General features: G+C 36.1%; 2 protein-coding genes across 6 annotated transcripts in view; both read right to left on the reverse strand.

Moving 5' to 3' along the window:
* Positions 1–5,107: 5,107 nt before the first annotated feature.
* Positions 5,108–79,849, reverse strand: YAF2 (YY1 associated factor 2). Of its 5 annotated transcripts, none has more exons than XM_081311695.1 (5): positions 79,358–79,801; positions 78,806–78,931; positions 53,325–53,457; positions 7,540–7,692; positions 5,108–6,906 (listed from the first exon to the last, which is right to left on the reverse strand). In XM_081311695.1, the coding sequence occupies exons 2-5, from the start codon at positions 78,828–78,830 to the stop codon at positions 6,669–6,671; spliced, it is 549 nt and encodes a 182-aa protein (XP_081167821.1). In that variant the 5' UTR covers positions 78,831–78,931; positions 79,358–79,801; the 3' UTR covers positions 5,108–6,668. The 5 variants fall into 5 exon arrangements, with proteins under 5 accessions (XP_081167821.1, XP_081167820.1, XP_081167822.1 ...); XM_081311694.1 differs by having other exon boundaries at positions 53,325–53,396; positions 79,358–79,790; XM_081311696.1 differs by lacking the exon at positions 53,325–53,457 and having other exon boundaries at positions 79,358–79,647.
* Positions 79,850–131,447: 51,598 nt separating this feature from the next.
* Positions 131,448–144,179, reverse strand: part of ZCRB1 (zinc finger CCHC-type and RNA binding motif containing 1) — a 14,859-nt gene continuing 2,127 nt past the window's right edge. The window contains exons 3-8 of the mRNA XM_081310748.1: positions 140,627–140,655; positions 137,358–137,469; positions 136,944–137,051; positions 133,800–133,912; positions 133,619–133,694; positions 131,448–132,549 (exon numbers count right to left, since the gene is read on the reverse strand). Of these exons, the coding sequence (XP_081166874.1) occupies positions 132,418–132,549; positions 133,619–133,694; positions 133,800–133,912; positions 136,944–137,051; positions 137,358–137,469; positions 140,627–140,655 (570 nt within the window). The 3' untranslated portion in view covers positions 131,448–132,417. The remainder of the gene's footprint in view (positions 132,550–133,618; positions 133,695–133,799; positions 133,913–136,943; positions 137,052–137,357; positions 137,470–140,626; positions 140,656–144,179) is intronic.

Genomic DNA, 144,179 nt, shown 5'->3' on the forward strand with positions numbered 1-144,179 from the left:
AGGAAAACTTAGAAAATAATGCTGTTAGTTCAAACAAAAAGTATTTCATTTTAAAAGTTTATTCAGACCAGTAAACCTGGGGAAAGAGTGGTGTCGGGGGTTGGATGAAAGGGTAAAGGAATTCTCTTCATTCTCAAAACACTGAGCTATCGGCTGCAATATTAGAGAGGTGACAGAAATCAAAGGAAAGGGGACACTTTATGCTCCTGACCTGAGAAAGTAGCTGGCTTTTTCAGCTTGGGAAAGGGGGTGGGAGGGAAGCCAGGTGGAAAAGGGAACAATGAATAACCTATGGACCTTTATTTCTCCCTGATTTCTTCAGGATTCTTCCATTTCCATTTATACAATAGATCATAATAATCCTCCTCTGCTGGGTTGAGGATTAAACCCAGGGCCTTGCACATGCTATGCAAGTGCTCTACCTTTGGACTATATCCCAGCCCTATAATCTATTATTACTTTTCCCAAGATTTTTTTAAAATTAAAATACCCAGTAGGGCACTGTGGTACATACCTATGATCCCAACTACTAGGAATTACAAGCATCAAAAAGTCAAGGCCATTTTGGGCAATTTAACAAGCCCCTGTCTCAAAAAATAAAAAGGGATGGAGATGTAGCTCAGTGGATAGAGCACTTGCCTAGTATATCTAAGGCCCAGTTCAATCCCCAGTACCACCAAAAATAAAAAGTAAACACCAAAGTGCAAATCCTACAAAACCTGTCACCAATCAAGGTTCATAATTACAATGTTAAGGACCAGTTAACCAAGTTTTTCTGACCAGATTCCTCAAAATTGAAGGCTCAAAATAATAAAGAATTGTGATTCATCCTTCCAAAAGTCCAGTGCTTAGCCAAAAACTGAATTCAGAATTCTTGTTATCACCTCATATTCTTTTCTATAAATTACATCACTAGGTGTTCCTGTTATATTTGGCTTATTTATAAATTTCTATATTTTAATAAAGTAAAAAAATGATTTTTCTGCCTCTAATTAAAAGTGTTCCCTTAAACTTTCATCTTATTCTGTGCTAAAAACTTAATGACTTTTTTATGTTCTATTAAAGACCAAAATTACCTTTGAAGTCTGAGGTTAAGTCATTCTGTTCTGTTCTTTTGGGAATTCAGCTGACTTCCTTTTTTGGTGGGGATGGGTGTACCAGGGATTGAACTCAGGGGCACTCAACTACTGAGTCACATTCCGGGCCCTATTTTGTATTTTATTTAGAGATAGGATCTCACTGAGTTGCTGAGGCTGGCTTTGAACACCATCCTCCGGTCTCAGCCTCCCAAGCGACTGGGATTACAGGCGTGCACCACCACACCGGGCTCTACTTCCTTTTATAAAGGTACGTTCATCACCATTTTGTTTTCTCCTTTAAGAGTTGTCATCTCCCAAGCTAGTTTCACAGTTTTCCAATTATTCACATTCTTACTTCAAAACTAAACACAGGACAATTTCACTGTTACTATTAATTACTATGAACTAAAAAGAGGATAATGAAAACCTACATGAACCTAACGAAAGCCAGCCTCAGTAATTTTGTGAGACCCCAAGCAATTTAATCAAGACCCTCTCAAAATAAAATTAAAAAAATAAATAAGAAACAAAGAAAGAGTTGAGGATGTAGCTCAGTGGCCCCTGGGATTCAATCCTCAATACCAAAGGTAAAAACAAAAAATAATTAGTATTGTTTCCCATTCCTCAAGAATTTCAGTTGGGGAGGCATCTCTTTCAATGGATCCTTAGATCCCTAAGATTCCCTTGGGGCTTATCATCATACCCTGGAACAAAGTAATTTCTAAAAATCACTACTACTCAGCCTTATACAAGAGAGTTTAAATAGTTTATCAAAACAGAAGAAAAAAAAGAATCTGGAAAAAAATAGATCAAAAATAAAAAGTTACAGAGAGGCAGGCCCTAGGTCCTACATAAATTATTCAAATTAAGTCCAATTTTAATCTGAAATTTCTCACAACTACAGAAAAAACTGAAGACAATCAACTGGTGATCTGCATTGTCTGGAAGGAAAGAGCAAATTGGTTTCTTAGGTGAGGTAAGGTTTTTCCTGAAATGGGTCTGAATAAAATTCCTCATTTGGGGGGCTGGGGATATAGCTCAGTTGGTAGAGTGCTGGCCCCATATGCACAAGGCCCTCGGTTTGATCTCCAGCACCACACAGAAAAAAAATTTTTTTTAAAATAGAATTCCTCATTTGGACAAAGCAATGTTTCTTGAACATCTTCACAAAAAGGAATTTAACTGTCTCAATAAAAAAGAGGAAAATGATGAGTTATCTCAAATTATAGAGCTTAAAATCTTAAGCTTTTGAAAATTCCAGCTGGAGTAATAAAATAGTGACTCACTAAAACTAATGGCTATATCCAGTAATTATCAGCTGTAAACATCAAAGAAGTCCTAATATTTTCAATGTGGACTTGCAGTGGATACTTAGGCCTGGGTGGATTTTCTGGAAACAAAGAGGTGGCAAGCTCCTCTATTTCTGTATCTTATACATGTTTTTATTGTTGCAGTAGTATCACTGTAATTAGATTTCTAAGATGAGTTCCACATCTGTCCTTTTGGTAACTAACCCCTAGGACAATGCCTAGCACCAAAAATATACTCCTTAAATGTTCACTGAATTAAATAATACTTATGTAAAGAAACCCTAAATCAGGAAAATACTTAAAGTATTACAACAGTAAATTACACCCTACTACTCCCACTAAAGGGAAACAAAAAAAGATTCAGAGTGTGAAATGTCCCAGAGTGATGGCTCCAGAGTTCTGATTTTTCCACTGAAGTATGTGGTCCTTTCATAGAATTTTATATTATCCAGAACTGGTCCCAGAAATATCTGGACTGACTAAACACAAAGCCTAACTAATACATTAAAAACATACTTAACTGATCTGGGCTATTGGGGATGTCCATTTAGGAAGCTATGTAAGTCAGTGAGAACTTTTTTCTATGACAGCTTCTTGAAGAGAACTGGTTTTGATGAAAATCATTCTGAAGTATCACACACATTGCTGTAAACAAAATACAACCGAAAAGCTGACATGAAGATGACTCGTCTTTAAAATGTCCTCAAATATATATAACATGCTATAAGTTATTTGTTCTCTCTCCCTTCTCAGTGAGTCTCCTGTTACCTAGAGTGCATCCTTCTGCTCACTGCCACTGTTTCTGCTTTCTTTTCCCCTTTCTCTTCCTTCAGTTTCTTCCACTCCTATCCTTTCGTGCCCTTGATATCAGTGAGGGTTATTCTTCATCACCTGTTCAGTAGTCAGAGAAGACATGATTTTCCTTCTGCTTTCAAAAATGATAAGTCACATCCTGTGTTCTATAACCTTGTCTTTTGATTCTGCTCAAATATTTTTGTCACTGATGACTTTTCTGCACTTCTATTTTTCTGCATGTGTTGTTCCAGCCAACTGAAGGTAACTGGGAGTGAAGTGGAAGTGGTGAGTGCTAAGAAATCAAGTCCTTATTTTACTGTTATCTTCTCTTTACACATTCTTTTCTTTTCACTTAATTTTCAAAGTACAGTACAGAAATGTCTATGAATGGCTTACTATATGGCCTAATTCCAACATGAGGTCCTTCAGAGACTCTAGAAAATAGATAACTGCAGACGAACAAATTAAATTAAGGGCCCCAGTGGAAACTTAAAACTTCTAGACCATTTACCATTAATGCATATGCCAAAACCACATTCTTTTAGGCAACAAAGATATGTATCTAAAAGAAAGTTAACATATATGCTATTGACTCATACTGAGGGTTGCCGCCCCCCTTTTAAAGTTTTCACCTTGTATATTATTATCACTATAATTTTAGGAAAACATTTAATAAAAAATTAAAATTTTAAGTTATTAAGTCCACTATTTCTGTTACATAATACAAAAGGTTTTAAGATTATATATTCTTGTGTGCCTCAAAGTACACCTTCACTCTTTCTTACATGAAAGCAAGGTAAAAATACCAAAAATTTTTTGTTACTGCCTTTTGTTATTTGTTTTGTTGTGCTGGGATTAAACCTAGAGTCTTGCAAATCATAGATAAATGCTCTGCTACTGAGCTACATTCCCACCCAGCTCCAAATTCTTTTTGTATAGAATTTGGTTAAAAAAAAACCCACATTGTAAATTCATTAAACAGAGCTAAAAATAGATCCTAAAGCCCAGGCTCTGAAATCTTTTTGCATATTTTAACATTAGGTACAAGTGTTTAAGGAATCTGCATGTTTTCCGGTGTGGAAATATAGCTGAGGTAGAGTGAAATGAAGGCAGGTATAAATGATTGTGATTAATGAAAGGAAAACAAAAGTTCAAACTAGGTATCTTAATTCATTTCTCTATAGTGTATACCATCAGGTTCTTTAATTATGGAAAGATGGTCTCTTTCTGGGAACAAACATCTGAAGTTACATTGAAAATTTAGTGTCACCTATAGAACACTATTCCCTTAGGTCATCCAAGAGGGCACAGGAAGAATTTTTGTTACAAAAAACATTTTTGTGTTTTTGTAATGGGATTTTACCTACAATGATAGTAAAGGCTCACACTAAGCAACCAAAACGTGTCAGGTAATTGTTAAGAATCATACATGGATTGACATTTGACCTCTTAACAAACCTGAGTTAAAATATGATCATATATCCTCCTCTTTTATAGATGGGAGATGAGCTTCAGTAATTTACTCAATAAAACTAACTTAAGTTCTTCAACAGGGATTCAGATACCAAACATCAATTAGCACTCAAGCTCCGTGCCACAGTGTCTTCACATTTATGTCCTACTCAGGTAAAATCCCATCTTCTGTCAAATTTTTCTTTCTTGCAGTTTAATTAAAATATATCCTGAAAGTATTTAATAAGATGCAGTGCTTTAAAAGCATAATTTTGACTTAAAAACTAGAATATTTGCCCTATGTTTTTAATTTTTACTATCCCCAAAATGAATACATAAAACATCTGAACTATGAAAAACAGGATAAGACAAAAAATCTTGTTTTAAAAGAACATAACCACTTAGTTGGTATTCCATTCAAAGTATCTTATAATAAAAGCACAAATTGTTTCATTTAACAACACTGAAGAATGAGGTATATGAATGTTTTAATCACAGACTTTTACTGTATGCAATTAGCTGTATTTCACAACTAGCATATTACAAAAGACAGTACCATTGTGCCTGGATAAAGTACTGCAATTAAACAGAAAATTACATTACCACAAGAAACCACCAAATATCACAACTGTCAGGGTCTACATTTTTTTCTGCATATGTTATCATGTTTTTAATGTGATATTTTGTACCCAAGTTATGTTTTTAAGTTGATTTACATTTCAAAAGTCTCCTATAAGTGGATGTATACTAAGCAAATGGTTAGAGAAAGCAGGAGACCCTAGGAGAATTTAAGTATATGTGGTTTCTAAGTTGGATTTCAAAATACAACATAAAACACTTTATTAGTTGTAAACAAAATGCAAAATCTGTAGTCATAAAAATATTTTATTGGTAATTGTACATAATAATGAGTGGGGCTGTAAATACTTTTTAAATTTCAGGATATTGATAAATGCATAAATTGGCAGTTGTATCTGAAAATAGGGTAATATGATTTTCATAAGAACTGTCATATTTAATAAGAAGCCAATTAAACTGATATAAGATTAGTTATTTCCCAGTTCTGTGCAACAGTTCCAATTTCTGTGTTAATTAGATTCATATATCTATAACCCTGAATAAGTTTGGGACAAGGAAACAGTGATAAAACTATGATTAAGTTAAAGCTTTTCCAAAATTGCAACTTTTAAAATATGGCAAGTTTCTTTTCTGTTTTTGCCCAATGAATTTTAATGTTTTATATAGTTATTTGAATTTTAATATTTTATATTATACAGAAAATACCAGTGTTCAATGACAATATCACCAAACCTGAATTATAAAGCTAAATAATCAATGTTTTATTGTTTACTAGTCTGCTAGTAAACATTACAATAAATGAATGTTTTGAAAAATAAGCAAACAAACAAAAATGGATAAAACCAGAAGCATAATTCAGAAACAATAATTTAGTAAAAGGTGTCAAAAACATTGGCAAAGGTTCATAACAAATTCTTTATTTAATAACAACTTTCCTATTTAACCACACCAAGTACCAGCAGGTGTATTTAAGAGGATAACCATTAAGAAAATCCTGTTGCAGCAATAGTTGATTAAGTTGATCTTTGACTTGTATACATATAACTATTTGTTTCACAATTCTCAAATATTACATATTTAGGCAGCTTGCACTATGTTATAAAAAATTTAAACTTGTTACATGCCAATAGTAGAGAATTCAAGAATCATGTGTTAGAATTCACTAAACTAAAAGTGAAAATAGACTTACCAATAACACTGCATAATGATAATTCAACCACATTTTCATGGCACATAACCGCAGAGACCAAAATGTTAGGTCAGGAAATGTTTGGTAGGCATAGATTACCGTAAAATCTAACAAATTCTGACAAAATTTTAATTTTATGTAAAACTCAAATTATGGATTGTGCACAAAGTGTTTGTCATGAAAATGTGGTATTTCTTGGCATAATCTGTGTATTTGCATGGTAGGACAGAAGTGACTAAGATAAGAAATTGGAGAAAATAAATTTTAATGAGATTCTCCATTCAATGATGAGGCTTCTCCTCTGGGTGAAGATGACCTGGACATTCCCCTCTCTGTGTTATCAGAGCTAGAGCCACTCTGACTATGTTGATCTGCAGAAGCAGCACTAGATGCAGGCGGTGACTTTGTTTTCTCCTTAAAGTCTGTAATAATGACTGTTAGATCTCCAACGGTAACTTCCAAATGCTGAGCACTACTCCGATCCACATTTTTCAATCTTGGCCTAAACATAAAAAATGATGAGTTTTTAAACTAGCTTGTCCCTCTACCAAATTTCTTAACACACACTCAATAGTAAACTAGGAAAAAGTAACCAAATGAATACATCTATGTTTAAAGCGATTTATGTGTAACCAGCCACAAAAATATCACTAAATGCTTCAAATAATTAACATTAACTGAACCAATCATTCATGAATCTTCAACATGACAAAAAACTAACAGCCTGGATTTAGTGGTCTCTTAATTATGCTTTAAATTTATACTATATTAAGATAGATGTTTTAAAATCAAGGAAAATAGCTGTATCACAGAGGAAATTGATGAAAGATAAGGCTGAGCTATATGTGGGGCTGTTATTCCACTGGTACCAGACCCATAACCATTTTGACTGGTCAAAGCCCATGCAAAGGAATTACCATTCTCCTGCTTTTCAAATAGTTCTTTTTATGAAGAAAAAAAAGGACAGAAATACCTATTAAAAGTCTCGTAAAATGAAAAACATCCTCATACTTAAGCTTATATTTGTGACCTCTGGGTTTGATTTCACTTTTTGTATATATCAATGTTAAAAAAGAATATAAATATAGATAATTTTATTATTTCAACAATGCCATAAAACACTCTTCAGATTTACCTGGTTTTCTTATGACTGTTCTTTTTGCTAGTTGTTTCCTTTTCACTTTTTTCTTTTTCTACTTTATCTTTTTTCTCTTTCTTTGACTGTGTAGGGGGCACAAACTGCTGAGTAACCTGCTGTGCAACCAACTGGGAGACAGGTCGAGGTTTCCTGTGTGCATGTTAAAAAGAAAGGTTTTGGCATTATAACTTAAGAATATATATATATAGTTTTATGAAAGAGTATCCCATGTTATGAGAATTTCTAGTATAAAATCCTCATATGTAAAATAAAATTACTGTGCTGTTCAACAAAAATAGAAACAAACTATAATAATGGTTAAAATTCATAGTCTAAGATATATGGTCAAAATATTAAAATATAACTGTACACAAAGCAACATGAGACATCATTTAAATGTACATCATGAAATGTTCATAGGGAGGCATACATATAAATAAACATGAATTTTTAAAAAGTTAAACTTAAGGTTTTCACTGAAATAATATTTTATTTTATTGGTACTAGGGATTGTACAAAGCAACCACTCTACCACTATATCACACCCTCAACCCCTGAAATAATATTTTAACTTATCCTTCCTCCTCAGAGAATGAAATATCTAACTATCCAAGACAATGACTATTTTCTTTCCTTTTAAAACCTTTAATTTGTTCGCTTAATATTTTGAGTTCAAAATTTCTCATTTCTTATTACTCAAATCCTTGAAACTCCTATGACCTTAGTCACAATCTCATTATGCATTTTTTGACCTTAAAGATCTGCTCAGTCTTTTGAGATTTAACTACTTACTCATTTAAAAAGAATATTGAGAAACTACTGCAGGACTTACACAGAAGTATTTTAAATGTCTCATGGATTCACCCTTTGGTGCAAGATAAGCTATCACCATATTGGCCCAGGATCACAAGTATAGAACTTGGGCCCCTAAGGCCCTTAAGAGAGAAAGAAAGGCAAGGAGTGGGAGAGAGCAGAGAGGGAAGAAGTATGGACAACAAATAAAAACATATTTCAACATATGGTTTACGAAAAATGGTAACTCCATTGATTAAAAAATCCTTATCCTATTGCAGGTAGTATAGTTTTAAAAAAATTTTGTTGTTGTTGTTGTTGTTCTTCTTCTACAGCAAGACAAAACAAAATACTGAGAAAATACTGCAAAATCTAACATTCAAAGCTAAAAGGAAATAGGAAACAAGATTTAAAACAGATTTCAGGAGACCAATCATGAATTTTGTTTAGAACCTATACAATATGAAGTACTGGAAGGACATCCAGGACAGATGTCTAATGCATAATTTAAAAAATAGGATTGACAGAAATCAGGGTTAGAGAGCTAGATCTAGAGATCTAAAGATCAAAATAAAAGTGTTATTGAATGTATGGTTAAGTAATGGTTGACTTGTAAGGAAATGAGCTTAAAAAAGAAAAGGATTAAGGTAGTGATGCTCAAATTCAAGGTATATCAAAATCTCCTAGAAGGCTTGTTCAATTTGCAGAGCCCTATAAGCAGAGTTTGATTCAACAAGCGTTGGGGTGGAGCTAAAGGATGTATTTTTAACTAATTTCTAAGTTAAGCTGATGTCTCTGGTCCAGGGACCATATTAAAAAGAAGTTTAAAGAATCTGTGCTATATTATATTTGGTGAATACTGAAGAGTAGTCTGAAAGCAGAGAGCAACAGAAAATTGAAGGGGGACAGAAAAAAAAAGGACTGAATAAATAGGAAAATATTCAATAATGAAAAGCTAAGGAGCATAATTTACCCTTAAATGATAGAAAGTTTTAGACTTAAATTTTACAAAGTGTCATCAATCTGAAGATATTGTAGGGAAACTTCCAGGAAGCTTCCAGGTAGAAATTCAAAATAAAAATTTAAAGTAACACCTAAAATAAGGAAGCAACAAAGAAGTTAAGTCAGGCGGAAAAAGCATATGTTGACTACTTAGATGTGCCTTCCTCACTTCTCAACCTACAAATATTCCTTAAGCAAAACATCACAAAATCCATGTTATCATCTAACATTATGTGGGTAAATACTATAGTCTGAATTTTTGTGTCCCTTACCCCAAATTCTTATGTTGAAACCTAATCTTTAATGTGATAGAATCAGGAAGTGGGGAGGTAATTGTAATTAGGTCATGAGGACAGAGCCCTCCTGCATGGGATCACCACCCTTATGAAAGAGGCCCCAGAGAACAGCTCTGTCCCATGCACCACGTGAAAACAGCAAGAAAACACCATCATATGAAACAGAAAGTGAGTCTTTATTGAACACTGAATCTGCCAATACCTTGCTTAACCTTGCTCCTTTCGGCTTCCAAAATTGAGAAGTATATTTTTGTTGTTCATAATCTACCCAGTCTTTGTTATTCTGTTATGGTAACCCAAAAAGACTAAGTCAGTGGGATCAAGGACAAAACAAAAAGAAATTATTCTTAAATGTTGATAGGTGGTAAATAGAAAATTAAGTAAGGAACAAATGGGGTGTAAGAAAGAATTGTAATGTTAACTTTACCATTTCTTCTGGGCTATAAGCACCACAAGGAAAGGGAAGTATCTGCTTTATGCAACATTGTATAATTACTACCTACCTGATACAGTATTGAAAAAAACACTAAATATCCAACCCTTATTTGTTAATGAATGAATGGATGATAATGATCAGATCAGGGTATTGGCATATCTGTCACCTCAGAGGTATCTCATTCAGAAAAGGGGTACTGCCTCAAAGTTTACTAATTGGTCAGGATTAACCACTCACTCTACGGAAGAAATAGAGCAATAAGAATTTAATTTCTTTTTTAGTTGTACTGGAATATAGCTAGAGAAAGAAAGCTTAAAGATATGGCAAGGTTGAAAAAAAAGAGTTGTTTAGGCTAGTGCCTAATGAACAGTTACTTAAAATTGAGTCACTCTAAAATATACAATGCAACTCAGTAGTTCCATTTTGTCTCACAACTTGTTGTGGATTTTTGAGTTTTCATAATACCATGAATGCCAACTTCACCTATTGCACTTTGTACTGTCATTCCTTCTATCTCAAAAATTAAAGCAAAATGAATTTATAAAAATGTCAGAGTAAATAAAACTGCAAACATTAAAATAAATTTATATTCTTTTGAACCCAGAATAGAAATTGAATTAAAGTTATTTATGTTATAATTAATAAACTGTACAAAGTTTATTTACACCTACTTTATTTACTGCTGCCTTTAAGTAAAACTCAAATAGTTTTCTAACCTCAGTACCTAACATTAAGATTTTCAGGAATTTAACTATATTATGCTATAATTAGGTACAGAATATTTTATAACATAATCACTCCCTCCCCATCTCTCCTCCATCAATAGTTTCTAACTGGTACCCCTCTGTTGTGACAGTATTCCTCAACATCTCCCTCCCATTTTCATGTAAGCAGGGATAACCCTAATTTCCAGATTCAGAAATCTTACAATACATTGCCACCAGGTTTTTTTCACACATTTCTATGTTCAGAATCTTCCTAAAGTCGTTTTTCCTTTTTTAAAATGTCTTATCAATCTGAAATTAAAAGTATATTAGCAAAACTAAAAAATAAATATTAAAAAAAAAGTCATGGGGCTGGGGATGTGGCTCAAGTGGTAGCACACTCGCCTAGCACACGTGAGGCACTGGGTTCGATTTTCAGCACCATGTAAAAATAAAATAAAGATATTGTGTCCACCTAAAACTAAAAAATAAATATTTTTTTAAAAAGTATATTAGCAAAACATAATTTACTTCATAAAACCATAAAGCTGAGTTAATTTATGTTAAGTTCTTCTAAAGTATTACACTCTTGGTGTAACTTATGAATAGAATACTCATTAAATGTACACTCTTGGGCTGGGGTTGTAACTCAGTGGTAGAATGCTTGCCTAGCATATGTGAGACACTGGGTTTGATTCTCAGCCCCATATAAAAACAAATAAATAAAATAAAGGTATTTTGTCTATCTACAAAAAAAAAAAAGTATATTCTCCTAGGTGGCAAAAACCAACATGGAAAGAACACATAGCAGAACTTGTCAGGGGAGAGACTAGAACAAAGAGACAAGCCAGAAGACTACCACATCAAACTAGAAATGACATAATAGCTATAAGGATCTACACTGTGGTATAGTTAGAATGGAATGGAAACAGTGAACCTCATGACAGTTCAGAAGAATAATTTCTGTTATGTACCTGGATACAGAAGGCTAAAGAACACACACAGACACACACACACACACACACACACACACACACACACACACACCTGCCATTAAAGTGAAGGAAATAAGGAATCTGAGAGAGTAGTACAGCAAGCCAAGAACAGTTCTCTGAGACTCACCAACTTGTTAGATATGCTGAACTTGGAAATTTTGTGACATGAAAGAAAAGCTGGAAGCATGAGAACAGTGATGTGATGAGTAATCATGTAATCTCTATACTAGTATTGTTTGTTGTTTATTTTATTAATTTTTAATCATCAACAAATTTTCTAGGGCTGGGGTTATAGTTCAGTGGTAGAGTGCTTGTCTAGCATGTGTGAGACACCGAGTTTAATCCCTAGCACCACAAAAAAAATAAATAAAGCTCCATCAACAACTAAAAAAAAATTTTAAAAAATTCTATAGTGGTCCTTTTTGACTTTAGAAAATGTTATTTTTTCTGTTCCTGAATAATATTTTTTGTTGTTCTTTTATCTTAGACTTACTTAAATGTGTATACAATTCCATTCTTTTATTCTTTAATGATGAGGATTAATGTATACTTAAAGATTAAAAATTTACACCTCAATTCTAGACCTGGCTCAGTTTGGGGGGAAAAAAAACAAAAATTGTGTTTACATGTGTGTGTGTAGTTTAAGTACTGAAATGTCTGCTGCTTTCTTAGGGCTAAATGAACTTTAAAAATGTTTCACTGAGGATAGTAGGAACATAAGTTTATGGTCTTTTTACAAATTCAGAGTAACATAATGTTCAGTGATAAGGAGTTGATGTACAATAAAAAGATCATCTATCTACATAGTAAATAAGTGCTATTTAGCCGTAGCTCAGCTGTATGCCATCATCATCCACTTACTAAGCTATGGGAGGATTAAGCTGTAATTTGTGAAATATGGTATTTACAAATTTAGGCATCCTTATGCGTCTTTCATATATATCCCAGAAAGACTGCATAAAGTTTGTCATGTCTATTGACATCTATATGTGTGTGTGCATTTTTTTTTTTTTAAACAGTAACTGGGAGCTAGGGCTGTAGCTCAGTGGTAGAGTGCTTGCCTTGCACTTTGAGGCAGTGGGTTTGATCCTCAGTACCGCATAAAAATAAATAGATAAAGATACTGTATCCATCTACAACTAAAAAATATTTTTTAAAAAAAGTAACTGATTTTTTTTTCTTAAAAAAGACAGTACTGGGCTGGGGATCTAGCTCAAGTGGTAGCGCGCTCGCCCTGCATGCGTGCAGCCCGGATTCGATCCTCAGCACCACATACAAACAAAGATGTTTTTTTTTTTTTAAATCTTTTTTTTTTTTTTTTTTTTTTTTTTAGAGAGAGTGAGAGAGGGGGGAGAGAGAGAGAGAGAATTTTTAATATTTATTTTTTAGTTCTCGGCGGACACAACATCTTTGTTGGTATGTGGTGCTGAGGATCGAACCCGGGCCGCACGCATGCCAGGCGAGCGCGCTACCGCTTGAGCCACATCCCCAGCCCCACAAACAAAGATGTTGTGTCCACTGAAAACTAAAAAAATAAATATTAAAATTCTCTCTCTTTCTCTCTCTGTCTTTAAAAAAAAAAAAAGACAGTACTACTCATAGGTCAGAAAGAAGTAATCTGTTTAATGAAACTAAAATATATGGCAAATTGAAGTAATATACTAAATCTCAATGGGTAAAGAAGACTGAATTAAACCCAAATCTGTTGTGAATCTGGTAATACATTGCTAACAAAAGCCCAAAATTCTAACCAAGGAAAGATTTCTTTTCGTCCACGTTTTTTAATTGGTGCATTGTAGCTGTACATAATGATAGGGTTTGTTGTTACATACTCATAATTGCACACAACATAATAATATAATTTGGCTGGTATCACTCCCCAACACTTCCCCCTCCTTCCACACTTCCCATCTCTTGAACCCTCTACTTCTCTCCCTTTGATTTTCATGAGATTCCTCTCCCACCACTTTTCTTCTCCTTTTCCTCTTTAGCTTCTGCATGAGAGAAAACACAGGACCCTTGACTTTCTGAATATGACTTATTTTTTTAACATAATCATCCCTACTTCCATCCATTTTCCTACAAATGGCATAATTTCAGTTTTCTTTATGACTGAATAACTCTATATTGTGTGTATATGCATGTGTATATATCACACACCACATATTCTTTATTCATCTGTTGATGGACACCTAGACTTGTTCCATAGTTTGGCTATTGTGAATTGTGCTGCTATAAACATGGATGTGCATGTATCACTGTAGTATGATGACTTTAATTCCCGTAATCAAGATAAGATGTTATAAGAAGCCACCTGTTTGAGAAATGTATTGCACACTCACAGTACCAGGCACAGGTAAGGTGCTGAAGATTAACCACGGACAAGACAAAACATAATCCCTGCCCTCCTGAAATTTACTTAGCATATGGAATTTACTTATCGCAAACAAAAAAATAAAATAAAATAAAATGAACCACACAAAAGAAAACCATTAAAAAAAGAACTGTGCTGTGATTAGAAAACCAGAGGACTTACAAAAAACAGCCATATAAAAACTTTTGCCCTTTAACCACACTATGGAACTTGGAAATCTAATATTTTATCATGTTATGAAATTTACAGAATAAAGGAACAATAAATAATGTTTTTAAATTTTTTATTTAATTTTAAGATTTTAAAATACAGTAAACCCAATTTGTAATATCATAATAACTTGGCTTGGGAGGTACACCATTGTACTTTAGTATCTGCATGAGATAGGCTATAGGACCTCATCACCCTTCATGGCTATCAAAATCCAAGTCCCTTACATAAAGTGACATGATATTTGCATATAACCTAAGTACCTCCTCTTATATATTTTTTTTTTTGGCAGGGGATGGGGGGAATTCCATGGACTGAACCCATAGTTTCATGGAAACACCTGAGCTATATCCTAATCCTCTTTTTTATTTTATTTCAAGACAGGATAGGGTCTCCCTAAATTACCAAAGCTGGCCTCCAACTTGCAATTTCCTGCCTCAGCCTCTTTAGCAGGCTTTGTAAGTACATGCCACTATGCCCAGCAATATCCTCCTATATTCTTTATATATTTTTACTGAGGATCGAATCCAGGGGCACTTTACCACCAAGCTATATTCCCAATCCAATTTTTAGATAGGATCTCACTAAATTGCCCAGGCTGGCCTCCAACTTGAGATCCTTCTGCCTCAGCCAGGGATTACAGGTGTCCACTACTAGCCCTGGCCTCTCATATACTCAAACATCTCTAGGTTACTTATACCTAATAAAATGTAAATGTTATGTAAATAGTTGTTATATTGTAATGTTTAAAAAATAATGACAAGAAAATAAAAAAATCGTACATAGTCAGTACAGAGGCAATTTTTTCCCCCTGACAATCAATCCATTTGGATTCATGGGTGCAGAAGGGGGACTACTTAGATAGACCTGAAGTGACTAAAGGTTTTCTTTCTTTTTCAAATGATGTTAGGAATTGAATCCAGGGTCTCATGCATACCATCCACAGGTTCTACCACTGAACTACACCCCCAGCCCTAAAACTTTTTTCGTTTGTTTTTTGAATTTTCTCAAATGTGAACTAACTCCTCATCAGCTGTCAAGTTTACTCCTAGGAACATATGTTGTAAATGTGGATTCCTGGTTTCTGGTTGGTTGGTTGTTTTTGTTGTGTGGGGTTTTGTTGTTGTTGTTGTTTTGGGGTGTTTTTTTTTTTTTTTTTTTTTTTTTGGTACTAGGGATTGAACCCAAGTGCACTTAACTACTGAGCCACATCCCCATCCCTTTTTAGTGTTTTGTTTTGAGACAGATTCTCAGCAGGTTTGCTTACAGCCTCACTAAATTGCTACAATTTGAACCTACAACCCTCTTGCTTTAGCCTCCTTAGCCATTGGGATTAAAGGCGTGCACCACTGTACCACCCCTTCCTGATTTCAAATACATTTGAAATAGATTTTAACTTATCTTTACTTCCTCTTCCTCTTCCTGCACTTCCATCAGCAAACATTCTACTTTGGAAAATCGTGACTGCTCATAATTTTGAAAAGAGGATAGCTGAAATTTTCTTTGCTCCAAAATTACCACTTTCATACTGTCAGTTCTTATGAACTGTATCAAGTAAACTTTTGTGCCCAAACATATAAAATGAAAAAATATCAGTTCTTAAAGAAAAACAGGATGGTCCAAGTTCTCATTTCAAAATATTACTATTTTGAAATATTTTGAAATATTACTATTACTTTTCTATTCTTGCAACATGGCCTGTTCCCAGCATTGGAGCTACCCACACCTTTCCCTTCACACTCCTCAAGCAGCCTACTAGACAAATAAAAGTACACACATATTGCCACAGTCTGGCTGGGCACAAATCACGAGCCACTCAAGCAGGAACAAAATTTATTTCCGAACTCCCCCGAATGCCACCCACGGACCCACACACCAACCGGAACTCCCTCCTCCGGCACTTCCCCAACCAATGCTAACTCTCCAGGAATCCCCGCAAGAACTCCAAAGTAGTGGGCTGAGGTGGACAGTAAAGGTCTAATATACAATTGAATGAATTCAGCATCATCTTAATGGCTCGCCTCTCAACCAATACTATTGGCAAAATGCCAGGAGCCATTCCGACTCGGCTGTGGCTCTCAGCAACATATCTCTTTAAAACGAACAAATAAAAACCAAAAAGAACAGGGCCTAGGATGTAGCTTACTGATAAAAGTATTTCCTTATTGTGAATGAGGCCTTGGGTTCAAACCCCAGCACTCCCCAAAACAAAATTTTCTGTTGAATTACTATTTATATGAGAATGTATATATATTTGGTCCTCAGAAGTATTTCTTCATTTATCAACTCTTCAGTTTGAGAAAAACTGATCTAGGACATTATCATTTGAAGACTCATAATCTGAGATTTCCCTTATATGGTTAATTTTGACATTATAATCGTGGGTGTTAACCTCAATCTCTTTGTATTCATCTCCTAATTTATTTAATAACTGTGAAATAGCTTACTTTGTTGATTTTCTTCTCTTTGTCATTAAACTGTTAATGAAAAAAATGTGAATTCTCAAATGTGTTCATAGAAAATTAAAGGATAATAGAAACAAAGACTACCAAAACAGCATCTCTAGACTTCTTTGCTATTTTCTTAAAAGATGATAACAATAGCTATGAGCTATTTCACAACTACATCAACCTTTTATTCTACCATTTTTCTGTTTTTGTACTAGTTTGGTCTTTTTAAAAAAATATAGTTGGGAATAACTGATAGGTAAAGATGAAAGAAATAATTTCTAGGATGATGAAATAGCAAACTAATCCATGACAGAGAAAAAAATAAAATTACTAAAATCCTATTTACTATACATATTAGCCACTAAAAGTCCCAAAAGATCCACATAGTAATTATAAAAAATAAGCAAATTTTCTTTTCATCCTTTGAAGACTTCAAGGAAAGAATAAAACATAAAAAATAATCCTGTTTATACAGAACTTCTCAAAATGAATTCAAGAGCTAAAACTGGGCCGAGTTTAACAACAACAACAAAAAATCATTTGTGCATCTATAAACTAGAAACAATACACATTCTCTAAAACTATTCTTTAAATGCCACCATATTAGAATAACTATTTTTGGTTCTCTTTTTTTTTTTTTTTTTTGCAGTACTGGGAAATAAACCCAGAGCCCTGCATACTGAGCTACATTCCCAGTCCTTTTTATTTGGAGGCAGGCAATAAAAAGTAAGCAATAATTTAGTTTTATCCAAAATAGTCTAATATTTTACAGTAGGTAAATGTGTTACTTACACACTTAATTTTTAAAATAAAATCAACTGATTTCTTATAATTCTTACAACCAATAAGCAAAAGAGCCAGGACTAGGTATATTATTCCTGTCCATTTCTAGATACAAAAATCTCATATCTGGCTATGCACGGTGGCACAAACCTGTAAACCTAGCCCACATGGGAGGCTGAGGTAGGAAGCTCACAAGTTCAAGACCAACCCTGGCAACTTAGGAGACTATATCTCAAAATAAAACTTTTTTTTAAAAAGGGGCTATGAATGTAGCTCACTGGTAGAGTACTTGCCTAGAATGCCCAGGGCCCTGGGTTCAATCCCCTGTACCAGAAAAACGAACTTAAATCTCATATTTGATGGAAATCCAGTCATTTTCTATATACTAGTGTCAAATCAGTTCTGTTCAACAATAGGAACAGTCCTCACAGCATTGCAAATGTTCATTATGCTGATTCCCAGGTCCCATTCCAGTCTGAAGGAACCCGACTCTCAGGCATAGGACCCCAAAACCTGTATTTATCAGCAAGTTCTATGATTCTTTTAAATAAATAAATGTTTTAAAACAAGCATTCAGGCTCCTTAACAAACCAGCCTTTAACTGAATTGTCAACGTTAATGTTCTCTGTGGTTTTTGCTACTCCAAGGCACGATGCTCTTTCTGTGTTTTAGCTGTATAGAGCTGAGGAAGTCCTTATAAATATAGTAGTCCTTCCTGATACTTGAGGAATATGTTCCAATACCCCAGGGGATGCCTAATACTGTAGACAGTACTAAACCCTGTATATCTGTGATAAAGTCTAACTTATAAATCAGGCACAGTGAGAGATTAACAATAAAACAGAATAATTAGAATAATGTACAATAGAATAACCAGAACAGATTACAATAAAATTTATGTGACTATAGTCTCTCCCTCTTTCCCAAAATATCTTATAAGATTGAAATAATTTCAGACCATTGTTGACCATGTGTAACCTAAACTACAGAAAATAGAATCATGAATAAGGTTGGGACTACCATAGTTAAAACAACTATATCTTTTTATTTCACTTTGACTCTTAGGAAACATTTCAATTAAAGTAACTTAGAAGTCTGGGGGAAAAAAATAGAGACAATTTTCTTAAAAGTTGTAAGTTGCTATAAGTTTGTATAAAGTTATCAATACCACTTATAGTCTTTGTCATAATAAATAACAACAGGCATACAAAATTATGAATTATCATGATTTGGAATATTTTAAATTCATCCATTATAATCTATACGGCCACTAAACCATGACGACAGCAGGAACCATCAACAGATGGACTAAACCCTTCTCAAATGTGCTTTGACTAAGGCATGCGTATGCTATAGGGGTGAATTAATTTATATGCCACATGATTTTGTGAGCCATGTGGGTTCCAATGGGGAAAAAAAAAAACATCTAGCACAGTGCTAAGATATCCTTAACTAATGACATAGTTCAGAGACTGAAAAACAGAAACCCAGAAATAGCAGAAATATTATTCTGAGGTTTGCACAGTAATAAACTAATCAGGCATATACCCAAGAGAAATTAAAACATATGTTCACCTAAACACTTACACACAAAGGTTCATAGCAACATTATCCGTAATTGCTAATAAGTGGAAGTAATCAAATGTCCATTAACTTATGAATAGATAAATCAAATATGGCATATATTCATAAAATAGGATATTATTTAGTCACTAAAAGGAATGGAGAATTAGCAGATGCTACAACACGAATAAATCTTGAAAATATGTTAATTGAAATAAGCCAGTCACAAAAGACCAGATATTGTATGATTCCATTTATATGAAATGTCCAAAATAGGTAAATCCAAGAATAGTGAGTAGGATCTGTAGCAGCCCAGGACTAATGGATTGGGGAATAGAAGGGATCTGCTGGTGGATACGGAGTTTCTTTTTGGGCCAACAAAAATATTCTAAAATTAGATTGTGGTGATCTAAAATTAGATTGTAGATGCACAACTGTATGAACCAACTAAAAACCAATGAATGGCATACTTCAAATGGATTTTACAGTATGTGAATTGTATCTCAATAAGCTGTTTTTAAAACTGCGTTTGGAGCCCCTTAAACTAAAGAGAGACAGGGCTTTAGTGCCAACCAGACTACAAAGGGTTAACAAGGATCTTAGGATGCACAATAGCCAAGTTAATCAATCAAATGTCTTGGATTTCTTGCTCCCCTTCCCCTCAGACACCATCCTAACTTGGCCTCAGTGTCTTCCTTTCCTAGGCTTTCTGAAGTGCATCTTTAGATGGATAGCATGCTCTATTTGTTTCATTTTTATGTGGTGCTAGGGATCAAACCCAGTGCCTCACACATGCTAGGCAAATGTTCTGCCACTGAGCTGCAGCCCCAACCTGAGATGTGTCTTTTTTGACAGATCAGATTCTGAGATTTTATGATAGAAAATCAAAAGAAAATGAAGTTAAAAGAAAAGCTGAAAGAAGTTTTGCTTTGTTGTAGGGTTGAAGAGGATTTGAAGAGTATGAGAGCAAAACTATGGTATGAGGGCAGATGTGGAAGACAATTATTAAAAATATTTTACCCATGGGCTGGAAGTGTAGCTCTGTGGTAGGTTGCTTGCCTAGCAAGCATTAGTCCCCCTTAATTTGATCCCAAGTACCAGACAAACAAAAACTTATTTTGCCAGGGTTGTCTTTTTTCAACAAGCTTGAAAAAGTATTTGCTACTTTTTTTTTATTTTAAGTGAATTAATCTGCAAAATATATTAATTAGCTTAAGTGGGCTTCCCGCTATAAATGTTAAAAATTTATATAACATGCTATTTTGATTTATTTTGATTTGTTTGTACTGGAGATTGAACCCAGGGGGTTGCTGTACCACTGGGCTACAACCCTAGCCTTTCTTAAAGTTTATTTTGAGACAGGGTCTAAGTTGCTGAGGCTTTCTCTAACTAGTGATTCTCCTGCCTCAGTCTCCTGAGTTGCTAGAATGACAGGCATGTGCCATCAAACCTGGCTATTGTGTTTTTAATTTTTTTAGTTGTAGATGGATACAATACTTTTATTTATTTTTTTAATGTGGTACTGAGGATGAAACCCAGTGCCTTACACATGCTAGGCAAGTGCTCTACCACTGAGCTACACCCCTACCCCTATTTTTTTTAATGGTAAAAATATTTAGAAAAGAAATGTGCATTTGCGGGACCCCTATACAATCTATGCAGAATCATAGTCTTGCATACTCCTGTACTTTGTACTTGTCTTTTTATGGTTGTTTTCTCTTTCCCTACCATCTGGGATCTAATCTCTAAAGATTAGATATTACCTACTTTTGTATCCCCAGAACCTAATACAAGCACATCTTACATGAATTAGATGCTCAAGAAACATCTCTTGATATTGATGATCATAATAAATACCAGTTAAATATAATGTGTAAATACAGCTGTTAATCATGTGAACACTTACTTAAATGCCAACTTTCAGAGATCCATTCTTGAAAAAACTGTTTATTCCACCTTGTTTTTAAGTCACTACTTCTTCATGAAAATGGAATGATTTAAGAAACATCTTTACTTTTTCATAAAAATTGATTACTAAAAATCCATAAGTCATTTCTCCACCTATAAATATCGAAATTATTTCTGCTAATATTAACACTATTTGACTTTCATAAAAAAATCAAACAAATATATAGTAGCAATATTTAAACTATTATTTTTGCAGCAGAATCATGCTCACAAAATTTTATAAGAATTCTCGATATATAAAACTTAAAAAAAAAAAACCTTACACATGAAGTTGAGGTATCGATCTCTGAGTCCCCACTTACTTGGTACCTATCCTACATCTCTCAGTAATCTCAGGGGTGATTTTGTGGAATACAATTCGAAAACTGCTGATCCAAGGTAACCACACTGTAGCAATTAAACTTATCCCTCAGGTTCAATACAGTTCTCCTTCTTGTCAATTGCCTAAGTGTACTGACAGAATGCAAGGAAGAATCTCTTTTGCTATTTCAAGAACCTATGCTGGAATACTCACAAGAGTTTTTATTCCAAGGCCTATTTATACTGTAATTTTTAACTCCAAACACTTTTACAGAAGACCAGAACACAATTTTCCATAAATTCCTGGGAAATTACGTGGTAGTAAATAAAGAAGACTCCATTCCTTGGCACTGGAATAGTCCTTGGTGAGCACACACAAAATACATTACTTATATCAGGTTTTAAAAAAAATATATTTATTTTTTAGTTTTTTTAGGTGGACATATATCTTTATTTTACATTTACATGGTGCTGAGGCTCGAATCCAGGGCCTCACGCATGCTAGGCGAGTACTCTACCACTGAGCCAAAACCCCAGCCCCTTAGATCGGTTTTATAAAAGCTAAGTTAGTGTTAAGCAATTAACTCTGAAAACTCTCTATCATCCTTAAACAGCATCCCAGAGTGGTATTAGCTTTTTACTTAACTTGAATAAAGAAAGACAATCTTCAGAACTATAAATAGGACACTCTCAATTTTCCTTTCTCTTAGCCAAATAAACATCAAGTCCGAAATTTCAAAGTTTCTTTCCTATTTTGGAACAGTTCCTCCTTATCATTGCCACTAATACCATCCTATCCTAACCTCAAAGCAGCCTCTATACTGCCTACCTTAATCTTTACCTATTCTCCCCTTCAATCCAAGATTACTTTTCCTTGCCTCAGTATATTTAAAAATGTTTATTAAGCACTCATTATATTCCAATCACTGTTTTAAGTATTAGGGACAGAAAGTAGACAAAACTTACTATTATTGTGTTCCATTTTACCAAGGGTAAACTTAATGTTTCACAGATAAAAGAGAAGCTATGCAACTAAAATACTTCATCCTATCTATATTCCTAAGTAAACCATCCCTTTCTGCCCACTGGGTACCTTGTCCAGGACAACTACATCAGCAGCATAGATGAAAAATAATTATGTGAGTGAAAGAAGCCGGACAAAAAAGAAAACATATTGTATGAATCTAAGTAAAATCATAGAACATGCAAACTAATGTATATGACAAAGGAGATCAGTGGTTGTCTAGTGATGGGGATGAAAGTCAAGGTAAGCAAGGGACGGGGGTAGGAACTGAAAAGCAGCATAAAGAAACTTCTGGGGACGAAAAATAATTTCATTTTCTTGATTGTTATGATGGTTTCATAGGTGTATTTACATGTCAAAACATATCAAAAATGTATGCTTTAATTGTGCAGTTATTTGTTATGTCAATTATACATTAATTAAAATGGTCTAAAAACATGTTTAACCTAACTGCTAATCAAATTAAAACAGGAAATCCTGGGTCTCACTTGAATAATCTGAAGGGATATGGAACCAGGCTCAAATTTTATTATAGTTCCCAAACTGATTCTAATGTGCATCCAAGGTTGGGAAACTGAACTATACACTGATATTCCAAAATTTTTGTCACCAATCCTAATATCTTGTACTTGTGTCACAAGTCCAGTTGGATGTCAGAAGCACCTCAAAATAATATGTACCTTGTTAAAAAATTATACTCATAGTTGCTCCCTTTGTCCACCTTTCATTCTTTGACATCTTCCTATCTTAGTAAACAGCACTTTTCCCAGTTGTTCAGACCAAACTCTTAGAAGTAGTATTCATCCCCTTCTCTCTCAGACCCACATGTAACTCACCAGCAAATCCTTTCCACCCTTCCTTCAAAATATATCCAGAAACTAATAATCTATTAACACTTCCACTAATAATCACCCTTATTATTCTTCAAAACTAATGTTCTTCTATTGTTCTACAACAGACTATTCTACAAAGCAGCCACTGTAATCCTTCCAAATGTAAATCAGACTAAATCGTTCTTCTGCTTAAAATATCCAATAGTATATTATCCAAGTTTATCCAGAGAAACAGAACCAACAGAGTATATATCATTATAAGAAACTTTATTAGATTGGCTCACACAATTGAGAAGCTTCAAAGTCCTATAATGGCTGTGTATAGGCTGGAGAAACAGGGAAATCAGTAACTACTCAGTTCAAGAAGTTAAAAGCCACCAAACAAGAAAGATATGATTCAGCCCCTGTCAAAGTCTGAGAGAGCGCCTTGTGCAAGTTCTAATCCAAAGGCTAAAGAACTTTGTCTAATTTACATGGGAGACAGCAAGAGAAAAACACATCCTCTCAGAGAGAGAAAACAACTGAGAGCTAGCTTCTCCTTTTTTTTTTTTTTTTTTTTTTTTTTAACTCCATGTGGATGATGCTGCCCACATGCAGAGCAGAGCTTCCCTACTGGGTTATGCCAATCTTCTCGGCAAATAGCAGACAAAACCAGAAGTCTGCTTTACCATTCTCTCTTTACTATTCTCTAAGCAACCCTTAATGCAGTCAAGTTGATAACCAAGATTAACCATCACAAATGCATTCTTCCTCTCCACCAAACCACCACCCCCATTCAACCAGAGTACACAACAATAAGAAAATCCAAAATTCTTACTCTAGTCCATGAGTCCCTACATGACTTAAACTCTGTCCCCACCTGATCTATACTTTCCCCTCTGGAACTCTGTTCCAGTGTCTTTACTCTGGCTGCCATAATAAAATACCATAGACTGGATGGATTAACTAAAAGAAATTTATTTCCTCACAGTTCTGGAGGCTGGGAAGTCTAAGATCAAAATCCAGAGGGTTTAGTTTTTGATGAGAGTGGCTTGCAGAACACCTGCTTTCACATGGCCTTTCCTCAGTGCACTCATGGGAGAAAGACTTGTCTCTTTTCCTCTTTTTATAAGCCTACAATTCTATGGGAGTGGGATCTCACTCTTCACACTACATTTACCATTACCTCTTAAAAGCCCTATCTCCTAAGCTGTGCACAATGGTGCCTGCCCATAACCCCAGTGACTCAAAGGCAGAGTAAGGAGCATATCAAGTTCAAGGCTAGACTTAGCAAATTAGTGAGACCCTACCTCAAAATTAAAAACTAGGACTGAGGATATGGCTCCATGGTAAAGTGTCCCTGGATTCAATTCCCAGTACCAAAGGCAGGGGGCTATCGCCAAACATAGTTACATTGCACACTGGGGGCTAGGGTTTCAACATGTGAAGTCTGGAGATACAACTTAATCCACAGTGTCCAGGTTCACTGTCTATCTATCTCTTCCAAGAGTGCTTCACCTGCTGTCCCTTGGGCCTACTCATTCCCTCATTTCTTCCAGATCTCTATTCAAATGCCAATTGCCAGAGAAGCTCCCTAACCTGACATAAAACAGTAGGAGAATAGCCTGGTGTAGGTATTTTTCAAAGCTCCTCAGTTGCTCCTATTGTGCAGCCAATGGTCTACCAAATATGATCAAATGGTACCTGAACTGTCAATTTTCTCCATATCAGACCCCAGGATCTGGATCTGTCAGGTGAAGCAAAGCACTTCATTTGGCTTTGTGCTATCTTAACATTCAGATTCCTTTTTATCTATTTTATAATCCTCAATCCCCTCTTTGAAAATGTATTGCATATGTGGAAAACTACACACACACACACACACACACACACACACACACACACACACACAAACCTTTTAGAAAAGTTAAGCGCACCCAAATTTTATGATGAAGTATAGCTTACTCCCATTATTCCCTCCCACTGGGGATCAAACCCAGGGCCTCAATGGGTTACATCCCCAGTCTATCATACCCCTGCTTTTAAACTACTTATACTTTTTTTATCTCCCACAAGTACTATGCACATACTGGACAGTGAATGAAGAAATGCTGAATGAAGAACTCTTGCTCACAGAATTACCTGCCTTTTCAATTCAATTAACTATTTATCCTCTGTTGCTTTGTGAACTCCCCTATTGACTGGGTCAGGTAGCAAAGAACTGAATGAACCCTACACCCAAGAGATCAATGAGGAAATGAGTTCCTCAGTCCATTTGCCAACAAAGAACTGAGGCCTGTCAAAAGTCACCTGAATAAGTCTGTAAGAAATTCCCCCTCCCTGGGTCCCTGAGATAACTGCAGTCCCAGTCAAAATACTGATTGCAGCCTATGAGAAACCTGAATCGAGGACCTAGTTAAGCTAGCTAAGACCTAGCTAATCAGAGGATCTAGACTCCTGAACCACAGAAACCAAGACAATAAATGGCTGTTGTTTTAAGCAGCTAAGTTTTGGGATAATTTATTATGCAGCAGTAGATAACTCATAACATGCACTGAGGATGGTTTCTTTTATACACCTAGTTCTGGTCAACTGGATCTTTATATGTTACACAGAAGTTATAGGACTCACATAATTTACATTGTACTATAACAAATCATCCATCAGATTAGAGTACTTGTAGTGTAGGACAAGTTATGTTTTGGTTGAAGTTAGTAAAGTAAATATCTGATTTGCCCATTACTCTATCTTCTAATACAGCTGTTCCAGTATGTGTTTTACTCCTTTATAATGTCGACCTTTTTTTCTGTGCTCATTCCTGTACAGAGTTTACTTTGTACTATCACTCCTTAGTACATGCACTATTCCTTTTCCTCTATTGCTTTGCATGGTTAAGTAAGATATTAGTTCTCATAGTTATCAGCAGGCAGTAGCACTGCTCCTTTCATTCTAACTCTCCACTGTTTTCTATCAGACAGACCTGTTTTTCTTGTATAATAATCAGATCTAGGGGCTGGGAATGTAGCTCAGTAGTAAAGCACTCACCTAGCAAACACAAGGTCCTGGGTTCAATCCCCATCACCTCAAATAAATAAATAAATAAATAAGATCTATAGCTCTTTAATAACTGCTCCTAGAAGAGCTTAGTGCAATACTCTCAAAGCATGATCTGTACACCACTCACTAGTGGGCTCTGTCAGTCTACCAAGTGTTCCACAGGCAACCTGGTATAATAATAAATTTAAAAGGTAATTATGATTTTTCATGGAAGCTTTGCTATTGTACAATGTGTAATCTAAAGTCATAAAAATCATTTTAACTCATAAAAGGTGGAGTGACAATCCTCAGTACCAAAAAATAAAAGGAATGAAAAGAATTCCACAAATGCAGAAAGTAAAACAATGATGTAAAATTCTGAAGAGAGCATCAATGCAATCTGGAATGTTAATGAGTACAACTGGTATCAATGAATCTGCAAGATAATGTTTATGCACAAGTTAACTGGTAAAGTATAAATGGGAGGATATTGATAAGTATCTGAAATGGGAAGTATATTGATACCATCCTTCAGCCTCAATCAATCAAATAGTGACATGAAGCATCAAAGCTTCTGAATAACTTTTAAAAATAAGCATCTCTCTGAAAAAAACAAGTTTTAAAAAACAAGAGCAAAACAGTTTTTTCTGTATAGAAATGATGATTTCTGTCATCAAAAACAAATGAAAATTACAAAGACATCATTGAAAGAGAAGTTTTTTTAAAAAAATATCACAAAGTAACACATTTGATGAGAAAGCAGAAGACACAAAATTCTTTTAACATGATGTGGCTGGGCATTGTATATTGTCAGTATCATAAAATGTGGAGAAATTAAGACTATTGCATGTGCACACTAGCAGATCATTTGTTTTAAATGCCACAAATGTGGAAAAATGGCCAATAGCTCATTAGATAGGCAATCTATTTGAAAGAAAAATCAATAACTGACATAAGGTTATTTCCAGGAGAGTAAAACTATAACAGACCAAATTTCAATATTAACTGGATTAAGTGGGCTAGTATCAATATTAATAAAATACCACCTATGGAGATAAAAAGTTATTGGCAATCAAAAATACACCTCCAAGTTTTGACTCAATGGAGTAAGAAAGCTCATAGTGGGTTTTTTTTTCCCTACACAAAGAAACTATTACTGACTATTCAATTTCCCACCTTAGTATAAACTAGCTTTTGCAGGAAAATGTATTCATGTGTCAGGACATTGATAACATCTGAAATGATCACTTCTACAATTTCTAGAGCCTTGCTCAAGTGGTATTCATATCTGAACAATATTTGGAATCTTGAACAGCATCAATATGGGCATAATACAATAATTTTACATTTTTCTTTCTTTTTAAGTGCTGGGGATCTAACTCAGGGCCTCATGCGTGCTAGGAAAGTGCTCTACCACTCAGCTACACTTCCAGCCCTTAACTTTTTTAAAGCAGTAAAATATTAGGGTTGATTACCACTTAGTGACTTTCCTGCCAAGAATAAGTAAGAAGCTGATTAACACAACATTTGCCACTGCCTCAAACTTCCAGTACTTTAATGGGACAAAGTTCATCAAAAGTCCAAGAGTATAAGAAACAGCCTTCAGTAAGAAATTATCCTACATTTCCAGGGCAAGTCCAATTTGAATATCCAGAATTATCTAGCAAGCCACAACTTGCTACCAACTCAGCAATCTATAATCTTAAATTAGCATATAAGGTAGTAGAATTTAAGACAAAAAATAAATATATTAATGGAGAACCTGATGTATAGTTCAAACTCATGAGTCCTATACAGAACCCAGTAAACAATATTCTTTTCACAGATATGGTTTATTATGAATAATAACTTCTTTATTTTTATTACTGTTGATGTGATAATTTTTTAAATTTATCTAGACTCTGTTACAAGGATACTAAATGATTGAGGTATAATGGCATATTATTTAAGAGTCTGATTCCAAAGTAAGAATCACTAGATTCTAATCGTACTCTAATATTCCCTTAAAATCTCATTTCTTGGGCTGGGGGTGTAGCCCAATGGTAGAGTATTTGCCTAGCAGTCTCAAGACCCTGGGTTCAATCCCCATTACTGCAAAAACAAAACCCAAAAGAGTCTCATTTATAAGACAGTCATTATGAGGAGTAAAAACTACACACTGTAAAAATGCCTCAATACATTTTCTTATGCATACCTGTTACTAAATATTAATAAATAAGAAACAATTATTTGTTTTTATTTCTTAAGGTTATCAATTGAGTGTATGAAAATATGAAGGTAAATATGTGTAGGTGTTACTAAAACCCGACTTAAGAATGCATCTTGTAAGAGTTTAGTAAGTCAAATTTTGTCATTTGCAAACAAAATGGCAATGCTACACTAATGTCACAATCTGAGAAAAAAATAAAAGCTATTTGTTTTCTCCATCTTACTTGTGCTTCCCAATTTCAGAGTAAGGGTTAGACAAATGCTGTTTGTTTTTGTCACCTGATTATCAGGATACTATAGAAATGAGAGTGAGTCTTCTGATACTAGATCATAAAAGTCACGTTAATGTTGTTCATTCTTGGGTCACTAACTCTGTAGGAAGCCAGCTGCCGTCACAAGGACACTTGAGCAGCCCTCTGGAGAAGTACACATGGCAAGGAACTAATAAGGCCTCCTGTCAACAACAGCCAGAGTGAACATACCATTCTGGAAGCAGATGTTCCAGTTGAGTCAAACCTTCAAATGACTGTAGCCTTTAGCTGACATCTTAATTATAACCTCAGAAGAAATCCAGAGCCAGAACTACCCAGCTAAGCTGGATACATTAAGGGGCCTGGAACCTGGATTCAATGCTGAAGGACTCGGGGAGTTATCATAAATTTAATCTATATAGAGATTTTAAGAAATATTTTATTTTTACATATATTTCTAATATTCTATAATGAAAAGTTTTAAAAATTCAGTCCATTTTCAATACTCATGGCTTATGATGCAAGGGCATTGGGCACAGATGGGAACAACAACTGTTAGGTGCTTGAGAACACAATGATACCACAATAGCAGAAATGTTCGATTTGGGTATTTGGCCTTGTGTATGCATCTGTGACTTCACATGTGTGTATACATATACACAGACACAGATGTGACTTACAATGTATTACATCCAGACAGACCTGTCATTAAGTTAAAAAAAAAATTAAGTCAAACCATCATAAAATGGAAACTACCTGTATAAACGTATCTATATGTAACCTAATGTTTAAATATGATATTAGATATATTATTATAAAATATATATGTAGTATATAACACTTTGCAGCAGTTTTAAAATCCTTAGAGATCCTTATGTTTCTTAGGTTAATATTAATATATGATGGCCTTTCATAAGTACCAACTGATGGTGTATGCTATTGATAGGGAAGATAAATACACGCTAAGTATGAGATGGAAATTACCCTACTGTAGAACATTTAAATAATTCATATAAAATAATCAATCTCAAGACTTACATAATAGTAATGTATGTATTACTACACAGTTTTTGCTTTCTAAATAATAAAAAGCAGCTTTTATTATTCTTTAAAACAAGAAAGATTTAAATTTAACCTTTAATTTTGAGAGGGTTAAATTTAAATCTTTCTTGTTTTAAAGATATGAAGTCTTTCTATGTTGACTAGGCTAACCCCAAATTGTGAGGATTCAAGTGACCCTCCTGCCTCAGCCTCCTGTGTAGCTGGGATTATAGGCATGCATCACCATAGCTGGCTTGATTATACTATATATTTAATTTTTCACAGTTAAGAATCATAAGAAATAAACAAATAGGTATCTTTTGGCTAAGAAAAAAGATTTAATTCAGCCTTTTCTGAAATTTCAGATCAATAGTTAGTACTAAGTTTATAACAAAGTAGTATACTTCTTAGAATAAAAACAATATTCTAAATGAAAATAAACATTTATGTTTGCTATGATAGGTGTAGCTCTAATTAGTTACACTATACCACAAGCTAATAAGTCACCAACTTGGGTTGTAGAGAAGTGAACTAAATTAATTTAGGGGGCTAGGGTTGTGGCTCCGTGGTAGAGCGCTTGCCTAGCACCTGTGAGGCACTGGTTCAATCTTTAGCACCATATATAAATAAAGGTATTGTGCTCATCCACAACTAAAAAAAAAAAAAAAAAAAACTTCTTTAAAAAATTTTTTTGATTGAATGAGTCATAATGAAACATTTCAAAATAACTGAAAAGGAGGAGTTAGGGCTTAAATATCAGATATAAACAAAATGCATTAAAATTAGTTTATCTAAAGTTAAAGTAGAGAAAAAGAATAGAAAGGAGATTTTGTTGATGAACAGAGTCCTAATAGAGGAAGAACACATGACATTATCTGTTAGAGTTCAACATCTCTCTCCAAAGATAGTAAGGAACCGTTCCAGGATTAGGTTCCCTAAATGATATAAGAGAAATTTAGGACAAACTTCATAATCTTACACAGGATACCTGTTAACATTTACTATGTACTAATACATGGAAGTTGTAACCAGAGATTTTACTAGACAAGGCCACAAATAAATACAATATGCTAAATAACAATGCTACTCAGTTAATACAGACCAACATTGTCTACAATGTTAACTCAGTTTTTTGAAATAATATTTGCTTTCTATTGAAGCTTTGTTAACATAATATTAACTAAATTATTTCAGTTATCAACTGTATCAGCTCACTAATACACAGTTTCAGTGCAAATAAAGAAGAGTACCATATTAATATTCAAAGTTAAATGTAAATACACTAAGCATGTAAGATCTGAGCACTTTATTGTAGATTAATTATGCATACATGCAATGTGATTTCTTTCTTCGTTGTCTTTTTTGTTTGTTTCTCTTTAGAGATTGACCTACGTGCACTCTACCATTGAGCTACATCCCTAGTTCTCTTTATTTTTTATTTAGAGACAGGGTTTCTCTAAGTTGCCCAGGCTGGCCTCGAACTTGTGATCCTCCTGCCTCAGGACTCCCCCTACACCACCCCACTGCCAAGTTGCTGTGATTGCAGGCTTGTGTCACCACACCTGGCCATACAATGTGTTTTCTAATGTCAATTAAAAATTTAAGTAGCACCAGGCATGGTAGCACACACCTATAATACCAGCTACTTGAGAACCTGATGCAGGAGGATCTCAAGTTTGAGGCCAACCTAAGAAACTTAATGAAACTCTGTCTCAAAAAATAAAAAATAAAAAGGGCTGGATATATGTAGCTCACTGGTAGAATGCCCCTGGATCCAATCCCTAGTACCATGATGATGGTAACAACAACAAAAAAAGTTATTATTGTTATTATTAAACATAGCAAGACTTCAATTATGAGTAATGAAAAAAGAAGTGTTGATAAAATAGATTCCCATAGCCAAAGTATAAACTGTTAAAAACCAAACCTTTATTTTATTTTTTATTCCTAGAAGGTGTTACAGGCTTTCCTGCATTAGTAAACACTATAATACACAAGAGCTACTAATTTTGAAGGGTGTCTTTGTGTACAAAGGATCATACTAAGCTTTTTAGCTTCATTTACTCACATTAATTTTAAATTCTATTTTATGTGATGAAGAAACCAAGGCCAAAATGTTCAAGAAACTTGCCATGATCATGTTCCAAGTCTTGTTCAACCCCAGATCTGACAAATTCTAAAGTCCATCCTACATATCACAATGCTGTGCTGTCCTGATGACTAAGAACCATCATTTGGAACCTCTCTCTAGAGTCAATTACATTAAGATGTTTGGGGCCATCTGGCCTTATCTAAAATGGCAGTTCCAGAAGGCTGTGTCACTCTACCCGTGATTCTTTTGCCTCCTAGCCTGCTGTCTGACACTACTTTTCTGTATGTTTACTTTTCGCAACCTTCATCATCCCATTCACAACACCAAACCCAAACTGCTTTTAACTTAATATCTATCATAACAGAAAAGAAGTTTAAAGTTACCAAGAAAAAGATCTTATCAAACTGGCGATTGTGTTTATAAAACAGTTCTTTCACACTAATATTACAGACTGTGTCACAGAAAACAAAACTACTAAAAAGAAGAGAGTTGTAATTTTTAGAGCTGCATGGTGCACTCTCAGAACCTAGCAGGGGAAAGATGGATGGAGAGGAAGAGGTGATTACAGAACTCTGGGGATTGCAAATAAAGGGTACTATCACATTAATATTCAAAATTAAATGTAAATGAACCAAGCATGTAAGATCTGTGCACTTTATTGTAGATTAACTGTGTAATTACACGCAAAGTGTTTTCTTTCTTCATCGTCTTTTTTTCCTTTTTTCTCCTAGCACTAGGGATTGACCAGGGGCACTCTACTACTGAGCTACATCCCCAGCCCTTTTTATTTAATTTTTTTTATACAATGCCTCTATTTTATGTATTTATTTTTTTAATATTTATTTTTATTTTTTTAGTTTTCAGCAGACACAACATCGTTTTTGTATGTGGTGCTGAGGATCGAACCTGGGCCGCACGCATGCCAGGCGAGCGCGCTACTGCTTGAGCCACATCCCCAGCCCTTTTAATTTTTTATTTTGAGACATAGTCTCACTAGGTTGCCCAAGTTGGCCTTGAATTTGTGATCCTTCTGCCTTAGACCCCTTACCCCACGCTGGGATTACAGGAGTGCACCATTGCATCCTGCTTCATAATCCTAAATTCATTTTGTGCTTTTTACTTTGATTCAAAAGAAAAATGTGAGTCTTCTTACTTCCTTGATTAATCAAAGAATAAGCTCTGTTTTATCCAACCACTTTTTCTCTTTTCTAATTCATTACTTGCTATCTTCATTAATTCTTGCTATCTTTATTAATTGCTTTTTTTTATCTTACGATTATTTTGTTGTTCTTTTATTAAATTCTTCAGCTGAATATTTAACTTATTTTCATTGTTTTACTAATGAAATTATTAGGAAAATTTCATTCATGACCTACATTATTTATATATTTTATGTATTTAATTTTTATTGTAATTACTTTCTAACAAGACTGCAACTATCAGTTTATAATATCTTCAGAACTTTGATGTAAGCTTTTTTTTTTTTTTTTTTTTTTGAGACAGGGTCTCTCTGAGTTAATTAGGCCTTCACTAAGTTGCTGAGGTTGGCTTTGAGTTACATGAGTTTTTTTTTTTTTAAGGAGAATATTTTTACATTTTTTCAACTCAAGAAACTGAGGTTTTTGTTTTAAGGTTTGGAAAGACTTTATGGTTTACTTTCCAACTCTTGCTTTTGCTATTAATGTAAAATTTCTTTGTAGAATATGTGGTAAATAATATACCTACTTATAAAGATTTTTTTTCAAGCAGAGAATGGTAACATGCACCTGTAATCCCAGGTACTCAGGAATGTGAGGCAGGAGTATTGCAAGTTTAAGACATGCCTAGGCAATTAGTAAGACTGTGTCTCAAAATTAAAGAAAAAAAAAGGGGGGGGTGTTATAGATCAGTGGTAGAGTGCTTCCCTAACATGTGCAAGGCCTTCTCCATCCCACCCCAACAGCATGACAGATTCTAACAGGAATAGGAGCTGCAGTGGATAAGGTGAAGGAAGATTCTCCACAAGATGAGACATACTAAGATTTAAATAATAAAAAGAAATTGTCCAAATAAATGAGTGTGAGAAAGACTATTTCAGGCAGAAAGTAGAACGTGACATATTGTAGAAACTGAAAATAAGGCTGGAGAATATTGAATGAGAAGCAATAACTAACTGAGAGGTAGGTGGGCCAGAGGTAAAACTTTATGGGTCATGTTAAAGAACCTGGACTTTATTCTAGATACAACAGGTACCCTGAAATACTTTTAAAGAGGAAAGTGACTTCCATTATATTTCTATTTTTAAAATGTTGTGTAGAGAATAAACTGAAGGATGACACATATAAAACTGGGAATGGGAGAGTAGTACACTATTAGAGTAGTCCAGATGAGAAATAATGGTTGTTTGGAGTAGGTGACAAATATTAAATGGGCTGAAGCAAATAGATCCAATGATTTTAATCAAAGTGTTACTATTTAGTCTAGCTCTTCTAAAACTCAATTGTTAAGTTATGAAGTTTACTTGTAGTTCTAAAGTTACTTTTACACACAGAACAATTTCTATATAATAAGGACATAAAGACATCTGTTCATTTACATAAATTTATTTATTCAGTAAATATTTACTAAGTATATAATTATTGACAAATAATGATCTGGGAATGGGTGCATAGCAAAAAAAAAAAAAAAAAAAAAAACAAACCCTAGCCCTACAAAGCTCACAAGTTATGAAACAAAACAAAGCTAAGCCTTCTTATATATCGGATTATGTCCTACAATAATATTCTAAATCAGTAATATAAAATTTTTTTGGTGTTATGTAGTCATTAATTCACTTAATAAATATTTACTAAATGTCATCTATGTTCCAGGCCCCATGCTACAGGTATAGAGAAATATCCCTTTATGGAAGCATACGTGTTAGTAAAATAAATAAATAAAGGTAAATGCACACACATATTAGGTAGTAGCAGAAGAAAAATAAGGCAGGAAATGAGAATCAAGTGTTACACAGAAATGCTATTTTTCTATAAGGAAACAAACAAAGACCTTCTGAAAAGATTACACTTTAGCAGAATCTTGAATGAAGTGAGGTAATAATTCATGCAGGAATCTGGATGTGAAACAGTGCAGGGAAGCAAGTCCAATCTAAAAGCCCTGAGGCAAGAGGACTGCATATTCAAGCTACACTAAGATGATAAACTGAACTGCAGTGAGAGAAAAAAATGGTAGAAATAGTTTAAAGAAGCAGTCAAGAATGAATTTTATAAGGATTTCCTATCAGACAATGGAAATAATTTGGAATTTTATTCCAGTTAGGATGGGAAATTAACTAGAATGGAAAGGTTTTGAGCAGAAGAATAATATGATCTGATGAAAGTTAAAAATTACCTGGCACCTATTTTGAGATAAGATAATCCAGAGAGATGAGTGTAACAGCAGAAACTATCACCAATTTATTGCAATAATCAGGAAAGAGATGATAGTAGTTTATATTAGGATGATAACAGTAGAGGGTTGATGAAGTATATTTTTAGATGTACAGCATACAGGATTTGCAGATGAATGAGAAATACAAGGTTAAATAAGAGGATCAAGAAACAAAAACTGGGAGAGGAATCTATGTTCCATTTTACATGTTAGATTTAACACCTAGAAGACATACAAGTGGAGTTGCCTAAATAACTGCCTAGCAGTTCCCATATGAAAAAAATGGGATTCATTTCTTGAACATATCTCATTGAAAACACTTTTTTTCAGTCACACATTAAACATACATACAAGCCAGGCACAGTGGCACACGCTACTGTAATCACAGTGGCTTGGGAGGCTGAAACAATAGGATCCCAAGTTCAAAGCCAGGCTCAGCAATGGCAAGACACTAAGTAACTCAGTGAGACCTTGACTCTAAATAAAATACAAAATAGGGCTGGAGATGTGGCTCAGTGGTTGAGTGCCCCTGAATTCAATCCCCAGTACCAAAAGAAAAAAGAAAATGAAAATAGAAACACATATACATTGAGTAACGAGATCTTCAAAATAACATTAGTTAAAATAATATAACAGATAATTTTAACACAAGAGACGTAGTTTTAATCTTCAATTTAGTGTGAAAAAATAGAAATATTCACAAGTGATTAAAATACATGCACTAAATCCTATTATGTGACAAGTCTAAATTAGATTAAGAAATTTAGGTAAATATAAAAACTTGACTAGATGTTAAGAGTGTTCAAGAAATGAGGAAAAATAATCAGTAAAGTAATAGATAGATTCAACTCATGAATGAACATAATCAAATAAATTATTTTAGCTAGCTCTCTACTATTAAATAAATCAAATTTTAACACCTTAAAATGAAATTGTGGCTTTAAATATAACTTTAATTTAAAGAAACATTTATAAAACAATGCTGAATGCTAAAATGAAAGATTTCCAAAAAGTATTTCTAAACTTGAAAAAAGTGAATAAGACACTGAAATAGGCCAAAAAAATCTGTTAGGGATATATCCCAGAAGCTGAAACTTAAAAGAATGTATGAATTGGAAGGGTGAAATGAATATTCCATACAATAGAAACCACATAAACAAATACTCAGAATTAGGAATTATTAAGACTTACAGAAATTAATCATCCATTCAAAAATATTTACTATGCACTCATTTTATTAAAGGATTTGGGAATCAAAAATGAAGACAATTCATCTGTCTTTAAAATGTCTACAAAACAGTGTGAAGGGGCTAGGGCTGTGGCTCAGTGGCAGCGCACTTGCCTGGCATGTGTGAGGCACTGGATTCAATTCTCAGCACTGCACACAAATAAATAAAGACCTATCAACAACTAAAAAATACATTAAAAAAAAAAAAACAGTGTGTGGGGCTGGGATTGTGGCTCAGCAGTAGAGCGCCCGCCTAGCACGTGGGTTCAATCCTCAGCACCACATAAAAATAAATAAATTAAATAAAGGTACTGTGTTCAACTACAACCAAAAAATAAATATTAAAAAAAAAACAGTGTGAGTATGGATTATCAAAGAAGTCATGATGTGTTAAAGAGAGTTAAATCCAGATAGCTACAGAAATACACAGGATAGGTACCCAGACAGATCCTCTAGAGAAGGCTTTCTGAAAGATGTTGACAATTAAACTGAGACATGAAATTAACAGGAATTAACTAAACTGGGAGGAAGGAATAGGTCAGGGTTGGGGTTGAGAGACAGAAAATGGGAGAAAAGGTAAAACAGGGATTAAAGCATGTGCAAAGGCTAGAAAGAACAGACCATGTGGTGTGGGGAAATGGGGTGGGTAATTTGGCCAGGGTATAACTTTTTAGGAGTGTATGGCAAGAGTGAAGACTAAAAAAATAAATAGAAACCACACCACGAAAGGATATGTAATACACTTTAAAGAGTGTGGGCTTTATCCTAAGAATGTCTCCTTGGCTGTACGAAAAGTCTCATAACACAAAAAAGGAAATTTAGGGGTTATTAATGATGGTGGAATGTGATGATCATTATTATCCAAAGTACAGGTATGAAGACACAAACTGGTGTGAATATAGTGTGTATACAACCAGAGATATGAAAAATTGTGCTTTATATGTTTAAAAGAATTGTAATACATTACACACACACACACACACACACACACACACACACACACACCTTTTAAAAAAGGAAGTTTAAAGTAGCAAGGAACCAGATTATCTAGAACAAGGGTTATAAGAAGAACTATCTTCAGAGACTAGATTAGTAATAAACATTAAGTTAAGAGAAGCAAGCATAAGAAAAAAAACAGGAAATTATGAGAAAGGTAGAAACCAAGCCACAACTAAGTTTGGGCAAATTATTGCAGCGAACAAATGTAACTTAGTGTGCTAATCTTAAGAAGATAGAAATCTCTTGATGTTTTTGTAGGTTTCAAGAGAAATCTCTTTATGTTTTTATTTGTCTTTATTTTTGTCTTTGTTTTTCAGTACTGTGATTGAACCCAGGACCTCATGCACTCTACCACTGAGTCACATCCCAGGTATTCTTGATTTTTTCAATAATGGCAAATACATTTCTTCAAAACATGGCACAAGTCAACAATGATTGAGAGGACCAAACAAACAAGACTATAAGCCAAACTGGTACCACCAGATCTTGTAGAACCTCTAAGACAGAGTGGGAAAGGAGAAGATTTAAACAGAGATGACAAGTAATCACAGCCTGACAAGGCACAGTGACCGTTTTGTTCACTTCTGAGAAAGTAACTCAAATTTAACTGATCTCAGCAAATGTTTAGTAATGAAGTAAAAACTGGAATTTTCTGAAAATTAGTGTCATGACAGTAGATAAGAAAACTAATTTGCTCTTCTACCAGTTTTTAGTTTTGCTCACTCTCAGCTACTAGCTAGCACATGCTGTCCAGCAGTCTGTCTATGCTACCTAGTGTCCTTTCTTTGGCCATATAACTGGCTGCAACTCACCAATGACCACTATAAACAACTATCAGCTGTCATTTGGCTAGGGCAATGAAATTAAATAAAATGAATGCTCACAGTGAACAGGCAAAGAATATTCTTTGATTGACTTCAACTCCAAGCCAGAAACTCTAACGTTAATTCCATACCCTACATTTTAAGATTATTACTAATGCTAAAATTGCTATCATATTGGGGATTACCAACAGACAAATGCTGCACTGACTGTGGTTGGCAATGCTTGACAACAATATTGGATATGCCTGAACAGCAGGATTCAGAAGGAATAATAGGGTAATATCTGAGATTCTGCTAGAATGGAGGTGGAGTAACAAGGAGGCAGGCTGAAAGACTGGAAACTCAGAACAGGTATAGAAATTAAGCAATAATTAAGATAACAAAACAGGTGGCCCAACAAACTTCAAAATCTAAACATTTATATATATCCAGAGTGCAACTAATCTCACAGGAGTAGCCAAGTGTGGTGGCATATTCCTGTACTCCCAATTACAGGGGAGACTGAGGAAGGAGAATCACTTGAGAGCCTAAAAGTTTGAGGCCAACCTAGATAAAATAGGGAGACCCCACCACAAAAAAAAAGAGAAAAACCTCACATTGTTTATAGAAATTCTTCACTTAAGAGACAGGGATAAACAGTATTAGAGGTTAAAAATTAATTTACTGAGAATAATACTCTTAAATGCCCCTTACCTTAAGAACGATGAAACCAATAAGCTATCAAAATGTTAAGTCATATGTGTTATACCATAGGGCTCTTTTTTACAATATACTAACTTTCAAATAATATTTACCAGGGACAAAAGTAGAGAAAAAATGGGTTGCTCTGAAAAGCATTTAGTAACTAGGGAAAGAAAACCCTATCCCCATAAAGCAAGTGTTGAATCTCATTTTTTAAAAAAGAAATCATCATGAAAGGAATCCTTCTGATTTGGAGAAATGACTTTAAACCAAGAGAGATTTGTTATCCTGCTCCATTAGTGAATAATAATATATAATAATCCTACATTCTCTAGCTAATGGAGGTTTGAGTCAAGATATTCTGATAAAAACTAGAAGCCAATATTCCAAAAGCTTATACACTTCACATAAAGAAATTAAGTAGACTAGATATCACAGACCACCTGATAGCACTTAAATGTGCTATCAAGTACAGAAACAGCACAATTTCAGATTACCAATGATCAACAGTAGAGCTGATACCCATGAACAGGTGTTCATGGATATATAAAGCATCTTTAATGAGAAGTTAATAGGCAAAAATAAAACCACATTTCTTTTTCAGACACTCTTAAATCTGTGTTGTATAATACAGAAACCAAGTGGGTACCGAGCACTTAAAACATGCCTGATCAATATCAGATGTGCTTTAGATGCAAAATACATCCCAGATTCAAAGATTTAGTATGAAATAAATATTGTAACATCTCACTAATAACTGAAAGAATAACATTTTAGATACTTTGAGCTAAACAAATATAATACTAAAGATAATTTCACCTGAAATCAGTATGAAGGTTCCTCAAAGAGTAGGCATGGAATCGCCATATGACCCAGCTATACCACTCCTTGGTACTTGCCCTAAAGAATTAAAGTCATCTTCTACAATGATACACACATATCCATGTTTACAGCAGTACAATTCACCACAGCCAAACTATGGAACCAGTCTAGGTATCCATGAACAGATGAATGGATAAAGAAAATATGGTGTTTTATTCAGTCATGAAGAAAAAAGAAATTGTTGTTTGCAGGAAAATGGATGGAACTACAGATCAAATGTTAACTGAAATCGTTAGACTTAGCTAGTGAAGGTTCCTATGTTTTCTCTCATATGCAAAAGCTAGAGAAGAAAAAGGAAGAGAGATGGGGGCAGAACTCAGAAAATCAAAGGCCATCAGCAGAGAAAAGGGACCAAGGGGTGGGAGCCAGGAAAACAGGGGCAAAGTGCTGGGAAGTGATATTGGCAAATTATATTGCATGTACAAATATGTAAAACAAATTACATCATTATGTACAATTATAATGTATGAATTAAAAAATGCAGGGAAATAAGGTAATTTCACCTGTTCCACTTTACCTTTTTAAATTACATACATGGCTCCCCCACCAAAGTTTTTGGCAGTACTGGGGATTGAACTCAGGGCCTCACACATGGTAGGCAAGCAAGCACTGTACTACCGAGCTACAACTCTAGTTGCAATTTGCATTATATTTGTATTGGACAGTGCCACTCTGACTTAGCCATGACTAATGTGAAGTCTTAAATGTATATGGCTATTTCAATACTTTTACTGAATTTACTATTGTTTGTTTCTTTAGTTAATATTAAGTTCCTCTTGAGTACATCTTGGATAAGTTGATTTTAAGGTAAAAACATCTTATCAGGCTGTCAAAAAAGAAAACGATCAAAATTTCTGGACAGAGACTTAAGCCAGCAGTGTTTTTTACAAGCACTGTTCACTATAATTTGTACAAATTTGTCCCTCCTTGACAACATTCAGATACTTAAAATTGCCTTTTGGGGAGGATCTCACATATGCTAATTCCAATCCAATTTACCATCAAAGAAAATACAACTCTCTCCCTAAGATGAAATGAAATAATAGCACCACTCTTTATGAGATACCATGACAGATTTTAAAAGGATTTCTATTATTACAAACAAACTAGTATCATCTGGAAATAGTCCATGGTCCATCTGAAAACTTGAAAAGAATGTGGTTTTAGGATATTAAGACTTTCAGAAATAAAATACAGAACATAAGCAGTTTTATAAGACAACACTGACTGAAAGAGAATACAATAACACTGAGAACAAAAATTGTACTATCATGAGATTTTAAGAGTACTAGTTTTAAAAAATGTACTGGACTTAGTAAAATGAAATTAAAATGAAGTTTTGATATTCAAAATTTCCTACAGATTAAAATATTACTCAAGTCAGAGTTCTTTTGCACAAAACAATTCAAGTTTTCATATACTGTTCTCATTCAAATTACCTTAGTCTTGGAAACCACTGGAAGTAAATGGAACCCACAGAAGATACACCAAATAGTTTAAGGAAAACGTTGGTTAAGGTGCTAGTTAATTTGAGAGTAAAGTATAAAAGCTAAAAGTAAATAAAGTATGAAAGTTATTCATTCAAGCATCCAGAAGCCCACTAACCACAAGGAATTACACTAAATTTTAGAGATAAAATGATGAACAAGCTATACACTACAGAGATTATTCTTTGGTAGTTTTGTAAAAGAACAGGAAGTGCCATCAATATTATTAATATCACTAAATATTATTGTTATTTAAATTATATATTATATATTTTGTGAATATTTTATATAATCATTTAATATTATAATATTTAATGTAATTAAATATTATTAAAATTATATTGCCATCAATATTTCAGTGGCTGTTTCTCATGCCTCAAGTCAAGGTATTTCGTCTTCTATTTGTATTTGGAGGGAAAAGGCAGTGATAAGAGATACAGGGAAGAAGAAGGAAAGAGATCTGCACATAACAACTGAATTAAATCATTTTCCTTCTCTCTTTTCCTGTAACTCTCTGAACTCCTTAAAGAGGGGATGAAACCTATTCATCTCCCTTTCCCTAGCACCTACCATTTATCTGCTGCTCATTCTCAGAACCAGGCTAGTCTATAAGCTATTGTGTCAGAGCCATTGCTTTTTTATTATTTTTTTTCAACTACAGACTAATATCGAAAACAAGGGGCTGGGACTGGGGCTCAGTGGTGGAGTGCTTGCCTAGCACGTGTGAGGCACTAGATTCTATCCTCAGCACCACACACTCAAAATAAATAAAATAAAGTTATTATTTAAAAAAATAAGAAGAATAAAACATAAGGGCCACGGTTGTAGCACAGTGGTAGAGCACTTACCTAGCACGTGTGAGGCACTAGGTTTGATCCTCAGCACCACATAAAAATAAAGTTATTGTGTCCATATATAACTAAAAATGTATTTAAAAAAAAAAAGCTATAACACATATTCTTTAAGGAAAAACACAGAGCCCACAGTTTTATTTCAACTACTATCACCAGATTCCCCTCACCTCCAAAACCCATCCGGAAGCAACCAATATCATGAGTGTGTTGTAATGACATCACACGGTGCAATTTAACTTTTCCTTACATTTTTAAGAGGGCCCCTCCATATTCACACACACAAAAAGGTAACATGGCATGGTGAACTCTAAAATCAGGCAACTGAGGTTCAGATCCGAACTCTCACTTGTGGACGGCCTCTGGGTTCAATCACCAGTACCATACAGAAAAAAATTGGAGGTGGTGAAACCTTCACGAGGGGGCCAAGTGGAAGTAATTAGGTCACCAAGGCTATCACCTCAGAAGGGATTAATGCTAGTCTCACAGTGTGAGTGTGTTCTCTCAAGAACAAGTTATTTAAGAAAAAAAAAAAGATCCTTCTTCATTCTCTGGTTGCTAATCATAAAATCTTATCTGCACATGCCCTGCCATTGTGATGTCATCCACCATGAGACCATAAGTAGAGCAGATGGGTACACTAAGTCATAGAAATTCAACCTCCAAAACTATGAGCTAAATAAAGCTCTTATCTTTATAAAGTACACAGCTTCAGGTATTTTATTACAGCAACAGAGAAAACTAGTACAGTTATTTATCTTTACATGCTTTAGTAGTTCCATATTTAAAAAGGAGATGATAATAGCACCTATTTCTCAGTTTTCATGTGGATTAAAAATATTGATGTACATAAAGTACTTAAAACAACAGTAGGCATAGAAAGTGTAATTTGTTTATTAAAATAATCATTAATGATAATGATCTAAACAGGTCTAGGCAATTCTTCACCATACAATTATTCTATATATTATTTTTAAATGTCCTTCTACTGAGAAACATTTACATTTTGTCTTCCAAATGAATACTCATATACAAATTTCCTAGAGAAAATATGCAAGTTTCAGTAGACTAATACTTTAATTAGCTGTTAATGGCAGGACACTGGGGTATACACATTTTCAACTACACAAAATCCCATTCTGAGCTTTGCAATTCTATAGATGAAAATAAACAGTTCATGTTTTCAACTACATTTCCTTATAAATGAAAGTATGCATCTTTTCAGTTCATTAGCCATTCCAATTTCCAGTTACCTTTGCTACAAAGTGCATTTATATCATTGCTCATTTTATTTCTATCTCTGTCATGTTCTTTCAATTTTTAGACCTGGATGAAAATCCACTGGCTGTTAAAGATATTGTACACAGCTGCTCCTAGTCATGCCAATTATCTTTTAGTTCTTCTTTTTTGAAAGAGTAAAATTGTTTATCCTTGATGGCTCATTCCTCTTGACTTGTTATATTTTTGCATACAATTTGTTATGGTGCTGAAAGTCAGCCCAGGGCCTCACCCACGCTAGGCAAGCACTCTACCATTGAGCCACATCCTCAGCCCTTGCATGTGACTTGAAGGAGAGATGTAGTTTTCCCTCCATATATAAAATCAATTCAACATCTACTTTTTCTTTTCATACTACTAAATGCTACTTCTGGCATTCACCAGAGACTCATTGCTGAACTTTCTGTTGTGTTACATTTATCTGATTTTTCCTGTATAAACACTACATTATTTCAAATCCCAGTTTTTAAAAAAAATTAGGATATAACTTACATATAGTAAAATACAAAAATACTAAACATACAGCTTGATTTTTAAGCACAAATAGCACTATGTGTTTCACCCCAAACCAAGTACTAACATTTCTCACACTCCAGAAGGCTCTCTCATGACCCTTTCTAATCAGTACCATACTTCCAAGATAACCATGCTTCCTCTCTTTTCAACATAGATTAGTCCTGTTTTTGAACTTCTTGCAAATAAATCACCAATATGTAATATTTTGTCTCAATTCTTCCACACAAAATTAAGTTTAGAAGAAAATTATGTTGTTGGGCTGGGGATGTGGCTCAAGCGGTAGCGTGCTCGCCTCGCATGCGTGCGGCCCAGGTTCGATCCTCAGCACCACATACCAACAAAGATGTTGTGTCCGCCAAGAACTAAAAAAAAATAAATATTAAAAATTATCTCTCTCTCTCTCTCTCTCTCTCTCTCTCTCCTCTCTCACTCTCTTTAAAAAAAAAAGAAAAGAAAATTATGTTGTATGTAGTAGTATTCTTTTTTATTGCTATGCAGTATGTAATAGCCCATTCTAAATACCATAATTTTACAATCAGTCTTAATATCAAACACAAGTTACTTCTCATTCTTTTTCTTCTTCCAGAACTACCTTATTTATTTATTTGTTCATGAGGGTCTGAATCCAGGGGCACTTTACCACTGAGCTATATCCTCAACTCTTTTTATGTCTTATTTTGAGACAGGGTTGTTAAATTGCTGAGGCTGACCTCAAACTTGTAATCCTCCTGCCTCAGCCTCCCAAGTAGCTGGGATTACAGTCCTGCACATTGCCTGGCTCTGCACTATTCTTATGCCCTTACTTTTGCACATGAAGGTCATTTTCCACAACTAATCCCATCAGGATTATTATTTAAAACTACATATAATAGAAGTAACTTTGGTAATATTTTCTATTAAATAAATTTTAAACCAAAAAAATAAATAAATAAATAAATAAATTTTAAACAAACTTCCCATCCACAAACAGCATATTCTGTCTTTTATTCAAACCAGATTTTATGTACTTCAATAAAATTTGGGGTATTTCATATAATTCCCTATAAAGAATATCTTTTTTATTTTCTAAAAAATAAAAAAGATATTCTTTATAGGCTGCTGCCAATATGAATGTTAACCCTGTATACAGGAACACTGAATTATCTTATTATTACAGTGTGTTCCTTTCTCTTACATTTTCTAGGGAAATGTTCTAACTTCTCTTCCTTTCCAATCTTTTTTGGATTTTATTGTTTGTATTTTTTATTTTTGCTCATCTTACTGACACACTGACAGAGATATATTTGTCTTCCTCTTGACATTAACAAGAATGTGTATAAGGTTTCACTATAGAGCACGATGGTTACTGTTTGAGAAAGTTTAAAAGGCAAATTTTACTGGAAGAAAAAAGTTCACTTGTCTTTTAGGGTTTAAGAAGGTGATCTGTTGCTGGGTGCAGTGGCACACAAGTGCAATCCTAGCAATTCTGGAGACTTAGGCAGGAAGACTACAAGTTCGAGACTAGCCTCCACAATTTAGTGAGATCCTCAGAAATTTATCGAAGGTTTGTCTCAAGATTTAAAAAATAAAAAGGGGTTGGAGATGTAACCCAGTGGTAAAGTGCCCCTGGGCTCAATCTCCAGTGTCAAAAATACATAAATAATTTATCTATTTTTTAACATGAATGGATACACAGTTTCTATCATATACTTTTATGAAATCCATCTAGATTTTTCCCAGTGTTACAAATTATATAAACACAATTTTAAATACTGAACCATCCTTATGTTCTTAACCCATTTAAATTTTTCATGTCTGTGTCCATAAATAAGATTGACTGCAAAATATTTTCCCTTGTATATCCTTTCCAGTCTATGTTTCAAGGTTAAATTTTTCTTATTAACAATTGGGCTGGGTGATCCATACTGGGGTAGGGAGGGGGAGAATGGGTGGAATAGACAAACTGTAGATAGGGCAGAGGGGTGGGAGGGAAAGGGAGTGAGCAGGGGGTTAGCAATGATGGTGGAATGTGATGGACATCATTATCCAAAGTAATGTATGAAGACATGAATTGGTGTGAATATACTTTATATACAACAAGAGATATGAAACATTGTGCTCTGTATGTGTAATATGAATTGCAATGCATTCTGCTGTCATTTATTTTAAAAGTCAATAAAATAAATAAAGTCAAGTTGGGGCTGGGCACAACGGAACATGCCTATAATCCCAGCAGCTCAGGAGGCTGAGACAGGGGGATCATGAGTTCAAAGTTGGCCTAAGGAACAGCAAGGCACTAAGCAACTCAGTGAGACCCTGTTTCTAAATAAAATACAAAACAGAGCTTGGGATGTGGCTCAGTGGTTGTGTGCCCCCGAGTTCAATCCCTGGTACCCAAAACAAAACAACAACAAAAAAAAGAGTCAAGGTAGGGCTGGGGTTGTGGCTCAGTGCTAGAGCACATGTTAGGCACTGGGTTTGATCTTCAGCACCACATAAAAATGAATAAATAAAATAAAGGTATTGGGGGGGGCGGGGACTCAAGGTGGCACACACCTGTAATCCCAGCAGCTCAGCAGAATGATGCAGGAGGATCTCAAATGCAAAACTTCCAACAACTCAGTAAGGCCCTAAGTAACTTAACAAGACTCTGTCTCAAAAAATAAAAACGGCTGGGCACGTGGTGCAGTAGTTAAGGACCTCTGAGTTTAATTTCTGGTACCGAAAAAAAAGTCAAGGTTGCTTTCCCTCTTTTAGTTCTCTAGTCAATTTGTATAGAATTGGGGTGTGTTCCCCAAAGCACATCTGTAATCATGATTACAAATATGACTACTAATACTATTTCTTTGGATTCTACTTCACACAAACTAGGATGTCAATAGTCAAAAAGATAGATAATGGCCAGGCACAGTGGCACACACCTTAGTTCCAGCTGCTTAGGAGGCTGAGGCAGGAGGACTGCAAGTTAAAAGCCAGCCTCATCAACTCAGTGAAGCCCTAAGCAACTTAGCAACACTTTATCTCAAGAGAAAAAAAAAAAGAAAACAGAAAAAGTGCTGGGAATGTGATTCAGTGGCTAAGTGCCCCTGGGTTCAATGTTTGGTACTAAAAAAAAAAAAAAAAAAAAAAAAAAAAAAAAAAAAAAAAAGATAATACAAAGTTTTGGTGAAGGTATGGAAAAACCAGAACCCTTATACATTATTGGTAGGAAAGTAAAATGATGCAGTTACTCTGGAAAACAATCTGACAATTCCACAAAAGGTTAAAGAGTTGCCATAGGAGCCAGCAAATCCACTCCTAGGTATATACTCAAAGGAAATTAAAACATATATCTACACAAAAACTTGTACCTACAAGTTGAGGATATGGCTCAATGATAGAGTGCTTCTCTGTGTTTGATCCCTAGCATCATCCAAAAACAAACAAACAAACTTATACTATGTTCCTAATAGGACTATTCACAATAGCCAAAAGTGAAAAACAATCCAAATGGATAAACAAAATGTGTTATTATCTGTACACAATATAATAATATTATTTGTCTTTAAAAGAGAATGAAATGCACTAATATGTGCTGCAAAATGGATGAATCTTATATACATTATGCTAGGTGAAAGAAACCAATCACAAAAGGCCCAAGATTGTATGATTCAATTTTAAGAACTGTCCAGATAAGATGAATTTATAGAAGCAGAAAGTAGATTAGTAGATGCTTAAGAATAGAAGGTTTAGGGAGATGAAGAATTTCTAAAACTGAATGGTAATCATGGCACAAGTTTGTAAAAAAGAAAGAAGGAAAGAAAGTCAGCCAGTCAGAAATGTGATGCTTGCCGGTAATCTCATAAATTCAATGCCAGCCTGGGCAACTTACTGAGACCCTGTCTCAAGATTAAAAAAAAAAAAGTAAAAAACAGAACCCACTGAATTGTACTTTCTTTTTTATTTTTTGTAGTACTGAGGATGGAATCTCAGGTTGCTTTGGCAGTGAGCTATATCCCAGGTTTTTTTGTTTGTTTGTTTTTATGATCCTCCTGTCTCAGGCTCCTGAATTGCTGGGATTACAGGCATATGCTATCATACCTGGCTGACTGGGAAAATTGTAAGGTATATGAATTGTATTTATTTATTTACTTACTTAGTGGCATGAAGATCAAACCTAGAACCTTGCATGTGACAGGCAAGCACTATAGCACTGAGTTATACCCCCAGCCCTATTATTAAAAACAAACAAACAAACAAACAAAAAACTATTCTTAACTTGAGGAGGTTTACTACAACTTCAGTTGCCTAAATGGTGCCAGGCACAGTGGTGCATGCCTGTAATCTCAGCAACTCAGAAGGCCGAGGCAGGACGATCGCTAGTTCAAAGCCAGCCTCAGCAATTTAGGGAGGCCCTAAAGCAACTTAGCAAAACCCTGCCTCAAAATAAATGAAAAAAGGCTGGGGATGTGGCTCAGTGGTTAAGGACTGTTGGATTCAATCCCAGTACAAAAAAAAAAAATTTTTTTATACTCATTTTAAAATTTATATGCATGGGGCTGAGGATGTGGCTCAAGTGGTAGCGCTCTTGCCTGGCATGCATGCAGCCCGGGTTCGATCCTCAGCACCACATACAAAGATGTTGTGTCCGCCGAAAATTAAAAAATAAATATTAAAAAAATTCTCTCTCTCTCTTTAAAAAAAAATAAATAAAAATAAAATTTATATGCATATAAATTTAATGGTATTTCTTATTTTTAAAATCATTATTATATTTGTAGTAATACTTTTTAAATTTTACTTATTATTATAGCTTTTCTTGATGAACAGTTCCAGAATCAACTGAAAAGAACTAGATCTGATTTGCTTTAATCATAATACTGCTTTTATGTCTAATAATTTTCTACTTCACCAAAATCTATTTTTAGTTCCTTTCTTCCTTCTTTCTTTGGTTTTACTGTGCTCTTTTTTAGTGTTTTTGGTGTTTTTTTTCAGTTGAATATTTATTTTCAAAATAGTATCAATCTTTTAATATAATCAAAGCAATATATTCTTCTAACATCCCTCAAATTTTGATACAATGCTTTTGTTGTAACTCTATTCTAATTATTTTATAATTAATTTCCTTTTGTTGTTGTTATTGTTATTTTAGGAGACAATGTCTAGCTCTAGCAATCCTCCTGTCTTAGCCTCCCAAGTAACTAAGACTGCATGAGTGTTCCAACATGCCCAGCTTTACATTTTTTAATTCTTGAAAATTCTTAATCATTTTTTTCTTTAATATTGCTTCTCCACTATTGTATTCTCTCTTCTAAAACTCCACTTAGACACATGTTGGAGCTTCTCAACCTGTCCTCTAACATATCTTAGTTTTTCTTTCTTGTTTTTCATCTCTTATATCCTGTGCTGTTCTGGAAGAATTCTAACTTCCATTTTCAAACTATTAACTTCTCCCTTTAGCTGTGTCTATTTTCTCATTTATGGAGTTATTTTAAAATCATATTCTTTATTTTCTTTTTTTTAAGAGAGAGAGAGAGAGAGAGAGAGAGAGAGAGAGAGAGAGAATTTTTAATATTTATTTTTTAGTTCTCGGCGGACACAACATCTTTGTTGGTATGTGGTGCTGAGGATCGAACCCGGGCCGCACGCATGCCAGGCGAGCACGCTACCGCTTGAGCCACATCCCCAGCCCCCCATATTCTTTATTTTCAAGATTTCAATTCTTTACATATCAACTTATAATTACCATTTTTAAAATAATTGTTCTTATTTAAATATAATTCAATATGCCCTCAATTTAAAAAGGTAATAATATTTTCTAGTACTGAGGATTGAATCTAGGGGCCTTGCATCACTGAACTCCATATACAATCCTCTTTACTTTTCATTTTAAACAGGTTGCCCTTAAACTTGGCCCTCCTACCTTAGTCCCCTGTATAGCTGAGATTACAGGCATGTGCCAAGCAGCCTGGCTAAAATAGACATATTTTAAGTTAAGAAACTTTTAGGCAAAAGTTTCCATTTAAAATTTATCCATTATGAAGCTCATTTTTAATGATAAAAGGGAAAAAAAACTTCTTATAGTTCTCTTGGCTGTTATTCTGCCAAATGTCATCCCACTATGCCTACTTGGATCGAGGCATGGAAAGAATAGGTTCTATTATTTCCATTTAGAATTAGAGGAGCTGAAGCACAATAAGGTTCTCTTTAAGGTACTTTCTCCTCAACTTTTTTTTTTTTTAATATCAAAGTCACAGAAATGTTCACAGTAAAATGAATACCTTATACCCTTCACCAGGGTTCAAATTTGTTAATATTTACCACATTGGCTTTATCTTTCCTTTTATCTCTAAATACACATATACACACCAAATCCAAATATTCATATACCTTTTTTCTGAACCCATTCCTGAACCCATTAAGATACACCACATTCAAATATTTTAGTATTTATCTTCAAAGAATAAGGACACTGTCAGTACAACCATTATGTTATTAAAATACCATACAAACTATGAGCTTTAATAGAATATTACACAGATTTGCAATAGTAGATTCAAAGCTAGTATTTAAGTCATTTGACTAAATGTTTTTTATCTAGGTTTGCCTAATGATTGGACCTTAACTGATTCTCTGGTGATTATTTCCATGAGACAATCCACCAAAGAACATTTTCTTCCCTCCATGACCTTCAAAATAAATTTCATTTACTCCTTCACTTGACAGGTGTTCTTAAAAAACAAACATTTCTGCAAATCAAGCAATAATCTTCTAGGATATTAAACCTCAAATATCAAGTATTCTGAATTTCCAGATTGTTTTCACTACTTTTTAATTTTATTTTATTCAATTTATTTATTTAGGTATAGGAATTGAACCCAGGGCACTTTACCACTAAGCTTACATTACATCCGCAGCCCTCTTTATGTTTTGAGATAGGCCCTCACTAATTTTGCTGAAGGTGTCACTAAACTGCCCAGGCTGGCCTTCATCTTGTGATCTCCCTGCCTCAGTCTCCTAAGAAGCTGGGATTACAGATGGGTACCACCACACCCACCTTCTAGGCTGTCTTCTTACACTGTGTAGCAGCTTAAAGTGAAGCCAGTATAATTAACACTCTCAAAACTAGATATTCCTTTTTATATGCCACAGAAATCCAACCAATGAGAATTTCACTATACAAGCTTTTCAAGGGAAAAATATGTTTTTCAAAAAATATAGTATACATAGATTCTTTTCCCTTGTCAATCCTGTTTCATACATGAAAAACTAAGTATATTCATCAATCTACATGGAAAACTAATTTTTCAATGAGTATTATTTCATCTTAATCACTGATGTTAGGAAATGAAGAAAATTAAAAATTATAAAACCCTTTCAAGGAACACACAAAATAGCAATATAACCTAACGTTAATAGTTAAGAGATAAACTGTGTCATACAGATAACTATAACCAAAGACATGTTTAAGATCAAGCTACAATCAAATACTAACAAGATTATTTACAATACTAACAAGATCATTTACTATATGCTGCTAGGAACTGTACTAGGAACATTCCATAGATTAACATAATGTCACAGAAACCCTTCTTTTTCACTGGGAAAACAAAGCTAGCGAAAAACAATTGATATAGGAGTAAGGGCATGCTTTAACTTTAAAAGTACAGAAAAGAAGAATGGGGAGAAGGTCATTTCAAGAAAATGGGAAAGCACCAATCAAACCATAAATATGACAACTATCCCAAGTAATAGCAAAACATGAGTTTCAAGTTGAAGAAATGGCTAAGTAGAATGGAACTGAATTATGAGAGGCCTCAGTTACTATAAATAAAAGTTTATTAAACAGCTGGAGCAGGACACCCTACACGCTTTATGTACTAAAAATGCTTTTAGAAGAATTATTTGATACTACTACTAAATGAGAAAGAAACCAAAAGAAAAGAATTAGCTAATGCTAACATTTACATACCAACTCAAAAAACTGTCACCTGAAGAATCACAGAACTCAAACTGAACCAATTCTACTACACTTCAAATCAATAAGCACTTTTATCAGGAACAAGGAAGTGGTAGATATACTTGAAAAACAATTTGTATCTTCAATGAAGTTTAAAGGTATACTGAAAATTATGTCATTAAAACTGCTAGTCAGGGGCTGGGGATGTGGCTCAAGCGGTAGCGCGCTCGCCTGGCATGCATGCGGCCCGGGTTCGATCCTCAGCACCACATACAAACAAAGATGTTGTGTCCGCTGAAAACTAAAAAATAAAATAAATATTAAAAAAAAAAAACTGCTAGTCAGCCAGATGTGGAAGCACATGCCTGTAATCTCAGCTACTTGAGAGGCTCAGGGAGAAGGATCTTAAATTCAAGGCCAGTCTCAGCAACTTAGTGAGAACCTGTCTCAAAATGAAATTTTTAAAAGAACTGAGTGTATAACTCAGAGGTAGAATCCCATTGGGTTCAATTCCCCAGTACCACTAAAAAGAAAAAAAAACACCAACAACAACAAAATCCCTGCTAGTTAGTAGTTAGACTTGGGATGCAGTTCAGTGGCAGAATGTGTGCTCAGCATGCACAAAACCTGGGTTCAATATGCAACACTGAAAAGAGAAGGCATGCCCATCAATTAACATAAAACTACTTTTACTGTTCAGTACTACTGTACAAAAATAATTTGACTAAATTTGGTATGTGCATTAAATTTATAATACCAGTATTTACTTTAATAAAAGCAACATGATAAATAAATAAACTTATACAAGACTTTAATAGGGGCTGGGGATGTACCTCAGTGTTAGAGTATTTGCCTAGCATGCACAAGGCCCTGGGTTTGATACCCAGCACTGAAAAAAAAAAGAATATCTCTATACTGCTTTAGAACTACACTATTCACCAAAGCTAATGAACATACATTTTTTAGAAACAATTACTATGTAAATAATACCCATCATACTTTTTATTCATATGTCCATTAATAGTTCAGTATATACTCCATACAATAGTTTTCAAAATCCACATTAGACATAAAAAAAACCCTATCTCAAACAAGTTCCTTTCTATTAAACAAATTCCTCCTAAAGAGAAGAAATTTGAGAAGAAAAATTTCTCAAGTTTGTAAAAACTAGATTACTTACCAGTAACTTGAGTTATCCTATTGGGTCTTTTCCCTCACAGATCCACCTCTCCTGCCCTTCTGTCCAGCATGAGAATCTTCCTGATGGGCATCCACTGGAACTGAGGGGGCATGCAGTACAGACGTATATGTAAGAAAGTTGGGGGTAGGGGATTTGGAAGATGCTAGATACATGCGTCAGTGCACTTGCTTACCTTCCTGAAATTGGAAATTTCAACGGTTCCTTGGTCCTCGAAGCATTCACAATAACTTCAAAGAATGTGGATCTGTGGAGATTACCCAATAGGAGAACTCCAGTTACTGGTAAGTGATCCAGGTTTTTCTTCTCTATCAGAATAAGAAGATTATTTAATTTTATTTGAGATTATTAATACATATAGAACTACAGGAGAAAAAGATAAAAATTCATTGGGTTATTATATATGAACACACAAAAGTGAATATAGAAACAATTTGTGAACAAGAGCATCAACAGAAACTTCTAGCATTATCAGAAACACAAAGCAAAGATTTGCAGTTTCATTTTTGAATGTTCACTGTAAAGACAGTTATGTTTTAACATACAAAAATATTAGCTATCAAACTATTCCATTTCACTGAAATACCACCATTATTTTTTAATATTAATATAAGAATAATCCTCCTCCTCCTCCTCCTGATCAAAATCTACCATTTTTTAGCTCTTGTTATTAACATTTACTTAATTGTTATATAAAGCTACCAAAATGAACAATCTTTTTAGACTACAGATTAAAAGTATTGTACAATTCCCATTTATCACTAAGTTTTTAACCATCTGTCACCTATCAAGAAACTAACCATTAAAGCATATAAAATTATTTATCAGTATGTCAGCTGCTGATAAATAACCATTGAGCCACATCTCTGGCCCTTGTTTTTTCTTTATTTTGAGACAGGGTCTTACTAATAAAGACAGGGTCTTACTAAGTTTCTAGGACCTCACTAAGTTGCTGAGGCTGGCCTTGAACTGGAGATCCTCCTGCCTCAGCCTCCCAAACTGCTAGAATTACAAGCATGTGCCACCGCACTCCACTAAAGAAAAATATCCTAAAGGAAAAAAAAAAACCTTCCTCAACAGAATTTTATTTTCTCTTCAAACTTACATGAAGATATGCTATTGCCTTTAACTCAGTGTATATTAATCATGTTACTTTAATGATGTCATTGCCACAGTAGGTAATAGATGCAGATACATGTTTTAATAATCCTTTATCATTATCCAGCTAGACAGTTATCCCCTATCTTTGAGAAACTTGTAGTTTCATGATTCTTCTTTCTATGGAAACAAATTAAAGAAAATGTCTAGCTTTTCCTTTAAGAGTAATGGAACAAAATAGGAGCTGGGTTGTGGCTCAGTGGTAGAGTGCTTGCTTAGCATGTGTGAGGCACTGGATTCGATTCTCAGCACCACATACAAATAAATAAACAAAATAAAGGCCTATCAACATCTACAAAAATTTTAAAAAGAGTAAGGGGATAAAATGGTCTATAAAGTCATCATTCTTCAAAACATAATTCTAAGGAAATTTTTATATTTTAATCTTGTTATGAGGTAATATTTGTTCTTAAAAAAGGTTTGCACACACTTGTCAAGATTATTGTTACAGGGCTGGGGATGTGGCTCAAGTGGTAGCGTGCTCGCCTGGCATGCGTGCGGCCTGGGTTCGATCCTCAGCACCACATACAAACAAAGATGTTGTGCCCGCCAAAAACTAAAAAAAAAGATTAAAAAATTCTCTCTCTCTCTCTCTCTCACTCTCTCTTAAAAAAAAAAAAGAACAGTGTACTTATAAAAAAAAAGATTATTGTTACATTCCTATTTAATTTAAGATACAAACATCTCTGGGTAAAAGTATATTCATATTTCTATAAATCTGGGTTGAAGAGTATTATAATAAAAACCCATTAGTTTTTAAATGATTCATTCATTCCAAAAGGGGTACTACACTGCTATGCTTTGGATGTGGTCTGAGTATATATGAACCAAGGGTTCATGTGCTGGAAGGTTGGTCCTTAGTATGGAGATGTTGAAAAGTAATGGGACATTTAAGGGATGGAGCCAAGTGGAAAGGAGTTAGATCATGGGGGAGGTGCCCTCTGAGGGGATTAACTGCAAGAGCAAGTTGTTATAAAAAGAGCAAAAACAATCAACAACGTGAAGATAGAACCTACAAAATGGGAGAAAATCTTTACCACATGCACCTCAGATGGAGTACTTATCTTCAGAACATATAAAGAACTCAAAAAACTTAACACCAAAAAAAAAAAAACCCCAATCAATAAATGGGCTAAAGAACTAAACAGACACTTCACAGAATAAATACAATCGATAAACAAATATATGAAAAGATGTTCATTATCTCTAGCAATTAGAGAAAGGCAAATCAAGAGATTTCATCTCATTCTAGTCAGAATGGTGATTATCAAGAATACAAGCAATAATAAGTGTTGGCAAGGATGTGTGGGAAAAGGTACACTCAAACACTGCTGGTAGGACTGCAAATTGGTACAGCCACTATGGAAAGCAGTATGGAGATTACTCAGAAACCTTGGAATGGAACCACCATTTGACCCAGCTATCCCACTCTTCAGTTTATACCCAAAGACTTTAAACTCAGCATACCACAGTGACAAAGCCACATCACTGTTTATACAGCAGCTCAATTCACGAGAGCTAAACTACTGAGCCAATTTAGGTGTCTTTCAACAGATGAATGGATAAAGAAAATGTGGTATATATACACAATGGAATATTACTCAGCCTTAAAGAAGAATGAAATTATGGCATTTGCAGGTAAATTGATGGAGCTGGAGAATATCATACTAAGAGAAATAAGTCAATCCCAAAAAAGCTAAGACCAAATGTTTTCTCTGATAAGCAGATACTCATCCATAATGGGGGGGGCGGTAGGGAAGAATGACGGAACTTTGGATTGTGCAGAAGGGAGTGAGGGGAGGGGCTGTGGGGATGGGAAAGATGGTAGAATGAGAGGGACATTACTACCCTATATACATGTATGATTACATTACCAGTGTAACTCTGCACCATGTACAGCCAGATGAAGAAGTTGTGCTCCATTTGTGTACAATGTGTCAAAATGCATTCTGCAGTCATGTATAATTAATTAGAACAAATTAAAAATAAATAAGTTAATGAATGAAATTAAAAAGAAAAAAGAGCAAGATTGACCCCTCCTTACTCTCTGGTTTTCTATATCACCATGTGATCTCTTTTGCACTTGTTCTTGCCATTATGATACAATTTACCATGAGGCCCCACCAGAGGTCAAACAGATGGAGCCACCCAATCATAGACGTTTGACCTACAAACTGTGAGTTAATTAAACTCTTTTCTTTATAAATTACCAAGCTCCAGACATTTCACTATAATAGAAACAGACTAATCCCTCCAAAGACCTCCATTTCCAATTATAAATATAAAAAAGAGTCATCTAGTTAATTTTTCTATTAGATTCTTCCTTAACTTCTAATCACTGAAGAGTAAGTATGTAGCACAAAGATCTTACATGTTTGTTTATATTTATAGAATAGACACAGATAACCAAAAGGGTCACTTAGAAACTGGCACTGAAAAGTACTTCTTGTGGTTATCTTCATTCCACAAAACCAGCTAAAATGAATTTTACTGGAATAGCTTAGAAAAAAAATCCAGAGATTAAGATGCTGTATTCAAATCTATCCTGTGTGAATTCTAATAATGCTAACCAACAAGAAAGCATTCCTTTAGAATAAGACAGAAACCAAACTGCTATCACTTCCAAAAGTAGATAAAAAGTGACTTCCTTTTGGGAGGGGGTGCATTATTGTCTCAGATACTTTCCTTTAGGGCAAACAAGCTACCAATGTTCAGAGAAGCCCTATTAAAAAGCCCATGTGACAAGATATTGATGTCTCTGACCAACAGCCAAACCTGTCAACAGTCACGAAAGACAGAAACATGTGTTCTAAGGTTTGCTAAAATCCACTTAAGTGAGCTTGAAATTGGATCTGCCCTCAAGTGAGCCGTGAGTTAACTGCAACTCTGGTTGACACCTGAACTGCAGCCTCGTGAGAGAAAAGATAGGAAAAACTATATATTAAAATTAATCTCATGGGCTGGGGATGTGGCTCAAGCGGTAGCGCGCTCGCCTGGCATGCGTGCGGCCCGGGTTCGATCCTCAGCACCACATACCAACAAAGATGTTGTGTCCAACGAGAACTAAAAAATAAATATTAAAAAAATTCTCTCTCTCTCTCTCTCTCTCTCTCTCTCTCTCTCTCTCTCTCTCTCCCTCCTTTAAAAAAAAAATTAATCTGTCCAGATTTTGAAGCCCTGCATTAGTTTTCAAATCAATTCCTAATAATCATCTCTAAAATATGAGTAAAATATTTTCTCTGTAAGACTGATTTTATAAAACAATAGCTCTCTTCTGTAATAATAAATTTCACTAGTCTCAAGTCAATAATAGTTACTATAACTTAAAGAGTAGCTCTAAATGCCTCATTTTCTTTCCTTTAAAAGTTATTCATTTTTCATTTCCAAATGAATTTAAAAAACTTTAAAACAGCAATTCTTCTATTATACTTCACTAGGCTCTTGTTAATCATGACTTTAAAATAATTAATTGCACTATCACTTTAAAAGTGCATACAGGGTTCAAGGTGGTAGCTCAGTGATAGAGCAGTTTTCTAACATGCTAGGCAGTCCCTGAGTTTGATCCACTGCATGCATGTATGTATGTATGTGTGCATGTATGTACATACCTATCTCTCTTCTCCCTTTCTCTTACTCTCTCACACAAAGTACATATACATGCTGCACTTTTAAAAAATCTTCAATGGCTGTTCATTAATCACCTTTTTCATGGAACCATACACTAAAGCATCAATAACAGTAAGGTACAAACCCATTGTATCTAAATTAATTTCAAAATATTAATGCTCCATTATCTCCCACCTAACTAGAGGAACAGTCTAACTCACCTTTCTATTTCCACTCTTGCATCCTTCCAGTCCATTCTCTTTACTCAATGGCTTCTTGTTACATTTCCAACAAAGTCTAAATGTAGTATCATTTATGACTAAATTGTGATCTGTAGTCTACCTACTTCTCTGGCTTTGTTTGATGTCACCCACCCCTGCCTTACCACGTTAGTCTTTGCTCCATATAAAACAATTTCTTTTTTTTTTAAAAAAAAGGGGGGTTTTAAATTTGCTGTTAACCAGTACTCTTTTCATCAACACTTTCTCTTACCTTCAGCTTTTATGACACCCCCTCAGAGTAATCTACCTCCTTCAAATAATTCCCATTATTATCAAAATCTGCAATTATTTTGCTTGTATTCTGTATTCGGACTTAAATTCCAAGAGGGCAGGGATATCTTGTTCTCCTTTCTAACTCCATTACCTAGCCCATCATCTGCCCCATAATCTCCATTTTAATGGATAGTTAAATTATTTTCAAAATTCACAAACCCCTCAGTGATATTCAGTTCTAGAGTCTTAGCTACTCCCCTCTTATACTGCCTATGCTGCAAATAGCTTTTTACTTAGCGCTCATAAAACCTGAATCTTTAAGCATCATAAATTATATCAAATTCAGTGTCCTGCAGAGACAGCTATTGCTTTATAGATCAAAAATGGTTTTATAAAATGTACCATGATGTGGTTGGTTAGTTAATCAATAAAGAGTTCTATGATTCACCCCTCCTAAAAAGAGAAGATAAGTTTCTTCATACATGATCCTTCACAGGTAACTGCAATTTTCCAAGATTTTAAAAGTTACTATATATTTGCTTACCAATTTAAAAAATAAATTTTGCAGCACCAGTAATTAAACCCAGAGCCTCTTGCATGCTAGGCAAGCACTTTACCACTGAGCTATACCTTTGGCCCTTAAAATATTCTTACCAAGATAAACCCAATATTTTAAGTATCTTTTTCATTAATTACATTCTGTAGCTACAATCAAGAGCCAACTTTCAAAGTACAAGCTGAAAGATAGGTATTACTATATAATTAATTGTAGCACTCTTCCTTGGGCAATAAAGTACCATGATTCAAGCTCCTGCTTAATTTGGCCAAAATCCTGTACTCATCCTGATTCCTCCCTGCTATACAACCCAACTTCCTACATTTTATAACCAGATCCAATCAACCATCAAATCCTATAAATTTTCTCCTAGACACATCTAATACATTCATTTCCCTCTCCTCACTGGCATTACCCTTGCTCAGGACACTCCTGTCTCCTGACTAGCTTGCTGCAATGGCTTACTACTACTAGTACTAAATGACAAGTAAATGGTTTCTCTGCTTGTAAATAAGCTTCAACAAACAAGGAAGAACAACATAAGATAGAATTAAATGCTAGTGGCAGTAGTTCCAATCATGCATTGCACTGATAGTAAAAGAAAACATTTTAAAAACTGCTGAAGGGCTGAGTTTGTGGCTCAGTGACAGAGTGCTTGCCTTGCATGCGTGAAGCATTGGGTTCCATTCTCAGCACTGCATATAGATAAATAAATAAAATAAAGGTCCATCAACAACTAAAAAAATTTTTTTAAAAACTGCCAAAAAAGTTGAACATGCAGGTAACATAGGCTGATGTAAGTTCTTTTAACCAAATATGAAGTGCACAATTAAATATACTCCTTCCAACTTACAGGATTATGAAAGAACTTAATTCTGATAAATGTTCCTTAGGAAAAAACAGAAGTGAAAACAGTTTAAAACAACAGCAGAATCAAATAAATAACAAAGGTCTTTGCAATTCAGTTAAGCATTATCAGTACCTATGACATTGATAGGTACTGTGACACAGGCACTGAGAACTTTTACAATCATCATGATTAACTAAGACTTACACTATATTTACTATATCGTTTATCACCTTTAATCATTGCCAAAAAGCCATATGGGTGTAAACGAAATTTGATTCTTGGACTAATGCGTACTAGCCTCAGAAAGAACAATTCAGGGAGGAAAAAGAAACAAGACCAATATATTTTCAGTACACTGTGTAAATACAATCATCATTTGTTATGAAATGCTTTAAGATTAATTTAAAAGACATTTATTCTGGCCTAGGGACAGAGCTCTTTCTGAGATGGATAATGCCTAAGCAATCATAAAGACCAAGAAAGAATTTGTGAAAGGGGAATAAAGGACAGACGAATCAGCATAATACAGAAGATGCAGCAGTCTGGAAAAGACCATTACCATGTTCTGACAATCCCTACCTTAAAAACAGATATTTACTTTTTTAACTACAGCAAATAAAACAAAAAATTTAAAAAATAAATAAAATTGACAGATCCTTAGCCATGCTAACAAAGAGAAGGAGAGAAAATTCAAATCACTAACATACATGATAAAAAAGGAAATATCACAACAGACACTACAGAAATAGAAAATAATTAGAAATTATTTTGAAAACTTGTACTCTAATAAAATAGAAAATATTTAAGGCATCAACAAATTTCTAGAGTCATATAATTTGCCCAAATTAAATCAGGATGAAATACCAATTTCAAGTGATGAAATAGAAGATGTTATCAAACGTCTACCAACCAAGAAAAGCTCAGGACTGGACGGATACACAGCCAAGTTCTAAAAGACCTTTAAAGAAGAACTAATATCAATACTCTTCAATTTATTTCAGGAAATAGAAAAAGAAGCAGCACTTCCAAATTCATTCTATGAGGCCAATATCACTCTAATTCCAAAACCAGGCAAAGACACATCCAAAAAAGAAAACTTCAGACCAATATCTCTAATGAACACAGATGCAAAAATTCTCAATAAAATTCTAGCAAATCGAATACAAAAATATCAAAAAGATCGCACACCACAATCGAGTGGGATTCATCCCAGGGATGCAAGGTTGGTTCAATATATGGAAATCAACAAATGTAATTCATCACATCAATAGACTTAAAGATAAGAATCATATGATCATCTCAATAGCTGCAGAAAAAGCATTTGACAAAATACAGCACCCCTTCATGTTCAAAACACTAGAAAAAATAGAGATAAAAGTAACATATCTTAACATCATAAAGGCTATCTATGCTAAGCCCCAGGCCAATATCATTCTAAATGGAGAAAAATTGAAGGCATTCCCTCTAAAAACTGGAGCAAGACAGGGATGCCCTCCTTCACCACTTCTATTAACATCAGCCTTGAAACAGTGGCCAGAGCAATTAGACAAAAGAAATTAAAGGGATACACATAGAAAAAGAAGAACTCAAATTGGCACTATTAGCTGATGATATGATTCTATACCTAGAAGACCCTAAAAATTTCACCAGAAAACTTCTAGAACTAGTAAATGAATTCAGCAAAATAACAGGATATAAAATCAACACCCATAAATCAAAGGCATTTCTGTATATCAGTGACAAATCCTCAGAAAGGGAAATGAGGAAAACTACCTCATTTACAATAGCCTCAAAAAATAAAATAAAATACTTGGGAATCAACTTAACAAACGAGGTGAAAGACATGATAAATTGTGGTGTAAAGGTGTATTAAGAATTGTAATGCAAAATAAATTTGTTTTAAGATCTGAAAAAAAAAATAAAGGCTTGCACCACTGCAAAAAAAAAAAAAAAAAAAAAAAAAAGAGGTGAAAGACCTCTACAATGAAAACTGCAGAACCCTAAAGAAAGAAGTCAAAGAAGATGGGAAGATGAGGAGATGGGAAGATCTACCTTGCTCTTGGATAGACAGAATTAATATTATCAAAATGACCATATATCCAAAAGCACTATACAAATTTAATACAATTCTGATCAAAATTCCAATGATATTCCTCATAGAAACAGAAAAAGCAAATATGAAATTCATCTGGAAAAATAAGAGACCCAGAATAGTTAAAGCAATCCTTAGCAGGAAGAGTGAAGCAGGTGGCATCACTATACCAGACTTTAAACTACACTACAGAGCAATAGTAACAAAAACAGCATGGTATTGGCACCAAAACAGACAGGTAGACCAATGGTACAGAATAGAGGACACAGAGACTAACCCACAAAACTTCAGTTATCTTATATTAGTCAAAGGTGCCAAGAACATGCATTAGAGAAAAGACAGTCTCTTCAACAAATGGTGCTGGGAAAACTGGAAATCCATATGCAACAAAATTCACCATGCACAAAACTTGACTAAAAATGGATCAAGGACTTAGGAATAAAACCAGAAACCCTGCGTACTTAGGAATACAACCAGAGACCCTGCATACTTAGGAATATAACCAGAGACCCTGCGTCTAATAGAAGAAAAAGTAGGCCCTAATCTCTAACATGTGGGATTAGGCCCCAACTTTCTTAATAAGACTCCTATAGCGCAAGAATTAAAATTGAGAATCAATAAATGGGGTGGACTCAAACTAAAAAGTTTCTTCTCAGCAAAAGAAACAATCAGTGAGGTGAATAGAGAGCCTACATCTTGGGAGGAAATCTTTACCCTTACACATCAGATAGAGCACTAATCACTAGAGTATATAAAGAACTCAAAAAACTAGACACCATAAAAATAAATAACCCAATCAATAAATGGGCCAAGGATCTTAACAGACACTTCTCAGAAGATGATATATAATCAATAAACAAATATATTTTTAAAAAAGTTCATCATCACTACCAATTAAGAGAAATGCAAATCAAAACCACTCTAAGATTTCACCTCACTCCAGTCATAATGGCAGCTGTTATGCATACAAACAACAATAAGCGTTGGTGAGGATGTGGGGAAAAAGGTACACTCATACACTGCTGGTGGGACTGCAAATTGGTGCAGCCAATATGGAAGATTTCTTGGAAAATTAGGAATGGAACCACTATTTGTCCCAGCTGTCCTTCTCGGTCTGCCGCAGTCTGGCTGGGCAAATAACCGGGAGGTGACAAGCAACTTGTGAAGATTGAAACAGCCGGAGCCGCTTTATTACGGGACAGCAGAGGTATATATACCCAACTAATTACACACAGCTTAACTTAATTAACATCATCTAGATACAGCAGTCAGTCATTAAGGAATCCTCATCATCTTAATGGCTCACAAACCACTCCTCCTGGCAAAGTGCCAGGCGCCATCTTGACTTGGTTGTGGCCCTCAACATCGGTCTATACCCAAGAGACTTAAAAACCGCATACTACAGGGACACAGCCACATCAATGTTTATAGCAGCACAATTCACAATAGCTAAACTGTGGAACCAACCTAAATGCCCTTCAATCGATGAATGGATAAAAAAAAATGTGGAATATATACACAAAGGAATATTACTCAGCAATAAAAGAGAATAAAATCATGGCAATTGCAGGTAAATGGATGGTGTTAGAGAAGATAATGTTAAGTGAAGTCAGCCAATCCCTGAAAACTAAATGCAGAATGTTTTTGGGTTTTTTTTTAATAAGGAGGCTGATTCATAGTGGGGTACAGAGAGGGAACATGGCAGAAATAGACGAACTCTAGATAGCGCAGAGGGGTTGGAGGGGAAGGGAAGGGGCACAGAGTAATTAATGATGGTGGAACTTGATGATCATTATTATCCAAAGTACAGGTATGAAGCCACTAATTGGTGTGAATCTAGTTTGTATACAACCAGAGATATGTGCCCTATATGTGTAATAAGAATTGCAATACATTCCACTATCATAAATAAATAAATAAATAAATAGACATGGTGCTTTCATCTGCTGAATTCTTTTTTTTTATTGGTTGTTCACAACATTACAAAGCTCTTGACATATCATATTTCATACATTAGATTGAAGTGGGTTATGAACCCCCAATTTTACCCCAAATGCAGATTGCAGAATCACGTAGGTTACACATCCACAATTTTACATAATGCCCTATTAGTAATTGTTGTATTCTGCTACCTTTCCTATCCCCTACTATCCCCCCTCCCCTCCCCTCCCATCTTCTCTCTCTACCCCATGTACTGTAATTCATTTCTCTCCTTGTTTATTTTCCCATTCCCCTCACAACCTCTTATATGTAATTTTATATAGCAATGAGGGTCTCCCTTCATTTCCATGCAATTTCCCTTTTCTCTCCCTTTCCCTCCCATCTCATGTCTCTGTTTAATGTTAATCTTTTCTTCCTGCTCTTCCTCCCTGCTCTGTTCATAGTTGCTCTCATTATATCAAAGAAGACATTTGGTATTTGTTTTTTAGGGATTGGCTAGCTTCACTAAGCATAATCTGCTCTAGTGCCATCCATTTCCCTGCAAATTCCATGATTTTGTCATATTTTATTGCTGCATAGTACTCCATTGTGTATAGATGCCACATTTTTTTATCCATTCATCTATTGAAGGGCATCTGGGTTGGTTCCACAGTCTAACTATTGTGAATTGTGCTGCTATGAACATCGATGTGGCAGTATCCCTGTAGCATGCTCTTTTAAGGTCTTCAGGGAATAGTCTGAGAAGGGCAATAGCAGGGTCAAATGGTGGTTCCATTCCCAGCTTTCCCAGGAATCTCCAAACTGCTTTCCAAATTGGCCGCACCAATTTGCAGTCCCACCAGCAATGTACAAGTGTACCCTTTTCTCCACATCCTCACCAGCACTTGTTGTTGTTTGACTTCATAGTGGCTGCCAATCTTACTGGAGTGAGATGGTATCTTAGGGTGGTTTTGATTTGCATTTCTCTGACTGCTAGAGATGGAGAGCATTTTTTCATGTACTTGTTGATTGATTGTATATCCTCCTCTGAGAAGTGTCTGTTCAGGTCCTTGGCCCATTTGTTGATTGGGTTATTTGTTATCTTATTGTCTAATTTTTTGAGTTCTTTGTATACTCTGGATATTAGGGCTCTATCTGAAGTGTGAGGAGTAAAAATTTGTTCCCAGGATGTAGGCTCCCTATTTACCTCTCTTATTGTTTCTCTTGCTGAGAAAAAACTTTTTAGTTTAAGTAAGTCCCATTTGTTGATTCTTGTTATTAACTCTTGGGCTATGGGTGTCCTATTAAGGAATTTGGAGCCCGACCCCACAATCTGTAGATCGGAGCCAACTTTTTCTTCTATCAGACGCAGAGTTTCTGATTTGATATCAAGCTCCTTGATCCATTTTGAGTTAACTTTTGTGCATGGCGAGAGAAAGGGATTCAGTTTCATTTTGTTGCATATGGATTTCCAGTTTTCCCAGCACCATTTGTTGAAGATGCTATCCTTCCTCCATTGCATGCTTATAGCCCCTTTATCAAATATAAGATAGTTGTAACTTTGTGGATTAGTCTCTGTGTCCTCTATTCTATACCATTGGTCCACCCGCCTGTTTTGGTACCAGTACCATGCTGTTTTTGTCACTATTGCTCTGTAATATAGTTTGAAATCTGGTATCGCTATACCACCTGATTCACACTTCCTGCTTAGAATTGCTTTTGCTATTCTGGGTCTTTTATTTTTCCATATGAATTTCATGATTGCTTTCTCTATTTCTACAAGAAATGCTGTTGGGATTTTGATTGGCATTGCATTAAACCTATAGAGAACTTTTGGTAATATCGCCATTTTGATGATGTTAGTTCTGCGTATCCATGAACAGGGTATATTTTTCCATCTTCTAAGATCTTCTTCTACTTCTCTCTTTAGGGTTCTGTAGTTTTCATTGTATAAATCTTTCACCTCTTTTGTTAGGTTGATTCCCAAGTATTTTTTTTTTTTGAGGATATTGTGAATGGAGTGTTTTTCCTCATTTCCGTTTCAGAAGTTTTGTCGCTGATATACAGAAATGCCCTGCTGAATTCTTAAGTCTACTCATTACACTGCTTCCCACTCCTACTGTACTTCCTACATAATAAAACTTACTAATATGGCCCAAGAGTTTATGTGACAGTCCATATCAGGACACTAGGCAACACACACAAACACAAGCAGGTGTGTGGGGTGCGCGCGCGCACACACACACACACACACACACAGACATGGGGGGTGATAAGCAGGGTGTAGATAAAGGAGGATGAAGATAAAAATATCCTTGAAGCAATTTGTGGAAAATTCTATTTTTAGAAAAAAACACTTACTCTTATGCTTTGGTTTTTAAGTTACTCACTAGAACCCAAATGTTTTACAATCTGGACTGTTATATACCCCTACATGGACATCTAATACTGTATCACCACTTGTATATTTGATTGCTTTAGCTAACAGTTTTTTGAGGATTTACTATGTACCACACACTGTGCTAATAAGTACACTGTTCCTCATAATAACTATAAGGAATCATAACCTTCATTTTCACAAGTTAAAAAAAAGTTGATGTTCAAAAAGTTGTGTGACTTTCACAAGATTACACAGCTAGTAAATGATGAAACCAATATTTAAACCCACAGAATAGAGTTCCAGAGTCCACACTCTTAACTACAATGCTGCATAACTGTAGAGAACTCCTAAAATTTGAAATTGTTTGCTTTTGCTCTTTTGTTTTACATTTTCATAATGAATACACATAAAAATTAAAAATGAGAGCTGGGTTGTGGTTCAGTAGTAGAGTGCTTACCGCACATGTGTGAAGCCCTGGGTTCAATTTTCAGTGTGGCATATAAGTAAATGAATAAAATCAAGGTCCATCAACAACTAAAAAAATATTTTAAAAAATTAAAAAGAAATATGTACAAGTAAAACAGGTACTTTCCTGCACTGAAAACTTGAATGTATAATAAAACCCTGCATTAAATTAAGTGAAAGATGGTAAGATTAAATTATAATGCATATTTCCAAAGAACATCACAGAAAAATGCTATGTAAAGTTGATAGAAAACCAGCAAGCAGAGCATGGTGACTCATGCCCATAATCCCTGCTACTTGGGAAGATGAGGTAGGAGGATTTCAAGTTCAAGGCCAGCCTGGGCACTTTAATGAGACTCTTATCTCAAAAACAATAAATGTAAAATGGCTGGGGATATGGCTCAGTGGTACAGTGTCACCGGTTTAATCCCCAGCACTGCAAAAATAAAAAAAGAAAAAAGAAAAAGACATCAAAATGAAGTCTGTTAACATTTAAACTCAAAATATCAATTAACATAGGGAAAACAGTTATTTTGTTCTTCACTTATACTGCTCACAGATTTGAACAATGTAGTTCTAATTCTAAGCAGTGGGTTTAATGTTAGAAGTTATCAAAACGTACAACACTAGATCAAGTTTTAGAAAAATTGTAAGAAAAAATCCTTAAGGAGATACTTGCTAGACAAACCTACTTCCTACCACAGCAAGATAATAAAAAGTGACTGGCTAATCAGATATGTGAACCTCACATTAACCAGCTATTGAACAAGTCACAATCTTTCTGGCCTGTGTTTTTTACTATAAATAGGACATTTGGTAGAGCCATGATTCCCCCCCCCCAAAAAAAAGAGAAGATCCCACCCAGAAGATTGCTAAAACATTAGCACTAGAATCTTCCAGGGTAGCTGAAAATCCCAATAAGAAGGATTTGCAAACAATAGTGGTCTCAACCCATTTTGAACATTTAATACCAACATTCTTACCACAAACCCCTTAGTCTACCCTCTGAAGACTGTTTAAATTTTTTTGGTGGTGGGAAGGAAGGGTTACTAGGAATTGAACCTACAGGCACTTAAATTTAGAGACAGGGTCTCCCTAAATTGCATAGGGTCTTACTAAATTGCTAAGGCTGGCCTTGAACTTACATATCCTCCTGCCTCAGCCTCCCAAGTCACTGGGATTACAGGTGTGTGTTACTGCTTCTGGATGTTCATCCTTTTTCATGTATAAAGTAAGTAGTCTATCTCAGGAAATGTCTACCCTGGAGACTCTTGGAAAGCTCCTTTGCTTGAGAATTCTCTAATGATAATTCTATAACTTTCTAGAATAAACAAAATTACCAAATAGATACAGAATCTTTTAAATTTTTTTAAATTTTTTTTTTAAAGAGAGAGTGAGAGAGGAGAGAGAGAGAATTTTTAATATTTATTTTTTAGTTCTCGGCGGACACAACATCTTTGTTGGTATGTGGTGCTGAGGATCGAACCCGGGCCGCACGCATACCAGGCGAGCGCGCTACCGCTTGAGCCACATCCCCAGCCCGATACAGAATCTTTTAAAGTAAATTGTTACCAATCACAGCTCACATAACAAAGTTTAAGTAGTAATCATGAAAGCTGATAAATGAAACAGTGTAGTATTCAACAAATATTTGATTTAATGAATAAAGTCACAATTACATAATATTTTATATACTTGCAATACCACTAACATTATAAGCTGGAAAGAATTATTTACTAATACTTTTTTAAAAGGGATAATTACTTAAGGGAAATACATGGTTTTGAAAATCCCACTTAAATCCTTGAATGAAAACTTGATACACCACAGAATGTTTCTACCAAACATAATGGCCCATATCTGACCTTGAAGCAAAGAGGAATAAGCAAAGAAACATTTCACCTAGCTAGGATAATTTTATAAACCTCTTTACCAGCGAAGAAAGGGTGAAAAGACCAACCAGTAGTTGAGACAACCTGGGTTTCAATCTAGGGTCTAATATATTTCTGTGACTAGATGACCAGCTTCCTCACTAGCTGTATAGAGAGGTTTGATAAGCAAATGAAGGCTAAATAGGAACCCACCCTGAACACAGTGAAGCATTACACAAGTAAATTCCTACTTCCCCCTCAAACTACAATAATTGAAAATTAACATAACAATAATTGTTCAAATATATTCCTTAATGGCAAAGGTCACCATTTACTGCCACTGATAAAAAGGCCTTACAATTATGTTTAAAGAAAAGGAAAACAGGGGCTGGGGATGTGGCTCAAGCGGTAGCGCGCTGGCCTGGCATGCGTGCGGCCCGGGTTCGATCCTCAGCACCACATACAAACAAAGATGTTGTGTCCTCTGAGAACTAAAATAAAAAATAAATAAATAAATTCTCTCTTTCTCTCTCTCTCTCCCTCCCCCTCTCCTCTCTCTTTAAAAAAAAAAAAAAGGAAAACAAAACCAAACTCCTGAATAGCATATTGAAGGTAACTGATAACATAACCAACAAGAAAGAGGCATTAAACTTAACAAGGTAATCCTATTATAAAATTGTTTCTCAAAGATGGTTTGTGAGGGCTGGGGTTGTGGCGCAGCAGTACAGCGCTCGCCTCGCGAGACCCTGGGTTCGATCCTCAGGATTACATAGAAATGAATGAATGGGATAAAGGTATTGTGTCCAACTACAATTAAAAAACAAATATTAAAAAAAAGAGATGGTTTGTGAGATTATTTTTAAAGTGTTTAGTATGTAAATTTAGCATAGGCAAAGCACTGGTGTAATGCTTTATTGTGTTCAAAATGCACTCCTATATATCCTTTTATTGGCCTCAAGCCACTCTATATGGCTGATGATGAAGAGGAATTAGACTCTAGTTTAAACCTAGGTTCTCTGAATACTAATTTATTTTTGGATCCTTTTCTCTTCAACAAAGAGATTTATTAAGACTAGCCTACTTGGGTAAAGTTTCTTTGCATATTCCTCTTTCCTTCAAGGTTAGATATATGGGCAATACATTTGGCAGAAAATTTTGATCTACTGAAATCTTACTTCAATTATATGACAACTAGTATCTTAAAAAATAACAGTTTCTTTGAAATATACACACATTTGTATACAAAAAAGAAAGTTTTAACCAGCAATGAAATAGCAGCCCTTTCAAAGACTATCATTTGGCCGAAATTTCATAGGGGAGAAAGGTAATCAACCAAACTGCATATTGGCCATGATGCTAAGAAAGGATCTGGCTAAACTGCCCAGGCTGGCTTGGAACTTTTGATCCTCCTGCCACAGTCTCCAGAGTTGCTAGGATTACAGGCATGTGTCAATTCCAAAGTCAAAAAAACCGATTTCATACTTAATCTGAGAATGGGTCTTCTTCAAAAACTAGGACTATGTTTGAAAATTTATTTTAAAATCCTTCTGTATATCATTTGCAAATACCATCTATCGTCTGTGCCAGAATTCAAACTCTTTAGAGGCCTAGAACAAAGTCATCCATAGTTCTATCATCTTAGCATCGTTCATGATCTATGATATATGCTCAATAAGCTTGTGCAGAATTTTATGATTTTGTCATTACCACTTCCAATAATGCACTCATATGTATGGAAGGGCAAATAGTGACTTATATATCCTACATCAGAATTCCCACTTTTTCAAAGGTTGTATTTTTAAAAACCCAATAACCTGTTTTTTCCTAATATCTATATATACCTGCTTCAACAAACCTCTATTGAACACCTATTATTTCCAAGGCATTCTGCCAAGCACCTTCAAAAAAGTAACAAAAAACTCCAATTTCACTTAAGAAACTCAAAGAGCAGCAAGGAAATGGATGAATACATGTAACTGAAGGATAATGTGATAAATGCTATAATACAGGCATCACAAATGCACCTTGAACTAAAAGAGCCAAGAGCTTTAACCAAAGAACCATCCTCTCCTTTCTGGTTAATTCAACATTTAGAATACTCGGCTTCATAGAAAAGATACAAATCAACCTTGGGTTTATGAGGAAATTCAGGAGCTAGATGGATGCCACATTCAGAGGTATACACAAAAGAAGGCAGGTTTGGAATGGGCTAGGAGAATATTACAGGGCATAGATAAGTGAGTTGGGTCTTAAAAGAATAAGCAGGAGTTCACCCAGCAGGCATAATGATAATACAATTCTTAAAAAAATGAATCCTGTTAGCCTAACCCTGGATAATAAGAATAGTAAAATAAAAATTAAAATAAAAAACTAAGAATAGTAAAAACCCAAGTTAGAGGTACAGTTCTGTGGAACAGTGCCTGCCTACCAGTGTAAAGCCCTGGGTTTGATCCCTAGCACAGGGGTGGGGGTGGGGATATGAAGAAGCAGATGAGGAAAAAATCCATTATTTTCCTAATGTCTGTCTTATTTCTATATAGTCATTCCTAATTGGCATATTGATTTATTTTTAAAAGTACAAGTTGGCGCTGGGTATGTGGCTCAGAGGTAATGCCAATGTAAGGCCCTGGGTTCAGTTTGAAGTACTTCATAAAGAAAGTACAAGTTTATAGACAAAACATTACTACCTCAATCATAAAATTTAGTTTCATTTTAATTATAATTAAATTCAATTAGTTCCAATTTTATTTTAAATTCAGTACAGTCCAAACAAATATAAAATCCAAATGCTAAACTATTTTTCAATTAATCTCAAATACCACAAATTTACGTACAGCATATTTTAGTTTTTGATAGGCTCACAAGGAAAATTATCTTAAATTTAAAGTCATTCACAAGAGAACTTACAATTTAGTCAACAATTATATTTCATAACAAGACCTATGTGGCTGCAAATGAGGTCATAAGAATAACAACAACTTTCCAAAGCTGCACCTTTAAAGTACTAAGGAATTCATATACAACATTGTCATTGAAATAAAGCTAAAACAATTAATATAAACCTACAACTTATGAACAAAATAGTCTGTATTTTTCAAACACAATCTTTGAAAATTATTGGAAAACCAATATCAGCATCAAAAAAGAAAATCAAAACTAAAGGAACATTAATTGAAAAAGTTTATATACCTATAATGATCCAGGTACTTTACTAGTTTGGGGTATACCAAAATGAATCAGAGTCTCTTCCCTGTAGAGTAGATAAAAATCTAGACAATTATACTACAACATATAGATCCTCTAGGAATAATTATATATACACACATACATACATACGTACATAGAATCAACATGAATACTAACTAGAGTTAGGGAGAGGGTAATTCCAGAGGGTTTCTTTAGGAGTATCATCTGATAAATATACTTCAACGATGATATAGCACAGGACTGATTAGAATAAGCAGCAGGAAATGACACCAGAAAGGCAATTTGGGGATAGATTATTATAGCCTTGAATGTCATGCTTAGAAGTTCATCATTATTCAGCAGCCACAGCAGACCACTTTTTTTTTAATATGTAGGGACCAACATTACCAGATAGTCTTCAAAAAAAAAAATTAGTAGCATTCCAGAGATCAATTTGTTCAGTTAAAAAAATAATATATGACTTCTGAACTATAGCTACAAAAACTCAAAAAAGAATAGATTTGAGATGGAGAAATAGATGTATATAAGGAATGACAAGAAGTTAGAATCAAAGCTGAGACAATGATAGTTTCAGCTTAGGTTCCAGAAAGAAGTTTACGCCACATACAGGATAAGGAATATAGAGAAGTAAAACATGGTTAGGCAGAAATTGATTTCAAAAACTTAAAAGGAAAGTTTAGAAGGAGTGTTCCAATTTAAAAACAAAGATAGCAATATCAAACACCACAGAGTTGACTTTGAAAGAAGACTGAGATTCAGCCAATGAGTTTAACAATTAGGAAGAACACCAGTTATCAGAGAAACTTCATTTAGTAAAAAATAAAGGAAAGAAAAAGAATGCCTGGTGAAGTCAATTTTTTCTGTATAAAAAGCTAAGCTAATAAAATTCTAAACCATCATTTCATACACACTCAAGTTCTCTTCACAGTCTTAAAAGTTAAAGAGCTTTAGTTTACATGGATTTTATCTATCATTATTATACTGGAAACAAAAACAGGGGTTAAGGGCATGTAAGCTCAGTGGTAGAGTACTTGTCTAGCATGCACCAAGCCCTAGGTTCCAATCCCAGCAGCCAAAAATAAATAAATAAACAAACAAACAAACAAACAATAAAACATCACATTAATTAAATGATACTTTCATGAAAAAAATCTGTATTTTCCAAAAATAATTTTGTGTGAAACTGGCACGGTATTTTTTTTTTTTTTTTTTTTTTTTTTGGTGGTGGTGCTGGGGATTGAACCCAGGGCCTTATACAGGAGAGGCAAGCACTCTACCAACTGAGCTATATCCCCAGCCTCTGACACTGTATATTTTTGCTACCCTCTTACATCAGGATTAATACATGACATCTGGATTGTCATATCTATTTCTGCATTCACTTTTTTTGCAATATGTCATTTTGGTTCAAGAATATGAAGAAAATCTGGACTCCCACAGGTATGTAATCAAAAAAAGGAAGAAGGTATTTAAGTAGCCTTTTCTTAAATAATTGTAAATATTCTTCTTTGATACTAAAGACAGTTTTTTTCCCAAAGGTTTAGTTGCAATTTGAAATCTAAAACTACACAACAAAGTTTCCATAGTATTCCCCTAAAACCCTTTGCTATTTTGTACTTTGAAAGAATTATCTATGCATGGTTTTGAATTCTCACATATTGATTTTTAGGAAATATGGGTTCAGAGTTATGCAGCCCTTCCAAATGTTGACATATTTCATGATAAAATATCAGAAATTACATTCATTGATATTATCACTAATCAGAAAAAGTCATTAAAGTATTCAAAAGAAAAAAAATAAAACAACTTAAAAAATGAAAAAATAAAGCAGGACCCAGTGGCACACACCTATAATACTAGCAACTTGGGAGACTGAGGCAGGAGGATCCCCAGTTCAAGAACAACCTGGGCAACTTAAAAAATTTTTAAAGGCTTGGAATGTGGCTCAGAGGCAGAGGACTTGCCTAGCACATGGGAGGCCCTGAGTTTAATCCCCAATGCAGCAAAAACAGTAAATACATACAAAAATACACAGGAAGGACTCAGAGGCTCTAAAACTCACTGTTGAAATTAAAAGCTTTCAAAAATTCTAGTTTACATTTGTCATTTTTATTATTGACAACAAATAGTATCAGTTGTTTCCTTTAAGAAAAAAACTTACTGTATCCATTTTTAAGACACTAACTGTTAAATATCCAATTTTGAAAGTATACCTTTTTTCTTTTTTCATGGTGTTGGGATTAAACCCAGGGTCTAGTACATGCCAGGCAAGTGCTCTACCAACTGAGCTATATATCCTAGCCCCTAAATATCCAATTTTGAATAACCAGTTTGTCAGATGGCCTTTCAAAAAAAAAAAAAAAATGATGTTCTATGAAAAAAAGCAACTTCTCAAGTGCTTTCCCTTTGCAGTCAACCCCTACACTTTGGGATGCCACAGAAGTGTTTCACATGCACTTTTCATTTCATCAGAATATTTTAAAGACAAAGACTTAATAAAACTACTAACTCTTAGTTTCATAAAGGATATTCTTAAGGGAAACTGGCATTATTTTTACTGCACTGGCATGGTGGTAAAGATTAGAATGAATGTGGCAATTTAGTGCCACTGCCCTGATTCATGCTAAAATGCTGTTTTCACCTACCACTGCTTTTGCACCATCACTACATGTGTGGACACAGTGAAAAAGGAAAATTATGGCCCAATGTTCTTATGAAAACAGTTTGAAATGCATAAATTAACTAAAAGGGTTTAAGGGACCCCTACAGTTCCTCATTCCACACTTCAAAAACAACTACCACAGACTTTCCAAACACTAATCACTTTCACAATTTCCTATAAACAATGAACCTGTGAGTATTCTAATCCAAGATAAAGGGAGGAGAGAAAACAAACAAGAAACCTCCCCCAGCCCCCACCGCAAGTAAGGAATCTCTGAAAAACAAATTAGTGGTTGCTGGAAAGGTTCCTCAGATGGGTAAGAAAAGATTGAGAATCACAATCAGGTATTTCTTTAAAAAAAAAAAAAAAGGCAGGCTTATTTAGATGGCCCTCTTTTTTTTTTTTTAATCCCATTCCCACACCAAGGATTTAGGAGAATTAGTAACAAACCTCAAATTAAAAGACAGAAAACAAGTATGACAAGACAACAGTGATAATGAAAAGATTTTCATCAGATAATAGTTCCTTTAGGGATTCTTTGAAATGTGAACTTCACAGTTTATTTTCATTTTACAGAAGGTAAAGTAATTCTTTTCTTTAATAATCAAATCCTTACCATAACACTGTGTTAAATTGTAAACAACACTTTATAAAGAAGTTGGGGCACTAACCATTGAGCCAAAACCCCTATCCCTTTTTTGTATTTTGTTTAGAGAAAGGGTCTCACTGAGTTGCTTAAGGCCTTGCTAAATTGCTGAGGCTGGCCTTGAACTAGCAATCCTCCTGCCTCAACCTCCAGAGCTGCTGGGAGCCACCTCACCCAGCTCAAAGTGCTTCTCATTTGACAAGAAAACCGTTAAATTTTACAAAAGCAATATATATATATATTGTTCGTCATTGTATGTCCAATACCTAGCTCAACTCTTGTATAAGATGCTCAATAAATATTTGCTATTGTAGTAGTTCTGAGATATGAGCTTCAGTTACCAGATTTCTAGAACAAGACCTAGTGGTTTCTAAGTCATCTTTTCCACAGCTTTCTAAAATAACACTTTTGAGGAACCTAATGGAACTATCACAACATACCCTGAGAAAATATAACACTACCTGTTATACTTAAAAACCTGCTATAGACTAGGTTTTATTTTATAGGTTTGCATTTAGATCACAGTGCAGAACCAAAACAAACAACTCTATCATTTTAACTTCTAAATATTTGTTCTGTGAAGTAAGCAATAATTTTCTATTCCTAAATGCAGACACAATAAGATACCAGTTTTAATTATTATATATCCATTTCTACCTTCACACAGACTACACTAAATATTTCATTTTCTCTGATGATTCATAATGGCTCTTTATTTTCTACTTTCTTATGTTTATATTTGGAACACTTATTGCCTTAAAAAGAACTTCAGATTCTGAAGACTGCGCAGCACCTTTGATGATAATCTGTTGCTGTAGCTTTTTCTTTTTAATATTCCCTATCAGTTTGACATTTATTACTGTTTTTCACAAAAGGACAATGTAGAAAATTTCAGGTCATTTAGGTTCTAGATTTAAAAGAGATTAATCAAATTTAAATAAAGGCCACCAAATACAAAATTGAAATTCAATCACAGAAATGGCATCAACTTAAAAGAATATAATTGAGAATACAATTGAGGAATTGAAACTATGTCAAATCATATTTTATTCTGACAGACATGCTATGAATGTAACCTCATTCTACAGCTTGACATGACCTCCCTAGGATATAGGCAAAGGAAATGGTCTTCTGTTGGAATGTGAAGCATTTGAACTAGGTATTCTTTAAAGAAAAAAATATATATTTTATGTCAGTAAAGACTTTAAAGAGAGATCATGGACTGTATCTTTTCTGAAGGTTTAAAAGGAAAAAAAAATGTTTCAAATGTCTAGGATGACTTAGACTTGGCCTCACATTTGGCAATTGAGAATTAGTTCAGAGGTCAGTCTGACCCAAAGGATTCAAATCCTGGCTGTTTGTCACATAAACAAGTCTTCAGCAAACTGCATCCTTCTGCTGTACAGTTATCCAGGCCCAGCTCTGGCTCTCCACAACCTTATCCTTGAAATCACCTCACAGCTAATGATCATGTCAGCTATGGAGAATTACTTCTTTCAACTACTGAAACTTTCGCTTCTCAATAGTGTTCTGCAGTCCTTTACTCCTGTCTTCCTAACATTACTGGGGAGGGAAGTATTTTGCAGTGTAATCACTATCTGCCTTATTAACAATGCCATGTTCCATTGTTCTACCCAAACATGGATTCCACTCTTAATTTCAGAAACAACAGTAGGAAAGTAACAGATAATAGAGAAATGAGAGCTCTTAGGTTTAACTCAGGGCCAAAGTCAAAAGAAAAGAGACAATTCAGAGAGGAAGGAAGAAGCTTAGAGGGTGTCACAGTGCAGAACACTTACTTTTAGGAACAGAGTGTCCCTTAGACTTCTGGTGGGTTGCCCAGAGCCTCTTCAGTTTCAATCCAAATGACAATGCTTCTCTGAGTGCTCCTCAAGTAATGTTTCCACCACTAAAAATGGGATCTACAAGAGCTCAGATGTACTGGTAAAAAAATGTCAGGGGCTCCCATGTGGGCCTCAAGCCTCTTTAAAAGTAGGCCCACTTCTCTGTCCTGGGCCAACTCCCCTGTGCACTATAATCCTTCTTCTTCCAGGTGCCAGGTATTCGGCCTGTTTCTTCTCTTCTGAGCTGCCACCACCTACTCTATTTCTCAGGGTTCCTCTAACACCAAGACTGGCTGTGGAGTAGGACAACAGCTTCCCCCCTTCCTTGCTGTCCCTGCAAATAAACATATAGGCTCTTCTAGTTTCAGTATTTTTCTAATTGCTACAAGAAAATAGAGAGGGAACAACAAAAAGCAACAATATAGTACCAGAGATTAAGATTTAAAGTTCCTGCCGCCAAAAAAGAAATTTCCTAAATGGTGCTTCTTGAGAATTTTTTAAAATACAAAGCACTAATAAAGATATATGAGTACACTCTTAACCAAATCCAACCTCATATGACATAATGATGCTCTTCTTTTCAAAATACTTAAAACACGGGTCCAAAAATAGCAAGTAGGTAACTTTCTTTTCTTTTAGAATGTTCTCTCATTTTCCCTTGAATTTAGCAAATGTTTAAAAGTTTGCTTTTTAATAGTGATCCTGAAAAATGTTCAAAATATTTTATCCAATTCAAATGAAAATTCATGTATACAAGTCTAAGATTTATAAAAAGACAACCATGTCAAAAGCAGGTCGTTTCACATAGAAAATCTTTAAAATTTGAGACTTCTGGTCCTATGTTTTAAAATTTTAATAAAGTGTTTAAACCATCAGGATATCTTCTTTTTAGAAATCTAACTTTTACTGAATATTTATAATGTCAAAATTACAAAGACCCTCTATTTTAAAAGTAACAGTAAACTTAATGTGCTTACTGTGAGAATTTAAGATTCTAATAGACTTTGAAATATCAAAATAAGTACCTTATCTAAATGTTAAGCTATAAATCACACGATTACAATGAATTAATTCAAAGGCCACCTTCCTCTAAAGGCCAAGAACTGTTTTAACTAAGTGCTGGCATATCAAGAACGCCTGACTTTGAATTTCCTGGATGACTTTCTTTATCCACTTAATTCATTTAAGTGGCTTTTTAAAAGACAGAGTTATAATACTATAAGCTTACAAACCATAAACTAAGACTGAAAATAGGCGGATATCATTTTATCTTGTTTTTTTAACAGGCTGCTATTTAATCAAACTAAAGATATTTGGATACTTTGCGTAAAAATGTGTTCCTGTGACTGGGTTTACCTCCAAATACTTATTTAGAAAATATTAGAGAACTGGAATAGCACACCAAACAAAACCTTGGTCTGACTCTTCCACACGTACACGTTTTTAAAAAGCGGTTTAATCTATTATGTATTCTACAATAAGATACTTTTTTTATGAGGATCAAAATTAAATTACATCCTTTGCTCCTAAAGAGGATTTCAGTCTTCTTGATCCCCGCACACTAACACAACAATGCAGTCAACATTTTTATGCCGGGAGTGGGGAGGAGACATTATACCCAGCGATACGAATTAAATCGCAGGAACTAATGCCTCCCTAAATAATTTATTTTCTCTTGGCAGCAAAAAAAAAAAAAAAGAAAAAAACGTTACAGCCTCTTCAATTACCCCTCGCCGCAAACCATCGCGTGGGTCGCGATCGATGTGACCTGACTCCTATCGCGGCCACCACCTCCGTCTCGCCCGCTCCCGACGGGTCTGCGAGTGTCACGGGAGGGGCCCGCAGCCGCAGGGGCGTCCGGTGCGCCGCGACCCCGGCGGCTGGCGGGGCAGGCCCGGGACTCACCGGGTGGAGGTGCCCTTCCGCACATCGCACATCATGCACTTGAAGGCCTCGGCGCTGTTCCGGAAGGTGCAGACGCTACAGTCCCAGTAACCCTCATCCGAGGACGGCTTCGGCTGCCGCTTCGGCCTGCAGGACACAACCCGGACACGACGCAGCGCGGGGTCATCAGCAGGCCGCGCCCGGCGCCCGAGCCCCGGCCGCCCCCGCCCCCCGCCCCAATTCTGCGACCCCCGCCCCGCAGGTCCCCGGCGCGCAGTGCTCCGTCTTGGAGGGGGAGGGAACCAGGAAAGGGGAGGGCTCGAGCCCCGCCGCACTCGCCGCGGCCGCCACCGCTCTGACACCGGGGGCTGCCGCTAGGGCCGCTGCCGCCGCCATCGCGGCTCCATTGTGGGGCGGCCGACGCCGGCCCCTCACGCGGCAGTGCTCGCGCAGCAGCGGCGCCGCCCCCGTTCTCGCCCCGGTGCCCGGGCGGCGAGCGAAGTGGCCGCCTGGAGCCCCGCGCGAAGGCCCCGCCGCCTGCAAGTCCGGGCCCCGGGGCCCACGCGCTGTTACCTGGTGGGGCTCTTCTTGTCTCCCATCGCTCGGCTACTAACGCACGCCCAGAGTTGCCGCTGCGGCCGCTCTGTTTGTCAATACGGAGGATAATAAGCCGGACGGAAGCGGGCGGGGGAAGAGAAGGGGGGCGGGGAAGGCCGCACCGCCGAGCTCAGGAGCCGCCGGATCCCACGCAGCCTCCAGCTGTCGGGGAAACTCCTGCCCGGCTCACGTGACCCGCGCCGGCCAACCAGCGGCCGCGCCGGAGACTTCAAACGCGGCCAGCGCGGCCCAGCACCCGCGGCGAGTTAGCGGGCGAGTGGGCGGACCGTGCGGGGGTGGCCGCTGCGGCCTCGGGCGCCGCAGCCCTTGCTGCCCAGTTCCCGGCTTCCCCTCGCACCCACGCTGGCCGCGCTGCCGCGTGCTCCAGCGCCCTTGTGCGGGCGAAGCGTCTGTCCCGAGAGATTGAGGATGCTCTGTCATCCAGCACGAAGCTTGGTAGAAGGCGAGGCTGGCGTTTGGAGGCCATCCCAGCTCGGGACAGGAGTGGCCGCGCTGGATCTCCAGGTAGAAACGCTTGCCTGACCTCAGCCGCCTTTGGCTACTCAGGACCTGACTCAAGGACGCCTGAAGGAAGGGAAAACCCACATTGAGCGCCATTGCCAAATGCTTTCAAAAGCTGTCTGCTTTTATGCCCACGAGTGTTCCATCAAGTAGGGATTGTCATCTTTAATTTAGAAGAAACAAAACCGAAGCTCAAGAGAGATTAGGTGACTTTCCCTAGGTTACGTAATTAGAAAATGACAAAGCCAAGCGCTTAACCCTGTTTTAATCCCAAAAGCGTTTTTTTTTTTCTTTTTGGGCCTCACTAGTCTTTTAAAAGAAAATGAGTGTTCATAATCCTTTAAAATGAGTTTACATATGCCCTGAACGCTGTGTGTTGACAACGGAAAGAATACCTTCCTCCTGGCTCCCATTACCTCAACATGCTAGAGGCCTTCATTTTGTACTAGACTCATAACGACTATTTAACTGGCCTCAGAAGCTCCAGTTCAAACTCCCCAATGCATTCACTAATCCACAACCAGATTAAAACTAAAATGCAGTTAACATTATGCCACCACTGTAATCAAGAACTAAGGGCTCCCAAACTCCTCAGCCTGGTACTCAAAATCCTTACATGCATTTTACTTACCTCGCTATTTAGACGAGCTGCCTCCTGACAAAAGACTAGATGAATCTCATCTACCTCCTTCCTGCATATGGCTTTTCTTCATAAAACATATCCCTCTTCTGTCTGTTCCATTGCCATCAATCTCTCTGTGTTTACATCAAGTTCACATTCCTATAAAGTAAAATTGGTAGCTAAACTGAAAAGGAAATAGTACAACCAGAAGTCCCATGTTCTTAGCCTTGTTTCTTCCGTTCCCTGATAGATCTTGGAAACTTTGCTTAATTTCTGTAATTTTTGACTTTTTCATCTATTGGGGGTGTGCTTACTGATAAAATAACATTTTTGGAGCACTGTGTGTCACTTTGTATATCTTACATAAATGCACATTTTAAAGGGCTTAGAGTCCTACTGAATGTTATCAAGTAGTCTAACCCTTCATTTTAAAGACAAAGAACTTAGGGCCAGGGTTAAGTGACTTTTCTTGAATGCCATAACAAAGCACTGTAGACTGGGTGGTTTAAATAACAGAAATTTATTTTCTCACAGTTCTAGAGGCTACAATCAAGGTATCAGCAGGGTTGTTTTCTTCTGAAGCCTCTCTCCCTGTCTGGGAGAGACCCTCTGTCTTCATATACTCTCCCTTATGTGCATGTCTGGGTCCTGATCTCTTCTTATGAAGACAACAGTCATTGGATTAGGATCACCTTAATGACCTCATTTTAATTGAATTACTTCTTTAAAGACCCTGTCTCCAAATATAGTTAGATTCTGAGGTACTGAGGGCAAGGATTCAATATATGAATTTGGAGAAATTATATTACAGTCCAGCCTATAATATCAATATAAAAAGTTCAAATATCAACAAATATTTTTTAATTAACATATCTAGCACATTCCTGTGACATTCACAATTCTCATCTGAAACCCTTAGAGCTAGATATATTTGGTAAGTAATACATTTTGGGATTTTCAAAAGGTAGAACAAATGCTACATCATTATCTAACACTTTGAGTGGGTTCTGAGTTCGTGCTCAATAATTGACACATTAAATATTTCAGAGAAAATGTAAATATTCACACTAAATGGGAAAATTAAAGCCCATAAGTTTCCTCACATTATTTCTACTTAGGATTTGCTGCTAAATGATTATGGGTCAGGTAAAATATAAAAATGCTTTCAATTTTCAGTGCTTTTTGAATTAAAGGATTGTGGATCTATAAGAATTTAAGGAAGAATTAAGATTTAAAAGATTAAGGTTTAAAATGTCCAAAAAATGTTCATTGACACAGTAGTTCCACTTTGGTAATAAATCCTAACGATTCAACCAGAAGTCATATAAAGCTTCTTCATAGAAAGTCATTGCAGTTATTTTAAGAAACATTGAAAATAACCTGCATGTTCATCAGAAGGGGAATAATTACACAGTACAAGAATTATGATCTAACAAAAATTTGTATTTTAAGCAGTCATTAAAAACAATATTGGTAGTCCTCAGACACACACACACACACACACACACACACTAATGAAGAATTTGTAATAAAGACAATGCTTCTGTTGTGAAATGCAGAATGTGCATTTGAATATACAAGATAGACTAACGCATATAAAAAGCATAAGAAAAAACTCACAAGAAAACACAGTAAGATACTATGGTAGTTTTCAGTCTCTTGATTTTTTTTTTCACTACACAAAGACTCTTTTATTCTAAAGTTTGCTCCCAGCCCATGTACCTTCTTTACTCTTTTTTTTTTAATATTTATTTATTTATTTATTTTTTAGTTTTCGGCAGACACAACATCTTTTGTTTGTATGTGGTGCTGAGGATCAACCTGGGCCGCACGCATGCCAGGCGAGTGCGCTACCGCTTGAGCCACATCCCCAGCCCCACCTTCTTTACTCTTAACTCCCTCTCTCCCTACAGTCTACTCCTTTCTAATAGGTCTCTATTTCACCCCAGGGTCTGGCCTTAATTAACAACATCACAGACCAGGTTTGCATTCCTCTTGCTTTTCCTCTTTACTACAAACCAACCCAGCTCTAGCTTCAAGATAGTTTCTTATTTACATAATTGGCTCTTATCTGCTTGCTTAAATCCAGAAAGTAGTGTGAAGCGGACATAATATTCATCACTGAAAGTTACCTTGAACAGAGAGTTGGGAGACTTTGTTTCAAGACTTTAGCCAAGTGTAGTGGTGTATGCCTGTAATCTCAGCGGCTCGGGAGTCTGAGGCAGAAGCATTTCATGTTCAAAGCCAGCCTCAGCAACAGTGAGGCACTAAGCAACTCAATGAGACCCTGACTTTAAATAAAATACAAAAAAGGGCTGGGGATGTGGCTCAGTGGTAGAGTGCTTCTGAGTTCTATCCCTGGTTACCCACCCCCTCCCCCCCCAAAAAAAAAACCCAAGACTTTACCCCACACCTATAAAGAAGGAGCACTGGCCCACTGGTGGTGGTATCTCAGATAGTGTCATATAAAGCCTGTATTGCAAGTATGGGGAAGACTGCAAACTGTAAAAGAAAGCAGCTTCTGCCAAAGAAAGAATTGCTGTGCTGTGGGGATGCTCCAAGGAACAGGAAAAGGACTGAAAGCCAAAAAGAAGCAGATAGCAAAGAAGCATAGACCCTTTTTTCTCCAACTTTACTGTCTACTTCTGACACCTGCTACTGGCAGAGTCAGAAGGAACAAATTCATAAAGCAGAGCACTAGCTTTTACCATACCAAGTGGACTGTAGAGTAGAGGCTGGGCTTGGGGCAGAGATGACTTTCTTTGACTGCTCAGCATCCCCACAAACTTTTCTACATGTATTTGCACTTCTATGGAACTTGAACTCTCTACCTTTCCCCCTATATGCAACCATCCTATGGATAAAGGCATTTTCACCTACTCACCAAAGTAAGGAGACACTACCTCCCAATAGTCATTCTACCCATCTCTGGAAGCAACCACACCATCCATCTCTACACTAGTTTAATTACTTTTTAAATTCAGCTACAGTATTATCTTGTTTTTTCTTACCTAAGGACTAAATTTTCAAGGTAACCTCTAACAGAACTTATATTAAGTAATAAAAGGAAAAAGAGGAAGAAGAAAAGATTTCATATTTACAAATACTTGTACATGCACATACATAAAAAGTGATGAAGAAAATGTATGTAGCTGCTGCAATCCTCCTTTCTGTAACTTATCATGGGACTATAGTTGATATGTAAAACTTTTCCCCACCAGCTATTCCATGTTTTCTTTTCATTTAGTCAAGCACTTAACTAGACTGAGTTCTTTACTTGGTGAGATGACCCAGACCTTCATTCCTGAAGAGTTTGGATGCTCAGTGGTCCTGACTTGCTTTAGTTGATAAAGTTCTCTTAATTTTTACTACTTGTCATTGAAGTACTAGGAGGTGCTTTCAGGAACCCTTTGGGCAAAAGACATAATCATTTTTACCCTCGCAGGATATCAGCAAGTCAATTTTACCTTTTTTATTTTTGTATTAGAAATTAAACCTAGGGGTACTTAATCAATGAGCCATATTCCCAGCCCTTTAAAAAAAATTTTTATTTTAAACAGGGCCTCTCTAAGTGCTTAGGGCCTAACTAAATTGCTGAGGCTAGCTTTGAACCTGATGTCCTTCTGCATCAGCCTCCTAAGTCACTGAGATTACAGGTGTGAGCCACCTCTAATTTCATCTTGGTTGTCAGGTTCAACCACCTCATCCAATAAAGCAACTCCCTTATTTACCTGTTGGTTCAGTAGTATACGGAGCACTAAATATCCAAGTAACTGTTTTATTTTCCAAAATTGTTGGGCATGGTGGTGCATGGCTATAAACCCTGCAATTTAGGAGGCTAAGGAAGAAGGATGGTATGTTCAAGGGTTGCCTCAGCAAATTAGCAAGACCCTATTCAAATTTTAAAAAAGTAAAAAGGACTGGGGATGTAAACTCAGTAGTAAAGTGCTCCTGAGTTCAATTCCCAGTACAGAGTGTGCGGGGGGGGGGGGGGGGACACCAGCTTCCAATCCAATAGAATCTTGTTGTTGAAAACTCATGGAAGCATCTCATCCTGGAGAATCAAAATCTCAGTAGAGTTCAATGTTGAAGGTATGGAAAGCAAAAGTTCTATAAGTAGGTATAATAGTGAGAAGAGTCACTCCCTCCCTTTTCCATCTCTTGATTCCTGTATTTATTCTGCCCATGGGAAAGACGGCACCACATATTGGCCTTTGATTGAAAACATACACTACATCTTGTAAAACAACATCACACTTTGTTTCAGGATGTTTTCTCCAAATCAACTGTATCCTCAGTAAACAATTCCACTGTTCTTTTAGGCCAGGTAATTATGGCATGACTTGTGAATTTTCTGGGCATGAGGCCATTGCTTGCTTGCTTCCTTCCTTCCTTCCTTCCTTCCTTTCTTTTATTACAGCTATTGGTGTTTTTTTTTAAGTTGTCAATGGACCTTTATTTATTTATATGCAGTGCTGAGAATCTAACCCAGTGCCTCACACATACTAAGCAAGCAATCTACCACTGAGCCACAACCACAGCCCGCTACATTTCTTTTGATGTGAAATTAATTCATTAATCAGAAGTAATGTTGGGCAGAATAAGATGAAAATGAATAAAGGCATTTTATGAGTCCATGAGTGGTGGTGCCAGCAGAAGCATTATAGGCAGGGAAGGTAAATCCATATCCAGAATCTGTATTCGTTCTAATGAAATTCCTTCCAAGATAGAAATATTTCAATGTAATCAACCAATCACAAGATGGCTGGCTTGTATCCTTCAAGGAAGGGCACCAAATAGGAGGCTCAGTGTTCAGTGTTAGAGAGAAGATCGTATTAGATTTAGCCCATGCAAAGCCTCTTATTGTCGGGTAACCAGCACCTCACCAGGGTAGGTTTCTGCTCAGGAGGTGTGAGCTGTCTGGGAAGTAAAAAGTCTGAAATAATTAGTAAGAAGTAAAGACAGAGACAGAAATTAGATAAAAAGGGGAGCGCCTGATAAGTTTTCCAGTCCTGACAGGATCTGGAACTGAACAACTGAAAAAGGGCCCCAGATTCTTTATTTAAGGGGAACTACATCAAAGTCAGGGGTAAAGTTTCAGCAGGAGGAGTCTTGGTACTTCTCGGTGTTGCAGGGGACTTGCAGTAAACAGGTTGATTGGCATTTTGGCAAGCCACACCCATCTCTAAGAGGCTGTGTGACTGCAGTAGGTAGCCCCATCTCTAGTGCTGTACTGAACTTGTGATGGAGTTAGGTAGGAAGCCACATGAACCAGGCATTCTCAAACCAGCAGGGTTGCTGCTGGGAGTTTCTGATACTAGGCTTTCCTGCCTAATGGCTTCAGCTTCATTTTAGCTCAATCACAGTTCATGGATGTCTTCCCACAGCCTCTATTCTGAATAACGCAACCACTTAGTGCCTGAATCCATTGAGAAAGGACCAGAGAGACTGGGAGAGTGATTGACTGACATTAAGAAAGTGAATCATGCCAGGTGTGGTGGCTCATGCCTTTAATCCCAGCAACTGGGGAGGCAGGAGAATTGCAAGTTCTAGGCCAGCCTCAGCAATTAAGTAAGACCCTATCTCAAAATAAAAATAAATGTATAAAAAGGGCAGGAAATGTAGCTCAGTGTTATAGTGTCCCTGGGTTCAGTTGCTGGGGGTTAGGGGAGAGAGTATTAATCACTGAATGATTTCTTTTCAGATGATGTCCTTTTGTAAGTAGTTGCATAGGACACAAACACATTCACACTCTGTTGCCCATTCTGAAAGATCCATTCACATACCTCTTTTGAACACCTGCTATCAATTTTTTAATCTTGTCCTTTCTGGTTGCCTGGCTATCTAGCTCAAATGTTAGCAACACCCAAGAATCAGTGCAGATGCATACTTCTGACCATGTTTCAGTCCAGACAAAGTAGACAAATTGCTCTGAATTATGCTCCTTGGGAGAATTTTCCTCTAATATTTTCCTTCTCATTGGAACCACCTCTGACTGGTGGCAGCATATCGTGCAGAACCATTTGTAAACCAGGTCTGGGATTTCCCCATGCTCAATCAATCAGTTGTAAAACTCCTTATAAAACAATAGATATGGACTGAAGAAGAGGAAGGGTCACTCCTTATGGATCCTTCATGCAATTATTTGCCTTCCATTTCTTCTTATGTCCGAGATCTTATCTATTTTTTTCCCATGGAAGATTGCTTCCATGACATGCAAACTTATGGATTGGTTCAGATAATTCCCAATTCAGAAAGCAAAGCTCAGTTATTACGGTCACTTGAATTGATATCCCAGGTCAGGCATTCAGTCTTTACACTGGGCAAATAAGAAGACGTGAGCTTGTCTTAAAAAAATAGTCAGTCATCTGGGGCTGGGATATGGCTCAGTGGTGGCTCAGTGGTAGAGCACTTGCCTACCTATGCCTTAGGCCTGCATTTGATCTTCAACAACAACTGAAGAGAGCCCTCTGTAGAAAAGACATAGATTTGCTCCAAAGCCCTAAAGTCTACACTATTAATTTATTTGGTGCAAGGATATCTGCTTATGTAATAAAGTGAATTTATGTGCATCCTTATTTGAATATTAAATATCACCATTCTCACTAGTAACTTTTATGTTCATGTTGGAAATCTTTTGTTAAAACTATGTTCTTTTATCTTCTGAGCTTGATCAAAAGTCTATTTTTGTATGTTATTCTTATTACTTTATGTGAATTTTTTGTATTTTACTCTTCTTGCCTTTTCAATTGATCTTTTCCATATTTTTGATAGTTTTTCTATATAACACACCATTTTCTCCTTAGGTTTCCTATTCTTTCTCACTCCTACTTTTATCTCTGCATTTTCTTATTAATTACAGTTTATTTCTATTATCTTGTATTAGTGCCATTTAAAGTGTTTAGCACATGCCCTGGGGGTCAGATTTTCATATTTATCCTTGTATAACCTATAGGATCCCAGTGGAAAAAAAACCTTAGTCTATGTGAATATGTAATATAGTATGGTTAGATTAGTTGCTGAGAAGTCCAAAATTATAAGCTCAATATCCCTAAAAATCAAAGAGGGTCTTAAAATAAAAAATTATTGGTTTTCTACAATTACACTGTATCACCAACTCTGAGTGTCCTGGTAAATCTACATGTTTAGATATTTTAGAGTTTAGGGAGAGCAACTCTATGTACAAATCCCACATCCAAGAAAGCTAACGGTGGTGTGTTTCTTATTTTTAAAAAACCCAGCATTTTAATAAACTCCAGTTATAAAGATTTTATCCCTGATGATATATTAAGTGATTTTATAAGCTTCCAGCACAAAATCTAAGTATTGTAGCTACCCTTAGAACCCCTAGTAAGGTCAAATATATTTTGATTATTCTTATATGAATATGCTTGATTCAAAAATGTCTACTGTAACACATATGAAAAATTTGTAAGCATCTAAAATCCCTCTGCCAATAAATAGCACAAACACAGTTGCAATATCAAATTTCTCAGTAGGGAAAATATTTCCTTGAGATATAATCTTGGAGAGTGATATTTAAAGAGAAATTTCAATCTGTTGTCAGATATATCTTCATAAGAAAAAGATGGAACTAATATCAGTTTTTGCAGTAATATAAATAAAACTCCAGTGATTCTTACAAGAATTTCTTACAACAAACACACTGCCATTCAAATAATACATTTCATTACTATATTGTATTCTAGAAACATATTTTTATCATGCAAGTAAAAAAAATTCACACTTTTTTTTTTTGTACCAGGAATTGAACCCAGGAGCATTTAACCACTAAGCCACATCTCCATCCCTTTTTTTTAAATTTTGAGACAGGGTCCCGCTAAGTTACTTAGGGCTTTGCTAAGTTGCTGAGCTGGCTTTCAATTTGTGATCTTCCTGCCTCAGGCTTCTGAGCCACTGGGATTTTAGGCATATACCACTGTGTCCAGCTCAAGTAAAATTTTGCATGTTATATATCACTTAACATTTCTCAGATTAAATAAATAAACACAAAAATAGATAAATAAGTTTAATATAAATAAAATTTTGAGCAAGATCCAGTGGTTAAGAGCATTGTCTATAACTAGATTGCCTGGATAAAAATTCTGACTTTAGTAGCAGGTGCAGGGGCATATGCTTCTGTGATTTGCATGGCTGAGGCATGAAGATTGCAAGTTTGAGGTCAGCCTCTGCAATTTAAGGAAATGCTGTCTCACAATAAAAAGTAAAAATGGCTGGGGATGGGCTAGGGTTGTGGCTCAGTGGTAGAGTGCTCACCTACCATGCATGAAGCACTGGGTTTGATCCTCAACACCACATAAATGTGAAATAAAAATATTGTGTCCACCTATAACTAAAAAATAAATATTAAAAAAAGGAAAGGGCTGGGGATGTAACTTCAGTGGTAGAGAGCTCCTCCATGCAATACCAAGAATGGGGGAGGAATTCTGACTCTGTAAGTTACTAGCTTTGTAACCTTGTGCAATTACTTAATGTATGCCTCAGCTTTCACATCTATAAAATGGGGTTCATAACAGTACATATTTATAGGATTGTTATGAGTGTTAAACCAACTAGTATATATAAAGTAATCAGAAACGATGCCCAGCACTTATAAATAATATCTAAGTGCCAGGGGTTTTTCTGAGGTAGCTCAGAAGAATGACTAGAGCCAGATAGAGTTCTTAATCTCCATCCCACAATTTACTATCTAAATAATACAGGACAAGTTACTTAACCTTCTTGTACCTCAGTTTTCCTACATAGAAAATGGGCATGATAATAGTATGTGCCTCTTGGAATTATTATGGGTTTGTATACATGAAATACTTGGTGTATACACAGTAAGTTCTACACAAACATTTACTATTGCCAGCAGTCCTTCCTTGCTCACCTGAGTGCCCATTCGGTTTGAAAAAATCACTGTTTGTTTGTTCCCCTGAGTCATGAAAGCCCAAAGTTTAGTGGAATTATTAGATAGCCCATTCCCCTCAACCCACTGAATGCAGCATGGGGTAGCCAACTACCAGAATTCTTCTACCTAGGGTCTCCTATTCCCCCCGCCAAGCAACTAAAACAAACAACTATATTCCACGCCTGGTGGCATATGGCTATAATCTTGATGACTTGGAATGCTGAGGCAGGAGGATCAGAAGTTTGAAGACAGCCTAGGCAACTTAGTGAGACCCTATTTAAATTAAAAAAAAATATTTAAAGGGTTTGGGATGTAGTTCAGTGGTAGAGTGACCCTGAGTTCAATCCCCAGTATTACAAAGACAAAAGCAAATGAGAAAGAAAAGATGATGAAGCAGAAGAAAAAGAGGGAGAGGAAGAAGAAACAGCTGAAGAAGATTGTTCTCAAAAATCTTTCATGTCCCATCCAGTTATACAATCCTAAAATTCTAACATTATAGCTACATGATACATGGTCTTTGAGAAACAGAGTCAGATGGAATCTTAGTTTTCTATTTGAATTAAGACCTTTGTTAGTACCAGCTGATTAAACTGTAGTTCTCAACAAATCCTTTAATTTCTTGTTATGGGGAAGAAAATGACCAAAAATAAATTGTGATCTTTATGAATATATGTATTTCTTTTTTATTCATTTTATTTGTTCTTTTTCTATATAAACAATAATAGAGTATATTTTGACATATTTTACATACATGGAATTTAACTTCCATCCTCGCACTTGTATATGATGTGGAGTTATACTGGTCATGTATTCATATATAAACATAGGAAAGTTATGTTCACTTCATTCTACTGTCTGAATATATGTATTTCTATGACTAAATTGATGTAAAACTCCTGAATTACTTTGAAATAACAAAATTTTATAGGTTTGAAAGCATCTAAACTCTTTACAAATCCAAGTGCACATTTTAAGTTTAAACGAGGAAATACAAATGTATCTAAAAGTTATTTGTAGAGTTATTATATTTTACAAATGCAAGATGTGATTATTTATATAATCAATCCAGTCTTATTTTAATAGAAGAGCTTTATAATAATAATTTGTGGAGATGGGAATTTCTGGTAAGCATGTAGAAGTCCTTGATTACAAACTGACATCAAAGCATTTCTAGCTGATAAGATGTTCAAGTTAGATTTCATGTATATGAAGTCATGCCATTTGCTAGGAGGATAAGCAGCTTTACTTTGATGGTTTTGAGTTTCCACATTTGCTTTTGGCTCCTCTGCCAGAGTCACATACTCTCCAACCCCCAATAAATTTCCATGATATTTTTAATAGCAAGGCATTTTTTCACTGCCTCTTTACTATTATCAAATAGAAGAATGACTAATCTATTGGCAAACTTCATTCATCAATTATTATGGCTCCTAGTATATCACGTAGTGGTAAATCTAAAGTACTATGACTTGGGTTTAACTTTGTAGCAATATAGGGATCAACTTGCAATACATATTTATTTTTAGTTTTTGGTACTAGGGATTGAACCCAGGGTCACTTAAACACTGAACCACATCCCCAGCCCTTTTTTTTTTTTTTTTTTTTTTTTTTTTTTTTTGAGACAAGGTCTCTCTAAGTTGCTTAGGGCCTTACTAAGTTGCTGAGGTTGACTTTGAACTTGTGATCCTTCTGCTTTAGTCTCCCAAGCCACTGGGATTACAGGCATGCACCACCATGCCTAGCTACAATGCAGATTTGAAAGACACTTTTTAGTGAAAAACAACATTATCATTCCTGGCATATTAGTATACAAAAGCACATCTCTTCATCTCCTCTGAAACATCTGTTTTGATAAATTTCTCCATCATATATTTATTGTTTTACAAGTCATCCTAATAAGTCTCCAAGATTATTATTAATCCAGCTGTCATTATCACAAATGGGATTTTAAAAAATTATATACCAATTCAACATAATAAAATTCACTCTTCTATGGGTTTTTTGTTGTTGTTGTTTTGTGTGTGGGTTTGTGTGTGTGTGTGTGTGTGTGTGTGTGTGTGGTGCTGGAGACTGAACCCAGGGCTTTGTGTATGTGAGGCAAGCACTCTACCAACTGAGCTAATCCCCAGCTCTCTTCTATGATTTTTTTTTTTTAAATTCTGTAGTCGTAGATGGACAGGTTGCCTTTATTTTATTTGTTTATTTTTATGTGATGCTAAGGATCGAACGCAATGCCTCACCCATGCTAGGCAAGCACTATGCCACTGAACTACAGCCCTAGCCCTCTTCTATAAATTTTGACTAATGCACACAGTCATGTAATCACCACCACAGTCAAAATATAGAACAGTTCCACTACCCAAAAACCTTTGCTCATGCTGCTGCTTTGTGCTCAAGTCTTCCCCTAGCTTTAACCATTGGCAGCCACTGATCTGTTCTCCACTCTTAAGAGTTAGTTGCCTTTTCCAGAATATCATACAAATGGAATCATAGAGAATGTAGCCTTTTCCTCTTTGTGATTATTTTTTTACTTATAATAATGCACTGGTGATTCTTCAATGTTGTTTCTTCTATCAGTAGTTTGTTCCCCTTTGTTGCTGAGTCATATTCCACCATGTGTATGCACCCTACTGATTATCCATTCCCCAGTATAAGGACATCTGTGTTGTTTCCAGGAGTTGGTGAATATGGTTAAAGCATTTGTATGTAGGGCTTTGGGTGAATATAAGGTTTCATTGCTCTTGTGTAAATACTTTAGTGTGGGATTGCTGAGTCACATAGTATTTTATGTTTAGTTTTATAAGAAACTGTCAAACTTTTTTACAAACTAGCTATACCTTTTGCATTCTTACCAGCTATGTATGAGAGTTCCAAATGTTCCAAATAGTCACTGACATTTAGTACTGTTAGTCTTTTTTTGTTTTGTTTTGTTTTATAGTCATTCTTATGGATATATAGTAGTATCTTATTGTGATATCTAATTTGTGTTTTTCTTTCTCCTCCTTCCCTCCCTCTCTCCCTCTTTCCCTTCATCCCTTCCTCCCTCTCTCCCTCCCTCCCTTCTCCCTTCTATTGAATTATTTTACAACATTTACCACAATCACTTTAAACATCCCCAATCCATTTTATTTTTTATTTTAAGACAGGATCATCTCACTAACTCACTGAAACTGACCTCAAACTTGTGATCCTTCTGCTTCAGGCTTCTGAGTCTCTGGGATTACAGGTTTGCACCACCATGCTCAGCTAATTTGTATTTTCTTTATGGTAAACTGCATTGAGCATTTTTTCAATAGCTTATTAGCCATCTGTGTATCTTCTTTGGTTTGATATCTATTCAAAACTTTTTCTTACCTAAAAAATTAGGTTGTCTTCTTATCACTGAGGTTATTAAAAATGGAGATAAGATATGCATAATATTTAACTTTTTACCCATTTGTAAGTATATAATTCAGTGGCATTAAATACATTTCTAATGTTGTATAACTATCCATATCAACTTTTTCATCATCCCCATCAATCTGTACTTGTTAAATAATAACCCCTTCTCCCCCATCTCTGATAACCTCTATTCTACTTTGTATCTCCAGTAATTTTCCTGTTCTAGGCACCTCATAAGTGAAATCATACAATACTTTTATGTTCGGCTTTTACATTTGGCTCATTTCATTGAACACAATGTTTTCAAAATTCATCCATGTTGTAGCTTGTATCAAAATTGCATTCCTTTTTATGGCTGAATAATATCCCACTGGGGTTTAATTATCGATCTTAAGAGCTCTATTATGTTATATTTACAAGTCCCTTATAAGATACATAATTTGTAAATTTTTTCTCCCAGATGGTTGCTTGTCTTTTTATTTTCCTTGAGATCTTTCAAAGAAGAATTCATTTAGGGCTGGTGGTATAACTCAGTGGCAGCTTGAGACACTGCCTGGGTTTGATCCCCAGTTTTGTAGGATTTAAAAAACAGGGGGAAGGACTGGGGTTGTGGCTCAGTAGTAGAGTGCTCTCCTTGCATGTGTGGGACCCTGGGTTCAATCCTCAGCACCACATAAAAATAAATAAGTGAAACAAAGGTATTGGGTCCAACTACAACTAAAAAATAAATATTAAAAAGGGGGGCAGACTAAATTTTAATTTTCATTAAGTCCAGTGAATCTGTCTCCTTTTTAGGACTGTGGTTTGATGCCACATTTAAGAACTCTGTTTAACCCAATGTCATAAAGGTTTTCTCTTATGTGTTTTAAGGTTTTATCTTTAAGCATATGATACATTTTAAGCAAACTTTTATTTGATGTTTTAGGTAGGGATCGAGTTTATGTTTTTTGCGTGGTTCCATTTGTTCCCATATAATTTGTTGAAAATACTATTCTTTCTCCGTTGACTTGCCTCTTCACCATTATCAAAGTCAATTGGCCACATTTTGGAGGGTTTATTGCTAGACAGTGTTATGTTTCATTGATCTTGTGTCTATCCTTCTGCCAAAACCACACTGTCTTGATTACTGTAGATTTATTGTAAATGTTGAAATCAGATAGTGTGTCTTCCAACTTACTCCTTTTTCAAAATTGTCTCAGCTATCCTAGTTCCTTTTCCTTTACAAATAAATTCTAGAATCAGCTTGTTGTTGTCTACAAGAAATCCTGCTGAGATTTTGACTGATTTTGGGGTGATTTTGCCTAGCATGTGTGAGGCACTGGGTTCGAATCTTGGCACCACATACAAATAAATAAAATAAAGGTCCGTCAATAACTAAAAAATATTTTTTTAAAAAAACAACCAGTTAGATAAATTTAAAAAGTTCCTGGTGGCTTAGATGCAATAGTACTTATATCATCACCAAATACAGAAGTGGTACAAAGTACCCAAAAACTTTGGTTTCTGGACAGACAGTCATGTTGGGTCCCAAATAATGTTGAAGGATGAGCATTCTTCAAATTAATATATCCTCCCCTTTCAGCCACTCGGTGAAAGAACATTTTAGAGCCATGTCATTCCCATCTGGCCAGACCTTCCTTCTGTCCTTCCTTCCTTTCTTTTTTTTAAAAAAATTTTTAGTTGTCATTGGACCTTTATTTTATTTATTTATTTATTATTTTTTTTAAAGAGAGAGTGAGAGAGGAGAGAGAGAGAGAGAGAATTTTTAATATTTATTTTTTAGTTCTTGGCGGACACAACATCTTTGTTTGTATGTGGTGCTGAGGATCGAACCCGGGCCGCACGCATGCCAGGCGAGCGCGCTACCGCTTGAGCCACATCTCCAGCCCATATTTTATTTATTTATATTGGTGCTGAGGATCGAACCCAAGGCCTCACACATGCTAGGCAAACGCTCTACCACTGAGCCACAATCCCAGTCCCTCTTTTGTTCTTTCTTTCTTTTTTTGGTATCAGAGATTGAAGCCAGGGGATATTTAATCACTGAGCCAAATCCCTGCATCCCTGGCTCCTTTTTTTTTTTTTTTTTTTTTTTTTTTTTGGAGACAGGGTCTTGCAACTGAGGCTGGCTTTGAACTTGTAATCCTCCTGCTTTAGCCTATTGAGCCTCTGCAATTATAGGCATGCACCACCATGTCTGGCTATGGCCAGATCTTTCTTGAAGACCTGGAACCATGAACCATGCAAAAATAAAAGATTCTTGACAGTGATAAAAACAGCCTTATCTGGTCTGACATTATCTGAGGTCTCTTAGCCTTGGTGTTATTTTGAATCTCAAAGCCAATTAATTCTAAAATTTGATTCATCTCTATCATCTTCACCACCTTCATAATTGCAAATCAAGATCTACCTCCTATACCAACATTTATATTCTATATTCTCTTTCAAAATATTGCTGTCATAACACTGCTTATTACAGTTGATCTTCTTTATCTGCAGATACCAAATCTTTGGATTCAACCACTTGTAGATCAAAATTACTTGGGGAGCCAGGCCTTTTAAATCCAGTGACTCTGAATGCTAAGGCTGAGTATTGCAAGTTGGAAGTCCTCCTGGGCAATTTAGTTAGACCCTATCTCAAAATGAAATGAAATAAAAAGGGATTGGGATATGGCTCAGTGGCAGAGCTACAAAGTATAAAAAAGAAGCATACAGGAGGATATGCATAGGTTAGACACAAATACAAACTGAGTATCTCTAATCTAAAATTTTGAAATCTGAAATGTTCCAAAATCTGGAACTTTGAATATTAATATGATGCCAAAAGTGGAGAATTCCACACCTGACAGGTCACAGTCAAAACACAGGTGCACTAAAAATATTATATAAACTACCTTCAGGCTACAAAGTGCATCTGAAACATAAATGAATTTTATCTTTAGGTGGGTGCAATCTCCAAGATACCTCACTATATGTTTTGCAAATATTCTAAAATCTGAAAAAAAATCCAAAATTTGAAACACTTATGGTCCCAAGCATTTGGGATTAGGAATGCTCAACCTATACCATGACATTTTGTATAAGGGACCTGAACATCCATGGATTTGGGTATCCACAAGTGTGGGGGGCCTGGAACCAATTCCTCAGAGATATCAAGGAATAAGTATACTTTCTCCTTTTACTGTGACTTTTGGAGCATTCTCCACAAGTAAACCCTTTTCTCAAGAACATTGCATTTCCTGTAAATTGTTTTCCTCTTTTGAATTGCCTGCATGATGGCACATTTCCCGTAATTCCAGCAACTTGTGAGGCAGAAGCAAGTTCTGGAAGATCCCAAGTTCAAGTACGACTTAGCAGCTTAGTGAGACCCTAAGCAATTTAGCAAGATTCTGTCTCATAAAATATGAAAAAGGCCGGGGGATGTAGCTCAGTGGTAAAGCAATCCTGGGTTTGATCCCCAATTAAAAATAAAAAAAGTTGAATTGCCTGCTAGAAAACTTAAGGCCACTTTTGCGAAGGAACTCTGCTTCCTTCTCTATCTTATAATCTTGTTCCTTTGCATTATCTCTAATACTTTTTTAAAATATTTATTTTTTAGTTGTAGTTGGACACAATACCTCCATTTTATTAATTTCTATATGGTGCCAAGGATTGAACCTAGGGCTCTGAACATGCTAGGCGAGAGCTCTACCACTGAGCCACAACCCCAGTCCTCTAATACTTTTTTTTTTCTAACTCACCATGTTATTAACGTCTTTGTAAAACCTCCATGGTACTTTTTAGAAAAACATGAAATTATAATAAGTGAATTGTCCAGTGCTTGCACTAATTGCCTATGCAAAATCTATTACCTCTCCTTTCCTAGCAGAACACTCATTTTACTTGAAACATTATTGGACCCATATCAAACAACTTTAACTTTTCAGTCTCCCTTCAAGCTTGGGGTAGTCTGTTGATATGTAAATGAAATATAAAGAGACGTTTATTTCAGAGTTTCCAGGAAAGCTATTACTTTACTGTTAAGAGGGGAAGACTCAAGCATGCACACACTTTTGCTTTCACTTCTTCCTGTTCAGGATGGCTGGCATTAGGGAAGTAATCTTGGTACTGTGAAAGCCACAGTTCAAGAATGATGTCACAGGAAGTAAGCAGGATTCTTCCCTGATCTTCTCAGGAAGATTCAACAATAACACCCCTGAAATGCTTATTCTTAGACTTTTATATCATAAAATCAATAAATTCCTTAATTTGATTAATCTGCTATGGCATGAGATTATGTTACATATGACCAAAGTCAAATCTAATGCTTATACTTTCTATCTCAGTTTCCCTACTGGATGTGCCTCCTCTTCCCTTTGTCTTCAACTAGCTGCCTTCTTATCACACATATGCTAACTACAACTACAATTGAGAAGGGGTTGTTCATCTTCTCACACCCCATGAAACAAAGTCCCTGGAGGTATCAAGTAAAAAAGACACTTTTGCTTTAAGAAGTGACTGTATCCATCTCTGGCACAAAGCAGAGTGCATAGCTATCAGGGATAAGATGTGGAACTCCTGGGACAAATATCAGCAAAGGGTCATTTAAAAAGCACTGCAGCCTGCTGAGTGCAGTGGTGCATGCCTCTAATTCCAATGACTTTGACGGTTGAGGCAGGAAGATCACAAGTCCAAGATCAGCCTCTCCAACTTGTAAGATGTCTCAAAATAAAAGCTGGGAATGTAGCTCAGTAGTAGAGCAGCCCTGGGTTCAATCCCCCCAAAAAAATCCCCACCAAAGAAAGTGCTCCAGACTAATAGGGTTTTTGCCAAACAAGACTGTTCCCCACCTCAAGAAAAGGTCTGTGTAAGTGGACTGAGAATCAACAAGAGAAGCAGTGGCTTCTGGGAAAAGTGAATCATCACACACGTGCAGAACCTGAACAAACAAACAAAAACCTGTCTGCTCTAAATACTCGTGAGGCCCAGAGAACATGTCATAACAGTATTGGGCAGGTAAGAATTTCTGTGTTTCTGTGTCCCCTATCCTTTCGTATCTCCTGATGCTACAGCCCTCAAGGGGCTCAGAAGCTGTGAGTATCTGGCTGAGGGAGGAGAATTGGAGAAAAATAGTTTCCTCTCCTCTTCCAGGAGTGGGAAGGCTGCATGATGCAGGCTCTGACTGCAGGAGAGGAGAGGATTTCATTCTAAATCAATTTTTTTCATTATGATTCTTAAAAAGAACTGGTCACACAAATTTCCACTTTCAGACTGTGTTTTGTGACCACCTCCAAGCCACAACTCCATCCTTTTTAATTTCATTTTGAGATAGGGTCATTGTCAAATTGGGCAGGCTGTCATGAACCTGCAATTCTCCTGCCTCAGCCTCCAAGTAATTGGTATTACAGGCATGCACCATTGCACTTAGCTACATTTTGTGGCTGAAAGTGAATGGAAGAGTGTTTTCTAAGAGAAACCTAAAGAATCATGGGGGCCAGACACAGTAGCACACTTCTGTATCCCAGCTACTCAGGAGGCTGAGGCAGGAGGATGGAAAGTTCAAAGTTAATCAGGGCAATTTAGTGAGACCCCATCTCAAAATAAAATTTACACTGAGTGTAGTGGCATGTGCCTGTAATCTCAGTGACATGAGAGTGGGGGAGTGGTGCTGAGAGGCAGAAGGATCATGAGCTGGAGGCCAGCCTCAGCAACTTAGTGAGACTGTCTCAAAAAATAAAAAGGGTTTGTGATGTAGCTTAGTGATAGAGTACCCATGAGTTCAATCCCAAGTACCAGGGAAAAAATTTTAAAAAGGGCTAGAATGGTTTAGGGGATATAGCTGAGTAATAAAGTGTCCCTGGGTTTAATCTCCAGTACCCAAAGGGGGGAAAAAGAAACTCATGGTGGTCTCCTGGAACTCTCCAGGGGCCAGCAAATCTCTTCTCTCATTTAATAAATTAAAGATCCAGTGGTCAAATGCATAAAATTAGTTTATTAAATGCAATCCTTAGGTTGGGCTTATTAAATGACATGGTTATAATTCTTACATCTGTTTTGTTATTACCAGGAATTTAAAAATGGAGAAGATGGTAGAGTGTTTGGATAATACAATCTTTTGGTCTCTGAAATCTTATATTCCTTTGTTCTGGTTTTTGAAAATTACTGTTTTTCCAATACTCTTACTGTTCCCCATTTAAACTTCTAGCCATCAGCCCATTAAACCCTCTGATTTTTCCCAGCTTGGACTCCCTTTATTTTCTGTCCAAAACACTGTAGCACATTATTTTAACTTCCTATACCATTTCCAGATAGCAGTATCTGCCTTTTCCAGTTTTATAGCAGACTGCTGGGTAATATTGAAGAAAAATCACTTACCCTTACACCTAGCAAATACCTGGTCTCCAAACTCAGCTGGACTTCTAGTGCCTCTTTTATATATTTTCTCAGGTCATTTCTCTGTTTCAGTCACTTTAGTAGCTATTGTCATTCTTTGCCATTCATTTCAAGCTCTGTACCCTGAATAAATTCATATTTCATGGAAAATACTAAAATGATTTTTGTGACCAAGTTCTTTCTTTCTCAGTTCCATCTATAAATGTATTAATGTGTCCATCTCCTTCCCTATTTCCTCTAGTCTCAAGTGAAATTATTGTACTACTGGATGAATCTATTCTATTCACTGTGGTCTGGGTCAGTGTATATGAGTCACTAGGACTTCTAGTTTAAATGCAGGTTATTTATTTATTTATTTATTTTATTGATTGTTCAAAACATTACAGAGCTCATGATATATCATCTTTCATACATTTGACTCAATTGGGTTTGGAACTCCCATTTTTATTAAATGCAGGTTTTGACTCAGTAGTTTTGAGGGGAGACCTGACATTGTGCATTTGTAACGTGATGTTAATGCCACTAGCCCACAAAAATACACCTTGAGTAGAAAGTTTGTTGTTTGGTATCTTCTCATCTCCTTTTGTTCTCCTAATGATCATTTATTCTTGATTTTCAAACTCTCTTTACTGGCTGTTAAGCACATAAAATATTCAAAATTCTCTTATCTAAAAAAGTGATGCATTCCTGTAATTCCAGCTATTTAGGAGGCTGAGGCAGGAGGAATTGCACATTTGAGGCCGGGCTGAGCAAATAAACAAGATCCTGTCTCAAAATAAAATTTTAAAAAAGGGCTGGGGATGTAGCTGAGTGGTGGTGCCCTCACCAAGTATGCACAAGGCCCTGGTTTGATATCCAGCACTAAAAAAGAGGGTCTTTTCCAAAATCTTTTCTTCTTAAGTCATCACCCTGTCTCACATCTTGCTTTCTCTATTTGTTATTCATTGCTGCATTACAATTATGCTAAGGCTTAGCAGCTAAAAATAGCTGTGTCTGTGTATCAAGAATCTAGGCATACCCTAGCTCAGTGCTCTGGTTCAGAGTGTCTCCCAAGACCACAATCAAGAGTCAGGCAGGCAGTAGTCATTGCAAAGGTTCTTTAGGGGAAGACCTATTTCCAAATTAAATCTGCTTGTTGGCAGGATTCAGTTGGACTGAGGGCCTCAGTACCCTTTTGGCTACAAGTCTCCATCCCATCAGTTATTTGCCATGTTATTCTTTCTCTAGGATACTTTACAACATGGCTGCTAGCTTCCATCACAATGAGAGAAGAGTGCAACAAAGAGCAAGCAAGATGGAATCTAGTGTTTTGTAAACCAGTTTTGAAAACGACACTCTAGGGCTGGGGATGTGGCTCAAGCGGTAAGGCGCTCGCCTGGCATGCGTGTGGCCCGGGTTCGATCCTCAGCACCACATACCAACAAAGATGTTGTGTCCGCCGAGAACTAAAAAATAAATATTAAAAATTCTCTCTCTCTCTCTCCCCTAAAAAAAAAAAAAAAAAAACGACACTCTATTTGACTATATTTATTAGAAGCAAGTCACTAAATCCATCTCAGAGTCGATGGAAAGATATTACACAAAAACATGAACTCTAGGTGCCAGGGATGATTGGGAGTCATCTTGGAAGCTCTCTACAACACCTTTTTAGCCTCTTGAAAGAATCTATACTTACTGTCTCCATTGTGTCAACTTTTGTTACCTTCTAAAATTTTATATTTTGCTTTTCCCCTTTACCACTTACTGAAGTTTTCTTGTCAAATCCAAAAATCAGTTTTATAACAGAGATACGAAAAATTGTGGTATATATGTGTAATAAGAATTGTAATTAAAAAAACAAAGTACATGTATAAAGACATGAATTGGTGTGAACATACTTTATATACAAAGATATAAAAAAATGTGCTCTATATGTGTAAAAGAATTGTAATGCAATCCGCTGTCGTGTATTTAAAAAGATAAAATCAATTAAAAAAATGAGAAAAAATTTTTTTAAAAAATCAGTTTTATACCAGAAGAGTTCCTGGAGAAAGGGACCTGAACTCAGAACAAGTGAGGTCCTTGGCTACATGACAGGAAAGAATTTAAACATGGGATGCAAGGATGGTTCAACATACGGAAATCAATAAATGTTATTCACCACATCAATAGACTTAAAGATAAGAACCATATGATCATCTCGATAGATGCAGAGAAAGCATTCGACAAAGTACAGCATGCCTTTATGTTCAAAACATTAGAAAAACTAGGGATAACAGGAACTTACCTTGACATTGTAAAAGCTATCTATGCTAAGCCTCAAGCTAGCATCATTCTGAATGGACAAAAGTTGAAGGCATTCCCTCTAAAATCCGGAACAAGACAGGGATGCCCTCTATCTCCACTTCTATTCAATATAGTTCTCGAAACACTGGCCAGAGCAATTAGAAAGACGAAAGAAATTAAAGGCATAAAAATTGGAAAAGAAGAACTTAAATTATCACTATTTGCAGATGACATGTTTCTATACCTAGAAGACCCAAAAGGGTCTACAAAGAAACTACTAGAACTAATAAATGAATTCAGCAAAGTGGCAGGATATAAAATCAACACGCATAAATCAAAGGCATTTCTGTATATCAGCGACAAAACTTCTGAAATGGAAATGAGGAAAAACACTCCATTCACAATATCCTCAAAAAAAATAAAATACCTGGGAATCAACCTAACAAAAGAGGTGAAAGATTTATACAATGAAAACTACAGAACCCTAAAGAGAGAAGTAGAAGAAGATCTTAGAAGATGGAAAAATATACCCTGTTCATGGATAGGCAGAACTAACATCATCAAAATGGCGATATTACCAAAAGTTCTCTATAGGTTTAATGCAATGCCAATCAAAATCCCAACGGCATTTCTTGTAGAAATAGATAAATCAATCATGAAATTCATATGGAAAAATAAAAGACCCAGAATAGCAAAAGCAACTCTAAGCAGGAAGTGTGAATCAGGCGGTATAGCGATACCAGATTTCAAACTATATTACAGAGCAATAGTGACAAAAACAGCATGGTACTGGTACCAAAACAGGCGGGTGGACCAATGGTATAGAATAGAGGACACAGAGACTAATCCACAAAGTTACAACTATCTTATATTTGATAAAGGGGCTAAAAGCATGCAATGGAGGAAGGATAGCATCTTCAACAAATGGTGTTGGGAAAACTGGAAATCCATATGCAACAAAATGAAACTGAATCCCTTTCTCTCGCCATGCACAAAAGTTAACTCAAAATGGATCAAGGAGCTTGATATCAAATCAGAAACTCTGCGTCTGATAGAAGAAAAAGTTGGCTCCGATCTACAGAATGTGGGGTCGGGCTCCAAATTCCTTAATAGGACACCCATAGCACAAGAGTTAACAACTAGAATCAACAAATGGGACTTAATTAAACTTAAAAGTTTTTTCTCAGCAAAAGAAACAATAAGAGAGGTAAATAGGGAGCCTACATCCTGGGAACAAATTTTTACTCCTCACACTTCAGATAGAGCCCTAATATCCAGAGTATACAAAGAACTCAAAAAATTAGACAATAAGATAACAAATAACCCAATCAACAAATGGGCCAAGGACCTGAACAGACACTTCTCAGAGGAGGATATACAATCAATCAACAAGTACATGAAAAAATGCTCTCCATCTCTAGCAGTCAGAGAAATGCAAATCAAAACCACCCTAAGATACCATCTCACTCCAGTAAGATTGGCAGCCACTATGAAGTCAAACAACAACAAGTGCTGGCGAGGATGTGGAGAAAAGGGTACACTTGTACATTGCTGGTGGGACTGCAAATTGGTGCGGCCAATTTGGAAAGCAGTTTGGAGATTCCTGGGAAAGCTGGGAATGGAACCACCATTTGACCCTGCTATTGCCCTTCTCGGACTATTCCCTGAAGACCTTAAAGGAGCATGCTACAGGGATACTGCCACATCGATGTTCATAGCAGCACAATTCACAATAGCTAGACTGTGGAACCAACCCAGATGCCCTTCAATAGATGAATGGATAAAAAAAAATGTGGCATCTATACACAATGGAGTACTATGCAGCAATAAAAAATGACAAAATCATAGAATTTTCAGGGAAATGGATGGCACTAGAGCAGATTATGCTTAGTGAAGCTAGCCAATCCCTAAAAAACAAATACCAAATGTCTTCTTTGATATAATGAGAGCAACTATGAACAGAGCAGGGAGGAAGAGTAGGAAGAAAAGATTAACATTAAACAGAGACATGAGATGGGAGGGAAAGGGAGAGAAAAGGGAAATTGCATGGAAATGAAGGGAGACCCTCATTGCTAAAACAAAATTACATATAAGAGGTTGTGAGGGGAATGGGAAAATAAAGAGAGAAATGAATTACAGTAGATGGGGTAGAGAGAGAAGTTGGGAGGGGAGGGGAGGGGGGATAGTAGGGGATAGGAAAGGTAGCAGAATACAACAATTACTAATAGGGCATTATGTAAAATTGTGGATGTGTAACCGACGTGATTCTGCAATCTGCATTTGGGGTAAAATTGGGGGTTCATAACCCACTTCAATCTAATGTATGAAATATGATATGTCAAGAGTTTTGTAATGTTGTGAACAACCAATAAAAAAATTAAAAAAAAAAGAATTTAAACACTTCAGTCAGATACACAAACAGATTTATTAAGCAAAGCAGATACACATTCAAGGAAAAATGCAGGCAAGGGCCTGGGGATGTGGCTCAAGCGGTAACGCGCTCGCCTGGCATGCGTGTGGCCCGGGTTCGATCCTCAGCACCACATACCAACAAAGTTGTTGTGTCCGCCGAGAACTAAAAAATAAATATTTAAAAAAAAATTCTCTCTCTCTCTCTCTCTCTCTCTCTCTCTCTCTCTCTCTCTCTCCACACACACACACTCTCTCTTTAAAAAAAAAAAATGCAGGCAATCTTGAAAGACAGAGATGTCTTTGGGGGGTAGAGCAAGAGATAAACACCATATCCATGTTGAGAGAACAAAGTTTTGGGGGTAAAGCAAAGGATACATACACATTTAAGGGAGAATATGGGACATCTCCAGAGGGGAGACAGCAAACCCTTGGTCTACAGTATGAATATTTGAATATAGAGGGACAGTAAATAGGGGCTGAACTAGAGGTGGAATCAGGGCAAAGTTCTACAATTTTGTGCCAGGTTTTCTAGCACTTGCTCAAGTATTGCTCTCATGTTACTTTTTTGCAAGCAGAGGCATGGGTCAAGGGCACAGATCAAGGAATGGCCTGGGTTGCTCATGCATGCTCATTTTGCATTTCAAAGGTTCATGAATAGCTGGGCACGGTGCTGTAATTCCAGAAACTCTGGAGTCTGAAACAGGAGAATTGCAAGTTGTAGGCCAACCTCAGCAATTTAGCAAGACCCTATCTCAAAAATAAAATAAAAAGGGCTGGATATGTAGCTCAGAGGTAAAGCACCTCAGTACCCCTATCCTCCCTCCCCAAATAAATAATTAAGAAAGAAAGAAAAAATATGAATACTCTTGTTTTTTTTTTCTATGTTGTAATTTTTGTTGGCAAAATCATGTGAAATCAGCCTATTTACTGGTCCCTCTCTCCCCTCCCCCCATATAAGTTAGCTAAAATGAGAAAAAAATATTTAAATAAATAATTCACTGATGCTTTAAAAATGTCAATTAAGTATTTGACCATTTTCCAAACTACATCAAAATTAAATCCATGGGCAACCCTATCTGCCAGTGAGTTGATTAGTCCTGCCAAAAATAAAGCAAATAGTATTGAAAATATATTCAGTGACAGCATTGAACGCTGTTCATCAGACTAGATATTTTTGAAGACAGACACATGAAAATAGCAAATAAGCAAATATAGGTAATCCACTAGACATTCTAAAGTAGAATCAGCTGTGAGAGTCCAGTATGGAAGAATGCAGCAGTAGTTTCCACTGAAATTAGGGTTTGTTCATTCTACTTATCTGAAGTCAGAGCCAATAATCCAAATGATCCCAAGAATGGTGATAAATATTTTTCTACATTTAGGAAGAGTCAATTGTCAGAAACCTTGCAAGTGAGCCGATTCCTGCTCTTGGTAACATGATACAAATTAGGGCTCTTGTTGATTTAATGCTGGTGGATCATGTGCCTTGAGTTGTTTCTTATTAGCAGAGATAGATTTACACCCACTCTTGTGCTTTCTGGCTCAGAGGTTTTGCACCTACCTGAATGTGCATAAGTGACAGAAGGGTGAGGTTTATATTTAGAGAGCAAAACAAGTCACATGACCCACAGGAGTCTGATGTTAGCCTCTATTAAAGTCAGGCTTAGCCAGGCGCCTTGGTACATGCCTGTAATCCCAGCAGATCAGGAGGCTGAGGCAGGAAAATAGCGAGTTCAAAGCCAGCTTCAGCAAAAGTGTGATGCTAAGCAACTCAGGAGACCCTCTCTAAAAAAAATACAAAATAGAGCTGGGGATGTGGCTCAGTGTTTGAGTGCCCCTTGGTTTAATCCCTGGTATGCACACACCCCTTCCACCTCCCACCAAAAAAAAAAAAGTCAGCGTGGAGCACTATGCCTTCAAAAGCAATGGAGGAACATCTGTAAGACTTTATGTTCCAAAATGGAGGCTGCCACAGCACATCTTTGTTAGATTCCACAGAGGTCTTTTTTCTGTTCGCCCCTAATTCTTTTAGCTTAAACTGATCTAGATCATAATTATCTTTTAGGACCCTCTACCTATTCTATTTATCTCCACTGGTTTTTATTGGGCAACTTGATTTCTGTCCTTGGCACATCTCTGATTCTGCATTTGCCTTATTTTACTAGGTCTCATTGACCTACTTGTGTTCTTTGTATCTAGTTTCAACTTTTGGCCTGCTTTTATTTTAGCTCTTCCCTGACAGTCTGTAAAGACCTTGATCTACAATACAACACAATATATAGACAGATACATTAGATTGGTATTAGCTGGTTTTGTTAGCCCCCATGACCTCCTGTCTAGTAAAAAGATTTTATTTGTAGACTTTTTAGCTGAGGCTTGCTGACAGCCTTGGATTATGCTCTTTAAGTAAGAATCTTGTGATGAGGATGGAAAGAAAATAACATTTATCACCTCAGTTCCCATCCTTAATGTTTCTAACATGAATGTTAAGTCTTTTGTAGTGGAAAGTGTTTAATTTACTGAACTAATTTAAGCTGAAGTATCCTTTTAGAAAAAAAATTGAAGTTATTATTCCACAAAAAAATGTGGAATGACAACTCTATTAAGAGATAGAAATCCAAAAAAGGAAGCCTTAAATTTTCCCCTCAAGTAATTAATGACACCATGCATACATCTAGGGAGGTGACTTTATAATTTTCTCACTTTGTCTCAGCTAAAACTGTTCAGATCAGCATGAAGAAGGCCTGAATTTCTACAAATTAACATTTTATATATTTTAACTCCTTCACTATTGTAAATATTCAGCATGTAGTGTTTTTCAAGCTCTTAATAGATTCTTTCATTTCAGAGGCAAAGTGTTTGTGGTGAAGATGAATCAATTGGAATGGAGCCCAATACATAACAGACTTTTTATTGAGATACTAGGGATTGAACCCAGAGTTCACACAAGATAGGCACGTATTCTAACACTGACCTACATTCAAGCCAGTAAATACTTTAGCTATTATAATTTGTTAAAATCATAATAATGGCTTACTATCATATTAGTGCTGGATGATCTTTAGCCAGTAATATCTGAATTTGGTCTTGGGCCGATTACTCCTATGTGTGATAATGTTGAGGGCACTATATGCATATACTCCTATGTGTGATAATGTTGAGGGCACTATATGCATAGTAGGGGTTCTTAGCTATATCTTGTCTCTAAACCCTAATATAAATCCCAAAAGAACTGAACCAGAAAGGGAGAATTCCCTTCTTTGGCTGAAGGACACAAACATCAATACCCAAAGCCAGTCAAATGACACTTCTTTGACACTTCTTTGTCTCCTTCCTACCTCATCTTCTCATTCATACTCAAATGTTGAAATTCACCATGCCAGTAGTATGGAAATTGACATACTACAGTTGACTGCTACAGTTAGAAAACAAGGAAATTGACTGCTACAGTTAGAAAACAAGGAAAAAAAATAATAAGAAAAAAAGTGTTCCTTGATCATAGAGCTATCCACTCCAACCTTCCAAGCTATGGTAAGACACAGACCTTGATTATGTGAAAAAAGACAAAATGAGCTAAGGGAAAGAGGAGGAGGCTTAGGCTTCTATCAGGATTCAAACCTTCCCTCCACCACCTAAAGAGCGAAGAATTGAAATGAAAAGAAATAACTGGCTGTGTTTGAAGATACAGAAATAGTTCTTACTGGTCTCATAGTTTGTTAGGATATTTGATAAATGGCCATGCACTATGCTGTCAACTATGGCCCATGAGATATTTCATAAAACAAACCAAAGAAACTATTCCTTGTGGGCAGGGATTGTGCCACACACCTGTAAACCCAGCAACTTGGGCAACTAAGGCAGGAGAATGAAAGTTTGAGGTCAGTCTGGGCAACTTAGCAAGACTGTGTCTTGAAATGAAAAATAAAAAGGGCTGGGAATGTAGCCAGTGGTAAAGTGCCCAGGGTTCAATCCCCAGCACTACCCACCCCCTCCCCCCCCAAAAAAAAAAGGGAGAGAGGAAAAAAAAATTGTGGGTCATCAGATCAAAAGACAGAGGGTGCTACCTTTGCCCATGAGCAATACCTATCTTCCAGGATGGTGAAGATGATTGTCAATAATGTGTACATGGCACACAGTAGGACTTGAAATTGTAGCTATTTTTCTCTGTTTTGCTATTATTTTTAAAGGGAATCCTATATACTAGATATAGAAATACACAAAAATGAATGAAAAAGTGAAAATTATATGCTGCTTGATATAATAATCACATCTCCCAGAATTGTAGCAAAAGTGATTAACTACTAAGATTTAAAAATTTGAAAGTGATTTTATGTTCAGTTTTGCCTGTAATTGGTGGTTACAGGTGGTCACATATAGTATGTGGACATAGACTTAAAAATTTAAAATGAATACAGCATTTGACAGTTATGATCCATCTTGATTTAAGTCACATTTGGAGTTGGGCTGGGATGTTAGCCAAAAAAGATTTGCTATCATTTCATGAGATAAAATTACTGCATGAATCATCATCTCCCTAGCCTATTCAAGTAAAGATTCTTTTCAAAAGACTGACACAGTTCACAATTTGATGAACATGTGTTTCTGCAATTTGATTCTTTCAAATTTATAAAAAAAATTTTTTAAATTGTAGTTGGAAACAATACCTTTATTCTATTTGTTTATTTTTATGTGGTGCTGAGGATTGAACCTGGGGCCTAGAACATGCTAAGCAAGCTCTCTACTGCTGAGCCACGGCCCCAGCCCCAATTCTTTCAAATTTTAAGTGGTGTGGTGGAGAGGGCATATACTATCTAAAGGTATATACCTAGGTTTATCAGATGAAAATTAAGTGAAGGAATACAAGAACATAATATTTTCTCCTATGTAAAATGAGGCACAGGTAGTGGCTTGACATTTTCCAGGCTAAACTATCATTTAGACAACGTATAACATAAAAATTCAGATAGGGGTTGGGGATGTGGCTCAAGTGGTAGCTCGCTTGCCTGGCATGCGTAAAGCACTGGGTTTGATCCTCAGCACCACATAAAAATAAAATAAAGACATTGTGTCCACCTAAAAAACTAAAAAGTAAATATTTTAAAAAATTCAGATACATATCTTTGTGAGCAATTTTAAAAACCAATTATGTTTTTTGAAAGTATAAAACAAATGTAGAATGTTTATTTTTAAATTTTTTTTATTTTTTAGTTTTCGGTGGACACAACATCGTTATTTTATTTTATGTGGTGCTGAGGATCGAACCCAATGCCCCGCGAATGGCGAATGCCAGGCGAGTGCGTTACTGTTTGAGCCACATCCCCAGCCCCACAAATGTAGAATGTTGAAAGAAACTGTACATAGATTATTATCTATAATAGTGTGGTCATAGAAAATTTAAGTCCAACTTTGGAATTCCTAATGTTTGTGATGATAATGAAATTGTAGGATTTATTTTGTTTTGTTTTGGCTGTAATAGGGATTGAACCCAGGGGGACTCTACCAGAGTGACAGCCCCACCCCTTTTTATTTTTTGAGATGGGTTCTTGCTAAATTGCCAGAAGCTGGCCTTGAATTTGTGATTCTTCTGTCTCAGCTTCTGGAGTATATGGGATTACAGGTGTGTGGCACCACACCCTATTGAAAATGCAAGTTCTAAAAGACTAGTCCAGTAAGTTATATCAGGATTATAAGATATTTCTTCACTACTCTGAAATTTTTTATTGGCTAGTCTTTCCCAATAAGTCAATTTGATCTTTAAAGCTATCATAACCTCTGGGTGTTAGCACCTGGCATTCATTGAAGTTAACTATAGTGCCCTAAGTTACTAAAATAAAGGTAATAGAAAAGGAGAGAAGGGGCTGGGGATGTGGCTCAAGCGGTAGCACGCTCGCCTGGCATGCGTGCAGCCCGGGTTCAATTCTCAGCACCACGTTGTGTCCGCCAAGAACTAAAAAATAAATATTAAAATTCTCTCTCTCTTTCTCTCTCTCCCTCTCTCACTCTCTCTTAAAAAAAAAAAAGAAAAGAAGATAAAATCCAATCTAACTCATAAAGTTTAAATAAGAAATGTTATTTATATGGATTCTGTATTGGCTTAAGCATCTTCTAATACTGCCAAAACATATAGGTTACTTGATTTATCTGTGACTTGTTTTCCTCATCTGTAAAATGGACATGCCACCTTTGAGTCTTTTTGGTTTTGTTTCCAGGCTGGAGATCCAACCTGGGGCCTCATACATGCTGAGCAAGTGCTCTACTACTGAGCTACACCACAGCTCCCTACTTTGGTTTTTGTGAAGACTAAATTTAAAAATAAATTTAAAGTGCCTAGAATGGTACTTGGTAGATAGTAAGCACTCAATGTACAATATATATTATCAGTAGAAATAGAAGTGTATGGGGAATAATGGCTTATTACATAGTCATATGGATGTCAATAAAGGGCATACTGTTTTAGAATTACCCACCTAAAATTCAAAGAAAGCATTTTATGTTTCCTAAACAATAAAATAAAAATTCTGAAAAATACTCAATGCACAATTAAGACAACACTCAGTAATATACAGTTAAAGCCCATTAACCTTAGAAAACAAAATATAATAAAATTAAGATATTATACATAATACATAAATTAGTGATAATTCATATACTTCATTGTTTTTAACTTCTTCCCAAATCAAGAAGCTCCTTAAAAAGTCTTCTATAAGGAAAAAAAAACCCTTTCATTGTAGATTATAAGTATGTGAAAACTCCATTATAAAATAGCTTGTTAGAACTTAGATTTGTATGCATGTGTAATATTATTTCTTCTAAGAAATTATATTTTGAAAAAAAATGTTTCATCTTAAAACAACACCTCATTGATTAATAAGTTAATTTTTTGGTGCTAAGGATTAAACCCAAAGGGTTTTACATATGTTAAGCATGAGCTGTACCAATAAGCTATACCCCCAGCCCTATTTCTTTCATTATAATATGGGTCAAATAATATGTCCCTGAAAATCAAATATTATTGTGTTAGGCTAACATATTTTTATCCCCAATACCAATTTCTGTTTATTTATGTTTGGTAAGGCAAGTGATTTCTAACACACTGCATCAGTATGATTGGCATAATTATTTTTCTTTTTTTTTTTTTAAAGAGAGAGTGAGAGAGGAGAGAGAGAGAGAGAGAGAGATAATTTTTAATATTTATTTTTTAGTTCTCGGCAGACACAACATCTTTGTTGGTATGTGGTGCTGAGGATCGAACCCGGGCCACACGCATGCCAGGCGAGCGCGCTACCGCTTGAGCCACATCCCCAGCCACATCCCCATTCTAGATTGTGTAAGTTATAAATCACTCATTATTAACTCTGTAGGTTGACTTTGTAAATTTTTCTTTTAAAAAATAAAGCTACTCTTTTCAATCTTTTGCACATTCTGTGTAAATTTTTTCTTCTATGAATTCCAACTGTATGAAAATGCATTTAGCCCCGTTTCCCATCCCCTCTTTATAGTCTAGAATGGATTCTTTCATGTCCAGAAAAAGAATAATAAAAGTGACAGCAAGCTGGGCACAGTAGCACATGCTCGTAGTCCCAGAGACTCCTCAGGCTGAGGCAGAAGGATCATCATTTCGAAGTCAGCCTCAGCAATTTAATGAGAAACTGTCTCAAAATAAAAATAAAAAGGACTGGGCATATAGCACATGGGTAAAATGTCCCTGGGTTCAATCCTCTTTGCCTCCAGAAAACAAAAGAAACAAACATGTAGAACTGCCCTGGACATGCAGAACGGAGCCAGAGAGTTTGTAGTAGCAATGCTCCGCCAGGAACTGCATCATTTATGCCACAGACCAAGAATCTACCCAGATGAACAAGGTCACCAGCATGTTTAATGGTCAGCTATGCTAGTCAGGGGGTGGAGGAGGCATAGGCCTGTAATCCGAGCTGCTTAGGCTGAGGCAGGAGGATCATAAGTTTGAGACCAGCCTGGGAAACTTAGTGAGACCCTGTCTGAAAACCAAAAGTAAAAAGGCCTGGGAGTGTGGCTCTGTGGTAAAGTGCCCTGGGTTCAATGCCCGGGTAGAGGTTGGGCGCAACTGATATATGTTGCGGGGATTCTGAGAATGTTGCAGGAGGTAGGGAGTTTCTCGGTTCATGCATTCCGATCTATCAAGATAACTGATGACACACTCTTACACAGAGCATGTATGCACACACATGAATGCACACACAGAGAGACAGCTGTACACATCAGAAGTATATTCAAAGTCAAAATACTTTCAGCATAGATGCCCAAAGGTCTGTCTCCAGAGTGAGAACCGCACCTGTGTTCCTGGGAATCCTATCTACATAGTTCCTGATTTTGTCAGGCCTGTGGACCTAATTGAGAACAACTAAGGTGGTATGTTCATAGGTCCTTTCTTTTTTGTAATATTTATTTCTTAATGTTAGGTGGACACAATATCTTTATTTTATATTTATGTGGTGCTGAGGATGGAACCCAGTGCCTCATGCATGCTAGGTGAGCACTCTACCACTGAGCCACAACCCCAGCCCCTCATAGGTCCCTTTTTAAATGCTAAATTTGCATGGGGATAATTGTTGGCTGATGTATGTTTTAAAGCCTGTTTTGCATGTGGGGATGTGTGTATGGGATGTCCTTGTTCTGCCTTTGTGGTTTGTAGACTCCCCTGCCTGTGATCAGGGTTGAAACATCTTGTTCTTTTGAGAGAGCTGACTGTGCATCCTATTTTCTTGAGAAAGCTGCTTTTCTATTCCCTTTGTGACTGTGTCCCCGGGACCTCCCATCATTCCTGCTTGTACCCATCCTATCATATATACAAATATATTCGTATGTATTCATATATACGTGTGATGCTTAGTATTGCACTCTGTTCCCAAGTCACCCATTTTTCCTGCTCTGAGAAAATGGTTCTGGGCTTTTCCAATAGTTTTCCTTTGTCAAATGGCACTGAAACTTTGTTGTAGAAGGTGCTAGAGAACCATTACAGGAAAAAAAAAAAAAGGATTTTTACTTCCTGACTCCATTGCGCTTACTCCTGAAACTCCTGCAGTATGCCTGGCTTTTCCAGCCACAGGCCCTTGCCCTCTTTCCACTACCAGGTTCCTACAGTGCATGTTGGCCAGCAGCGGCCAGTACCCAGCAGCTTCTCTTTTTTGGATAGCTTTATAGCAGAGTGCCTCCTGGAAAACAACTTTCCCTAAAATCTTAGAATGCAGATTTCCAGTAAATTTGTAGATTTCTAGAAAGTTCCATTCATGTGGCAACAAAGAGATTTGTGTGTCATCTGGTGAGTTATGGCTATATTCTCTTAGCCCGTTGCTGGCAGGAGTTTGAGGTGTAGTTTTTCTTGGACATTCTATCTCAGCACTAATTAGTGGCTGATCTTCTGGAGTCTTGATTACCAGATTATTTAGTGTAGGTCCACTTAGGACTTGTCCTGAGACACATATCCTTTTTTAGGAACTTGGTTTTTACTCATAAGGTGTGGGCCTTCCAGAGTTTCAATAGAGCTCAAGTTGTTCATTAAGTCCCTATAACTCATATGAGAAAAGGGTCTAAATTTAACTTTTTGTGTGTGGATATACAATTGTCCCAGCAACATTTGTCATATATACCTAATTAATTTTAATTAGGTATATATAACAGCAGAATGCATTTTGATCATTGTACATAATAGCAGCACAACTTTTCATCTCTCTGGCTGTACATTGTGTAGTGTTGCACCATATGTGCAGTCATACAGGTACCTAGGGTAATGATGTCCTTCTAATTCCACCATCTTTCCTGCCTCCATGCCTCCTCTCCACTCCTCTCTCCCCTTTGCCTAAAGTTCCTCCATTTTTCCCATGCCCCCGCCCCCTCTTATGGATCAGCATTCAGTTATCAGAGAGAACCTTCAGCCTTTGTTTTTTTTTTTTTTTTTTTTTTTGGATTGTCTTCCTTTGCTTAGCATGATATTCTCCAATTCCATCCATGTACCTGCAAATGTCATAATTTTATTCTCTTTTAATGCTGAGTGTGTATATCATCTATTGAAGGCTATCTATGTTGCTTCCACAGTTTAGCTATTGTAAATTGTGCTGCTAAAAACATTTGATGTGACTGCGTAAGTGTAGTATGCTGTTTTTAGTCCTTTGGGTATAAACCAAGGAGTGGGATAACTGAGTCAAATGGTGGTTCCATTCCAAGTTTTCTAAGGAATCTCCATACTGATTTCCAAATTAGTTGCAATACTTTGCAATCCCACCAGCAATGTGAGTGTGCCTTTTCCCCCACATTCTCGCCAACATTTATTGTTGTCTCTATTCTTGATAACTGTCATTCTGACTGGAGTGAGATGAAATCTTAAGAGTAGTTTTGATTTGCATTTCTCTAATTGCTAGAGATGTTGAACATTTTTTTTTCATATATTTGTTGATCAAATGTATATCTTCTTCTGAGAAGTGTCTGTTCAGCTCCTTAGCCCATGTATTGATTGGGTTGTTTGAGTTTTTGGTGTGAAGTTTTTTGAGTTCTTTATGTGTCATGGAGATTAGTGCTCTATCTGACATGTGTGTGGTGAAAATTTGCTCCCAAAATGTAGGCTCTCTCATCACCTCATTGAGAAGAAGCTTTTTAGTTTGAGTCCATCTCATTTATTAATTTTTTATTTTACTTCTTGTGTTTTAGGAGTCTTATATCATGGGATTGCCATGGATCTTTTGTCAAAAATAATTTGACCATGAATAGTTTATTTCTGGATTCAAAATTCTGTTCCTTTTTTCTTTCTGTTTAATTATGTCAGTAAATATTTGTCTTTTTTTCACAATAACTGTTGTAATATGTATATTTAATTTGTTCTAATTAGTTATACATGACAGTAGAATGCATTTTGATACATCATACATAAATGGAGTATTTATGGTTATTCATGATGTACAATCTCATTCTTCTGGTTGTACATGAAGTACAATCAAACTCATCATGTAATCTTATATGTGCATAGGATAATAATGTACAATTCATTCTATTATCCTTCCTACTCCCATAATTTTTCCCCTTTTTTCACTCCCCTCTTAATCCCTAGCCCCACTACCCTTACTGTGAATTAGCATCCGCATATCAGGGAAAACATTCAGCCTTTGTTTTTTTTGGGATTGACTTATAACTATTTGGGGTTCTATTTTCATATATATTTTAGGATTAGCTTATCAATTTTGAAAAAAAATCTGCTAGAATTTTGATAGGAATCACATTGAGTTTATATGTCAACTAGGGGAGTATTGCCATCTTAATAATATCAAATCTTCCAATCTGTGAACATGGAATTGTTACAGGACTAAGGCCTTCCAGGAAACTGAGGCAGTTGGAAGGTTCACCTTCCCCCCAGACCCTCATTCTTGCAATCAAGTCAGAAAAAAATTATAGCCTTGTGGCTCAGAGTAACAGGCATGAGTTTATTGAAGGATTAGGAAAAGGGAAAGGAGACACTCTCAGTGGAGAAAATGGGTCCTTTCAGAGAAGAGAGGGATACTGTGCCTCTCCTACACTCCAGTTTTATTGGGGATCCCAGAAAAGTTTCCAGAGAGTCACGCCCAGGTCCACCTCTTGACTTTTGACTGAAAGCAGGATGACATCAGACTTTTAAGTCCCCACTGCCATGACAACTCTAGGTCATTTTGGCCCATGCTGACTGGTTCTAATTGGATTCTTAACCATAAATTCTTCCAGATTTCATGATTAGGAGGAATTATCCTTATTTCCCTAAACTTTGGGAGCTGGTTTGAGAAAACGGTTACAAGAGTTTCCCCCTTCAGGGTTCTTGTTACCAATATTATTTTGGGTCTGCATTTCTCCTGCAGATAACAGGTAGTTTATAATATATCTTGTCCAGGCAGGGCTGCAGGTAAATTGCTCCTTGGAAAAGAAAGCATGAGACGGGTGGGAGGGTCAGCACAGGGCCTTATGCATGGTAGGCAATTGCTCTATCACTGAGTAACAGCTGCTGCCCTACTTGGTATTTTTAAAAATGCTATGCTAAAAAGAGATATATCCAGGCCAGCTATGGGTTCTCTTGAGTGAACTCTTCGTGTTCCCACTGTTCTTATCTGTCTGTTCCCTGTCAAAATGTCTTTCCATTTATTTCAATCTTTTAAAATTTCTTGTAGCAGTGTTTGCTTTTTTGATGTACAAAATCTTACACTGCTTTTGTTAAGTTTATTCCTAAGATTTTTTTTTTCAGTACTGGGGATTGAATCCAAGGGCACTCTTCCACTGAGCTACATCCACCCCCTTTATAGATTTTTTTCCCCTAAATTTTGAGACAGGGACTTACTAAGTTGCCAAGGCTAGCCTTGAAATTTTGAAACTCGTGTCTCAGGCATCTGAGTAACTGGGATTATAGGTATGTGCCAAGACACTCAGGTAGCATTTTGTTCTACTACTATGTTGATACTATGAATTATTTTCATATCATTTCTTATTAGAGGAAAGCAAATGATTTTAGTGTATTAATCTTGAATAGTGATTTTACTAAATTTATTAGTTCTAACAATTCCTTTCTGAGCTTCTTAGAATTTTTTGAGTAAAGGATTATGTTGTCTGCAAAGAAAGACAATTTTATTTCCTCCTTTTTAATCTGCAGGATTTTATTTTATATTATTTTATTTTTTCAGATTGCATTGGCTGAACTCACTAGCACAATGTTCGAGAGATGAGAACAGAGATCTTGGTCACTGTTAAGCATGTTAATTGTAGGTTTACATACTCTTTAACAAGTTAAAGTTTACTTCTATTTCAAGAGTAATAGGAATAGGCACTTAATGTTGTTAAATGTGTTTTTTTCTACATATATTCAAATGACCAAGTCTATTTTATTTTATTAAAATGGTATATTGATTGATTTTAAATGTTAAACCATTCTCATACAGGTGAGATAAATCACAGTTGGTCAATGTATGTAATTTTTAAAAATATGTTACTACATTTACTTTGTGAGTGTTCTGTTAGGATTTTTTGATGTGTGTATATTCATATTTACAAGGGTATTAGTCTGTAGTTTTATTGTGATGTCTTTGGCATTGAATATAAGGATAATAATGAGCTCACAGAAGGGCTTTAGAAGTGTTCCCTCCTCCTGTGTTTCTGGAAGAATTTTCAGAGATTGGTATTATTTCTTCTTAAATAATTGAAAGAATTCACAAATAAAGCCATCTGGACCTAGCATTTTCTTTGTGCATAGATTATTGTTATTTTGGTGTGGGGATTGACCCCAAGGCCTTGCTAAGACCAAGCACATGCTCTACCTCAGCTACAAACCCAGCCCTGGATTTAAAAAAAAATTAAATTTATTTATTTATTTATTCTAATTAGGTATATATGACAGCCGAATCATTTTAATTCATTGCACACAATTGCCACACAACTTTTCATTTCTCTGGTTGTGCACTCAGCCCCAGATTTTAAAATATTAACTAAATGTGTTGCTATAGGGAGTATTAGATAGGATAACGGCATCCTACAGATGTCATGTACTAATCCCTAGAACTTATGTCACTTACGAGACTCTTAAAAGTGAAAGAGAGAGAAAGAAGAGGAAGTCAGATTGATGTGATGTACAAAGCATTTGACCTGGTACTGTTTGCACTGTAGATGAGGAAGGTGTTCATGAGCCAAATAAGGAGTGCTTCCTCTAGAAGCTGGAAAAGTCAAGGCAACACACTGCCCCCTAGATCCTTCAGCTTTTCCTCCAGTTTGCTTTGTCTCTTTTTTTGTATATTAGGGATGGAACCCAGAGCCTTGCTAATGTTTGGCAAGCACTGTAACACTGAGCTACATCTCTAGCCCTTTTTATTTTTTGAATAGGATCTTGCTAAATTTCCCAAGTTGGTCTTGAACTTGGGATCTTTCTGCCTCAGTCACCCATGTCACTGTGATTACAGGCATGCAGCATCATGCCTGGCATAGGTTGTTGTTAATTCAACACCTTTTACCTTTTCTAATAGTTTTGTGTGTGTGTGTGTGTGTGTGTGTGTGTGTGTGTGTGTGTGTGGTACTGGGGATTGAACTTAGGGATTCTTTAATACTGAGCTACATCCTTAGTCCCATTTTAAATTTTATTTTGATATAGGGTCTCACTAAATTGCCAAAGTTGGCCTCGATTTATGATCTTCCTACCTCAGTGTCCCAAAATTGCTGGGATTACAGATGTCTACCATGCTTTGGTTCTAATACAAATTTTTAAATGTATAAATTTGCTTCTAAGTATGGCTTTAGCTATTTCCCATGCTTTTTGAATTTTTGTTGAATTTTTATTATTGTGCAGGGAAGAAGTTTTTAAATTTTCTTAGATTTCTTCATTGGCTTGAAAATTATTCAGAAGTATATTATTTTAATTTACAAATATTTATGGATTTCTCAAGTTTCTTTGGTTGGCTTATTTCTAGTTTAATATTGTGCTTAGAGAACATTCTTTGCCTGGTTTTTAGCCCTTTACATTTATGGTCTAACATCTTGCTTACCTGGGAGAATGATTCATGTGTGCTTGAAAAGAATGTGTATTATGCTAATTTCGTATTGAGTGCTCTGTTAATATCAGTTAAGCCAAGTCCAAGGCTTTAATTTGTTTGTTGATTTTTCATCTAGTTCATTTATTTTTGAGAGTGGGTTTATTGATATCTCCAACATTGCTGAATTGTTCACTTTTTCCTTCAATTTTGTCTGTTTTTGCTGTATGTATTTTGATCTCTGTTGTTAAGTATGTGTTTGGTTTATTTTCTGGGTAAATTGACCACTTATCATTATAAAATTTTCATTTGTATCTGTAATAATATATATTGTGCTAAAGTCTATTTTGTCTATTAGTAATAGTCACTCCACTTCTCTTACATCTGTTTGCATCCCTAGACCTCTTTACTTATTTTTGATATGTTGTAACATGTATCATTATTTTATTTCTTTTATGGATGAATAGTATTTCATTGTATGATAGACCATATTTTGTTCATCCACTTGTTCTCTGATAGACATTTGTTTCTACCTTTGGCTATAGTGAATAATATTGCTATAAGCATTCATTACAAGTTTCTTTATGGACATATATTTTCATTTCTTTTGGGTATATAGCTCAGAGTAGAATTGCTGGGTCTTGCTTTGGTTGTCTCATGTGGTCTACCAGATATCAGTTGGGGCAGCAGTTTTCTGAAGGCTTGTTTTGGCTGGATGTCCAAGATAGTTCACTCATGTGGTTGTTGGTTGCACTGTTGATTAAAGTTCAGCAAGCTGTTGACCCAATCATCTGCATGTGACCTTTTCAGCTTGGTAGTCTTTTTACATAGTGGGTGACTTCCATCAGAGTCCGTGTGTGTGTGTGTGTGTGTGTGTGTGTGTGTGTACACATACACATTGATTTATTTTGTGGTCTTAGAAATTGAATGCATGTTAGGGAAGTACTTTACCAATGAGCTACATCCCTAATTCCTTTTAATTTTTTATTTCAAGACAGGTCTTGCTAAGTTGCTGAGGCTGGCCTCAAACTTGTGATATTCCTGCCTCAGCCTCTTGAGTTGCTAGATTTAAACAGTGCAAGCTACCTCATTTTTTTTTTTTTTTTTTTTTTTGGTGCTGGGGATTGAACCTAGGGCTTTGTGCATGCAAGGCAAGCACTCTACCAACTGCCAACTGAGCTATATCCCCAGGCCCTACCTCAAATTTTTAAAGGCTCTAGCATAAAAATGATTTTGATCAAAGTTTAACTTATAGGTTTGGATAAATTTGAACTGCTCTCCTCACATAGAGAAATGTCATTTTAAAATGCATTATAATACTTAATGTTTGATGTTACTCTTATTACTACTTTTATTGTAGTAAGTATATGTGCTGGTACAAAGCAAAATTATAACATTTTAATAATGTCTGTAATTCGCATAGTGTTAACCATATGTTAGATTCTTTAAGTGCTTTCTGTTACTTATTTCTATTATGAACCTAGAAATGTGTGTATTATTATTCACTTTCCTAAATGAACACACTGAAGCTTAGAGAAGAATGGATCTAAGACTGAAGAGTATTTCTGTTGTCTTGAAAGGCCAGATTTAACAGCAAGATGTTATTTCTTTTGTTTGGTATTTATTAATGATTGATTGATTAATGCTGGGGCTTTATGCATGATAGGTAATTGCTCTATCACTGAGTAACAACTATAGCCCTACTTGGTATTTTTTAAAATGCTATGCTAAGGGGCTGGGGATGTGGTTCAAGGGGTAATGCACTCACCTGGCATGCACAGGGCGCTGGGTTTGATTCCCAGCACCACATAAAATAAAGATGTTGTGTCTGCCGAAAACTGAAAAATAAATATTAAAAAATTCTCTTTTAAAAAAATGCTATGCTAAAAAGAGATATATCCAGGCCAGCTATGGGTTCTCTTCAGTGAACTCTAGTTACGTAAGAACCGAGCGTGACATAGCTCCTAGCACATTGAACAGTACTGATCACTGTGCCAGAAGAAGAGAACACTAGAAAGCCTTACACCAATAATTAAGTGCTGCAGTTCAGAAATACACATCATTTCTTTTCACAGCTCTTTGATTGGTACTAGTCAGTGTCCCCACCCATTCACAAGTATGTCAGGAATTGCAATCCAATAAATGTCTGGGAGACAGAGATATTTAATGAGTTAAATATTTAATGACTGTTAACTACATATAATTTCAACTAATGGCTGGTATCTTACAAGATCTTAATATTGTCTCCAACAGTGCCAAAAATCACATCCAGAGAAAGAACACTCAGAAAAAGAAGAGTCATTATTAAAAAAAATTTTAAAAATTGTCAATTGGCCTTTATTTATTCATTTATCTATTTGTATGTGGTGCTGAGAACCAAACCCAGTGCCTCACACATGCTAGTGTTCTACCACTGAGCTACAATCCCAGCCCAAGGGTTATTATTCTTAACAGCAAGGAAAATTTCCCTAGAAGCCCCTAATAGACTTCACTCACTTAGTGTTGTCCAGAACTGAACCATTTGTCCGTTCTTTTTTTTTTTTAAAGAGAGAGTGACAGAGGAGAGAGAGAGAGAGAGAGAGAGAGAGAGAGAGAGAGAGAGAGAGAGAGAGAGAATTTTTAATATTTATTTTTTTTAGTTCTCGGCAGACACAACATCTTTGTTGGTATGTGGTGCTGAGGATCGAACCCGGGCCGCACGCATGACAGGCAAGCACGCTACTGCTTGAGCCACATCGCCAGCCCCATATGTCCGTTCTTAACCAATTGCTGGCAAGAGGAAAGAGATGATGATGATGATGATGATGATTAGGGTAGGCAGTACAGAGGACTGAACTCAGAGGTACTCTTCCACTGAACTATATCCCCAGCCATTTTTAAGATCTTTTATTTAGAGACAGGGTCTCACCAAATTGCCCAAGCTCTCAGTTAGCTGTGATTACAGGCATACACCACTGTGCCTGGCTCTGAGAAATGAGATTATAATGGTTAGCTCAGTCCAGGAGATCTACCTTCTAGAGCCAGGATTGAGTCACTTTTCCCTGAAGCTCATGGCTGGATTTATGGTAAGTGTAGAAAAAGATGTTAAAATATGTTTCTCTGGTACTTTTTAGTGAGCCAAATCCATAAAGGAAAGATACATCAATCCTGTCAATAACACAGGTTGAAACCAAGATGAGAAAGTGGAAAATGAATGTAGGCAGGAATTCAATGGGATTTGCTACAAAAAGCTAACCTAGAGGGATAGAATGATCAATAAGAAATATTATACAGTCTGATATAATGACTCACACCTATAATTCCAGATTCTTGGGAAGATGAGGCAGGAAAATCACAAATCCAAGGCCAGCCTCAGCAACTTAGTGAGACTCTGTCTCAAAATAAAAAAATTTAAAAAGGGCTGGGGATATAGTTCAGTGGTAGTTCAATCCCCAGTATTGACAGAAAAAAATTATACAATGGGGGCTGGAGGTTTATGTCAATGGTAGATCATGTGCTTTATGTATACAAGATCCTGGGTTCAATCCCCAATACTGTAAAGCCAAACAAAATAAAAACCAAAAGGGAAGAACTGAGAAATGAAATTAATCAAATCATGATACGTATATATACAAATATATCATACTGATTCCCACCTTTATGTATATCTATAAAGAACCAATTAAAAATGAATAAATGGAAGGAAGACCAGTAGAGTAGGAGAAGGGGACTAAGAGCAGTAAGAGGGGAAGGAATTAGTGAGGACTGAAATAGAGCAAATGATATTCAATGTATGTATAATTATGTCAAAATAAACCCTACTATTATGTATAACTATAATGCACTAATAAAAACATTAAAAAAATCAACCTAAGGCCTAGTTCTGACATATAATTTGATTATAGAGTTATGCAACTAGTGTTCAAAACAGATGTTAAACCAAAGCAATCTGGTTCCAAAGTTTGGATTTCTTTTTTCTTTGCAGTACAGGTGATTGAACCCAGCGGGGCTCTACCATTGATCTACAATACAGCCCTTTTTATGTGGAACAGCATCTTGTTAAGTTGTCCAGATGTAGCTCAGTGGTAGAATGCTTGCATAGCAAAAGTGCAAACTCTGGGTTCAATTCCCAGCACCACCTCCCCTAAAAAAGAACTTGGACATAGTACCTTTGATTTTTTTAATCTTTTTTGGAGTAGGGATGTTGGTGATTAAACACAGGGTCTCCCACATGATAAAAAGTGCTTTACTATTGAGTAACATTCCCAGTACCTAAACTTTCAAAATTTTGTAGCCTCTTGCAAATAATACTTCTACTTCATAAAAATCAGTAACAAATAGCTGGGCTAAATGACTCACACCTATCATCTCAGATACTCCAGAGGCTGAGGCGGTAAGATCACAAGTTCCAGGTCAGCCTGGCAATTTAGCAAGACCCTGTCTTAAAATAAAAAAGGGCTGGGGATAAGCTCAGTTGTAAAGTGTCAGTGTTCAATCCCCAGTACCCAGGAGGGGAAAAAAAAAAGAATTTCATGTTTTCACCATAATGTTTGAGATGAAGGATTTTTAACCTGATTTAAATATTACATGTTCTGTGCATGTATTGAAACACCATTTTACCCCATTAAAATGTACAATTTTGTTTTATATATCAGTTAAAAATAATTTTCACCAGAGGGGAGGCCAAAGCAGGAGGATCACAAATTCCAGGCCAGCCTCAGCTACTTATCAAGACTGTCTCAAAATAAAAAAATAGGAATGGCTGGGAAGTATCTCAGTAGTAGGGTGACCTGGTTCAAACATCAATATAGTGAAAAAAACAATTTTTTTTTAAAATAATAAAAGAACAATTACAGCCAAATTATTATTCTTATGTAAATAAAATGGAATTTAGTCTGCCATCTACTTGATAAAGCAGTTTTTTTCTATTTTTTTTAATTATTTTTTTTATTGGTTGTTCACAACATTACAAAGCTCTTGACATATCATATTTCATACATTAGATTGCAGTGGGTTATGAACTCCCAATTTTACCCCAAATGCAGATTGCAGAATCACGTCGGTTACACATCCACAATTTTACATAATGCCCTATTAGTAATTGTTGTATTCTGCTACCTTTCCTATCCCCTACTATCCCCCCTCCCCTCCCCTCCCATCTTCTCTCTCTACCACATCTACTGTAATTCATTTCTCTCCTTGTTTATTTTCCCATTCCCCTCACAACCTCTTATATGTAATTTTGTATAGCAATGAGGGTCTCCCTTCATTTCCATGCAATTTCCCTTTTCTCTCCCTTTCCCTCCCATCTCATGTCTCTGTTTAAAGTTAATCTTTTCTTCCTGCTCTTCCTCCCTGCTCTATTCATAGTTACTCTCATTATATCAAAGAAGACATTTGGTATTTGTTTTTTAGGGATTGGCTAGCTTCACTAAGCATAATCTGCTCTAGTGCCATCCATTTCCCTGCAAATTCCATGATTTTGTCATTTTTTAGTGCTGCGTAATATTCCATGGTGTATAAATGCCACATTTTCTTTATCCATTCATCTATTGAAGGGCATCTGGGTTGGTTCCACAGTCTAGATATTGTAAATTGTGCTGCTATGAACATCAATGTGGCAGTATCCCTGTAGCATGCTCTTTTAAGGTCTTCAGGGAATAGTCCGAGAAGGGCAATAGCAGGGTCAAATGGTGGTTCCATTCCCAGCTTTCCCAGGAATCTCCAAACTGCTTTCCAAATTGGCCACACCAATTTGCAGTCCCACCAGCAATGTACAAGTGTACCCTTTTCTCCACATCCTCGCCAGCACTTGTTGTTGTTTGACTTCATAGTGGCTGCCAATCTTACTGGAGTGAGATGGTATCTTAGGGTGGTTTTCATTTGCATTTCTCTGACTGCTAGAGATGGTGAGCATTTTTTCATGTACTTGTTGATTGATTGTATGTCCTCCTCTGAGAAGTGTCTGTTCAGGTCCTTGGCCCATTTGTTGATTGGGTTATTTGTTATCTTATTGTCTAATTTTTTGAGTTCTTTGTATACTCTGGATATTAGGGCTCTATCTGAAGTGTGAGGAGTAAAAATTTGTTCCCAGGATGTAGGCTCCCTATTTACCTCTCTTATTGTTTCTCTTGCTGAGAAAAAAACTTTTTAGTTTAAGTAAGTCCCATTTGTTGATTCTTGTTATTAACTCTTGGGCTATGGGTGTCCTATTAAGGAATTTGGAGCCCGACCCCACAATCTGTAGATCGGAGCCAACTTTTTCTTCTATCAGACGCAGAGTCTCTGATTTGATATCAAGCTCCTTGATCCATTTTGAGTTAACTTTTGTGCATGGCGAGAGAAAGGGATTCAGTTTCATTTTGTTGCATATGGATTTCCAGTTTTCCCAGCACCATTTGTTGAAGATGCTATCCTTCCTCCATTGCATGCTTTTAGCCCCTTTATCAAATATAAGATAGTTGTAACTTTGTGGATTAGTCTCTGTGTCCTCTATTCTATACCATTGGTCCACCCGCCTGTTTTGGTACCAGTACCATGCTGTTTTTGTCACTATTGCTCAGTAACATAGTTTGAAATCTGGTATCGCTATGCCTCCTGATTCACACTTCCTGCTTAGAGTTGCTTTTGCTATTCTGGGTCTTTTATTTTTCCATATGAATTTCATGATTGCTTTATCTATTTCTACAAGAAATGCCGTTGGGATTTTGATTGGCATTGCATTAAACCTATAGAGAACTTTTGGTAATATCGCCATTTTGATGATGTTAGTTCTGCCTATCCATGAACAGGGTATATTTTTCCATCTTCTAAGATCTTCTTCTACTTCTCTCTTTAGGGTTCTGTAGTTTTCATTGTATAAATCTTTCACCTCTTTTGTTAGGTTGATTCCCAAGTATTTTATTTATTTTTTTTTTTGTGGATATTGTGAATGGAGTGTTTTTCCTCATTTCCGTTTCAGAAGTTTTGTCTCTGATATACAGAAATGCCTTTGATTTATGTGTGTTGATTTTATATCCTGACACTTTGCTGAATTCATTTATTAGTTCTAGTAGTTTCTTTGTAGATCCTTTTGGGTCTTCTAGGTATAGAATCATGTCGTCCGCAAATAGTGATAATTTAAGTTCTTCTTTTCCTATTTTTATGCCTTTAATTTCTTTTGTCTGTCTAATTGCTCTGGCTAGTATTTCAAGGACTAAGTTAAATAGAAGTGGTGAGAGAGGGCATCCCTGTTTTGTTCCAGATTTTAGAGGGAATGCCTTCAACTTTTGTCCATTCAGAATGATGCTAGCCTGAGGCTTAGCATAGATAGCTTTTACAATGTCAAGGTAAGTTCCTGTTATCCCTAGTTTTTCTAATGTTTTGAACATAAAGGGATGCTGTACTTTGTCGAATGCTTTCTCTGCGTCTATCTAGATGATCATATGGTTCTTATCTTTAAGTCTACTGATGTGGTGAATAACATTTATTGATTTCCGTATATTGAACCATCCTTGCATCCCAGGGATGAATCCTACTTGATCATGGTGCACAATTTTTTTGATGTGTTTTTGTATTCAATTCGCCAGAATTTTATTGAGGATTTCTGCATCTAGGTTCATTAGAGATATTGGTCTCTAGTTTTCTTTCTTTGAGGTGACTTTGTCTGGTTTTGGAATCAGGGTGATGTTGGCCTCATAGAATGAATTTGGAAGAGCTCCCTCTTTTTCTATTTCCTGAAATAACTTGAAAAGTATTGGTATTAATTCTTCTTTAAAGGTTTTGTAAAACTCTGCTGTATACCCATCTGGTCCTGGGCTTTTCTTGGTTGGTAGTCTTTTGATTGCTTCTTCAATTTCATCCATTGTTATTGGTCTGTTCAAATTCTGTGTATCCTTCAGACTCAGTCTGGGCAAATCATATGACTTAAGAAATTTATCGATGTCTTCACTATCTTCTATTTTATTGGAAAATAGGTTTTCAAAATAATTTCTAATTGTCTTCTGTATTTCTGTAGCATCTGTTGTGATATTGCCTTTTTCATCCCGTATGTTAGTAATTTGAGTTCTCTCTCTTCTTCTCTTTGTTAGCATGGCTAAAGGTCTGTCGATCTTATTTATTTTTTCAAAGAACCAACTTTTAGTTTTGTTAATTTTTTCAGTAGTTTCTTTTGTTTCAATTTCATTGATTTCCGCTCTGATTGTAATTATTTCTTGCCTTCTGCTACATTTGCTGTTGTTTTGCTCTTCCTTTTCTAGGGCTTTGAGATGAAGTGTGAGCTCATTTATTTGTTGGTTTTTCTTTTTTTTGAGGAACGACCTCCAGGCGATGAATTTCCCTCTTAAAACTGCTTTCATTGTGTCCCATATATTCCGATATGTTGTGTCTATTTTCATTTATCTCTAAGAATTGTTTGATTTCCTCCTTTATGTCTTCTGTAACCCATTGATCATTCAGTAACATATTGTTCATTTTCCATGTGATGTAGGATTTTTCCTTCCTTCTTTTATCATTGATTTCCAGTTTCATTCCATTATGATCAGATAAAATGCATGATATTATCTCCACCCCTTTATATTTACTGAGGGTTGCCCTATGGCATAATATATGGTCTATTTTTGAGAAGGATCCATGTGCTGCTGAGAAAAAAGTATATCCATTTGATGATGGTTGATATATTCTATATATGTCAGTTAAGTCTAGGTTATTGATTGTGATATTGAGTTCTATAGTTTCTTTATTCAACTTTTGTTTGGAGGATCTGTCCAATGGTGAGAGAGGTGTGTTGATGTCACGCATAATTATTATGTTGTGGTCTATTTGATTCTTGAACTTGAGGAGAATTTGTTTTATGAATGTCACAGCACCATTATTTGGTGCATAAATATTGATAATTGTTATATCTTGTTGGTGAATGGTTCCTTTTAACAGTATATAATGTCCTTCCTTATCCCTTTTGATTAACTTAGTCTTGAAGTCAATTTTATTCCATATGAGGATGGCCACCCCTGCTTGCTTACGAGGTCCGTGTGCGTGGTATATTTTTTCCCATCCTTTCACCTTCAGCCTGTGTATGTCTTTTCCAATCAGATGTGTCTCCTGGATGCAGCATATTGTTGGATTTTTTTTTAATCCATGATACCAGCCTATGTCGCTTTATTGGAGATTTTAAGCCATTAACATTTAGAGTTACTATTGATATATGATTTGTACTTCCAGCCATGTTTGATTATTTATCCTTTTTTTTAAAAAAATTTAGTTTGTTTCTCCATGTTTATCTTTCCCCTCGCCCTCCGTCTTTACCGAGGCACTTCCCACTGATGGTTTTGGTTATTGTTTTTCATTTCTTCCTCATGTAGTGTTTTGCTCAAAATGCTTTGCAATGCTGGTTTTCTGGCTGCAAATTCTCTTAACTTTTGTTTATCATGAAAGATTTTTATTTCATTGTCATACCTGAAGCTTAATTTTGCTGGATACAGAATTCTTGGTTGGCATCCATTGTCTTTCAGTGTTTGAAATACATTGTTCCATGACCTTCTTGCTTTCAGCGTCTGTAATTAAAATCCGTTGTTAACCTTATTGGTTTACCCCTGAATGTAATCTGCCTCCTTTCTCTTGTAGCTTTTAATATTTTCTCTTTGTTCTGTATATTGGATATCTTCTTAACAATGTGTATTGGCGTTGGTCTACTGTGATCTTTTGTGCTCGGTGTCCTGTATGCATCTTCAATTTGTATATCTGTTTCCTTTTTTATTTCTGGAAAGTTTTCTGTAATTATTTCTTTCAGCAGGTTACTCGTTCCCTTGGTTTGAATCTCTGTACCTTCTTCTATCCCCATGACGCGTAAGTTTGGTTTTTTTATGTTATCCCATAACTCTTGGATGTTTTTCTCGTGATTTTTTACCAGCCTTTCTGAGTTGGCTAGACTCTTTTCAAGATGATATATTTTGTCTTCATTATCTGACATTCTGGCTTCTACTTGTGCTCCACTCTGTTAGTGATACTCTCAATTGAGTTTTTAATTCGGTTTATCGTTTCCTTCATTTCTAGAATTATTGTTTGATTTTTTTAATAATCTCTATCTCCTGATAAAGATGCTTAACTTCTTCTTTTATCTGTTTAGTAATTCATTCTCAATGTGTTCTTTTGCTGCTTGAATTTGCTGTCTTGTATCCTCTTTAAGGTTCCATTCCATCTGTCTAAGGTGTTCCTTGAGTTCTTTATATGACCATTTTTCTGATGACTCTAGGTCCTCCTGAATATTTAGGCTGTCTTTCATTGTTTGTACTCCTTTTCTTCCTTGCTTTTTCAAGCTGCACATGTTACTTCTTGTTCTGTTTGACTGCTGAGTTACTGTTTACTCCTATAAATTTATTTGATGCTTGGGAGGAAAGGTATTAGAAGGGAAGGGAAGAAGTCACTAAAGAGAATGAGAGTAAGCAGGTAGAATTCAAGGAAGGGGGAATAAGAAAATTGAAAAGAAATGAAAAGACAAAAGAAGAAAAAAATAGGAAATAAAAAAAGAAAAAAAAATTTTTAAAGAGCGAGTGATAGAGGGAGAGAGAGAGAGAGAGAAAGAGAATTTTTAATATTTATGTTTTAGTTTTCGGCGGACACAACATCATTGTTTGTATGTGGTGCTGAGGATCGAACCCGGGCCGCACGCATGCCAGATGAGCGCGCTACCGCTTGAGCCACTTCCCCAGCCCAAGAAAAATTAAAAAAAAAAAAAAATAATAATAAAAAAAATTAAAATTAGAAGAAAAAAAAATTTTAAAAATTGTAAAAAAAAATTTAAAAAAACAACAAGAAAGAAAAATGAAAATGAAAGAAAAAACCCAAATCAAAAAAAAGAAAAAAAAAAAACTAATAAATGCAGTCTTAGAATTTGATTAACTTCTCTTCCAGTAGGTGGCGCTGTGCCCACTAGGCCAAGTTTCTCCTGTCAATACACGGGAACCAATCACTGTGCAGCAGCTCCTTCTCCCAGACTGGGCGAGTCTCCCATCCTGAGTGCGTAGGACCTCCTCTTGTGTCTAGTCACTTCCCCACTTTTCCTCTAGCCAGGCCCCTCTCACAGGTGCCGCTCACCGCAATACTGGCTACACGCCAGGTCTGCTGCTCCCAGGAGCCCTGTTTTCATGAACGACTGGGCACTCTCTCCCAGTCTGCCATTCCCTCAGACCCTAAGTTTGTAGAGCTTGGGGCTGAGAATCCTCAGCGAATTTTACTTGCCCTCCGGTAGCTACGCCCCCGGTAGCTGGTGCAAGAGACCTCAGTTGACAGCACTGGTGGGAGCGGTAGCCGGGAGTTCCGCGCCACGGGTCCCGCGCCACATCTGATTCCCTCGGTCTGGCTATCGTGCTCACGGGAAAGCTGGGAGGGGCCCTTAAGGTTTCCCCAATGTGTGGAGAGGGAAGGCTAGGGAATTACACACCTGTAGTCGCAGGTTTCAATGAAGTTATCTCCTCCACCGCAGTCTGGTGACGTCAGTTCTCTGCCATGGTGGTATCTCTTGCAAATGGTGACAGTTCGTTTCCCTTTGCCAGGCGACCAATGCAACGGGTGGGTCCTTACGGTCTCTCCCAAGCCCCGTTTCAAACCTGTGGCCACTACCTATGAAGGCTCGGTAGGCATTTACCTGTGTAGGATGAGAAGGGCTGACCAGCTGTTTCAGCCGGGTGGATTAGTGCTGAGTCACAGCTGTTTGTCTGCGGGAAGCAGGCGAACGGGAGCTTGAATTCAGCTGATCCGGGCTCAGTGTGTGTTCTGAGAGGCCCAGACTGTTCGCCCCAGATCCACATCAGCTCAGCATTGCCTAGTGATCCTTGACAAATTTCAGTTCTGAAGACTTTCTGGTCATTTAACCATTCTGCTGAGAACCTGAGTCTTTCTTCAGTGAAATCTGAGCCTTTCGGTTACAAATCCACCTCCTCTAGAAGCCGTGTGAAAAAGCAAGAGACATATATATATATATATATATGAAAAAAGAAATCTTCCCAGCTATAAATCAGCCATATGGAGCTGCTGCTGCGGCAGCTGTAGCTCCGACTTCCTGGTTTGCTTCCTGCAATCGGGGGGGGGGGCTCGGGCAGGTCCGTGGCATCACAGTTTGCTGGTGGTGGGAAGCTTCCTGGGGCTCGTGGTCCTCTGGTCTTCCCTCTCCTCACGGCCCGACGACCCGAGCCCGCTGAGCAGGATGAGGGTGAGTGACCCGCCCAGCCCCCTCCGGCAGCGTAGAGGCGCGGCCTTGGCGCTGCAGCTCCGCAGGTGGTGCTCTTTTTTTTTCTATTTTTATTTTTTTTCCAATGAGGTAAAAAAATATTTTGCTGGTTGAAGTAGATTAATTACCTAATGAAAGTAGTTTTCATACTACTTATTGTTTATAGTCTTTAAGTCTCTAGCTCATTTTCTATTGGAAAGTACATAATATTTTATTAATTAATGGATGAACAGAAAATACTGCATTCAATCATTCTGGTTTGTTTGAGACTGAAGATTCTATACTGTTAATATTTTCAATATCCTTGTAGATTTCAAAGTAGAAACATTTTTATTGCTTTTAATAATTTAAAAATGTAGTATGTGGGTGTTCTTACAAAGCAGTCAAACAGTAATAGAAATATACACAGAAGAAAGTTAAAGACTCTATAATTCCATTCCTATATAACCAACTGCAGAAGACAGGGAAAGATGTAGTCATAAGAAGAAATGTAATAAATACATGAAATGTAAACTATTTATATGGTCATACAAAACCCAAATAGTAAATATGGATTTAACCAAATACTTTAACATAGCCATACTGGGAAAATAGAAGAGATAGAGGGAGATATAACAGATTGAAAAAAGTCCTCCCTTATCCCTCTATGAATTAAGTGACAGAAATATATGCCTTTGTTAAGCAATATGTACATACATATGAAAAGAAATAATCAATGAAGTTATAAGTAGTTGCTTGTGGGGAACAGAATCTGGTCCTACAGGAAGGGCAGACAAATAGTTTCTGTGTTTGGGTATAAGATTTTGAGAGCTACTTCATATTTTATGGGTATAACAACACTCAGATTGAGATTAAGCTAAAAGAAAAATAAGATGATAAAGCAACCATATTTAGAGACAAAATTCTCCTGAAAAGTTTATTTAACATTCCTAATAATAAACCATTCAACTTTCCGGTCTGTATGAAGTTTTGTTTTGAGATTAAATTTATTTGCAAACCCTCCTGTAATCCAATTGGATATAAATAAAGCTTTTAATATCAAGTTTTTAAATAAGTCATTTGAATATCTGCCTTTTCCTATGGGATAACAATAATATTACTATCATATTTTTCTTATTTTTATTACAATTAGTTCTTTACAAGATTATTACTAACAAATCCTGATTTTTAGTACAGGTTGAGAATTCCTTATCAAAAATGCTTGAGCCCACAAGTATTTTGGAATATTTATACATATATAATGAGATATTTTAGGGATGAGACATAAGTCTAAACATGAAATTCATTGATGTTTCCTATATTTTTACACATAACCTGAAGGTAATTTTATACCTTTTTATTTTAACAAATTTTTATTTTTTGCAGTACTGGGATTTGAGCCCAGAAGCTCTCTACCACTGAAACTATATTCCCTTTATATTTTTTTTTATCTTAAAATTAGAGTTTTGCTATTGTTTAGTTGTCCTGGAACTTGTGATCCTTCTTCCTCAGTCTCCTAAGTCACTGGGATTATAGGTGTTTGCCACCACATATGGCTTATACATATATTTAATAAAGTGGATGAAACAAAGTTTTATGGTATGGAATTTTCCACCTCAGGTGGCATACTGGTGCTCAAAGTTTTGGATTTTGGGGCATTTTGAATTATTTTGGACTTTTGAATTAAGGATGCTCAACCTGTACTTTGCTAAGGCAAAAGAGAAACATGATGCTTTAAAATTATTTTTAAATTTCCTATGAACTATTTTATAGTACAAAACTATTTGATATTAAGTATTCTTATGTTCAAATACTAAAAGTAATCTTTACTTCCCAAATTAAGTTTATACTCCAAGATTTTATTTTTAAAATATTTACATAATAAATACAATTTTAATCACTAAGTTCTTCCTCATCACTGAAATATGTACTTTTCTTTATCCTTGGGCGTCTTGAATCATCTGATGTTGAAGGACCCCCTGCACTGGGTTTCCATTTGTTTTGTTCTTCTTCAATTTTGGCTTGCTATAATGAGATTCAGAAAAGAAATAAAACCAGCATTTTGTCTAATGTTATTCATGGTGCATTAATTTGAACATGGCAAAAATGCAACACAAATGACACCACTTTCCACCCTTCCAGGTCATGAAGACAGTAAGATATTCCTCTCAACCCTCATACTTTGTCTCAATTATAATATTCCTCAAAATCATCCTAGGTTATTTCTCTCTTTTTTTTTGGTTCTGGGGATTGAACTCAGGAGCACTTAACCACTGAGCCACCTCCCCAGCCCTTTTTTGTATTTTATTTAGAAAGAGGGTTTCACTTGAGTTGCTTAGTGCCTTGCTAAGTTGCTAAGACTGGCCTTGCTTTTTTTTTTTTGGTACCAGGGATTGAACCCAGGGGCGCTGAACCACATCCCCAGCCCTTTTTATATTTTATTTAGAAATAGGATCTTGCTGAGTTGCTCAGGGCCTCCCTCAATTGCTGAGGCTGGCTCTGAACTCGTAATCCTCCTGCCTCAGCCTCCTGAGCTGCTGGGATATAGGCATGTGTCATTGTGCCTGGCTTTCCTAGGTAATTTCTGAAAAGTCTTTTTGGTTGAGCTAAACTCACTTTAATCAAATAATTCTGCTCAATTCTATAATGAAAATAGGAAACTAAAAGTATTTCAATGTTTTTCTTAAAATTTAGAAAGAACAAATGGGAACTTTTCATTCCCATTTGTTAGAGGAACATTCTGTAATCTCAAATTTAGGAGGTGAAGGGGAAAGATAGAGGCTTCCACGAGGAGACAGTCAATAAAGTGAGTAAGGGCTGCTAGGTGTGGAGGCTGCACACCTATAATCTGTGACTGGTGTGGCTGCGGCAGGAGAATCCCAATTTTTAGGTCAGCCTGGGAAATTTAGCAAGACCTGTCTCAAAATAAAAAATAGAAAGGTATAGGGCTGTAGCTCAGTGGTAAAGTGCTCCTGGGTTCAATTTAGCACCAAAAAAAAAAAAAAAAAAAAAGAAAAAAAGAAAAGAGAAAAAGCAAGCAAGGACTATAAATCTTTGTAAGTGTACTTAAAAAAAAAAAAAAAAAATTTAGTACCTGAAATGCAATGGCCTGACTTAGACTGTCAAGAGCAGGATCTTCCCCTTCATCTTCACTTTCTTCTACTTCCTCACTAAATTATTAAAGAGAGAAGGGTGTGTGTGTGGGAGATCAGCATGCAATTAATCAACAGTAAAAAGACAAATCAACACACTAAGATCATAATAGATATACATACATTTCTTCTTCTGGTTCAGGAATTTTCTTTTTTTTCTTTTTTTCTTTCTTCTTTGGAGGCTCCCGTTCTCCAAGCATATTTTTAGGACAGGCATAACTTAAGTGTCCACTTTCCTTTTAATTCACATTAAAAAGAGGAAAAATACTATATTTGTTATTAACAGAAACCTGCCAGGTACCTTATGACTCAAAGGTTTTAGAATAAAAAAAAAAAAAAAATCCTCACACTGGGAATACACAAAAGAAAATGACTTTTTAAACAATAGTTTATCTAGCATGAACAAAGTCTATGGGTTCATTTCCCAGCACTGCAAAGAAAGGAAAATTTTGTCTTCTTCATTTTTATTTTTAACTACTTTCATATCTACATTATACCTGTACTGTCCAATTATAGTAGACACTAGCTCTGTGTGCCTACTATGAGCATGTCTGAATTGATAGATACTAAAGGGAAAAGGCACACTTTGAAGACTTATGAAAAAAAGACTATACAAATCTTAATTTAAAAAACCAGTAGGTGGCTGGGTGTTGTGGCTCAGAGGTAGAGTGCTTGCCTAGCATGTGTGAGGCACAATCCTGTGCACCACATAAAAATGAAATAAAGGTATTGTGTCCATCTAAAACTAAAAAATAAATGTTAAAAAACAAAAAAACGCCCTAAAAACCAATGGGCATGGGCTGGGACTGTAGCTCAGTGCATGTGCATAAGATGCATGAGGCACTGGGTTCAATCCTCAGCACCACATTAAAAAATAAATAAAATAAAAGCATGCTGTCCATCTACAACTGTAAAAGAAATTAAAAAACAAAACAAAAAACCAAAAACCAATGGGCTGCAGATGTAGCTCAGCTGTACAGAAAATGCCTAGCAAATGTGAAGTGTTGGGTTCATTCCCCATCACAGCAAAATAAGTAAATAAATGAATATATAAATAAAATGGCTGATATTATAGTCCTATTTAATAGGACTACATTTACCTACAGAAGCACTTCCCAAACTATTCTGGGACAATGGTATACCAACAAATTTTAACATGTCCCATTGGAAAAAAAAAAGGCTTAATATTGAAATAACAGAAAAAAAGGAGGAATAAATGTAAACCAATTTTGTGGGAATTAAAGGATGTATAAAAATTTAAAGTATAATACAATAAATCTATGGATCCACAGGCCAGATTCATTCAAAGTTTCTCAGTAATTTAATATTTACTGTGAACATGAAAAATGATATATTCTATTATACACATAACTATCTCTACTCCTTTTTTATTTATTTATTTGCTTTTGGTGGTAGGGACCAAACCCCCAGGACCTTATGCATGTTAGTACTCCTTTTAAAACAAAACTTAGGACTTCGGAAAAGCATCTTTAAAACATTCACTTAAAGGGGTTTAAAATCATAGAGATTGACAGAATTCGTATGCATCCATGCCACTGTTTGCTTCCTCTTTCTATTCATTCATCCATCTGTCTATATATCGTTCTTTGATGGGGAAGGGGAATAGGGAATGGCAGTGGGAGAAAGGAGCCCAAGCCATTTCTTTGAATTGTTCATGTGATTTTGTAGCTAGGACATTGTCTCTGAGTAATTTTCTCTCCAGTTCCCCATTAATACTTCAGGATTCAGTTTAAGTATTTTACACTGTCATTTAAGTATTTATACCATCTTTCAGAAACTGACAGATATGAGATCCAGACTGAAATTTTCTTAGGGGTCTTTACAAAATTTTTCTATGGCTATCTCTCTCCTAATCACCAAAATGTTACATGGATGACAGCAGATCATGAAAAGACTCAAGATAAGAAAATGTGGGGGTAGTTCAATTACAAAACATTAGCCATATAATGGGGAAAAAAATCTTTTTCAAAACAGTGGGTTTGGTGGAGCATGTCTGCATTCCCAGCTAATTGGGAGGCTGAGGCAGGAAGATCTCTTGAGTTTGAAAGTTCAATCCAGCCTAGGCCACAGAGTGACATTTTCAACAACAAAAATTCAAAACCTACCATCTCAGAGAGGATAGGTTAAATGATAATACTGGTACTTAATTTTGTGTGTGTGGTGGGGGGGTGGTGGTAATAGGGATTGAACCCTGGAGTGCTTTACCACTGAGCGACATCCCCAGTCCTTTTTATTTTGAGACAGGGTCTTGCTAAGTTGCCAACTTGTGATCCCCCTCTCTCAGCCTCCCAAGTAGTTGAAATTATAGGCATGTGCCACTGCACCTGGTGGTAATAAATTGTGACATTTAAACACTGGTAAAATGTCACAGAAACAGGAAATAACATTAATAAAAATTCGAGTTACCAAAAATTTTTAAGACATTGAGATAAACAGTATAACACTTTTAGAAAACAATTTCAAAGAGGTAGAAACTGGAGAAACTATCACTCTATATTATCCAATCACAGTTATCTTTAAATACTACATTTAAATTAAATTTACTTAGATGAGTCTGAAGTCTCTAAGTAAAACAACTTTTAGAAGCTGGTTTTAGCCAGTCAGAAGTTCTTTCTTTTTTCCCCTTAGGACTGAACCCAGGGTCAGTCCATCACTAAACTATATTCCCAGCCCTTTTAAAAAATGTTGATATAGAGTCTCACAAAGTTGCTCAGGTTGGCCTAGAACTTGTGATCCTCCTGCCTCAGCTTCCCAAATAGCAGGGATTATAGAAGTGAGGCACTGCGTATGGCTGCCAGCCTATGGCCTAGGCTGGTCTTGAACTTTCAAACTCAAGAGATCTTCCTGCCTCAGCCTCCCAATTAGCTGGGAAGGCAGACATGCTCCACCAAACCCACTGTTCTGAAAAAGTTTTTTTCCCCATTATATGGCTAATGTTTTTAACCGAACTACCCCCACGTTTTCTTGTCTGGCAAGACAAGAAACCAGCTTCTAAAAGCTGTTTTACTTAGAGACTTCAGACTCATCTAAGTAAATTTAATTTAAATGTAGTATTTAAAGATAACTGTGATTGGATAATATAGAGTGATAATTTCTCCAGTTTCTACCTTTTTGAAATTGTTTTCTAAAAAGTGTTAGATTGTTATATCTCATGATTTTAGTTTTGAGGAACACCAATAAAAGACTATTGTGGAAAATACTTCAGAGTAAACTACAATGATTTCATTAAATTTTAGGTTTACTCACCCCACATTCATAACACTTAGATTTATCAAAGTAGTTTCGCCTCCTGATGAACTCCGCTGCTCTTCCATTGTCAATAGCAATGCTTGCCTTTATCACTCTACCAAACAACTAAACAGACAAAAATGTAAATGCAGAAGGATGTATTTCACAGAAACCTAAACTAGTTATTTGATCTTATTTCTTCGAATCTTCAATTCCATTTATATTTTGGATGATTTTAGCAATTGCCCTACTTTGATTGATGAAGTCTACCCTATGGTATTTTTCTTAGATTCTACCAATGTTTTGGGAGCCCAGTATATCTTTGTCATCCCCATTAGATGCTCTCTGAATCTGTGGATACTCATTAACTATATTTCCCATATTTCCCCATATTTTTGGGGTTACAAACCTTGGTGAGAATGTTTGGCTTACCTGTTTGTTGTTTATTGCCCTTGTGCAGTTTTGTGCAGAGTCTTTATCCAAAAATAAAATAAATGCAACCCCTTTACTTTTCCTGGTATCTTTGTCTTTCATTATAGTAACCCTTAAAGCATAAACAAAGAGCCAGTTAAAAATGAGGCAACGATAAATTTTAAAAATATGAATATTTAGAAAACTCGAATTTTAAAAAATGGTTATGTAATAAAACATTTACAAAGTAAGAGAAATCAATACATTTATAAAACCAGCTATCTCTTCAAAGTCAGGGGTATCAAGAATGGAAATGACAAAGTGAAAGTGACTTATAAGTGAGCACAGATTTGTGAGTTAGTCTCTGTGTCCTCTATTCTGTACCAATGGTCTACCAATCTGTTTTAGTGCCAATACCATGCTGTTTTTGTTACTATTGCTCTGTAGTATAGTTTAAGGTCTGGTATGGTGATGCCACCTGCTTTACTCTTCCTGCTAAGGATTGCTTTAGCTATTCTGGGTTTCTTATTTTTCCAAATGATTGCTTTTTCTATTTCTATGAGAACCTGAAGAGACGCTTCTCAAAAGATGATGTACAACCAATCAACAAATACATGAAAAAATGTTCATCATCACTAGCAATTAGAGAAATGCAAATTAAAAGCAATCTAAGATTTCATCTCACTCCGGTCAGAATGGCAGCTATTATACATACAAACAACAATAAGTGTTGGCGAGGACGAGGGGAAAAAGTACACTTGAATACTGCTGGTGGGACTGCAAATTGGTGTAGCCAATATGGAAAGCAGTATAAACATTTCTTGGAAAATTGGGAATGAAACCACTATTTAACCCAGCTGTCCCTCTCCTTCATTTATACCCAAAGGACTCAAAAACCACATACTAAAGGGACACAGCCATATCAATGTTTATAGCAACACAATTCACAATAGCTAAACTGTGGAACCAACCTAGATGCCCTTCAATAGATTAATGGATTAAAAAATGTGGCATGTATACACAATGGAATAATACTTAGTAATAAAAAGAATAAAATCATGGCATTTTCAAGTAAATGGATGGAGTTAGAGAAGATAATGCTAAGTGAAGTTAGCCAATCCCAAAATACCAAATGCTGAATGTTTTCTCTGATATAAGGAGGCTGGTTCATAGTCGGGTAGGGAGAGAGTGCATGGGAGGAACAGACGAACTCTAGATAGGGCAGAGGGGCTGGAGGGAAAGGGAGGGGGCATGGGATTATTAATGATGGTGGAATGTGATGATCTTTACTATCCAAAGTACATGTATGAAGACATGAATTGGTATGAATATACTACGTATACAACCAGAGATATGAAAAATTGTGCTCTATATATGTAATAAGAATTTTAATGCATTCTGCTGTCATATATAAATTAAAAAATTTACATAAAAAAAGATTGGTCTCCATAAATTTGTTTTCATTACTTTTGTGACTGAGAATAAAATCAACCTGATCTAGAACAAAGAGAATTACATTTGTTTGGGGCTAGGTAGGATTATAATCCAGAAAAAAACAGATTCAAGCAGTCTTGAAAATGTGCTACAAGGTTTTACAAAGTGGCAGCTAAATTTTTAGCTTTTCTACAAAGGGTTTGAAAATTACATCACTTGTTATGAATTATGATCAGTGAGGGCAGAAGTTCAGCTGTTTTGCAAGAAAGGAACTGGGTGCAGTTTCAGTCTCTGGGTAGTTTTGGGGAAAAGGTCCCTTTATAGAAAGCAGTCAGTGGTGTTTAACAAAAAAGGTCAGCTCTCATGGGGCATGAAGGTGGATCTGCTTGCAGCCCATTTCAAAGATTCAGCTGCAAAGCTGTCTGAGATCTGATTAACAATGATCTTCTGACTCCATCTGAAGTACCCTGAGCCAATGCTACTCCATTTTGTTTTGTTCCTTTACAACTCTAATCCAAATCTCTACACTGAAGCCAAAATTTTAAAAGTTTTAGAAGCCATACTGGGTGTAGTGACACCTTCCTATAATTCCAGCAACTTTGGGCTCTGAGGCAAGAGGATTTTACAAGTTTGAGGCCAGCCTTAGCAGTTTAACAAGACCCTGCTCAAAATGAAAAAATACAACCGAAAAAGGGAAAAGAAATAAAAAGAAAAAATAAAATTTGGGCAGCCAGGGATGTAGTAGCTCAATAGTAAAGCACATGGCCCTGGGTTTAATCCTCAGTACCACCCTTCCCTCAAAAAATGGAGGAAAAAAAAAGAGCCTTCTTCAATGATTCCAAGTGTTTTCAGAATGAAAAACAAACAAGAATAGGAACCAACAGGCATTTAGAGCCATCTTTTCTCTCCCTTAACTTATTCATCTCCAGTTACAGGGGCCTTCTTTGTTTTGTTTTGTTTTCATGGTAATGAAGATTGAACCCAAGGGTGGTGTACCACAAAGATACAGACCTCTGGAGCTTTTTTTTTTTTTTTTTTTTTTGAGACACCGCCTAAATTCCTAAGTCTGGTTTTGAACTTGAGATCCTCCAGTCTCAGCCTCTAGAGTAGCTGAGATTACAGGGTACACCACCATGCCTGGTCTTTCTTTCTTTGTTTCATTTTATTTTCTCTTGCAACAAGGCCTGTAGTACAAGCTATTCCCTGTACATCCCCCACCCCTTTTTTTGCTGTGCTAGGAATTGAACTCAGAGCCTCACACATGCTAGGCAAATGCTTTATCACTGAATAAAATCAACCTGAACTAGAACATCCCCAGTCCCCATCTTCCCATTTTTTTTGCCCAATTAGCTCTTACTTACCTGCAGGTTTGTTTTTTTTTTTTTTTTTTTTTTTTTTTTTTTTTTAAGTACTAGAGATTGAATCCACAGGCACTCTACTACTGAGCTACATCCCCAGCTCTTTTTTATTTTGTAGCAGGGTCTTGATAAATTCTCAATGCTTGAAGTTGCAATCCTCCTGCCTTAGTCTTCTAAATTCCTGGGATTACAGGTAAGTGCCACTGACCCAACCCAGAAGTATTTTTTGATGATTTGTAGTAGCAAAGTTAGTTTTAACAAAGTTAAAAATCTCAAGATACAAATGAACTTCAAGTGTTTAATATCCATTTATGGAAAACCAGAGAAAGAAATTTAGGATATAATGTCAAGTAAAAAAAAACAAAATTGCATGTATGGAATTGTTTTTAAAAAGTTGTCTACATATTTATGTACATACAACAACAACTGAAATATACATAAAATGTTAATAGTTTATTCATCTGATTATATCAAGTATCTTTTAAGGTGAATACTTACTTCACAACTTTGCCATACTTGGAAAATATCTGAAACAAAAGATCACATAAAAATTTATAATTTAAAATCATAAACACTGAAGATGGGGTAGAGAGAGAAGATGGGAGGGGAGGGGAGGGGAGGGGGGATAGTAGGGGATAGGAAAGGTAGCAGAATACAACAATTACTAATAGGGCATTATGTAAAATTGTGGATGTGTAACCGACGTGATTCTGCAATCTGCATTTGGGGTAAAATTGGGGGTTCATAACCCACTTCAATCTAATGTATGAAATATGATATGTCAAGAGCTTTGTAATGTTGTGAACAACCAATAAAAAAAATTTGTTACAACTATAAAAAAAATCATAAACACTGAATTTTCAGGTTGTAAACGATAACTAAATTCTTTGTTATGGTTTATAAAGAAATTTTAGCCTTCCATCTATAAAACAGGTTCTACAAGAAATATTTTCTATGTGACCACAAAATTTTTTTTAATATTTATTTTTTAATTGTAGTTGGACACAATACCTTTATTTTATTTGTTTTATGTGGTGCTGAGGATGGAACCCAGGGCCTTGTGTAGGCGAATGCTCTACCAGCTGAGCCACTACCCCAGCCCCCAGAACAAAATTCTTATTGTCATTGGAATCACATGTATCTGCCTCTGTTCCTGAATTTCTGATAATAGAGAGAAAAAAACACTTATCTGGGCACAGTGGCACATACCTGTAACACCAGCTATAGGTGAGGTTAAGGCAAGAGGACCACAAATTTGAGGTCAGGCTTAGCAACTTAGCAAGAACTTAACAATAACCTTTCTCAAAATAAAAAATAAAAAGGGGGCTGGGGTCGTGGCTATGGGGTGGAGCGCTTGCCTGGCACCTGTGGGGCCCTGACTTCGATCCTCAGCACCACATAAAAACAAATAAAAGAAAAATAAAGGTATTGTGTCCAACTACAGCTAAAAAATAAAAACAAAAAAAAAAAACCAAACAAACAGCTGGAGGGGTAGGTAGTGGTAGAGTATCCCTGGATTCAATCCCCAGTATGGCAAAACAAATAAAGAGACACTTTATATGTGTGATAGATCTAAAGCAGGTACACCAGACGGCTGCTGTTTTCTTATGGTATATTCTTGGCAAGTATCAAGTCCACCATAGCTTCAGCTAAACCAAATATAAATGTTGTGGAATATCACTTTTTGTATTCTACACCTACAGTCTAAGCAATAACTGTTTAAGAAGTCAGTCGTTAGACTGCTTATAAAAACAAAAACTTCAACAATGAAAAATCCATTTCCATAGATCTCCATCCTCTGTCCATCATTAATATGTAGTACTTTATAGTTGGCCCTTTCTTCCCTTTTAGTTCTATATCTTCAGCTAGTACCTGTAAACTTGTAAGTACTCTCTTCCCCTTTTTCAGTACTGGAATTGAACCCAGATCCCTGTGCATGCTAGCCAAATGTTCTACCATTGAACTATATTCACAGTCCTTATTTTATTTTGAGATGGTGTTTCACTAAGTTGCTTAGGCTGGTCTCAAACTTGCAATCCTCCTACTTCAGTCTCCTGAGTGGCTGGGATTTTAGGCATGTTCCATCACACCCAGCTAGTTCCTACTTCTTACACAATGGGCTGGGGATGTAGCTCAGTGGCACAGTATTTGCCTAGCATGTGTGAGGTCATATGTAAGGCTCTGAGTTCAACCCTCAGCACTGCAAACAAACTAAAAAACCACTTATATAATGTATTTTAGAAAACAATTTTAGAATATGTTAATACATGCTGTTGAGAGCCACAGTTTAGTTGGAATGATGCCTGGCATTTTGCCAGAGGGTATGGTTGAAAGGTGACCCTGTTGTGGAATAGGGCGGCTCTGGGATTAGGGTGGATCTTGCTGGGAATAGGGCGGCTCAGGGATTAGGGCGGATCCTGCTGCCTACTTTGGAGTTCCTATTGTTTCCCAGAGAATTGGCGTGCAGAGTCTGGTGGAGGGAGTGTGTTCCCAGGAAGTGTGTGTAGAGTGCCGGTGAGAGTTGGGGAATAAAGAGTTGTTGTTTGAACCTACAAGGCTGTGTGGCGGCTCGGTTATTTTGTGCCCAGCCAGACTGTGACAACATGCAACCAATAATTATGAAATTTTGAGTTCTATGATTAGTTCAGTAATGCTGCAATGCAGTGTAACTGGATTCCAGTGTTAGCAACATCATATTCTGAGGCCAGTACACTTTTCTATATAACATTTTTTAATAGCTTCTAATTTCACTCAGATTGAAAGCTGGGCTCTTTAGAATAATCTGTATAGGCCCTATAAGGCATCCCTAGAATGGGTTTACCTCTGATTACCCTTCCTCTTTTGAAATACTTTTCTCCTAGACATCTGCCTCTTAATTGCTTCAGTGTTTTATTTGAAAGTTACCTTCTCAATAAGGGTATTCTAACCACCCTATCTAAAATTTCACTTTCATTACCAACTTAACATTTAATAGCCCTCCTTCCCTGCCTTTTCTCCTTAGCAACCAACATTTTAACATCTCCCTTAGTATCTAACTTTTTCATATTGCACAGTCTGTTTTTCTTGTTATCCTGAATCATGAATTCAAGTCTTTTTGTTCACTGATATGTCTCTATTACAACCTTTAAGAGTACTCAGCACATATTAAGCATTCAACACACTGTCCATTTTGTTATAGAGAAGCTAAAGCTAATTTTCCCTATGTTCTCTGAAACTCAAGCTATCTTAATTAATTAAGTACCATGAATCACATATGTAGCATCTCTGTACTGAACATTTACCCAAAGTAGTAAAGAAAATAGGGAACACTTGAAGAAAGGATTCACATCCTTCCTTTCAATTCCTCTCAACCATCCATGTGCAGGAAAAATAAAGTGGGAAATTTTGTTCTCTATAAGGTAAAGAAGTGAAAGAATATACTAGAAGGGATATTCCCCCCCATCTCAATAAACCTTATTCTGAACTGAAAACCACATGTATTAAACTGTTAAACATTCTGCTTATATGTGAATGTTGTGAATACTCACAAAACCTGAAAGTTAGGAAAGGGATATTTGCTCTTATCAGTCCTTTACTCCAAAACCTCATCTCCATTACCAGTTAGTTTCAAAAGCCAAGTAAGCAAGCAGTAAAAACTGGCCTATCACAAAATGCTCCTGCTTTGTAATGCTATTTTATCTTCTGTTTATAAAAAACTCATTGTTTTCTAAAAAAGCATAGTAAATTCTCTTTGGAAATGATAACTCATTTTATTCATATTTTCAATAGAGGTCTTTGGTATTAACGGTTTAAGTGCATTATAATGCTCTAATTAAGAATTTTGTAAGAGAAGCTGGGTGCAGTGGCACATGACTGTAATCCCAGTGGCTGGGAAGACTGAGGCAGGAGGATCAAAAGTTCAAAGCCAGCCTCAGCAATTTAGCAGGGCCCTAAATGAAAAACCAGCCTCTATCTCAGAGCAAAGCCTGTCCAAGGAAAGGACAAGCCTTTGTCCTTGGAAAAACCCACAGAGCACTCCTAGGCACATTCCCACCCTGCTAAGTTGTTTATC

The sequence above is a fragment of the Spermophilus citellus genome, assembly GCF_964194105.1.
Source record: "Spermophilus citellus genome assembly, chromosome: 10".
NCBI classification, from domain to species: Eukaryota; Metazoa; Chordata; class Mammalia; order Rodentia; family Sciuridae; genus Spermophilus; species Spermophilus citellus.

Bases quoted from the DNA above. Each gene is read 5' to 3' on its own strand.
- YAF2 (XM_081311694.1), bottom strand. From the start codon at position 79,383: ATGGGAGACAAGAAGAGCCCCACCAG. The intron at 7,693-53,324 runs GTAAGCAAGTGC...ACATGCACACAG, and splicing joins AAATTTCCAATTTCAGGAAG to GAAACCTCGACCTGTCTCCC. The intron at 6,907-7,539 runs GTAAATCTGAAG...TTTTATGTTTAG, and splicing joins AACAGTCATAAGAAAACCAG to GCCAAGATTGAAAAATGTGG.